Source organism: Acomys minous (assembly GCF_964271855.1).
Source record: "Acomys minous genome assembly, chromosome: 2".
NCBI lineage: Eukaryota > Metazoa > Chordata > Mammalia > Rodentia > Muridae > Acomys > Acomys minous.
In genome coordinates this window covers 106,209,147-106,353,325 of record NC_140484.1, presented here as the reverse complement: position 1 = coordinate 106,353,325, position 144,179 = coordinate 106,209,147, and the positions used below count along the sequence as shown (strand labels likewise).

Sequence of the window (144,179 nt, the reverse complement as noted above, 5' to 3'; positions counted from 1 at the left end):
TTACTTCAGGTTGGATGTCTATAACTCAAAATCCAAAGTCTGGACTGCTCCAAACCCCCAAAACCTTTCTGAGTACTGGCGTGATGCCATGACTGGAAAATCCTACACCTAATTTCATGTGACAAGACACAAGCAAATTGCAGCTGCAGTAAATATATGGTCCAAGGTGTACAGCAAAAAAACCAAACTCCCTTTTAGACTTGAGTCCTCCCATCCCCAACAGAGCTCATTATGTGTATACCAGTGTTCCAAAATAAAAATAAAAAACGGGACAGTTTTTGTACCCAGAATGTCCCATAAAGACTGTGCAACCACTTTAGAGCCTTAATGAAAGCTTGTTTTGTGTGAATCCTGGATCATCCCCAGGGACTGTCAGCTAACAAGAAGCATCTTATATAAAGCCCATCACCTGTGAAGGGATCTTCCCCATGGGCTGCTACATAGAGCACCTAGAGCCAAGAGGCAGCAAGATTATTCATTTGAACTCCTTGCCTTCCAGAGAGCTGGTCCAGCTAGTTTCCACCACAGGTAGGCCTAGGACCCGTGGTGTTAACTTTGAAGGTGTTTCTATCTAATTCAGAATGTAAATAACGGGAGGACCTGATCTATGGCATACAGGAAAATATTCCCTGCGTTATCCTTCCGGTGAGTTCATTTGTCACTCTAGCTTGCTCTGAAGCTCCATATGTTTAAGGACTAGTCCTACAAATATCAAAACTCACACAATGTACATTCCCATGAAAACCTCCAACAGCAGTAGATACTGGTGTCTCGGGTCCCAGAAATGAGGCACATATGCATATAATTGAGTGAGCCCAAAGAGCTGATGCAATGCACTAATGTCACTGAAGACATGTATATACGTTTATACACAGTTATACATTTAAAATATTAGCTACACTCTATACATATTTACAATACCTTTGTAGACCAATAGAATTCAATAATCTGAGCTGAAGCTATAAGTAGTAATCAAACCCATTAAAGAAGAAGTTAGGAATTTTTTGTTTTGCTTTGTTTTAATGTGGTCTTCCAGGAAGGTGCCTCTGGACATAACTACAGAAAATTAACACAATAAGTAAAGCATTATAGAACAGCTATTAACTGATTACACTAATAAAAACCAAATGGGGGCCTCCAGCCTACCCCTCTGGGAAAGCCGGACAGATAAAATAAACAAGGTAAAATATGGAGCAAAGGATAATTAATTTTAAACAATAATAATACAGTTACCTCCCACCGTGTTTTAAAAAAAAATACAGATCTCGATCTTTGTGTGGGGAAAGATAGAAAAAAGTTCATGTCCTTTCTCCTTAGGATCTAAGTTCCATACTAATGGGGGTGTTGCCACAAGCTAACAAATTGGAGAAATTAAGGAGTGCTGACAAGTTTCTTAAACGCTAGGCACATGAACACAGTGATTTAATATACCACGTTATCAAAGTGTCTTCCTTAGAGGAAATCAGCAGGGTCTCTGGAAGCAAAAAGGGCTTGCTGTGGCCACATGAAACAGCAAGTTAGGCCCAAGGAAAGCTGGCAGGCAGAAGAGGAGGAGTGAAACTCACAGTTCCTCCTGTGTTGGGCAGAGGTTTAAGTCCAAACCTCATTATGTCTCTTTCTGTTGCCTAAATCCTAAAGTACTTGAGTATGTATGGACTTGGCTCTATGAAGAGAAAGTGATGGTGATGAAGGGCCTTTATTTTCCATTTGTTTTCTAAAATATCATCCTCATACTTGCCTTCAAATACAATAGCCCCAACAGTTACTGTAGTAAGTGTGTGTTATGTGACATGTGTCAAAGTAAACGCTTAATGAAAGTTGTCGCTAATTCTTCCATTATCTCACAATTTGTAGGTGAAGACATGCAGGCAGAGGGTGACACAGTGACATGCTCAAGGTCCCACCATCATTAGGCCCAGCCTACTCAACATGCATCTACCAGCCTGCCTTGACACAGGTATCCCAGCCTTATCAGTCTCTTTTCACTTATTGTTTTAACCAGTCTAACTAAGCCCATGTAACCAATTCCTTTTGCGTGGCATATGTAAAACTCTGGGTTATTTTTACTTCCCACTGGCAAAAAGTCAGCAAATTCAAATGAAATGATAATTTCTATGTGAGAAAATAGTTTAGCATTTCCTTTAAAATGTGAAAATATAAAATCTTATGCAAGACACTAACTTTTCAGTTGGCAGAAAATAGCCTGGTGGCTTCACATGAAATAAAACAAGAGCAGCTCAGATCTTCACCGAATTAGAATTAAAAGAGAGTTCTACTGCCAGGGAACAATGGGTATTCAGGCACGAAAAGAAGAAGAGATGAATATGCAAGTGATGTCTGCATATACAGAGAACACTCAAGGATAAGAAGGGTCACACTTAGTCAATATTTAGGGAAAAAATGGCCTAGGAGGCATCCAGTGTGAGGGCCAACAAAGGGAAGACTCAGCAAGGGAGATTTAAAGTGAAATGGGAGGAAATATCCAAACATGAAAACTGACCAAAAGCAATGTGGTTGCGTCTGCATTCTTGCTAGCAAAGTGTTAGAGGGGCTTCCAATAAGGAATGCATTAAATAGCATGGAGGTTCTTGCCTTGAGGTAAGGCAGGGAAAAAAATAAAGAAATTATTTATTTGTTTGTGAATTTGTTTGTTTGGTTTTGTTTTTTGTTTTTTTGTATTTTGGTGTTTGTTTTTTTTTTTTTTTTGAGACAGAGTTTCTCTGGGTAGCCTTGGCTAACCTGGACTTGCTTCATAGACCAGGCTGGCCTTGAACTCACAAAGATCCACAGGCCTTTGCTGGGATTACAAGAGTACATCTGTCAAGAAATTCATTATTTAAGGAGTAGGGGGACAGAAAAAATATTGTCTATCGGTGGCAATATTATCTGTCTAGATAACTCAAAAAGAACCAAAGTTAGTTAATTATTTGAGCAAGGAACCAGTCAAATTGATAATACAACAGAAAATGTATAAACAAATAACTTTTCCCAGAAAGCAGTAATTAAATATAATAGAAAAATTACATGCAGAAAAGCACTAGAAGTGAGATTTGAGGAAGAAGAAAGAGGAGGAGAAAGAGGAAGAGGAGGAGGAGGAAGAGACCCAAATATATAGACGGGCATATAAAAAGATGAGTGAGAATGTGTTGTTTATTTTTGCATGAGACAACTCAGAATTAGAAGCCTTAGATTGCCAACATGAATGTACAAATGCATTCTCTCATATTTTGAATTTAGCAAGGTCTTAAAGAGTAACACATGGGAGCAGACCCTCAGGAAAGTCCTCAGTGAGGAAGAGTTTACCAGATAAGAAAGGATACTTAACAAAAAGGGAAGTGCTGGTGAAAAGTGAAGATAAAAAGATTACAAAATAAAATACAAAGACACAGAAAGAGGGCAGCTAGCATACAGCTCCAGAGAAGTAGTTTTATTAAGTGAATTCTTACCACAAGGACCGAAACAAACTCCACAGAACTGACAGACTTATATGGCTTCCAAAGTAAAAAGGGCTGTTTTTAAAGCACTAGAAGAAAAAGCAGGTTCATGTGATCTCACCCTGAGACCCACAAAGCTTTGTCAGGCCCAAAAGCAGAGAAGAGAGGCAAGCAGAAGGCAGTCAACATCTGCCATCATGAATGTACATGAATGTGTCACCAGATAAAAGTTCAGGCAGAACAGTGTGCCCCCAATATCAGATGGCAAAGGGTTAGTAAATTTAAGATTGAGTGATTGGATGATTTTTTTTTCTGAGACCTGGAACTGCCTGGCTGCCAGGCTGGCCTTGAATCTTGAGCAATCTTTCTACCTCAACCTCCTGAGCACTGGGATTACATATTAATGTGAAATATCAATAATATACCCAAGATTGTATGTTTCAAATGTGTAATTTAAGCCAACAAATCACTTCATAGAAGTGCCAGGAAAAAGTGAAGTAAATGAAAAAGTTTCAGAGTGTGGAAATCACTGCATGCATACAAAGCAAGGCAAATAACCAAGAAATGTAAAGAAAACTGCGGCTCAGCAGTACACAACTACAATGTGAAACTAATGTATGGGGGCTTGTTGAAAGTTCGAGGCCAGCCTGGTCTCACCCTGTGAGACCTACATGCTGATTCCAAGCTAACCTGAGCTGTGCTTTGAGATGGTCTTTAAAAAGATCTGCATTCCTGCTAACTGTGAAATGATAAGTAGGCAAACAGACTTCACCTCTTCAAAAATTCAGAGGGAGGGAAGGAAGGAAGGAAGGAAGGAAGGAAGGAAGGAAAGGAGGAAGGAAGGAAGGAAAGAAGGAAGGAAGGAAGGATGGAAGAAAGGAAAAAGGCTTTCACCCAGGAGTCTCACCTATAGCAAGGTATCTAGAAGAAATGGAGACACAAGTTTTACAAAGGCAACAATTACAAATGGCGTATTTTCATTCCCAGCACCACAATCAAATGGCATAACTACCCAGACCAAAAAAATCCAGGACCTACATATGAAGATATAATGGTGACATAAAAACATGCTGAAAATTGCTTTATCAATATGAGCAAATCTTTATTACAGCTTACAAAAAGGAAAAGCAGTTTACAGATCAGTGGACTATATAGTTGAGCCTCAATTTCATTTTTCCAAAAACATATAAATTTGCCAGATGATGGTGGTACACACCTTTAATCCTAGTATTCTTGAGGCAGACACAGGCAGCTCTCTTTAATTTTGATATCAGCCTGGTTTACACAGCGAGTTCCAGAATAGCTAAGGCTACACACAGAGAAACCTGGTCTAGAAAAACCAACCAACCAAACAAACGAACAAAAAAATACAAATTAGCCTTTATAAGAAACAGGTTGTGTGTGGTGGAGCTCACTGGTAATCCTACCATTTGGGAGGTGAAGGCAAGAGGATCAGGAAGTTCAGGTCACTCCCTGAAATATAGTAAGTTCAAGGCCAACCTGGCTTACAAGTGACCTTGTCTTAAGAAAAAGAAAGAAAGGGGGAAAAAAAAAACTAGGCAGAAAAAGTCAGACTGTATATACCAAAGTGTTAGAGCAGTAACTACACCAGGCAGGATCAGAGGTGACTTGGGTCATTTCATCATGTTTTCCATAAATTCTAAGTAGTCTCCCCTGAGTGCATATTCCTCCAGCAACCCAGAGAGCAATACTTGCTCCTCCTGGCTTGTCTGAAGATTATCAGCAGCAGGTAACAGCCTGGAGAGAGTTCTGGAAAAGGAAGAAGGGGATGCTGGACCACCACAAGCCTTCTGACTCTGTGCTTCTCTTCTTTTGGATTTATCTTTCCACCACCCCCCTATTTTTTTTTTTCATCTGTTCTCACAATGTTTGCAGTCTCCGGCACCATTTCATTGGCTCCTCCTGTGAGTGACGGGCCAGAGTGTCCCAAGAATCCTTAATGTGTTTTGTGTCAGGGGCCCGTGGGTCAGTAAGGTTATTAATAAGCAGTGCCTCTTGTTCTAATTTTGGTCCCTCCTCTCCAACATGCCTCCACTGCTGTCCTGATTTTCCTTTCGTTTCTCTTGTCTGACCCTTTTCCCCTCCTCCCTGACACAAAGCATTTAGCCTTCATTTTAGCTCAACCTCTGGCATTTTTCCCATAATGCTTTTTTCCGATGTTGCTGGTCCTGTTCCGTTTTCATGGAGAAATTAATTTTTAAGAAAATGCTTGCTGTCCTAAATCAATCTGATGCAGCTTGTGCAGTCCTGTGCTATTACACGTAGGCAGGGGAGAAGGATGGGATACCCAAAATTGGGGCAAAGTGTGAACAAAAAGCAGGAGGGTACCTTGTTTTTCTCAAGGATTTCTCTTAGGCTAGATGCACGGATCACAAAATCCAGCCAGCACTTGAGAGGCTGAGTAAACATGAGTAGGTGTGAGGTGGGAGATAGCACGCAGATGCCTATTTTAACACTTCTTTGGTGGGTAATATATAAATAATAAACGTCGTGTTGCGTGTGAAAATTGTGAACTTGGCGTTAGTTAGCATTACACGGATAGTCTCAGGTTTGGATACATGTGCATCAACTTTATCTCCGACCTAGAGATTGATGGCTCTCCTGAATTTATGTTCATGGAAAACCTGGTTTTTTTTTTTTTCTTTATAAAAAAAGGGAGGGCACGTTTTATTTATTTTGTAACTGTGGGATGTGAGGGGAGCTCATGCCACACACACTCATGGGAAGGTGAGAGGCCCGTCTGCAGGACTTAGTTCTCTCCTTTCACAATGTGAATCCTGGAGACTGAACTCTGGTCCTTAGGTTTGGTGGCTTTACCCGCTTAACTGCTCTTCTGGCCCAAGCTCTTCTCTTTCTGCTGACTTCACAAACAGAAGCTACTGCGTTGAAATCACCACTATCTATCTCTCTGTCTCTTTATCTCTGACACACACACACACACACACATACACACACACACACACCACACATAGAGACAGAGACAGACAGAGAGAGACCACCCTGTAAGTGCTGTCGGCAAGCATACTAATGTAGTTGTTACTCTTTCTTTTCCTTTTCTTGTTTTTGAGACAGGGTTTCTCTGTGTAACCTTGACTGTCCTGGACTCACTTTGTAGACCAGGCTGGCCTCGAACTCACAGCAATCCACCTGCTTCTGTCTCCCAAGTGCTGGGATTAAAGGCGTGTGCCAGCACTTTTTTCTATAAAAGAAATGCAGGGTTGCATCTATGAAGAGAGCTCTCTGGCCTTACATGTACCAGTTTCCCTTAACAACAATAAAGCACCGGTTTCATATAGAAAACTGGGCAAAAAGTCTATGATTCTATACGGAACTGTTCATATTTCTCAAGTTAACTTATTGTAGTTTTTCAGAATCAAGAACACATGCTTTGGCCCAGAAGGGGGAAGATGATGCTCCAATGTTACAGAGAGTTGCTCAGGCAGCAAACTGTCTCTGTCATCTTCTCATCTGGGAAACTGTTAACCTGCATTTCCTGTCTACTCAGGTAATTCGTTTTATTCCTTCTCAAGTCTCTGATGGGGTTGAAGACCAGATAGTTTAGTTTTACAATTAAGCTCAGTTGTTTAGGGGTTAAGATGGTTTTAGGTCTAGATAGATGTTTTAAGTTAATAATGATGAGATATGATAGATATTGATTTACATTCAGAATTTTAGATGCACCAAGATAGGAAAGATGTTTTCTTCCAATTTGCCAAATACAAATAGCCAAAACACTAGGAATGTAACATTTATGTAATTTCTGACTGTGTCATGGTTCTTCTTGCTGTAGGTAGTCTATTATATATATATATATGTGTGTGTGTATTATTATATAAATGTACATGTAAAAAATTTTTAAATTTAAAAGAACACATATTTTTTTTACTCTGGCTAGAGTACCTTTTTATATTTTTGTTGAGAGTAATGAAATTTTTAACCATGTGATTGAATCTGATTCCAAACTAAGGTACTCATACTGTCAACTAGTTTGCTTTGGTTTATTTTTAATGAAAAAAATGCAAGTCTAAAAAGGAGTAATGTAGTTTTTGATGTCTAAACTAATTTTCAAGAAACATACTAGTTTTGTAACATTCAAAGAGTTGCTCCTAATTTTTCCTTTTTTTTTCCTAATTTTTCACCTCACCAAAACTGAAGGGGGGGAAAGTTGCATGTGAACTTTAAATTAGTAATTGTTCTTTCAGTGTGTGTCTGTGTGTGTGTCTGTGTGTGTTGGTTTGTTGTTGTTGTTTCAAGACTGGGTATACATAGTGATACTATAGCTCTGGCCTTCCTGAAACTCACTCTGTAGACCAGGGTGGCCTCAACCTCACTGGGATCCACCTGCCTCAGCCTCCCGGGTGCTGGGACTAAGTGTACCACCAGAGCTTGCTGTGTGGTTTGTTTTGGCTACTTTGTTGTGTTACCTGAAACAAGGTCTCACTGTTACTCACTGTGATGTTCCTAACTCAGCCTACCAAGTGCCCAAATTACAGGTATGTGCCACTGTTTCTAGCTGCTAACTGGAGGATTCTTCAAAGCCGTGTTTTCCTTAATATCCATAGATCTATCTGGAGGGGTATCAACTTGGGATGTAGAAGGTAGCTTTTACCAAATGTCTACTGAGCGTCACAGCCCAGGCTCAACAGTAGCCTGCAGCCATTCCCCAAAGCTCTGAGGCCTTCCACACAGTGCCACCAGGAGTAAGTGAGTGCCAACTCCTGAACAGAGGTGAGAAAAAAAAAAATAGGGCTACCAGATGTCAAGCAACATCTCTAAGATATACACTGGACGAAGCCGGGATTCAAACCCAGACTCTGTTTGTCAAAGTTCCACTTTGAATGGTCAGGAGCAAATGGAACTGGAATGTTTACAGCCAGAGGGCTGCAATGCCAAGGGCTTAGGAATACATCCTGATATTATGGCAACCAAGGCTTGAGGTCACTAAAGCTTGGGCACTTTGACAATATGATTTGAGGCCCACAAAAGCTTCCCAGCAATCACATTGGAAACCACTACGACTGGAATCAGGGTGAGAATATATACACTACATAACTCCCAAAGCAATGTGGAGTTTGCAGGCTTTGTGCTTTAGTTTTATGGATTTAAAAAAAAAAAAAGTCTTTGTTTCCCAGGTGTTTCTTTATATTTTGATAGTTAAATAAATGTTCTAAATAAATGTTTATAGATCATCTGTAGGGAATTATTTTCCCTCTCAGATAATAAGGTTGACTGCAAAGGTACGGTGTCACTGCATGGTAGACATTTCCTTTTAATGCCCACTCTTTTTTAGCTGCTTCCAGTACCAGCCTGGGGTCTACTGGAGGCGGAACTAGGATAAGGAAGGCACTGAGTACGCAGCTACAGTTTTTAAAGCTCCAGGGATAGATAAAATTTTGTATGAAACCCAGCAGCCTTTTTGTTCTTCTTCAGCCCTTTTAACACAGAGCCCGGTCTCTCTGTCTAGCCAGGGCTGCTGTGGTCACGACTGAACTGGGCTAAGTTTATGCTGCTGCAAACTCCCATTGAAGTACCTCCGCGGCACAGCTGGTGGGAGTTGTGTGTACATAAGCCCAGAAGATCTTGGCCTCCAGAGTGTAATAGCATCTCTGCCCTTGGGGATTATGGGTACGATATGGGTGAGTGTAATGGATAGGGCAGTCTGTGTACAAATTTCAAATGACTTGCTACACCCCTTTCAGACGATTGCTGTCAAAAGTATTAGCACATTACACACACAACAACCATGTCTCATATTACCTGAGGCCTCTCTGCGCACACAGAAAGGCTCCTTCCACACTCGGCAGCAGGTGTGTCCATCAGGGGTACCTAGTGAGCACACACAAAGGAAAAAAAAAAGGGCTGATGAGTTTCATCCTTTGAGCTCCACTGTACAGATAAGGAAATGGGGAAACAGCTAACATGTCTAAATTAGCATGGACAGGCATAAAAAGAGAATCACCTGTAAAAGATGTCTCTAAAACAAGAGAAATTTCTAGCCTGATAAGAACTTGATTTAGCATACAGCAGTGAGTCAAGGGGAGAATTACACTTCCACGTACTTACTCAGAAAGTCCCAGTGTCCTGGCTTCAGTGTTGGTGTTTGTGCGAACGGAGGACTGTGCGGAGACATCCCATGGAAGGTGATGCTTAGAGCAGTTTCTTTCTAAGCATGTATTTTTAAGTGAGTCTTTCTATGACCAAGAAATATACAGAAGTTTAAGCAAAATGAAGATCTGTACAAGCATTCTCATTCAGGTATTTGTGTGTGTGTGTGTGTGTGTGTGTGTGTGTGTGTGTGTGTGTGGTATGTGTTAGCTCAGCCTGCTTTAGACATGACCTAATCAGAATGTGTTCTTCTCTACGTATGGGACTTTTCTGGCTCCCTCAGGAGAATAGAAACACAATAGGTTTGCCTTGAACCTGGTTTGGGACTGAGCCTGCATAGCTCAGTGGTAGAGTACTTACTTAGCATTTACAAGGCTCTACTGGTATTATCTCACAGAAAAAAAAAAGATCACCATAGAGGTGGTCTTAACGTTCAATATATACACGTTTTTTTTTCCGTGGCCAAGATTACCTCTACTGTTAGTTTTTTTTCTTTTTCTTTCTTTCTTTCTTTCTTTCTTTCTTTCTTTCTTTCTTTCTTTCTTTCTTTCTTTCATGTGTGTGTGTGTGTGTGTGTGTGTGTGTGTGTGTGTGTGTTTGCATGCATGTGTACATGTGCTATAGTCTGTGTATGGAGGTCTGAAAACAACCCATGGGAATCTGTTCTCTCTTTACACCAAAACTCATCATAATGACAGAAAATACATTTCTTTATCTTCCAGAGGATCGGGTTATAAACAAAGACATTGCCTTTATTCTTAGGAACTAGTCTCAATTTACCTAATCTTTACAATAAATGATGCAAGTCCTGTATGAGGCACAAATGCAAGTGCTTTGGATATGCTAATTTATTTCATTATTAGAATAATCTCACAAGGGTAGTTCTACCAGTATCTCCATTTTACAGATAAGAAACTGAGGCAAAAATAAATTAAGATCTCACACACACACACACACACACACACACACACACACACACACACTGTGTATTGGCAAGCCCAGGACATAAATCCTCATAACTCCAACTTTGGAAATAATTCTGTTAACCACTACTTAAGAGCCAACAGAATAAATATGTGCTTACTTTCATCATAATAATTCTAGAAACTTCAGAAACCCTGATATGGTCAAAACTTAGTTTAATGACTGCGTAAAACTATGGGGGAGAAATTAGTGCTAGTCAGTGGGTAAAGGAGCAAAAGATGAGAGTAACAGATTCTAAAAGCTCCCAGAAATCCAAAGCAAACTGAAATTTAATGGGGATAAACATGAGACATTCTTAAAAGCATTAAATCCTCTGTACATACCCAAGATGATTGACGTCTGACTCCAGGATGTACGGGTTCTTCCCCATGAGTGCTCTGTTTAAAGCCAGTAACAGGACACCGGCCATGACAGTCACAGGAGTTCTGAGTGATGTATTTGTTTCAAGAGACCTCTTAAGATACTCTGGCAAACCAGGCCAACTCGGGGAAACCATGGTCCTTGTCCTGTGGAGACCTAGGAAATAGATGCAGTAAAACAAACGCAGTGGGTTAAGGAGTATGTCTCTTATCTTTAAGCACTGACAATTTTCTCCTAGGGTGAAAATGATGCCTCAGAGGATAGAATCCAGCCAGGTGTGATTTCTGCTCCCATATGCAATCAAAACAATCAATAAACAAATCTTCCAAAGAACGGTGGTTGCGGAAGAGTAAGCCTTCCCCTCTGTCTTTCTAGTGGCCATGGTCCAGGCCTTCACACATATATACTGCTTCTTTAGAATTTGCAGTTCCCAAAATCTACCTTCACTTCCTGAGCAGACATCCATCTGGAGAATGCTGGCTTCAGCAGGAACCTGGAACAACATATCCCACCCAAGGCTCTTCCCGCAGGGAGGTGTCCACACCTTGATTATGATATAGAACCTTAAGTATAAGCAAAAGCATTATTAAAGATGACCCGTGTTACCCGTAAAGAAATATCAGCACGCCAAGAAAGCATGCAGAACTGTGGGTGTTACCTGTAGTGTCTCCCGGAATTCCTGCTCCCATCAGAATAAGCACTTTGATCCAATCCACCTTAGCATCACCACCCAACTTAGTCCTAACCTTGTTCTAGGAAATTGCTCTGGTCCCCAGTGGCTACACTATCATTTAGTTCAGAGCTTACTAGCATTTCTAAGCTAATTTGGAAGCTAATTGGGAATGTCAGGGGCTCTGACATTGTGGAAAAAATGGTAAATGGTTGAGATAAGCCAGGGTCAGAAAAATCCAACATGGAAGAGGTTTGGGGTTTTGTGACCCCCCAGCTTTATGTTGGGCTAGAGTGGCATTCTCTTAGATGCCTTCACCATCGCTGAATGATGAGATCAAAAATGCCTCTAAAGTTCTTAATTTCAGGGCTCGCTTTTGTTATTTTTAATATGTACATGCATGTGTGTCTGTGTGAGGATATGTGCACATGTGTGTAAGTGCCTGTGGCGGTATCTCCTGGAGCTGGAGTGACAGGCAGTTATGAGCTACTACTCCACATGCGTGCTGGGAACTAAATGTGGGCCCCTTAACAGAGCAAAAAAAAAAGCTCCCTTAGTTGCTAAAGGGACTCTCCAGTTTCTTCTCTTCAAAGTCCTTCTTTAAAGAATTTGAGAGGGCTGGGGAGATGGCTTAGATGAAATTGCTAGGGATGCAAGTTTGACTGTCTAATTTCAATCCCCAAGTAAAAAGCCATGTGCATACACCTATAATCCAAGCACTATTATCAGGAGATGGGAAGCTGAGACAGGAGAATCATCCAGAAGCCAGGCAGCCGGAAGTGCATAATGTGGTGGCAGAAACAAAACAGACCCTAACTCAATGAGGCAGAAAGTAAGAAAGAATCCATAAATGTTATCGTATCTCATATTTACACAGATAAATTTCTCTTATAATTAATAAAAATATATAATAAAAAATAAAACTTACATCCAAATCTCAAAAAAAAAAAGAAAGAAAGAAAGAAAGAAAGAAAGAAAGAAAGAAAGAAAGAAAAGGTAAGTATCTTCCAACAATTTTGAAATTACCAAAGTTCTGAAAAATGAGTGTACAGTTTGTCCTCTGAAGAGGGAGGAACCTACAACTCAAGTTTCAGATAGTTTAACCTTTGTCAACTTCAGAGTTTAGACCAAACGTTCTAGCTGCTTCTATTTCAGTCAAGATATCTGTATCTGCCAGGCACTGTGGTGTACACCCTTAGTCTGAGCACCTGGGAGGCCGTCATAGCTCTGACTTCAAATTCTGCTCAATCTACATAACATGTTCCAGGCTAGCTAATGCCACTTTGTCTGGAAAAAATAAAAATTAATGAAAAATAAAATAAAACCTGTCTTTGCTGAGCAGTTGTGGTGAACACCTTTAATCCCAGCACTCTGGAGGCAGAAGCAGGTGGATCGCTGTGAGTTCAAGCCCATCCTGGTCTACAAAGCAAGTCCAGGGCAGTCAAAGCACACAGAGAAACCCTGTCTTGAAAAACCAAACAAACAATAACAAAAACAAAAACAAAAAATCAAACAAACAAAAACCTCTGTCTTTGCCACTTGTTTCTAGAAACCCTCTCATTGGCACAGTTTTCATAGTGATAACCTCACTGTATACCCTTATCACTGACTAACCTGTAATGTATTCAAAACCAAAGTTAAGTCAAAGTGTTGTCATCATCAGTAAGCAGATGTCAGAAAACGGTTACTTCCTAATTTCTTTTGCAGAAATCATTTTTGAGGAACATCCTCCTGGAAAACTACATCTTGGCATCATACTCAGGGTCAGAATCAGAAGCTGCTCTGACTGAGTGAAAACCCCTGTCTTCACTGCACAAGACCTCTGTGTAACTCCTTTACCCAGAAGACTGCTCTGTGTCCTACTTGCTTGGATGTCTCAGGCAGGTGACAACAAGGCCTTCTCTCTGCTTTTCTCTGGCTGGGACACACAGGTCAAGAGGAATGGCAACTTTAGGCTGAAATCCCTGCTCTTTGCAATCTCCTGCTTGTGGACCAGAGCCAAAGGGCCCTCGGCTACAAAGTGTAAACAGATCGCTGTGGCCTCCTAATCTGGGTAATTGCTGCCAAATGCTGTCGCCCCTTTTCCAGATAGAAGCTTTGCATGCTTTTTAAGGAATCTGGAACTTTTCTCAATTGGCAGAGAACAGTTGGGAGTGTTAACTCAGTCCTCTTATCATCACTAAGATCCCTGGAGAGAGCCAGGTGAGGACCCAGGAGGCTGTGGGACACCCTTGGCAGACTTCCACGTGTTTGTTTTCATCCACCTTTTACTTGGTCCCCCATCCTAGAAGGCAGAAGTGTGTTTAATCTACACAAACAGGTTTTTTGTTTGTTTGCTTGCTTGCTTGTTTGTTTGTCTGAGCCATGAAGACTGAACACCTGCAGGACAACAGGCAGGCTTGAGAGCAAGATTGAATCCCAACCCCAGCATAATAGATGGTTACAGTGTGCGCCATAGTGACTGTGACCTTAACTAGTTGTTCTGTGACGTCACTTTCAGGTTAACATTGTGCTACTCGCGTTGTGTGAGGAAGACAGGGAGGTGTTGTGGGAGAAGACAGGAAGGACTCTTTAGCGATTTAGGCTGCTTAGTGGAGGGCAGGCTACACAACCTCTTTGAGGCCTGTTTCCACATCTGCAAGGCAGAGGAAGATAATTACATGCACCTGGCAAATTCAGTGGGACATTAAATGAGATAAAAGACACAAGCCATAATAGATATAAGGACACTTCATCTATTACTCTATGATACAAAGCAGTTTGTAAACCAGATTTGGTAGGCCAGCTTTACGCTGCGGCCTACGCAACAGAAGGGAAGAAATCTCCTTACACTGAAAAATATTGAGCTTAGACTTCAGTAGGAAAAAGAAAGGAGGGAAAAAGTACAGCTTTCTTTGTGACTAAAGGCAATGACAAAAATCTCAGTGCTCCTTTAATTTGTTTACCTTTCTTTTTCCCCTCTCAGGCCTTTCTTCTTCAAAACTTCCCTAGCCATTTTTTCTTTGGAATATTGCCCAAGTGTACAGCCAACCTCTCTGTTAGCTGTTGCTTAGGCAGAGTCTGCTCACTCTCCTCTTGATCTTTCCTTCCAAGTCAGACTCTTCCTGTGACCTTTTTGAACTTTTTTCTTTAAATTCCATTCCACTTCTCAATCTTCTCTCTCTTTCCCTCCTTCCCCCTCTCTCTCCCTCCTTCCCTCTCTCTCCCTCCTTCCCCCTTTCTCCCTCCCACTCTCTCTCCCTCCCTCCTTCCCTCCCTCTCTCTGTCATCTCCCTCCCCTCTCTCAAATTCCATATCTAATCCAGCTTGCCAGGTTCGTGGGAGAATTGGAAAGCCATATCCTTCTAACAGGAAGGATCAGAAGATGAGACAGGACACACTTTTCCTTACTTAGATTTATGTTTTGTCCCAGGAAATTCTTTCAGTACTTCCTAACAGCTGTTACTTGTACAGAAATGAGAAGTTAACTTCTCCCATGCATAGTCTGTAGCAATTTGTTTTGTAAATAACTATAATCACATTTTTCTCTTGAGAAGCGGTCTAGCCTTGGACATAAGCACTAAAAGACAAAATGGGACACGTTTTTTTATAAGCAGTGTGACCTTGACAAACTTGTATAGTATCCTTGTACCTCATCGTCTTCACCTGAAGAATGAAAACAGTAATGTTTGCCTGGCACTGTGGTGAAAAAAAAAAATAGTTACGTTAATGCACAGCTTAGCACAGACCCTTTATTTATTTAGTACCCTTGAGACAATAGCCAGTAATTTTCCATCCAATTTCTCCTTAACTAAAATATGTTCTGTGTTTTGGAGGTTTTGCTCCATGACAGAATGATCACCTAGCATGTGCAAAGTCCTGGGTTCAGAAACAAAATGGTAGGCGTATTGGCCAACCCAAAGACTATTTCCTCTCCGGTTGGTCCTCTTCGCCTGTTTCCACACACAACAGGAAAATTCTCTCCATATATACTGTTCTTCTTATCATCTCCAGATGAATTTCAAGAAATACAAAATGAGACATTGCAAACACACCTTCCGGTTCTGTACAGCCTAACTTATCTCCTACTCATCGTCAGCCAAAACAGCCTCCAAGTTCCATCAGGAGCACAAATGAGACGTGCAGCACACCCCCATGTTAGTGAGTCCGGAGTGGGCGTAGGGAAAGCCTGCTTGAATTTAATGTCCGTCTCTTCCTCTTCCAAATGCCCAAAGGGTAAAGATTTGTGGTTTCACATGGGTACCAACTGAAATCTGATAAGTTAGTCTGAATCCTACTTTAAGTTTATCATTTCTATGAACTCAACGTTTCATGAAGCTAATCCTTATGTTTAGGGCATGGCTGCTATCTTTGCCTCTGTCACTTAAAAAATATAATATCTTAAGTGAAATATGAGCATTGCCTAATGTAAACAAGCTACAGTGTACAGGATGCTTGCACTCCCTTGTCTCAGTAGTAGATGTAATATAAATTTTACTATTAGGCAGATACAGCTCCGAGCACATGTTTGGGGGAGTCACTACTGCTGTAGAGCATCTACCTTTGTTTACATTCACATTTATTTGCCATGACGCTCCAAGCTGACTAGATGGTAATATGAAATTTACGTATTTCCCTCACCTTTAAACTTCTGCAGCACATCACCAGGTTCTAGTAAACTGTGACTTTAAAATCAAATTTGCCTAAGTTAATCTTTGTTTTTCCACATCTTATTTTTCCCCCACCCACCACCCCCAGACTTTAAGCTGGGAAGATTCCTCCAATTATATGCTAGAGGCTTGGGAATGTTGAAAGGCAAATCTTTTCCATCCAAATGAGAGGATCCCAGTTCCTGGTTGATGAACATCTGTACAAAGAGGACACTGCCATTAGATAAAATGACGTCTCATGAAATAATGAGTGCTCTGGGAGAAGTTTCCACCTCTTCTGTCTAGAGACAGAGGAGAAGCATACTTCCAATATTTGCTGTGTCATAAGATAAACTAATCTTATATAACACATACGAGGCTTTAGTACATAAAAAAAAAATCTCTGAAAAGATTATTTCCCTAAACCTACATGTTTGATTCCAAAAGTTAAATGGAAGTCTCACAGTTATATTACACTGAACATCTATTTCTTTACTTCACCCAAGTTATTCTGGGACAATTCTTTTCTTAAGAAATGTACACCATATAAAGATCCGAGCCCCTGCAATACTACTGGTCTCTTTTATAGACTTCACTATATTTCATACTATTTAAAAATTTAAAACTCAAAACACAAAAGTCACGGGTTCTTTCTCCTTCTGATCTATAGTCCCAAACTACTGTTCATAAAAATAAACTTTACAATGTCTTTGAGGATCCCAAAGAACTTGAGTCAAGATTTCTTTGGCTCAAAAAGAAAGCGGTTTTGATATTCAAAACTTTGGCCTCTCTGAGTCAATTCCCAGAAGGGGAAACAAATCAGCTAATCTTAGCAAGATGGTAAATTGAAGGGATTTTGGTCTTTTAGCATGGTCCTCAGTCATGTTTTAAAATATGATCAGAACAGGAAAGACTGAGAAAAGACACTGAAAATCTCAAAAAATAGAAACGTTGAGTGCTTCTTTAAGGAGTTTGTCTGTGTCCAAATTAGAGTTCGACTGGGATCTTGGTGGAAAATAGCTGCAGCGTTTTTTTCAGGCACTTTCTTCTGACTAGCAGTCAGAAGCATGGACCTAACATAGTGGGCTCCCAGATCATTTAACACAGAATGGAGCATCAAGTTCTTGCTGGTCAAGTACTCCAGCTGTGCTTCTGGAGAGCAAGCCAGCTGAGAGCAGACAGAGCTAACAGATACGGCCAAAAGACCCTCGCAACATCCAAGCCTCGCTGCACGCACTACCACACAGGAACAGGACGGCAGGCACAAAATCGACTGGGCTCTCCCCTAGGTCCTTGATAACTCAGGCATATTGTGTGCTCTAGAAGGAATTTTAATCTACATGGTTTGAAAATAGAGGCCTTTTAAATATGCTGCATACAATGTGTGATGGTCATCGCTAAGACGCTGCTCCATTATCCTTTTCCATTTGGAATGAATGAGGCTAATTAATTTCAGGCCATACTTGATGAGGTCAGCACCATACGAGGGGTGCGTGCTAGACATTGCTAATCTCTTTCAGCTGAGAGTGATGAATTAAAGATGAAGCATGCCTTTGCAGGCCTAATTTAGAATGTATATCAAAAAACCTACAGCAAATAATACTATCCCCTACAACAAAGGAAAACTTGTTCTCTCAGGCTCCCAGACTTGTGTTGATTTTTAAAGACATTTTTGGTCTTCTTTGGACTTCCAGCTGTGGATGGGTGAAGCATCTCAAGAAAATCAAGCCATCTCTCACACACAGCCATGGGGACAATAGGTGGGATTAAAGAAAAGAGAGAAAGAAAATAAAAACAAAAATCCAACAATCAGGTTTTGATCCCTTGTGTATTAAAATTCCACTTACATATTAGGCACCAAGCCCTTCCCACCCCCCACTCTCACCCCCCAACCCCACCCCACCCCAGAACTACCAGATTAACAAAGATTTCTAAATAGCAATACCTGTATTCAAGTCCCAGCCACCCAACTCTGCTGGGATGTTTCAAAGTAACTAAAAGAGGCTGCCTGGTTTTCTTTTGTTTTGTTTTGTTTTAAAGCAGATATTGTAAAGAAGCTTATTAGGTTTTTCCATGTCTCACTCTTGAAAGCCAATGGAGACTAACCAGGTAGATAGTGTGCTACCTTTTCCTAAGCCACGAAAGGAATCGTAATACAGATGCCTCCAGGCCAAAATGTTCTTATGAAAGCCAAGGCTGAGCCAACTTCCTGAGTTGTCAAAAGGGAGGCACTCCCTTCTAAACGCTAAAGAGAAGAAAGAATTAGTCATGATTTCTCAAAGGTGACTATTACAAGTCCCTAAGGGGAGTAGGAAAGGAAGGAGTTTTAGGCCAGAAACTGGCAAGGAAAAAAAGTGTCCGGGTACACCTGCAATGACAACGATTAACAGGTGATTCCAGTGCTTTGGGGCTTTTTTCTAGCCAGGCCAGCTCCTGACTTTCAATCCCAGTAGCTCTCATTAGAAAAGCCGCTTCAAATTACGTCTAATCTACACGCTGAATCAATCTTTCATCCCTTTAATTGCTTCTGAAAATATTTATATTCCTTAATAATGCACATTTTGTCTTGTAACTTCTGATTAAAGCCAGACGAGCATTCCCAAAGCAAGCAATGACCAAGCGAAGACTATTTGGGACAGGACAGGGACAGGGAAGACTTGAAAAGTATGCTGTTCCTGCTGGGGAACTACCACAGGAGAATTGCAATAAAGAAGAGTTGGGTGGAGCATTGCTGTGATCTAATAGAAATTAAAGATTTACTTTTACTTGTTTATTTATTTTTGGACATAGGGTCTCAGGTAGCCCAGGCTGGCGAGGAGCTTGCTATGTAGCTGAAGATGACCTTGAACTGCTGACCTGTCTCTGCCCACTGAGGACTGGGATTTCAGGAATGTCCTGCCACACCTTGTTGACAAAACATTCTTGCTGAGGAATTCTTTATCAACATTCCGGCTATCTAGCTGGTTAGCTTTGTAAGTTTTACAGAGCTTAGAAAATGTTTCCACATTACAATCAGTAACAACTTACACGCAGTATTACATCACACACACACACACACACACACACACACACACACACACACACACACCAGAAGTACTGGTTGAACAAGAAGCATAGTGGAAGCAGGGTGCAGTGGCTCAGGCCTGTAGTCCCAGCACTTAGGGAGGTAGAGGCAGGTGGATCTCTGTGAGTTCCAGGCCAGTCAGATCTACAGAGGTCAGGACAGCCAAGGTCACACTCAGAAGGCCTGTCTCAGGGGGAAGAAGAAGAAGAAGAAGAAGAAGAAGAAGAAGAAGAAGAAGAAGAAGAAGAAGAAGAAGAAGAAGAAGAAGAAGAAGGAAGCAGCATAAGCATAGTGGGAGATGATGTTTTCAGATTGGTATTGATTCATGGCTTGGGGGACCAAGAGAAAAGGGGTCCATGTCAGTGTTGTCACCACCAATTAGCTGAGTAAGTTACCCCAGCCCTCTACATACCTCAGGTCTGGAAAATAAAAGGGCCAAAGGTTGTCCTCACAATTTTAAATTATGTAGTGTTCTAAACAACTTTCCCCCCACTTTTGAGTCCAGGAGGCCACTCTAGCAAAAGAGTTCAGTGAACCAAAGTTAAAAATGTAATTTTAGCATGTGAAATCTTGTGCACTCAGGAGTCTCAGGACAGAAGAGTATGAATTACAGGCTAGTCTGAACGTGAGACATTGTCTGAAAATCAAGACAGACACACTGACAGGAAAGAGGGTGAGAGAGAGGGAGGAAGGTATTGATGAATTCCATGCTCTCTAGAGACAGACAGACAGATAGATAGATAGATAGATAGATAGATAGATAGATAAAATGCAGGACTTCTTATGTGCATTCTTACTGATCATCTCCAAGAGGGGAGGCTACCCCTTTTGCCTTGGATATATTGTAGTCACTCACTTCAGACAGGATGACCACATCTTGCTTTTTCTCTTCACTCTTAGGAGTGAGGAAAGCGCCCCAAAACACCATAGTTTAATACATTGAATCTAATCATCCCATTTTTGAGAGGAGGACAATAAAAGCCAGTGGAACGTACAGTGGGATGGGTGGAGGTCATATGCTTAGTAACTGGCAAAACCAGTATTTACAGGCAGGGCTCAGGGCTGGACAATGCAACTCAGTGGTAAACTGCTTTCTCTGCATGTGTGAGGTTCTAGGGTTTGATCCCAAGCACTGCAAAATACATACATGGATAATGAATAAATGCAAAGACCCCCCCAAAACCCATGAACTAGTCTGCACACAGCCTCAGAATAGCTGAAATTTGCATATTTGGAAAATAAGTGAGATGTCTTGGACCCACTCAGTGCAATTAAAAACTGGGACCTAGAATAGGCTACCCTAAGTGCCTCCTGCATTCAAACTTCCCGTGTGTTGCCAGTTTCCCAACAACGTGAGTTTTAAACAAGTCTCTGAATTCCAGACGCCTCATTTTGTTTTTGAGAGTTATTGAAATGATGCCTAATCTGTGGAAGAGGAAAGTTGTACAGAGATTAAACAGCATGTTAGTGTTCACAGTGCAGTATATATTAGATATTAACTGCAATTAGCATTGTCACCATCTTGTAATCTCTATTTACATAATGACTCAGGGGGAGAGAAAAGCAAATTCCCCAATAAAAACTAAAAGACAAAGTGACATAGTGACATAGTTTCCAATTCTAACTGTGTTTCCATCAATTCCCTGACTTCACACAACCCAGCCTCAGTTTACTCACCAGCAAAATGGAAACAACAACAACAACAAATCGGACTGAACAAAACTTCAGTGGAAACCAAATGCATCCTGCGTGTGAAGATGCTCTGCAAATAGGAAGGCGCTACAAAGTACACCCATTGGTGGCTTTATTAAAAACATAATGAATCCAAAGTTGGAAAGACTCTAGATATCAGAATTGATTAAAAAATAATAAAAGGAGATAGTGACTTTGTCTTGCTTCTCAAATAAATTACCTTACAAAATGAGATATGAAGGCTTGGCCTAATTGTTTAGGCCTTTAATCACAGCACTGGAGAGACAGAGACAGGAGGATTTCTGAGTTTCAGGCCAGACAGGACCGCGTAGTGTCACAGTGAGGTGCTGTTTGAAAAGAGAGGTGACAGGTGTGCAAAGGGCACTGAGTTTAGCTCAATCATAGACTACATGTCTAGTCCAATAGAGTCATGCCCAAAGTGAGCTACAATGAAGCTCATGAAACCATGAAGAGCTGAGCATGGCTACCGTTCACTGTTATCCATTTTAATCTTGTTCTTCTGTTTTCTACCCTAAACTCCAAGTCTCATGATTTCATTACACCACAGCATTAGATAACTGTGCAGTCAGTCACAGGGCTTCAGACAGCAAATCCAATCTCTTTTTTGCTTTTTCCTTAGGTGGGCGGGGAATCTGAAAAGTAGAAGAGAACACATTGGCTGAAATTTTAAACGATGACTTCCAAGAAGCCTCCATACTCATTAAAATGCTGTCAAACTTCGCTGTCTGACCAGCTGTCCGGTTGTGGGTGAACTTTAAAAATATATTCGTTATTGAGCTATAATTCAGCATAAGTTGAGGAAGCAGCTAGGGCTGCGGGGGGGGGGGGGGGGGAGGGGAGAGAGGCTTGTTTTGTGAGTGGGATTATTAAGGAGTTGCGGCCTAAAGGTGTATGTCTATTTTTAAAAGAAATTTTCTGATTGCAGATAGCTTCTCAATTTGATTTAGTGTCGAACGATAGTGATGGGGTTGATAAGTGAGCATTCATCGGTAATTCATCTTGGGCTTGTGGAAAGTTACAGCCAAGCAGTGCTTTCCCAACACTGACAAGCCCTATTAATCTTCTTCAGACACATTTCAATAGGTGTTCCCATCTGTGGCCGACATCTAAACGCTCTGGCATTGCTGGCGACTCGAAGACACCTTCATTTCAAGTTACACCAGTGAAAATGTGATACTAGATTGTACTCTATTTTTTAACCTAATTCTCCCTCTCCATTCAATTAGCCTTGCTTGCCTGAATTTTCTGCTCATGTGTAACATCATTTCCTAGGGAGAACTCGGCGAGATTTCGTTTTCTCAGAGATACACAGTCTCCCCCACAAGGTTAGCAACCAACAACTTTTTTTTTTTTTTAACAAATTAAAATTGCATAGATTCAGTTCTGACAGCCATTGATTGGCCTCTGATTGTGTCTGTCCTTAGAAAGTGGAAGCTACACAAATAAAGGGCGCCTGTGCATTGAGAAGGCTGAGAGAAAGGGGGAAAGGCTATACAATCTATTTGTATTCAGATTTCAAATGCATTTTATTATTCTGAACTATGATGCTAAATTTTCATCCAGGAAAGGGGGGGGGTTCTGAAATAAGAACAGACCATTAGGAAAAGAGAATGGAGCCAGTCATGTTTTCCCAAGATGCAGAAGACGACTTGGGTTGGAATCCCTCCCCTTCTGGTGTGTTTAAAGAGCAGTCTTTAAACTGGGAACTTAAATAATCACTTCAGGGTACACCATTTCCCTTAAATTGCCTTTATTCTTCCAGCAACACCCACTAGCTCCCTGCAAGTTTAGTGTAGGTGAGAGGTGTGGAGTGGGGTGCTCGGTTTTGGATGGTATCTAAGTGCTTTCTAGTACCACTTTCTACTTCATAATAGATTTTGGTCTTACAGAGAAAGTGAATTTAAATGTTTTCCCCCTTGTGCACTTTAGAAATCCTTCAAAATGAAAACTTTATATATTCTCATTTTTGGAAAGGTAAGGCATGGAAATTTTTTTTTTAGCATCACTGACTGAAGAATGTGGTCATATAAAGTCCTGAGATGTGTGTGTGTGTGTGTGTGTGTGTGTGTGTGTGTGTGTGTGTGTGTGTGTACATGCACAAACATGCATGGGTGCCTGAGTTGCTTGCGTGTATGCATGTGTAAAATATGAATCCTCAAAAGCATCCCCCTCCCTCATACAGGCTCTTTTTCACAGTGGCCATTTAAGGTTGTTAGAGATCTCAATAACCTCATCAGAGGTAGCGAGTTTAAATATGTTGTACTAATAACTTGTCCAAGAGAAATTAAATCCTTATATGTCAAAAGCGCTCTGCACTGGATTATCTACAAGACAAGTACTTATTGAATAAATGTTGGGACCAATTTCATTTTAATGTGAGTGACTGTATGTTTCAGAGATAAAAAGACTCAGACCTATAACTGTGTTGCAACAGTACACCCAACCTGTCTATTTCCATTACTGTCTCCCAACTTAAAATATACAAAGACTCTCTCTCTCTCTCTCTCTCTCTCTCTCTCTCTCTCGCTGTTGTTGTTGTTGTTGTTCTGAAGAGCAAGGGGGAGAGATAGAAAACGGCTGGCATTCAGCCTAAAGAGAAATCATTGAAACAAATTAATCCTATGCCGTTTAAATTGACATGGTAATCCATCATCAGAGAAGCCAAACTCTGAAAGCAATCTCCAATCTGCCCTGCTCTTTTTCACTGGCCCTGGAGGCACAAAGACAGATAGTAAAGGGGTGGAGGGAAGCATAGTCATAAAAGGTAGAAATGCCTGGAAAAGGATAGAATTGGTTCTGTCAGCTCTTACTGTCCTGCTTCTTCACACCTCTTTTGGAAACTTGCAACAGTTAACTTTCTCAAGTTTGCTTCTAAGTGATGGGTCTCTGTTTCCTCCTCCAGGCTGCCCTGGCTCAGGCTGGCCACTGCCTTGTGCCCTTGAGAAGTTAGGCAACTGAAAGGAGGGGAGGTTATCCAGCTAGTTTACTCGGAAACTCTTCCCAAATGTGAGGGACCACTTTGGGAAGTAGGGTTTTGTTTTCTTTGTTGTTGTTTGGGGTTGAAAGTGATAAGGGATAGAAGAGACTCTTTCTTTTTGTTGTTCTCCCATTATCATTTTATTTCTGCCCTTGGTGAAAAAGATGATGTAGTAATTCTTTAAAAGGGAACTTTTCTGACCTCACCAAGAACTGAGGCATGCCATCCTACCCTTGCCAATTGTCACTCTTTTATTTTGGTTTCAGAAAAGCCTAAGATGGTGTGTTGTTACAATTTGATTTTAAAGTCAGAAATTGTACTATACAGAAGTGTTCCATATTGGTAGGGTAGAGGAGATGAAACAAAACCTTGTTAAGGATTCAACTGTAAAAACAATGTGCCTGTATTTCCAAGACATTGGATTCTAAGGGTGTTTGTTTGTTTGTTTGTTTGGGGATGGTTTCCCTTTAACTAGTATTGTAGTTTATTTTGTTTGTTTGCTTGCAATTAGGAGGTTGGGTGGGGGGGGTCTATAACCAACTCATTACTGACTGTACATACAAATCTGAACAAAAATCTTAATAATATTTAATAATGTTTTTAGCTGTATGAACAAGACCATTGAAAACATTTTTAATTTTAAGCATTTACTGTTAACAAAAACGACCGTAACTGAAGACAAAAACACCATCTACTTTATTATCACAGGCAACAGGACAGAAGGGCATGTACCCAAACCATGCCTGCGATGTGCCTTATTTTAATTTATCTAAGATAGAATTGCTTCTAATTTACTAGGAGACTTTTTTTTGTGTTACTGAATTTCAAAGCAAACATCAGATCTCTTGCTCATAATTAGCAACTTTATGTGCTGCTCTTTCAAGGGGCTAGATAATTCAGACTGATCATCTTTAAGGTACATAAGCATAAAAGACATTTGCAGAGTAAATAGGGAGTATAGCTATATATTCATCCACACCATACCAGTGTCAATTTTAAGACTTGTTAAGAAAAAGTAACCACCAGAGAGATGGCTCAGTTGTTAAGAGCACTTGCTGCTCTTGCAGAAGGCCAGAGTTTGATTCCCAGCACCCATGTTGGGTTGTTCACAATCTCCTGTAACGCCAGCTCCAGGGTACTGGATCCCTGCATATAGCCTCAGCAGGTAACTACACACATATCCACACTCATTTTTTAAAAAGCACATATTTGGATATTCTCTTTTGATAAGACCCTGGGGGTTGAAACAGTACTTCTTCAGTAAGTGAAGAACACTGAACTATACTTCCATAAAATGATCAGACATAGTTTATTTGACTTCAATTTATATAGGAAATAAAGATTTTTGCAAGTTAACACGTGGTTTTGAATGCCATTAAATGAACCAATGTCACTTGGGGGAAAAAGTCAATGGGTAAATAAGCTAAGTCTTTATCACTCAGGGGAGACTATTAAAAAAAAACAAACAAAAAAACTTAAAAAAAAAACTCTCATTGCTGAAGTTTCAAGGCATTGAATTATTTTGAGTGTTTGGAAATTTAACTAACAACAATTAGAAAGTATGCAAGAGAAAATTACAGCATCTTTAGGAGTAGATAAATTAATATACAATAGGTAAAGACATAGGTTTCCTTAATTTCTTAACTTCTTCTCTTTGACATTTGACATATGATGTGATGTGGTCCTGTCAAGAAATACTCAGTGTGACATCTGCCACTGAAATCAATATTTCTTTCCTTTAATGGTTTCAGTTTTACTTTGTATGTTTAAAGGGCATCATTTCAATCAATTTCCCATAGTCATGTATTTAGGAATCTTTTAGATAAAATTAATTAATGTGTAATAAATTCTAATAGATGGATAGGAAATTTACCATTCTCATTTTCCTACTCAAAATAATAAGGCCAATATAATTTGTTTTTAAACAATGCAGTTTGCAAACCTTCAAGGTAATATTTTTCTGTAACCAAGAAACTAAATGTGATGTTTTTAAAATCCCTTTTACATTCTATACAGGATTTCTTTATTTTCAACGTGCACCTACTAGTTTTCAAGAAAGCAGCCTTTGAAGAGGACGATGAAGCTGACAATGTAAGTACCTACCTAAACGTTCTCTAGATGGATACATAATGTTCCTCCATTACAGCAGCATATCAACTTCTGGCCATCGACTTATTCTCAAGTTATATTTTTACACTGAAAGTGGAGGTGGGTAGATGTCCTAAAAACCAGTGAATCCTTAAATTCTATCTCTGCTTCTAACGTTGACTTCGAGTGTTAGTTAAAGGAATTTAAATCAAACGAATCCTCATTTGTTGTGCTGCTGGTTTGCCTGAAGTTCACTCATGCAGCTAATTAACAATATTAATTTTTTCTGGATATTTTCCTTTATAGTGCTTTCATGTAGTGCTTCATACCATCAATTAATAATTTTGGGGTTTTTTTTTTTTACATAGCAAAAAGTAACTGTTGTTTGAAAGAGTTCATTGCAAGCTCTTGAAAATGAAAATGTAGTGACTTTGTCCATGTCTAAATCGGAACTACTGTTCACTTGGTCTCAGGTGACCTTGGAACTTTCTCAGCAGGAGTTAACTTAACTTTAATAGTGAAATCATTGAATAGCCCATACCAGGTTTGGTAAAAATGAGCAGAGAGTTTCCGGATGCCATCATCTATATACTCCAGTCTTCAGATTTAAGTCATCGATGTGCTAGAAAAGTGTGTGTGTGTGTGTGTGTGTGTGTGTGAGAGAGAGAAAGAGAGAGAGAGAGAGAGAGAGAGAGAGAGAGAGAGAGAGAGAAAGAGAGAGAGACTTGAATTTTAAAATAAATATATCAGGCAAAAGGATGTTCACTGTTTGCTTAAATACCCTGCTCAAGCTACCAACTAGAAATCCGAAACTTGCACTTTGAAGTGTCTTTCTGTGATTTTGCAAGCCTTAATAGATTTACCCTTGCTGAGTGGCTTCAGCTTGTCTTCCAGCTCTGGTGACTCCAGTGAAGCTCACTCAGAAGTCTTTTTGCACAGCCTTCTGCCAGTCTCCAGGACCATACACATGACTGACAGCCTCTATGTAGTGTTTGAGTATATGAACCTTTAATCCATCAAGGCACTTCAAAACCTGAGAGACTACCTCCACTATGTGCTCACACTTTCCTGCGCAAACCCATCACTTTGGGACCCACAGAAATCCCACCACATTTGAAGCCAGCTGAATATATTTTTTCTAATCTCATCCAGGTTTTATGGCTATAATTTGGCTGCTGACACAATTTTAAATTAGTTTTTGCTTCAATGAAAGAAAGTAACCCATGTCTTGGGATTTGTTTTTTTAAAAAAAAATCTCTCACACAATAACCATATATATGTATATGTATATATGTTTATATATTGTAATAATAATATACATAAAGTGATTTGGGTGGTCAGTTAAACAGGGGAGGGGGATTCACTGCATCCTGTTTTTTTATTTACCAAAGTCCATCTTCCTGGAGTATGCCTCCTGATGGATGAGACTGTTGTCTCTGAATAGAAACCCCTTCTTGCAGGGGGTGGGGGCTGAAGATGGAGTGGGGCATAAATGAAGGGCAAAATGCTCTGAACCCCTTACAGCTAAAGTGTATTTGTTCTCTCTCTCTCTCTCTCTCTCTCTCTCTCTCTCTCTCTCTCTCTCTCTCTCTCTCCCTCCCTCCCTCCTGCCTCTTCATTTTTTTTCTTTCCTCGTGTCATTCCTTACATCCCTTCTTAGATCAATCTTTGGGCAGATTAGTGTAGTTAACCTTCATTCTGTAGCCAAGACCAAAAAGGGTTAATGGAGACCAAGCTGACACTCCTCCGGGTCAGCCTGGTGCGGCTAGCTTCCAAGCCAAGATTCAGAGGATTACCAAAGAGGTAGCAGGAGGCAGAGGATCCCTCACACCTGAACACGCCATTCCATTCCACTGGGACTCATATTTTAAAAAGAAAAAGAAAAAAAAAAGAGAAAAAAGAAAAAAATTTCCGTTTTGGAAAACGGTAAATTGGGTCTTCAGCTATGTTTCCTGTTGCACCGAAGCACTCTCAGGGTAGCCTGAACTGAATAGCCCAAGCTGCTAAAAAACAAAAAACAAAACAAAAAAACCAAACAACAACAACAACAAAAAACAAAACAAAACAAAACCGAGGAACGGGAAGAAACACCTTTCCAAAGACATAAGCACATTAAAACATGCACACGCATGCACACACAGTAGGCAGCTGTTTCTTTTAAAAGATTATTTTCCACTTTTGAGGAAAAAATCAGAAGCAGGAAGAAGACAATGACTTGCTCTCTTTCCTCACCTTCTGCTCAAACTCTCCAACCCCCCAGAAATTAGCGCCTGCTAGCTTGTCTACAGCTGTTTCGAAGCTCTAGGTTAGTTCACAGGGGCGAGATTCGCGCTTCGGAGTGAAAAGCCATTTTCGAGTCAGAATACTGCCGCTTAGCTTTGCGGAAAAGGTTTTCTACTCCCTTCCAGTAAATTTTACCCAGTGCCTCGTGAACCGCAATACTTTATATACTGGTCACTTTAGTTTCAAGCATTTAATCTTGGGACCCCCAAACAGGTCCCCACCTGATCCTGTGAAAGCTGATTTCCCTCTGACCCAGAAGAAGAACTCACAGCCACAGACTTCCACTGGTGTTCCTGCCTTAATTCTTGGCCTTAGATTTTGTTACACCTGCCTTGGTGTGGAGACATAAACCTGGGGCCCACTGTCCTGCAGAGTACAGGAAGGTGGGTGGGTCCTCGCCGCCACGGGTGGTCGTCCTGGACACTGGGCGGGTAGCAGGAAAAGCGGTTGGTAGGACTGGGCTACTGGGCTCTCTTTAAAGATGCTAAGTAAGATGAGAGATGGAGGTCGGTCAAGGGAAAAGTGGGGAAAGCTTGGACTGGCTCCTAAAAGGAGTCCCCAAAATGCCAAGGAAAGAAAACAATCCACTCGGGCCACACATTGGCCACCCAGGCTGCCTGACCACACTATGTGCCTGTGCGTCCCTACTCCACGCGAACCATTAGCTCGGGTGGGCACTCTGGGTGTGCAGCCCTCGGCCCGCAGCGGCCCGCTCAGCTCTATCTGCGAAGCCAGGCAGCGGACTCTTATCGCTAGCTGCGCTGTCACCTCTCCCGTCGAAGACAGCCCTGCCAAGGCCTGCGCTGAAGCTCCCTGGCGGTAATCGGGCGGTTCCTCCTCAGAGCTGGTTTCCTCCCTCGGCCCCGCCAAATCAGGTCCCCCTTTGTCACCCCGGGGGCTTCTAATCACTCCGTATCGATTTCCCTAACTCTTTTCATCCCGTTGAAGACACATCTTAAAACACTCCAGCCCAGAGTGTGCTCTGGGCTTTATCCACACTAATAAAATGATTTACCCTGCTCTCTGCGCTCTCTTCACAGAGGAAAATCGTTCAAGCCCTGGCTATTTGTGTGTGATCAGTAAATATTTAGTGCGGTGACATCCTCAGCTAGGCTTCGGATCGATGCTGGGCCCACCAGGAGGCGTGCACTCTGCGGGCGGGGCCGCTTCGGGCCGCGGAGGGGACTCCTGTGTTCTGGCCAGAGGCCGTAGATTTACAACCCGGGTGGGAGGCCCAGAGAGGGAAGAAGTGGGGGGCAAAGCGCATCTGGAAAATTGCCTTTTCAACCTTTATACTTTTGACATTCAGCCACTTCCCCGTGCTGCCAGTGTCTCCTCCACACACGCCCCCACTCCCTCCCTAGGGCGCTCAACGCACCCCGAGAGTCACTCCGCAGGCCGTGGGACGCGCTTGAGTCCCCGTGGCCCAGGACCACCTATCAGAGTCCTGCGTGGCAACGCAGGGAGACCCCAGCTCCTGCTTTGAGGGTCATCCCCTTCGGGGCACGAAGCCCTTCGCCCGCCTACAGGCCGAAAAAAGGTGGAGGAGCTCAGAGCTGCTGCAGCGGTTAGAGATCTGCTGCCCACAATAGCCTTTTCTGCAACAGCACTCCCCCCCCACACACACACACCCGGCCTTTCCACCCTGTCCAACGTCTTGTTCTTGCTGCCAGTCGGACAGCACAGGTCGTCGGATGGAAACTTTACTCTTTTCACCACCAGAAATCCCTTTCCTTAGGAGCAGAAAGGAGCTTAACTGTAAAGTGTTGAGAGGGGGCCTACCATTGGCAGCTAGAGGGCTGTGATCCAGGTGGCCGAGGTGTCAGTGTTTTACCCCGAGCGAGCTCACACTACTTCATGATTATATCGCCTCACCTTGACCCGGGAACCCCACAGGAAGTGGGCATGATGCAGGGTGAAGCACCGCAGGACCTCGGCTTGTCCTAAGATTCCTGCCACCTGGGACTGCTAAATTGCCAGAGTTCGTTTCAGTCAGTGAGGACTAGCCAGCCATTCCTGGGGGGGTGGTGGAGGTTTGGGGGGCCTCATCCGCTCTTAGACCTGGGGTTTCAGGTCTGCCAGTCTTCAACCACAGACGCCCACCTGTTGGTAGTTGGCCTGCTCTCTTCTCACCTGAGGCCTGGGCCCTTGCAGTTCCCCTAGAGCCTAGAGAAGAATGTGCTACCCGCAAGGAATCACGCACCCCTCCCACACCCTACACTCCCTAATGCCCTTGCCGTTGTCATAACCATGTCTTCCTAAAACACCATATCTGTAGACTATCTTTATACTAATGCATACTTAATTGCTCTGTCTTGACTGTCCATATAAAACAATTTAATTAGAGTGGATTTTTTTTGGTGGTTCCCCCCCCCCCTTTGGAGAGCAAAGAGAAGAAAAATCTGCCCGATGCTTATTGTATTTAGCACCAATACAGGCAGAAAATGTAGCACAAGTTTTTGGTTGAAAGAGCACCTCTGTGTCCATTGAAGGGCGTTGATCCGAAAAGGCAGAAAGGACAAGTAAAATCGATTGGAAGCGACCCTCTGTCTTTTTCACACCATTCAGAAACTCCATTCCTTCTAAGACAAAGACCAGAGCCTTGGGAATTCTCAGGGCAAAGGAGGACCCCAGTCCCACAAGTCTTGAACGCTTCTTTTAAAATCTTCAATATTTCACTTTAAACCTGCACTTGGTGGTGGACTCCCTCAAGCCGGTTTAAGATTCCCCCCTACACACACACACACACACACACACACACACACACACACACACACACACACACACACACCGGAGGAGCCAGCCGGTTTCACCACCGCCGTCTCCCCCCCCCCCCCCAACTTTACCACTGCCCAATTTGGCCTTTTGGACAGGGCTGGCCTGCCTTTTAGGGTTAGTTCATCTCTCACCTTTGACCCTCAAGATTGGAATGGCTGCCAGAGTTCTAAATCTGGGCCAAAGTTGAAAGAAAATGACCACAAATTAATTAGTCCAAAACCCAGTTCTGGTTCAGCGGCTGAGCTATCTTACCAATAGCCACCTCCATCCCTAGTTTCCCCCTTCTCCTCGAGCAATGAACTGCCCTGGCCACCTATGAAGGAGGGAGCTGAAGTGGTCAGGACTGCATCTCTGGGTGGCGATGAGTTGCCAGGTCTAATTGGTCTTTCATTAGGTTATCCCAGGCGCCCATGGCTGGGGAAGGTAATCATCGATCAGACCTGGCATAAAAAGAAAAGGAAGGAGGGAGAGAGAAGGAGAGGAGAGGGCAAGAGAAGGGGAGGAGAGAGGGCAGACTGAGATCACCTTCACCTGCCCAGAGCTGGGCCTCCCTGTTGGAGATCCCTCGACCTTCAGCTAGGATGAAGGGGGCGGGGCAGAAGGGAGGGGGCACTCCTGAGTTACACACGTGGCCTCCTTCTAAAAGACAGAGTTCACCTCCTCTCTGGAGGAGTCCCACCAGCCATCCACTCAATGTAACTGATGAGACAAACCGCAAGAAAAAAAACTTCTGTAGCCCATATTTATGGTATTAATGAATAGTTAAAAAAAGATTTACACTTCTTATGATCAATATTCTGAGTTATTTCCCTCAAAGTATATAATTACAGTGTCTTCAGAGTTTCATCATTGTTTGAGGTGGCAAAAACCATTTGTAATTTTCATTAGCCAGTAAACATGTAATTAACATTCAGCACTGTGTTTAACTTAATTCCTGTTTAAGACAAGGACAAGAAGCAGTGAAGAGCGCTAGTTCCATTTGTCAAGTCTGACATACATCTTACCATAACAGTTTCCTAAAATAAAAGATCCATGTTTCCCCATTATTCTTCTCTTAAAACAAAACAACAACAAAAATCCATTAGTTAAAACTATACTAAACTGCAAGAGACAGATCAGTCCATTTTCAATTTTTGCCACTTATTGTATCATTGTTTCCTTTATTCATTTGGGGAAACTGATAAAGGGAGGGGGATGAATTAAGTATTCATTATTTGAAGGCATGAAATGGGGAACCCCTCCCCCCCAAAAGAACTAGCTTTCCTCTCCAGGAAAGTTCTAGAATGGACAGTAGAAGGGGGAGGGAGGCACTAATCCACAGGGGAGAGGGAGAAAAATCATTGTGTGTGTGTGGGGGGACTTGAGTTAAAAGTAGAAAATGAGGATTCCAACAGATTCCTAGGGAAAAATGTTGGCCTCCGGTTTCAAGTTCTATCTTTGATCCAGAGTGAGGACCCTGTCTGCTAGTCTACTAGGCTGCAGCTTCCTCCCCCCCCCCCCCCGATTTTTTTTTCTCAACTTGCTTTAGGATTAGCCTCCATCCCTCTCGACCCCAAACAGTGGAATTTGGCTGTGCCTCCATTTGTCCTGCTTTGCAATATTGCCTATAGTTGTTTGTGGTTTTCTGCTAAGGCTGAGCCGGTTGCCCCAGCCTCCGTCTAAACTCATTAAGTTGGGAGATTTTTTTCCCCCAATTGGAAGGGTGTTTTTAAAGTCTCCTCTTTCCAGCCCCAAACAAGGTGTAACAACGCACTCTTCCTTCTAAGGCATCAGATGAGAGACAAGGATCACTCCAGACATCTCCTACCTACGGTTTGGGGTTTTTTTTCTTAAAGGCGAGGCTTGCATTCCTCAGCAGCTATGTACAAAGCTCCCTGAAGCCGTGTCTCTCTCTCTAAAGTTAGTGTGCAGGCTTTTCCAACGGCTGAGAGCGCCTGGTACACAGGGAAGCACTTCCTTGAGGTGGAAGATCTCTCCCTTCACCTTTCCTCTTTTTCCCTGCAGACGAATGCCTACTTTTTTTTTTTATCAGTTTGCACAATCGCTTAGATAAACACCGAGGAGGAGAGTCTCTTTAATTATCAAAGACACATCTTTTCAGGGGGCCAACAAAGCGTTTATTTCACCCGCCAAACTAAAGGAGAGTTATTCCAGTTTAGAAGGAAGATGCAAGCGGTTTGGGACCTTGAACAAGGCAAATATGGTTTTGGTATGTTTGCTTACTGTATTTTTTTTCCTCTTTCTCTTCTTTCTCACTTTTCTCCTTGTGCTGCGTGGGGTTGGGGATGACTTGGGGCTTTTCAGAAAATCGCTTTGCTAACGTGTGTGCAATGCCTTAGACTGTGCTTGAAGGGGTTTGGGGAGGGGGACAGTCAATTCAGTGCGTTGCCATATTTTATTACATGTGTGTGGTAGCAGAGGTGGTAGAGGGGGGAAATACAATTGCAAAGCTGCCAAAATATGATTAAACCGAAGCGTAAAGACTGCGGTTGCCTCCCATATCCTTGTCCTGTCTTCTCAAACTCATTTCCTTCCATAGAACTGACTGAAAACCGATCCTAGAAGCCTGGTTTTCCAAACAGCAGAAGACTGGGTTTGCTAGCGAAGTGGGCTGCTAGGCTGGCTTTAGGTATCAGAATTTCCTGTTCGGTTTGCCTCTGCGCTTCATTTTGCAACCTTGTGCAGCTGACAAGCAGGCAAGCAGGCAGGCGAGCAGGGACCGGAGCCTTGCCCGGCGCCTTCGGCCGGCCCGTGGTTCCGGAAGGCGAGCGCTCTCTTAAACTAGAGAATCACAAGAGGAGAAGGGTACTCACCATCGGGCTGGGTGGTGGAGCTGGCGTGCAGATTTCAGGCAAACGTTTACCTTTTTGCTGTGTATTGCAACCGCGCCGGGCTGACTTTAGAAGCAATTCTGTGCTCTGTGCAAAATGTTCATGGAACGGCTCCTCATTTAAGAAAAAAAAAAAAAAAAAGCCAGGGAAAAAGACGACAGAGGCAGAAAGAAAAAGAGAGGAGGGGTGAAGGGGACAGACATAAACCCAGTTCAAAAAAAAAAAAAATCACCTCTTCACCAGTGACTCCGGAAACGTAGAGGTAGCGAGATCCCAGCGCAATCCAACCAAGCCAAATAATTTTCAATCCTAAGGAATTATTCAGATTAAAATGAATAGAAGTTTCCTTCTCCTATGCGTACGTGAGCCCCAAGTCGGTTCCCTTTAAGGGCTCCTTTTCTTTTAAAGTTGGATTTTAGGCAGCGAGGACTCTTACACTAGGGGGCAGACAGATACTGTACTTGCTCCAATCTTAAGCATTTTTTTTTCCCTCCCAGCATATGCTCTGATTTAGCACTGTAAATTTTTCAGAGGACCCAACTCTGACAGCCCCTGGTGATTTTCAAAGTACCACAAGCCAGTGGTTAAAAATTGCATTGACTTGGAAGTTCAGAGGGACACAAAGAAAGCCCCTTCTCTATTCACGCAGCTCCAGTGTGGTGGAAGAGAAAAACACACACGACTAGATTGAGGGAAAGGAGAAATTCAATGAATCCTGGATTCTACTGAGCTCAGAGTTAAATTCCGGTGTTGCTGGGGTCTGTATTCATATTGTGATTTAATCTGTAAAGAATTACAGACTAGCAATCCACTTTCTACAAGGAAACCATATTCCTGGGAGTTGGAGTTTTTTTTTTTCTCCTTCAGATTAAGACAAATGTTTTTTCTTAACTTTCACCAGTCCAAAAAAAAAAAAAAAGCTTGTCACCATTCTCATTAAAATAATTTACATTTGCAGTAAAAAGCTTGGTTGAGTTTTTTAAAATAATACTATGTAGAGTTGTATATTTTCATCTGAGGACATTTAAACCTTAGAGTTAAGACATCTTAGCTCCTTTGAGAAGGACATTTAAAAATATGTTTGCTTTTCCCTCCCCTCAATTCCGCTGTACCGTCACTTCATCCACTCAGTAAAATTAACTATGATTCATATGGTGATTTTTTTCTTCCTTTTCTAAACAGCACTTTCATAGCTAAATGAGCCCTAAAATACAAAGTGAAGCACTTCTGGCTTGATTGTAGGTGTGTGGCAATGTGTCTAGATGGCTATAATTCTGATATATATATATATATATATATATATATATACATTCTATAAATGTATATGTATATACACATATATACATATGTTCCATATATATGTATATATGGAATATGTAGGCTGTAGTTTCTTTAGCTAGAAAAATGAAGACCATAAACGCACATACATATGTTTATGAAGCTTCTCAAAAATAATCTCTTTATGTGTGTGTGTGTGTGTGTGTGTGTGCGCACACACACACGCAAAAAGTAATCTTGCCATGGAAATGGCTGCACTGTAGAGGCAAGATTAACATTTCTCTAAAATCAATTATGCTCATCTATTAGATTGAGATGGGAATAACTATTAGATTTCCTGTGTCAACCTCAGTCTCACTATATGATGAGCTTGCTTGCCTCTAATCTGAGATTTGCAGCATCAAATAATTCTTTAAATTGAAGAAGTTAAAAGGAAAAAAAAAAAAAGACCCAGACTGCTCTGAAATGATTTATTTTCCATCTCTCCTTCTTGTTCTCTGCAAGAGAAAGGTATATGGTGTCTCTAATCAGCTAGAAATGCTCAGCCTGGTTTTACACTGTGGCCACCTTATTACACACTAGGCTTATGATAGGCTAGTACATGCTGTAGCTTGTTATTTCTTAAAACATTCAAATAATCACAGCACCTGCCGCTTTACTGGAACATGTGATTTCAGTAGAGAAAAGGAAGGCTAAGGAAGACTTCAGGGTGAAGCTTAAATAAGGTGTTTTTTCTTTCCTTGCCGAAAAGTCAGCTTCTGCCTGCCCACATCTTCGTGTGCTTCTTGTCTCTCACTCTGTCTCTATGTGTAGAAGGAACTGCCTGAAAGTGCAGTCTCCTCACATAAATTACACATTTGGTTTATTAAACTGACTTTCCATTTCCAAATTTCTGTGCTACCAAGGATGCTTTTCGGAAGTTGTCAATTTACTCTTTTTAGTGTCCTCTCCCTCCCCCCATAACTCAGTATTTTTTATGTAAAAATAATTTAATTGTTGGTAAACCTGTTTGACTTGTGGATTTAGTTTTGTCTTGGTGCAAAGTATTCCCAATTAAACACAATTTCTCATACAGAAATGGAATCCTCACTATTAAGTAACTGGTCCTAATCAAACAGCAAGTTTATTCAATGAAACACAATGTGTCCTTAGAGGTGGTTCTATTTATTTAGTGTTTTAAACTGAGGCACAAATTCAGAGACACAGCAATAGCAATGGTTTGAGCACGCTGAGCAGAATGGCATAGGCTGAGGAGTTGTTTTTTTCTAGTGTCTCTCAGGGGGTAGGGTATGGCTCGGTTGTGGTTCTTGTGAGTTACGCTGGTTTTATTTCTAATTTGGAGCAGGCTCTCTGGGTGTGTTTCAATGACTATATGGATGTTTAAAGAGAATTTGAACAATGAACTCTGTATTCAAATGTTCTATGACCTAGAAGCATCGTCTTGGACGTCTTTGTCTGTGTACATTGACAAATGTGCATCTGATACATGTGCGTTTACATGTGTGTAGAGAGGGTGTGCACAGGCGAGGCTGAGCGGGTGCCTCTGCCTGTCTATCATAGGACAGAAAGGTCTTTCTCCCTCTTTTCATGACCGGGTGTGTGACAGGCCACAGGCCAGTTAGCTAAAACCAGTGAGAGAGGATAAAGTTGAAGGGAATTTATTTTAATTGCGTCATGACAATGAGGTGAAGACTATTTGTGCTACTCCGCATCCAAGATGCTTCATTTGAGCAACTAAAATGTCAGGCCACAAATCTATAAAATATTAACCCTCCAAAGAAAAAGGAAGATATTGAACGGTTTCTTTTCCAATAAACAAACAAACAAACAAACAGGAGCTACCAAACCAAGCAAGTGATGAGAGTTCATTAAGCAAAGAATTTGCCACCACTCGCATCTAGCCAAATCTTTCGTTTGCGAGCCCAGATCCCGGCATCTTGCCACCTCCGCCGTGTACCCCTCTACAAAGAAAGGGGGAGCATTATCCGTCTTTAGCGTCGCGGGTCCTACTTAACGCGCCGGGAGTCTCGGGTGGAGCGCGAGCCGCTCATTTAGTGGCACCGCCAAGTTGCGAGAGACTTAAGTCTTCGGCTCTATCCTCAACCTCTCGCGGAGCCTTTAAGAGGCGTAGAGTGTGCGCCACGCGCTAGCCTCACGGCCAGGGCGGAAACCTCGGCTGCCGGGTGCAGGGCAAGCGGGGTCCGTGCTCCCGAGCCCGCTAGGGCCCATCCCCCGTTCTGTGGCCCGGGAGACGCGGCCACCCGTCCCCGCCCCCCTCCGTCCCCGCGCGCCCCGCGCAGCAGTCCGGACGCTGCTCGCGCTAGGACCGAGTTGCTCCCGCTGCCGCCATGGCGGGGCCGCCGCGCTCCGGCCAATGACGGCGAGGGGGCGGCGCGCGCGCGCCGGGCCAGGCCAACCCCGGCGGCTGCCTTATAAGGCGCGCCGTCGCCATGGCAACGTGCGCTAAGTTGCAGCAGTCGTGTCAAAGTTCACTATATAGAGAGCTCAGTGAGCTGATCGCGGAGAAGCCACTTCTGCCAGCCCCGGCGCCTATAAATCGCATTCCCTCCCGCGCCCCCCTTTTTAGCATATTTGATCACTTTGATTCTGCTCTTTTCTCTCCGCGGTGTGTGCGTGCGTGCGCGCGTGTGTGTTTTCTTCTCCTCCTCCTCTGCCGGAGTTGCCTCCTTTCTCCCGGTGCCGCGCTGCTCTTCCTTCTTTCATTCTTTCTCTCCGTTTCTCCCCCCTCTGCGCACGAAGGATGCGCTTCTAGGTGCTGATCTGCCCTCCTTTCTCTCTTATCATCTCTCCCCCGCCGCCGGCGAGTTGACTCTTTCCCTATGTGTGTGAGGCGGCGGCGGCAGCGGCAGCAGCAGCAGCAGCGGCTCCGGCTGAGGCAGCAGCGACAGCAGCGACTCCACCGGCGGCGGCGGCGCTAGACGCAGCGGCTCCGGGCCCGACCCGGAGGCTTCGGCGGCGGCGGCGGCGGCGGCGGCCCAAGCGGCCCACGGGGAGCAGCGAGCGGCCTCCAAGAGCGGCGGCGGCGTCCGGAGCGAGCGCGGCGCGCGCCAGGCGCCCGGGGCAGGAGGCGGCGGAGACCTAGCGCCAGGACGACGCCGCTCAGCGCCGGACGCGGACCACTTTCATGCTGATTCCCCCGGACCCGGGCAGAGCTCCGGCCACTCCGCGGGCCGCCGGCCTCCGCCCCGGCCTGCCTGGCTCCCAGGGCGCGCCCGCGCCCGGCGCCTTCGCTCTCCTAGTCCTCCTGATTTCGATGGCTTTCCTGAATGGCTGACTGTAGGCTGCCCTGGACTTGGCCCCCGGACAGTCGCCTTTCCTTCTCCTCTTCCTCCTCCTTTTCCTCCTCCTCCTTCTCCTCCTCCAACTCCTCCGCTGCACACTAGGTCTGAGAGCGAGAGAGTGAACGAGAGAGAGGGAGAGAGGGGGGAGAGTGAGAGCGAGCGAGATCTTTGGAGATTTTTTTTTTTGCCTCCTACTTCTGTCTTAAAGCCAGACAATCGACTTGCAGCTCTCCCTCCCCTCCCTCTCTCCACATTCTGCTCCCACTCGCTCTCCCCTGTCCCCTTGCCCTCCCCTCTTGACGGAAAGCCCCCCGAAACCAACAAAGCTGAGCCGAGGGAAACAAACAAAACAAACACACCGGGCCAGACAAGCAATCGACAAAACTTTCCAAAAGCAAAAACAAAAAAGGAAAAACTAACCAACCTCAACCAACTAGCCCTGAGCCACCCGGGGCGCCCTCCCGCGCCCTCTCGTACCCTCGCACACACAAAAGGCGGCGCGCCGGAGCCCGAGACCCGGGAGCCTCCGCCACCCCGCCGCCGCCCGCAGCCAGGGGAGCAGAAGTCCGGACGCGGCCCCCATAGATATGGCAATGGTAGTCAGCACGTGGCGCGACCCCCAGGACGAGGTGCCGGGCTCTCAGGGCAGCCAGGCCTCGCAGGCGCCGCCCGTGCCGGGCCCGCCGCCTGGCGCCCCGCACACGCCACAGACGCCGGGCCAAGGGGGCCCGGCCAGCACGCCGGCCCAGACAGCAGCTGGCGGCCAGGGCGGCCCTGGCGGCCCCGGCAGCGACAAGCAACAGCAGCAGCAGCACATCGAGTGCGTGGTGTGCGGGGACAAGTCGAGCGGCAAACACTACGGCCAATTCACGTGCGAGGGCTGCAAGAGCTTCTTCAAGCGCAGCGTGCGGAGGAACCTGAGCTACACGTGCCGCGCCAACCGGAACTGTCCCATCGACCAGCACCACCGTAACCAGTGCCAGTACTGCCGCCTCAAAAAGTGCCTCAAAGTGGGCATGAGACGGGAAGGTATCGGCCTCTCATTTCTTCCCCCTTCGCCCGCGGTCCCGGGGCCCTGGGTGCGTTTGGCTAGCCTGCTCTGGGTAAGGACACAGAAGCCCCGAGCTCTCCGTGTTGCAGTCGAAGGGTACTAGGAGTGGGGGTCTGCAACTGCAACCCAGATCACCCACCTACCCCACCCCCAGTCCGCATGTGTTAGCAGACTTTCCTTCTGCACTCTCTCTTCGGACTGCTTTTCCTTTCTTTTGAATTGATTGAGAGTTCATTCGAGTTCACCTTTCTGCAAAGGATGGATTGTTGTTTGTTGTTTTAAAGTCTTGTCTCTCTTTCTCTCTGTCCTTGTTTTTTTCCTGCATGTTCAACATATGTCCCTCCTCCTTACCCCTCTTCCCAACCCCCACCTTCTCAAAAAAAAAAAAAAACCAACCTGAGATTGTACTTTTGTACAGGAGGTTCAAATTACAAATGGCAATTTTATGCACTTCGCCGTATTAACGCTGCTGCCTGGGTAGAGCTCATGTGACCCCTTCATGGATTAACATTCTGCTTGAAGAAAAAAAAAACTACCTCTTGTTTTCTTTTCTTTCTTTCTTTCTTTTTTTTTTTTTCTTTCACTTTTGAAACGTAGAGAGCACTGTAGGGAGTAGGAAAGTGTGGGCAAGGGGCCTTGGGCCGCTGCCTTTGCTCTGCTCCAGTTGAGTCTTTGTGATATAAAATTCGCCCAGAGCCGGGAACAGTGCTCTACCAATGGCGCGCTCCGCGCCGGGCGCGGGCTCCGGGTTGTGGCGAGCCAAAGCTGGGATTTCTTTGTGTTTCTACGAGAGCGACTCTCCTAGTCCAGAGTCAGATAACAGCCGGAGCTTGAGCCTCGCTGGCTTTCCTAGGCAGTCACGGGCCTTGTCTGAGCTCCGCCAGCGCCCGCCGCCAGCTCCCTGCCTCTCTCCGGCTTCCTCTCGTTTGTGCCGGCCTCTCTCTCTTTCTCCCTCCGCCCTCTTCTCCCTTGTCTCTCCTCCTCCGAGCTCACGGATCAGGCAAAGACGCCAGATCTAGATGTGGTCTCTCGCCGAGGTTTCCCTTCTGGGCTGGGACTGAGGTTACAAGGTTTGGGGACAGTTGTTGGGGTGAGGGGCACAGGGTAAATCTTGGTGTCTTGTTCAAAAGCGTCTCACCCTCCCCCTACACTCCCCTCCGGTGCCTTCTCCAGTCAATAAGAAATACCGGCTGCTTAACAGTTAAAAATAATAATAATAAGTGCCCGTAGAATGCTACACTCCGCTCACAGCTGCGGGGACCCCCATGCAAAGTGACCAATTCTGGGGTCCATGGCGGACTAACCCCAGATGGGCCTCGCAGGCAAGTGTTGAGCTTTGGCAGGTCAGACCTGCCCTGGGAGGTGATTTGTGAGGTAGTGGCTGCCGGCTCCAGGCAAAGACTCCTTGGTCTGTCTGTAGCAGGCCTGACTGTTTCTTGGCGCTGTTCTGGGGCCTGGGACAGGTTGGGGTCATGTAGGATGAAGAACCAAAGCTGATCATTAACTGTGGAGTGTTCCCTTTCCTCCCTGCAGCTGTACAGAGGGGCAGGATGCCGCCCACCCAGCCAACCCATGGGCAGTTTGCGCTGACCAACGGGGACCCCCTCAACTGCCACTCGTACCTGTCCGGATATATTTCCCTGCTGCTGCGCGCGGAGCCCTACCCCACGTCGCGCTTCGGCAGCCAGTGCATGCAGCCTAACAACATCATGGGCATCGAGAACATTTGCGAACTGGCCGCACGGATGCTCTTCAGCGCCGTTGAGTGGGCCCGGAACATCCCCTTCTTCCCTGACCTGCAGATCACGGACCAGGTGGCCCTCCTTCGTCTCACCTGGAGCGAGCTGTTCGTGTTGAATGCTGCGCAGTGCTCCATGCCCCTCCATGTCGCCCCGCTCCTTGCCGCTGCTGGCCTGCACGCTTCACCCATGTCAGCCGACCGGGTGGTCGCTTTTATGGACCACATACGGATCTTCCAGGAGCAAGTGGAGAAGCTCAAGGCCCTGCACGTCGACTCCGCCGAGTACAGCTGCCTCAAGGCTATAGTCCTGTTCACCTCAGGTAGGAAGGAGACCTGTTCTCAGGTACCCAAGAAGTCCCAGGGCAGAGTTATGGTATAGAAAAATGGCCCCGTCCCACTTTCTCCTTGAAAGGCCAAGCTGTAGGGTGCATTTTAAAGTGGGAACTTTCCGTAACTGTCTTGTCCTGGTATGCAGATGATGCTCCCTACACGGACTCCCAGAAGGGCTTTAGAGCCTCTCAGGCCCCTTCCTCTCCTGCCAACCTGGAATGCACTCTTTTGCTTCCTCCCTAAGCCCAAGCCCTCTGGGCCTAGTTGGCCTCCAGGGAATCTCCTCAATCTCTGGGCTTTCTTCTTCTTCTCCTTCTCCTTCTCTTTCTCCTTCTTCTTCTCCTCCTCCTCCTCCTCCTCCTTCTTTTACTTCTTCTTCTTCTCCTCTCCTCCTCCTTCTTTTGGCACACTGGCTGGGACCTCAAGGAGATGCCCCCAGGCACATTGCAGCCCTGGCATCATCTCTATAGAAGAAAGTTTGTCCCTGCAGGGAAAAGTTTGCCTGTTAACTCAGTAGGAGTTGAGGCTCCAGGCAACTCCAATCTGAGAGCAGCAGTTTTCAAAATCACATTCTCATTAAAATAATACAGACTGCCAGGAGAAGGGGGTGTGTGTGCTGTCAGAACAGGGCAGGAGAAGCTACCATAATTCTAGAATGTCTTCAGGCGGCTGAAAGCTGGGGCCTCTCACTTCCCCTATCCAGGCACTTAAGGCAATTTTCAAGCAACCCAAAGTGTGTGCCAACTTGGGCTGGATTTGAATGCTGCTGGAGATATAAAACTATCATTGACTGCATTAGGAAATCTAATTAGTTTGCATGTAGTTTAACCTGTGTGAGTAATAGATCTGATAATTCATTAACTCTTGAGGCCAAATGATTTTTGAAAGTGTCTGGCTTTCCATTTCGGGCCACACCTGAGCCGTTTTGCTGCCTCCAGGCTCAGTTCAGCCATAGCCCAGGTGGGTGGGAATTACCCCCACCCTTCACATCCTTGTACTAAGTTCTCAGCTGATTCCTTTGTCATGGTTGAGAAAGGAAAGGGGTTCCTGACTAAGAATAACAAACATTTGTACATTGGCAGGGCCTGGAACTGAGTCACCCCCTCAAGATTTTAACTTTACAGTCAGAAAAGTAGAGGAGAATGTGAGTCTATGGGACAAACTGATAGGAGGGCCGCAGTTTCTTCTTTGTTGTTTAAAAAAATGTCTGGGAACCAAATCATTAGCTGAGTCTACTACAGACTCATTCTCAATCTGCTGTCTTGTATGAGTTACTGTTTTTCACACAGGGACAGGCCCCCTTTTCCCAGTTACTCCAAGCTCTGCCTTCCAAAGTCCTTAGGTAATCAATCAGAGGATAGCCCTCTGGCCAGGCCAGAGCTGTATGCAGAGGACTGGATCTGGTTTATTCTTCTCATGAGCCTGTCATATCTAAAGTGTTTGCCTGACACCAATGGAGTGGCAGGCTAGTCCTGTCCCATAGCTACCTTCACCCGCTTCTCACAACCTGATACCCAACCCATCTTTTCAGATGATGGAGGTGGCTGCTTATCCCATGGTATCGTTATTACTTCTTTGCCTTTTCCCTTGGTTTTTTTCAAGGAAAGAAATGCCTGGTACTGCCGAAACAGTTTAATTTATTACTGTTTGCAAGATGTGGAGGCCAGTATGGAGAATGCAGATGGCCTCACAGAGAGATAAAGGCCTCTGTTATCTGATTCAGAGGGAGACACACAGTACCAATGAGGAGGAAAGGAGTCTTAGATAAACAGATCTTTTCATTCCTGACCATAGACACCTAGGCATTCTGTAGACACATGAAGTCCTGGACACAGTGGAGGAGGTTGCATGTGTGTTCTGGTGGTAGGGGTGGAGGTGGTGGTGACTGTTTTTGAATATCTGTTTTAATGATTCACAATATGCATGTGTTAACCCCAGTCTTGTCTGGGGAGCCCTGAAAGGTCAGGTCACAACCTGAACCGCCTTCACCAAGAAGCCTCTCATTTCAAAGGCACTTATTGTAATTTCACGTATCAGAAAAAAGAAAAGTGTTTTTCCGAAGATAACAGGGAGGGGGGTTATTCTTGGAGAGACCTGGGCTTTAAAAAAAAAAAATAATAAAAGGGGGTGGGAGAAAAGGGAGGGAGAAGAAAAGGAAGGGAAAGAAACAGCTCAAATGAACAGAGAGATCACAGTTTGCATGGCTGCCCTTCAATGGGCTAAACTGACAAGATCAGTTTTAAAGGACCACTTAAATCAGTTTCAAAGACTGGAGAAAAATGAGTTGCCCTCTTTGGGGAGAATCTGAGGCAGGGTCTTGGATGCCATTCCTGAAAGCTGGGCCAGGTTGTCACCCCCCCCCCATACACACTATATAATAAGCCAGATTTGGAGAAGGGGGGCCTTGGTGGCTTTAGTTTTGTCTGTCTGTCTGCCTGCCTGCCTGCCTGCCTGCCAGCCAGTCTGTGTACTTTGCACCAATGCACTTTTTCCTGGGCCTCCAAGTGACCCAGCCTAAGGACTGGGCAATGAAACCCTGCAGCACTCGAGCATGTTTTATTTTAAAGTAAACACTCCAGGACCATCTCAAGCTTTGTTACCTTTCTCCTCCCCCTTGAAATTTTCAGCGTATAGGCATTTCCTGCAACTCTGGATGGGGCATTTGACAGAGAATTGTGGACACACCTCAGGTGACCATTTCAAACCTCTTAATCTGATGAATTCTCTCTCTCCCTCTTTCCCCGCTTTTTTCTTCCAGATGCCTGTGGTCTGTCAGATGTAGCCCATGTGGAAAGCTTGCAGGAAAAGTCCCAGTGTGCTTTGGAAGAGTACGTTAGGAGCCAGTACCCCAACCAGCCAACCCGGTTTGGAAAGCTTCTGCTTCGCCTCCCTTCCCTCCGCACGGTCTCCTCCTCAGTCATAGAGCAATTGTTTTTCGTCCGTTTGGTAGGTAAAACCCCCATCGAAACCCTCATCCGGGATATGTTACTGTCCGGCAGCAGTTTTAACTGGCCATATATGGCAATTCAATAAATAAATAAATCAAAATAAGAAGGGGGAATGAAACAGAGAAAGAAAAGGCAAAAGACTGGTTTTGTTTGCTTAATTTCCTTCTGTTAAGAAAGGATGTTACAAGTTTGCTAAAAGAAGAGAGGGGAAGAATTTAATGGACTGAATTTCAAAAGAGAGAGAGAGAGAGAGAGAGAGAGAGAGAGAGAGAGAGAGAGACTGTCAAATGAACTTTTACAGAATGCATTAAAAAAGAAAACAACTCCTATGTTGGGCAGAACAACTTGCTACTTATCATTTTTGTATAAAAAGAAATTAGTCTTTTTTCTTTTTGGTAAATTTTTGAAAAATATTGCTAAAAGTGCATTTAAGGAGATTGGGAGAAAATTAGCAGAATGGACAAAGTAAGTCTCCTTTTTTTTTTTCCAAATTATTAATTGTCCTGTGTCTATGTACCTCTAGCTGGTTTTTTTTTTTTTTTTTTTTTTGTACTTTTCTGGTTCCAAACCAGTTTATTCTGTGGTTCTATAATAAGTTTTGATATAATCTTGGCTTCTTAAAAACTGTGTATCATTAAAATATATGTTCTGCAAGAATTAAAACTGAGTCCATGAAGATATCCTAGGAAGACATAAAACTTTAAAAAGGCAACTCAGAGATGACGGAAATGCACTTACAAGTGGTGGCCAAATTTGTTAGAAGTTGAGCACTCTAATTAGCAAGCTGGAGGAATCACATCAACACTTAGCTTCCCCTACCCCCATTCCCATCCCATGACAAACCTAGCTTTTTAAAAATATTTTAAGAAAGAGAAGGAACTGTGGAATTTATTTGCAGCCAAGGAATGTGTCCAAGACACAAGCTGAGGTTTTGAATAAAAAGTGAACTTTTGTAATTTGAATTGGGTCCCCCCCCCCCTTAGTTCTTGAATTGTTATGAATCCTATATCTGTTTGTATATTTGCAAGCCCTTTGTATTATAATTGTTGATATTCCCCCTTTTTAAAAAATACCATTGAAATCAGCATGACAAAATAACACTGTTGGCACTTATAGGTAACGTGATTGATTCAGTATCTTAGAGTTTACAGTTTGTGTTTTTAAAAAACTGAAGGTTTTTTTTTAAGTGCAACATTTCTGTATACTGTAAAAGTTATAATAACTGAACTGTTTGGTCGAGTCTTTGTGTGTTATATTCCAAGGAAAATTGAAAGTATTCAGAAATTAAAATATTATTTGATATCTGAAACCTGCTTGGCTGTCCCCACTCACTGTCTTCCCATCGACTTGAAACCCTGTGAGTTCTCGCTGAGCCAGCGGGGGCCCCATTTGTTTACTCCCCTCAATCAGTTTGTTCAAAGGTAGACTAGTGTATTTGCCTGTTTAATTTGGGTATGTGTGGGGGGGGGAGCTGAAGTTAATGGTTTATCTATGGTTTAGGAAGTGCCACACTGATATAGTAAGCCACCCCCAATCACCTAATCCTCCTTTTAATTAAAAATGGATTTTCCAAGGGGAAAAAAAGGCCCTTATATTTGTCACACTTAAGTGCCTGCTTAGGGAAGGTATTGTGAAAAGTATTAGAAACCTTGAGATCAGTATCTATTTTATGATCAGAAAAAAATGGTCTTTTGTACATTTCTGACAGTTATGCAGAGGACTGTTCAAGCAAGCTCATCACAGCACTGTAAATAGAGGGCAGTTGTTTGCAATGAGTTTTTCCTTAAGTAAGTGTGATCTTTGTTTAAAAAAAAAATCTGTGGTTCTCACCTAGCGTGGCTGTTGAGAGGATTTTGAATACAGTTATGTAGCTGCTAGCGATGAAGGGTCTGTTTTCCATGCATATATGATAACTTGCAGTTGGCCTGCCTTTCCCCTCCCCCTCCCTCTTCAGTCTGTGAAAGCATGACCACAAGTCATGTACATAAGAACCCATGGACACATTTGGACAGTTCAGATTGTATAAATACAATCTATACTGCTCTTGGGATCCTTAGTTCTTAGAAACTACTTTTTAGGAGAGAGAGAGAGAGAAAGAGAGAGAGAGAGAGAGAGAGAGAGAGAGAGAGAGAGAGAGACAGACAGACAGACAGACAGACAGACAGAGACAGACAGAGACAGAGACAGACACATAGAGAGAGAAAGAATAAAGAAAACTTTACAGGGCGTGCTGATTTAGGAAGTGAACTATTTGTTTTAGTCCCCTTTTCTCTTTTCCTGGTTTGGAAAGAGCTCAGTGCTGGGAACTTGCAATTTGCTCTTATTTAGACTTTCCAAGCTGCCCTCCCTGACAATAGTTTTACCACGTTGTGGTTTAATCTTAAAATGAGGGAGGGGGCTGATGACAGAGGTGAAAGAAAATGGATCATTTTGCCAAGTGCTCAGTTTCTGATGCTCAGTTCTGTTCCATACATGCAGACCTGAAAACTGCCCGATTTAGGCAGAGATTCCCAACTGACCCTCAGCTTCTCTTTGTAGATATATAGATATATAAATATGAACATAAGTATGTTTTACAGCACAGCATCTGACCTGTAGATGGAGGTTTTGTTGGTTGTTTATTTTCCCCTCTTGCAAGTGCTATCCATGTGAGTGTGTGAAGTTTCTCAACAAAGTAAAACATAGGCCCTTTTTCTTGTTTGTTTTGTGTTAGCTTATTGTAAACAGCCATTTGTTGTAAATTATTATTGGCATTAAATTATAATTTATGATTTTCAAAGCAAAAGACATTCCCTGTTTTATTATGCCTTAAAGTATGTGTTCTAGACGTTGAAAAAAATCTCTCTCTTACTCTCTCTAAGTTTCAGCGATGAGCTTGGGGGTCTTCGAGGCACAAAAAAAATAGGACCCAAAATTTTTCAACTGGTTAAAATAAAACCCCTTGTATACGTTTAGAGTGGCCGGAGGAGGATCTGTTTAGAGTCTTGAGTTCTGTTTAAGTTTATTGCATTTAAAGAAAGTTTTTCTTTTCACGCTGAGTTAGAACAAAAGATCTTTACTGCGACTGAATTAGACAAAAGACTAGGGCTGGGACACAGCGAGTGCGTTCTGTGTGAAATTGACGAGATCTTTAAAAAAAAAAAAAGCTGCTAAACATGGCGACTCTTTCCCTTTAAGTGTCTCTTTTTCCTTGCTGTTTTTTTCCCTCCCTCCTCCATCTGATCTGAGCTTGCTTTATTTCTTTTCCCAACCCCACTCCCCCTCCTCCTGGCGCTCGGTGGTGTGAGAGACCCCAGTTAGACGCGAAAAGCAACAATGGTCCGAGGAGAGAGAGGGGCGATCGCTCCTTCTTGCCACTTTCAAATAAACCTGGGAGAAGATTGAGCTTGCGGGAAGGGGGGGGGGGGGGCGTTCTAGCCGGTTCGCAATCTCCCTGCCACGGCCTTTTACGTAGAGCTTGGTCCAGGCGGAGGGGGAGGGGGAAGGGGAGGGGATGGGGGGGGGGGCTAGAGGCTGGGGCTCAAAGTTAGCGGGCATCGTCCCGGGCTAGGTCTGGGGCGAAGGCCTAGCTTAGCGCCAGGGCGGGCGGCGGGGACAGGGTCCGGAGTTGGCAGCGGCTGCGGGGAAAGTGCCTGCCCCCCACCGCCCCCGCCCCCGCCCCCGCCCCCACCCCCACCGCCTGCGCCACAGTGCTCCGCAGGAGCCCGGGAAAGTCCGGGGTGCCGAGAGCGCCCAGCTGCTCTCCCGGGACGTGCACCGAGCGGCTACGGGCGGGAGGGGGAGGGCAGGGGCGGGGGGCGGTCAGGGGGAGCTCGAGCGTGTGAAAATTCTGCCTGTAAGCTCGCTTTTGACTTGGTCCTATGAGCTGAGCCAACATGGCGTCTCCCATTGCACCGCGAGCGCCGGCTGCCAGGCACCGCACGGCCGAGTAATAGAAAACACATTGGTTACCAAAAAGAAGGAAGAAAAAAGGGGGGGTAGGGGGAGGACTAAAGGCCAATCGGTCTGCAGGCAGAAATCTCTCTTTTAAACTCTGGCTGGCAAGTGAGAGCAGTCCTCGTTTATTGTGTAATTAAAGCAATAGCGTTTGCAGGAAAAATGTTGGTAACCCAGGACTCTAACCCCTCTTTTTTAATTTACCCCCCCACCATATATTCAGGAGAGTTAATTTCATGCACTCTCTTCTTCCAGAACCAAATGAGAAGAATAAAAATCGGTATCCGCAAAAGTGGATTGAATGGTATAGGGGGAGGGGGAGAAACCAGTATTTACAGACCTGGGTCAGTTCTTCCTGCTTGTTAAAGCTGTGGCTGCGCTGAACTTGAAGCGGGCCTGGGACCCGCTAGGGAAAGGGTAAAAGCTGTGAACCTCGCCTGACTGACATTGGTACAGCTTGCTGCTTGCTCATCAAAGTTGTGGGGAAAGGTGGCTTTGATAGAATAGAATCAAGAAGGGGCCTAGGCCCACTTCCAAGAAGGATGCTCGCAGGACCCAGTTACGTGAGAGCCCTCGTGGACGGTGTCCGTGGCTGCCGCGCATCTTCAGAGAGATCTTTCTCTAGTAGGTTTGAGAGCAGGCAAGGACTGGCAGAGTCACAGACTAACTTCCCAGAAAGTACCCCCCAGGCCTCGTCAGAGACCCTCGTTTGGGACGTATTGGCTCTGGCTCGATGGGAGAAATTGTCTTCTCTCTCCAGTTTCAAACCTAGCCTGGGCCTGGGGACCCCTATCAACCACCTGGGAGGGAAGTGAAGTACTCTGAATTCCAGGCCCCGTCAAGATTTATTGAAGTTGGGTTTAAAAAAAAAAAACCGTGCTTCAGATGATTTTTTCCCATTTTCTCAGATTTCAAAGGCTCCCTGCAGTGCGGCTGCCTAATTAATGGTGAAATTCAACTAAATCTAATTATGCAGTAATTTTAAAGCAGTTAGTGCTGGGCGTTGGTTTGTAATAGGACCCCGGTTTTTTAAAGTTTGTTGACTGTATTGGTTTTGGAGAAAGCTATCTTTTATATAGTAAAGAAAGATGGGGAAGAGGGTCCCTGCTCAGAAGGGGAGGGCTCAGGACTGTGTGCCATCCCATCTTCGTCCCTAAGCCCTGCTCAGTCTTCTCTCTCCCTCTCTCTCTCTTCCCTTGTTTTCTCTTTCATGCTCCAGCTAAAAAGCTGAGTGAGGTGCTAATCCATCAAGCAGCCCCAGTTTCCTGGTGAAACAGGAAAGGGAGAATCTTCCCTTTGGAAACACAAAGGGCCAGACTGGTATGGGTCCTCTTGGATGCATCCGCAAAGACTTGAAAACAGGGAAGGGACTCTCAACTCCTCTAATCCAGAGCAGATTTCCTTCCCCCCCCCCCTGCATCCTTTGTCGTTAATGCGCAAAGCTGACTCTTGGAGTTATAAATCTTATCATCCTTCTGATAACACACTTGTAATAAGTTAGCATCCTATTCAACTCGAATTGTAAAACTGCCTCATTTAATATGGCATATGTGCCATTAAAACTCCCCCTCCCCTTTGCCTTGTGACTTGCTGGTCTGGCCTTGGGGATAGTAAGGTGATCTATACTACTGGGCCTGTGGGGTTGGGCAGATGAGAAGGAAGGTGTGAGAGATGGGTTCCAGGATTCCAGCTCCAGATCTTAGGCCAGGATGAGAGATCCCCAAGGCAAAAAAGGCTTAGGGAGTGGTGTCCTTCTATGCTACCCCCACCCCACTGCCCCCTGAAAATGACATTCCTTGAAAGAAACATGCTTGTGATTAGCTAAGCAAACACATGTGCTTTCGGAGTTGGACCTTCGTTAATTAGCTGAACAAAGGGCCGTTTTGCTTTTTACCTTTTGCTGGGAAGAGTGTGTTATTTCAGGAGTGTCGCTGGGCTCTCCTCTTTTCAATTGCAGCCACGACGTTAATTTTATTGGGATTACTGATGGGAAATGAGGTGGCGTAGGCTTCCGAGAGGAAAAGCTTGATCATTACTCCCTTTGGAACTATATTTTTCCACCCAACCTCCTGCTCGTGAGGAGGGGGTGGGGGGGGCGAACTGTACAGCAAGTTCGGAGCAATTGGAATCAGGCTCGCAGTACGCTGATTTCGGTTGACAGAGCGTGTGTTGAAGCTGAACTCTATAATTTGCGCTTCTGTTCCTTTATTAGAGGCCTGGACAACGAACTAATGAGCTTTGGCCCAGTACAATGTCACTTGTATTTATTTTCTTATAGCAACTTTGAGATAGCGGAAGTGCCCCTTACCAGGAGTCAGGGCCGGCTGAGAGTTCGGTCTGCTGCTATCCGGGTTGGGGTCGGGGCGGCTATGTCCCTAGGGAGTGAGGACCAGCTGAGAGCCATCGTGAGTCTGTCCATGCAGAGGCATCAGAGCCATTAGGGCAAAGCCTTTGCGGCTCTCTGGGAAGCCTTAGGCCTTTTAATGGCCTAGGAACACCTTCAGACTCAGCTCTTTCAGAGTGGGAATGGGTGTTGGAGGGAGGCCAGGCAGGGACAAATTCCCAGTTAAGAAGAGATGGTCTAAGGCTAAGAGCGGGCATTGGGAGTCCTTTTTGGTGCTGGGCAGAGAAGGGATCCTGCTTCCCAACCTGCCAGGCCAAAGAGCCCTATAAGCCACGGGGGGCGGGGGCGGGGGCGGGGGGGGGGAAATACCCTGCTGGGTGGCAGAAACATTTTCTATGGCTGAAGGCCTAGCCTAACTCTGCTCTTATCTTGTTGGGAGGTGTGAGGCAGAGGATGTCCTAAAGGGGTTCATAGGACTCTGAAGGTAAGTCCCTCCCATTTCTTCCTAGTTTAGCTGAAGAGACCTAAAGTGCGGCACTGACATCCCTTGTATTCTGGCAGAGAGTATAGAAGACCCCCATGCTGGAACTGGTGGGGACAAGGAAAGGGAAACACGCCGCCCCCCCCCCCCAGCTGCTAGAGGAGTAGATGCTTCTTTCCACAGCCTGAGACTTCCCGTTGCTCTCGCCTTGCACCTTGCCTCACCAGGCAAGCCTTGTTAATAATGCCCAGGCTCGATGGCCTCCCCCCCCCAACCCCCCCCCCCCGCCCTCATCTCTCCACGGTTCATCCCTCTGCCTTACCACCCCTCCCCACCTCTTCCTTCCTTCCTGCAAATGGGTGTTAACGTGGGTCTTTATGTTCTGTCTATAACTAGGATGTAATCACGCGCCCCATGCCTCTCTCTAAAAGCATTTAATAAATGTCTATTAAAGCGCTACAAATGTAAGATGAATTTAGTGGCGCTGCTGCCTCCCTGAATCCAAACGGTAATGATGGATTTATCAACGGGGATTCGCCTTCAGCACAGCGAGGGAGGTTTACTCAGCAAATATGTCGGGCGAGCACCCACCCAAATACAATCATTTGACCCCCTGCGGGCGTTAGCCTCCGTGCCCCTTCCCGAAGCTAAGCAGACAGGTCAGGGTCGTTGGGGCCAACTCCTGACCGACTGGGAGGACCAGAAGGGAGATCTCATCCATCTCCTGGTGTCTCCCCCACCCCCATCAAAGGCCCTCTCTCTCTCTCTCTCTCTCTCTCTCTCTCTCAAAGTGGGGGTGTATCTGGCTTACAGATTTGTAGGTGGAAAGTGGGGAGTAGCGGTTCCAGAGGAAGGGTGTGAGGTGTCATGGCTTTACTCTGAGACATCAGTGAGTGCCTAGCATTCTTGGTTTGGTAGAGATTTTCGAATTGTTCCGGAATCTGCAATTGTAGAGCTTAAACATCCTGGCTTTGAAGGGATTATAAAGGCCTGGGATCCTGGCTGGGCACTATTATTCTATAGAGTCACAGCTCTAGGAGGACAGGTGATTCTGGTCTTCAGGCTCTTGGAGAACACCCATCCACCTAACCCCTGACCCACTGATCCTACCTGGGGTAGCCTTCAAGAGTGAGGCAAAACTTCCAGACCTCTTCCACTTAACTGATGCTGTTCCTTTTAAACTGTCTTTGCCCACCTGACCATTTTAAACGTCTCTGGACCATGGATTTTCATAAATGGGTTTGAGTTGTAATCCTTTACACCCACTATCCTTCCTTCTCTTTTTTACTTTCTTTCTTTTTATTTTTCCTTTCTTTTTCTTTCTTTCTTTTCTTCTTTCTTTCTTTCTTTCTTTTTTTTTTTTTTTTTGGTCTTTTCTCCTCCTCCTCTTTTTCTGAGGCAGAGGAAAGTGCTGACCTGTTCCACCAAGCCCAGTTTGCATTTGCTTTGGCCTCTGATTTCTCTTTCTTCTTTGGAAATTTCATTGAGATGTCTCTGTACTTCGCTTGTCAGTTATCTTTGTTCCTCTTAAATAAAGGGCTTTTAAATGGACTTATTGCTCCCAGCGTGGGTTCCTCTCTCTAAATGTTAGAAAATTGTGCCATCTACCCGCTATGCTGAGTACTGTCACACTCGGAGACCTTGGGGACCTCCGGACCGGCTTCAATGCTGCAGTGTCAGGGGCCGCTGCGGGCAGCAGGAGGAGGGGCAGCTCACGTGGATTTTTACTGCTCTCTGCCTGCAGCCGGCCCTCATGGCCCCGACAGGGCATGGCCCGCGACGCGCGGCCAGGGACTTGGCTGCAGCGCTTGATCCCGGACCAAATCACAGGCTTGGCGCCTGGGCTCTTCCCTTCGTCGTGACGCTGTTGCCCGAAGGGGCACCTGGGTTGACTTTAGATTGAGACAGCCAGCCACTCCAGGTCAGATAACAGAGGACAAAGGGGCGGACAGGGGCTGCCCGGGAGGAACTGGAGAAGGACGTCGCCTCAGCGTGCGGCTAAGGAGCTCTCAGTCGCGTCTGCAGCCCAGTCAACTGCATGGAGACTGACTGGGGCTACAGGAGAGCGAGGGCTACTTGAGTGGCTTTGCGAGGCTCTTGGCCAGGGAACTCCTGGCCCTGTAGTAGGGACACAACTTTGAGATCTGTTCTAGTACTTTTCGAAAGGGCCAAGCTTCTTCCCTTGAGTGGAATGCGGTCTAGATAGAACCGTCTAAAGAAGTCAGGTATGTAGTATAGGCTCTCTTTGCCAGGACCTCTCCGAAGTGAAACACCACCCACAACTGCAGGTTATTTTGAATGAGTTAAAATGGATTAACAGTTTAAATTTTACTATGTAGTTACCTCTTTCGGATGCCCCCCCCCCTTTTAAAAATTTTTTTAACCCATTTAGAGTATTAGCTAAGTATTTTTAAAGTGTCAGCTGAGTATTTATGCTTTTGGGGGGGGATGTCTTCTATACGGTTTATGACTTTTACTACATGTTTCCCACTGTTCAAGAAATGGAGTTTTAAGCAACATACAATTAAATCTATATTGCTGTTTGGAGGAGAGCCAAGGAACTCGGCAATCAATTAGTTTAGATCTTTTGATACTTGTTGCTAAAACACAAGTATAAAACTACAACCTCCGGGGCTAGTTGCTCCCCTCCTTTTTAAAAGAAGGTGGGCTAGCTAATAAGTAATACATAAGGAATGACAATCACCCTGCCCCCAGTTTATCTTCTGAATTTTTCTGCGATACTCAGATTTTTCCCCTCCCTGCCTTAACAGCAGTTTCTTGTCTTTTGTTTTTAGCTCTTGTTTTAGGTTTTTCTTAATAAAGTTACCTTTTATTTGTATTATTTGCAAATGATTTTCCATTCATTACTTCCCTCCCTCCCGTCTTACATCAAGAAGTGAAACTGTTTAATATCCACTACAGTACACTGTTTTCCAGACAAAGACAAAATTTATTCTTTACAATCAATGCAAAGTGAGTGTGTCTTATTTCTCTCTCTCTCTCTCTCTCTCTCTCTCTCTCTCTCTCTCTCTCTCTCTCTCTCACACACACACACACACACACACACAGCAGTTCACCTACAGTGAGTAGAAACAGCTCCTTCTGTCAAAGTGCCACCATTTCTGTCTCTGGGGCAGTCCCTTAAGCTACTGGTAGTCTCTTTGCCTTGGCCCTGTTCCTGAGGACAGAGGGGTGTCTATCCAGCCCTAGGACAAAGAGGAGAGGCCATGGGGGGTGTCTCCATGGCTCATAGGTGGCTGCAAAAGCAAGCAGATAGCAAGTTCTGAAAAGAAGGGCACTCATATATTTTTTTTTTAAATTCTTTCCCCTCAGCACTTTCTTCTTATTGCTCCCCTAGACTCTTAGGGGTGGGGTTGGGACAGTACATCTACATTGTTGCCCCCTTCACCAGCCTCACCACTAGTTAAGAAGCGCCATTAACTTCAGGACAAGCCAGGCGAAGGCTGAACTGTCACCTCCTCCAGGATGAGGTGAACATGCTTTCCTCTGTAAAAAGGTTTAGAACCAAGTGAAGTGTCTGGGCAGAGTGGAGTGTCCCTAATGACCTTCAGAAGTGTTCCTTTTCTTCCCAGGGAGGGAGGACTCCATAGCAAGTGGGGCTTTTGCTTAAACCTAGGACATTAGCCTAGCGGGTCACAGCTCCCCTCACCCCAGTAGATTTCCCCCACTGATATGACCACAGAAAGCTTCTGCCCTAATTGCCAGAAGGTCTGGGAAACATTTTCTCTGCGCTAATTTTATATTTCCCCTTTTCCCCTTCCAACATTAAACATAATTTTGCGCTGTCATTGTCACTAAGATTGCGGTTTGCTGATGTCTTTACTTGGAAACAGGATCTCCTTGCCTTCAATAAGGAGTTGTCCCTGGCTTAACCAGTCGCTTCTTCTCCAACTTCTGGTGTGTGTGTGTGGGGGGGGGGGTGCCATGAAGCAGAGAAAAGGGGAGGAAGAGAAGGAACAAGGTAGCGTCGACAACAACGACAGTCAGAGACCTAGGATTCCAAAGCCTCTTTCAGACAATGGACGTAGACATGCCTTTAGTTTAGTTGCTGGCATTTTGTTTAACAACGACCCCCCCACCCTGTGTGTAAAACAGGGAACCACTTTTAAGAATTTCCCATTGAACTTCAGTTTGTTGGTTGGTTTCAGTGTCCTTTGTCTTCACCATCTCTTTTTACCAGCACCACCCTGAATGCACTAAGTTCCCTCTGACCAGGCAAAAATTCTCTGTCCCAGTGCTAGTGCTCCTAGAAAGGAGAATCCATTTGTCCCTCACACGTTCTCACTGAGGCCCAGTTGTCAGAATCCTTAGGTGGTAGACTAGAGGGAAAGGGATAAAAAGCAAAGTGATTTCTCGGCACTTCCCTTCGTCTTGGAGAGGCTCTGAGCTAGAAGGAACCGAGACAGGTTTGGTTTGTTCTCTGCTCCCAACTGCAGAATGGGTCCCTGTGTATTTGTTTTCCCTTTCTTTTGCAAAGAGCTGCGTGTTGCTCTCTGCTGTCCATATCAGTAGCTCAGAGCTGGTTTGTACCAAGGCTGGTGGGTTTCAGAGTGATTATCTCATTTCCCTGGTGCAGAGAGAAGCTGCTGGCAGTCCCTGGATCAGACATTCAGCAGAGGGCCGGTGTCAGGGACCCAACCTGAAGGTTAATTTCCTCTCATTAGCATCTCCATAGTCTGCTCCGATTCAGGCTGCTGTTTGCTGTTTTCTCGAAGCTTAGTATTGCTTGGATATTTATATTCTCTCTCCCTCTCTGCTTTTCTCCCTCTATCCCTCTCTCCCTTCTTCTGTCTCCTCACTCTCCTTCTTCTCCCTTCCTCCCTACGTCAATCCCTTATCCTAAAAACCCAATTCATCAGGTTCAGACCAATTTGCCTGTTTTTCTCCGGGAGCTCCTTCCACCATCCTAACTTTTTTCTCCACGCGTATCGTTTACAAACACATTCTGGTTTATCTGAATTAGTTCGTTTTTTTTTTTTTCTTCTTCCCTTTTCTACATCCCCTGTCTCCTTTATTCTTTCCATAATTGCTCGGAAATGCAAAAGATACAAAATGGCAAAGTGGTGGGGTGGAGATGATCCTAGCTACCTGGAGAGGAGCTGGAGGTTTGCAGCGACAGTGGAAGTGACAAAGGAATGTCCATGTGGTTTGAGTGAATGAGTGTGTTTATATGTCTCTTCCTTGTGCCTTTTGAAGGCTTCTCTGAACTGCTTTGATGCTGACTCCACTGTGGTATTTGCCAAGCCAGTCACAGCAAAGGAACTCAGAGTTAACCTCTAGATGAAGTGAATCTTTTCAGTTAGAGACCAATAAATCTCTATTTCTAGCAACCTTTTGTTGGTCCAGCCTGGACTTGGTGAGGCAAAACTGGTGCTTATGATAATGACCAGATAAAGTTTTCCAAAGACTATTTTTCTTTCCTCTTGTCTAAAAAAAAAAAAAATTGAAAAATTCCCCCATTTAACAATAGCAACCAAAAAAAAATCAACAAAGTAGTTCCTGCTCCTGTCTGTGCAGAAAGCTGAGGATTTCTTAATTTTGTTTGTTTGTTTGGTTTTTTTTTGCTTGTTTGTTTTTTTAAACTGGGAGTCGGTTGATTGAAATGATTTCTCAAACTACAATGCTCAAAACATTTACTTTTTCAACAAGTCTTTATTTTGGAATGTGTTTTTGGTGAGGGGGGTTGAAACCATCCAATCAATGTAAAACATGTACGTGTGTGTGTGTGTGTGTGTGTGTGTGTGTGTGTGTGTGTGTGTACAAGAGAGCCCTGGGGTCCTGGGAGAACTGTCTAGGACCTAGAAGAGAGCTGATACTAAACATACGAAAGCCTGTTGGGTCTTTAGGGATGGAATTTGGGAAAGAGATTGCACAGGTCTGCTCCTGGGCCATAAAGAAACACATTGTTAAGGACAACACCATAGACAATGACCTGAGCTCTGCCTGGGAGTCAGGTCTGAGTTAGGCTGTGAGGTTATACTGCAACCGCACTGTTCATTTTGATGGTGTTTCTGGGCCATTTGAAACTCAACCTTTAGCCAGCTCCTGGTATATGGTTACAGAATTTATTTTCTGATTTATCAGCCCTCCCTTTGTATTTTCTTTATTTCCTGATAGCTTCCCATGGGGTTAATCTCCTTTCTCTCTCTCCTCCTTTATCTTATATGTTCCAGTTTTGTTGCCCCACAATGTAGAGGTTTTTTTTTTTCTTCCTGCCTCTGCTGATCACTCATTTGCTTCCTTTCTTTCTGCATCCTTAAGAGACAGAGGGAAATGAGAAAAATAGCAGGGGGATTTCCAAAAGGCTCCTCTCTGTGTTATTAATTACTCTTACAAGGCAGGCGATTCTTAACTAATAACAAAGTTGTAAATTACTACTAACTAGAAGATATCTCTCATTTGTCAGCTCTGGCTGATTTGATTAATCTTCCACTCTTTAGAATAATTCCAGGCTGCACTTCCAACCAACTCTACCCTAGGATAGGAGCCTTTCAGGACCTTGCTGCCTATCCTAGGCCCATGGCTTTGACTAGGGGGTGGGGGTGGGGGGAAGCAGTCAGCAGAGAGGGCACAGGCAAGGGTACAGGAGCTGTATCTGCATGTGTGTCTGTATCTGTACATGTAATTTGGAAAACATTATTAAGGGGTGTAAGTATATTGAAAATAACAACAACCACAACAACCACCACAACCAAACCAAACCAAAACAGCAACAACAACAAAGCAAACCATGTTTCTTAGGTCTCTTGAGAATTCTTTAAACACCATATTCAACGCTAGAAGGCAGACCTACTCTCCAACACCTCTGTCACCACCAGTCACGCAGACTAAGGATAGATAATCAAGGCCAAAGGACCTCAGAGATGGAACAGAGATGGGAAAGAGGTTGCATTTTCCCACAGTCCTATTGCATCCCATGATAGTATCCAGAATGCATTTTATTAAAAAAAAAAAAAAAAGTAAAAAAGGCTACCAATAGCTGCTGCCTCAGTACCTCTGGAGTTTTAATCTTAATTATATTATTAAGTGAAGTGCCGTTCTGTCAGGGCATTAGACATGATTTATGATGTCTGCCTATTAAAGGATCGATTGTAAATATCACTACTATCACCTATCAATATTCTCAAGCCCAGGGTGTTTCTCACATCGGGTTATTTGTGGTAGCAGAATGATAGACTATGGGAAAAGACTACTTTTTCTTTTCAGATCTGGGTTTCCAAGTGCAGCAGGGAGAGAGATGTGTAGAGCCAGCAACCTTCCAAATTCTTACATCCTGCCCTCCCTGCCCCCAACTCCTTAATGCTAAAGCCAGTGAGTTCTCCCTGGGGGCTGGTAGTGAAAGAGAATACAAGGTCTTTTTTTTTTTTCCCAAGAAGTAACGCCTGCAGGTCGATATCAGGGGCAAGCATTTCCTAGTTGCCAGGTGATTTGCTATGAGACAAGTAAGGGGAGGGGGAAACAGCAACTAAGTAAGGGGACAAAACAGCCCTTTATAGGAGGATGGATGGATGGATGGGTGCTGGGGGCAGATTTTATTTTTTCTGGAATGGATGCCTGGCCCTGCCTATGCTCTGGGACTCGGAGGTGTTCAATTTAGGGAATCAATAAAAGTTCTCTGCTCCTTTGCACCCCTGCTTCCACCTGCTCCTGCTGCCTCTGCAAAGGTGAGACACAGTGTCTGGGCCTGCTGGAGCCAGCCCACTCAGGTCTTTTGTCTCCTGGTGTTTTTCCACACTTGGGGGGGCGGGCATGCCATAGGCACCACCTGGTTATCAGCTAGTCTCTGGCCCTCAGCTTTAGGAAGATGGAAGAGACAGCCAAAGAATAGAGTAAAACTCTGTGTCCCCCTCAGGCTGGAGGCTGGAGAAACCTAGCAGGATGGGGCCTGAAAAGGCCTATGTGTACAAAGGGGCTGTCTGGACAGTGGCTTGTGTCTTAGCCTAGGCCCCTGGCCCTGGCCCCTTGCTTTGTTGGGCATGCACCAGAAGGCAAGCACTGGAGGCCTGTCTCTGGCTAGTCACTCAGCAGAATCAGTCATTTGCCCCTGGCACTCAAAGGAAGCTTACCTACCTTGGAGCAAAGGCAGGTCCGTACACCTGGGCAGTTGGACATCCAAGATATGGACCTGGCCTCTGGGTGACTAGCTATTTCCACCTGACCACACCAGGATACCATGGCCCTCACCAGCCTTTCCTTTCAGAATTCCAGCATGAAGAAGAAGGAGGAGAAGAAGAAGAAACAGAAATACAATTCTGCCTTTCTGACTCCCTGGCCTGAGGCTTGGAGCTCCAGTTGTCAGGAAGAAACTAGCATTCCAGGTGGACATGCCTTGGGTCTGGATCTTCTTTGATGCCCATAGCACCCTGCTGCCCTGTGCTGGGCAATGTGTCAAGCACAGGAACCTTGACCTAGGCCTCACTAATCTGGTTGCCTGCTTCAATGGCCTTGCTTCAAGGCCTACTCTTCTTTGGCCAGGACCATTTGTTGTCAGGTCTGGAAGTGACCCAGATAAGGGCCGTGGTGGACACACTGAAAGAGTAGTCTCAATAAATATAGCTGTCCTTTAAGCCAAAATTAGGCACATCTATCTTCCACTGTATGCAACCTACACACACACACACACACACACACACACACACAAACACACAAACACTGCAGACAAGCCACCATGCTGGCAGGTCCCCAGACCTATCTTTACTCTGTCTTGGGGAGACTGATTACTGGCTGCCTCTGGTTCTCCAATCCTCAACTCACAGCCACCAACTGAGCCATTCTAGAAGGAAGGTAGAGACCTTTAGATTCTCTCTTAGGGGGTTGGTACAGACTTGGCCTGCCACAGTGGAGTGCAGGGGGAGCCTGAAGCAAGTCTCAGCAGGCCCCATTGTGCCTTCCTTGGGTCTGCACCAAGAAAGGAAAGTTTTAGTTAACTAACAACTTTCTGGGAACGGGGCAATGAAGTTTCTGTTCAAAAGAGAGTGGGAGGGAAGTGCTACTCTCAAAAAAGAAGCAAAATCTGGCGTCCAGTCTACTTAACCCCCACCATCCAAAGGAATCCAGAGGCAACATATGAGCGAGAAGGATGAGGGCATCCAGGGGTAATAGAGACTGAGAGCTTAGCGACATTGAAAAGAAGCCATTTTCCTTCAGATTCCTTGGGTAAGCTGTCAGTGACCCTTCCTGGAGAACGGAGCATGGGAAATAGGAGATATAGGTACAATGTCCATGGTACCAGATTTTACTTATAGTTCGATCTCGAGAAATACAGTTCTGCCTCACTTTTCTTTTTATTGTCACATATATAATGCCATTATCATTTCAGGGCCTTTCAGCCCCTGTGGCTCCTGGGTCAGCTCCAGGAGCCACATCGAAGATGACAGTCACCATCTATGTTGTAGCTCACATGTAACCGGGTTCACACACTCCTCTTGCCTCTCTCTTACTTTTGCCCAGCTATTCGATACTTTTGGGTCTTGGTTCCTTTAAAAAAAAAATCACAAATTTTGCTAATGCGGACAACCTTTGCCCTATTGATCTTTAACCATTTTGTGGTGGGAAGAACCCAGGCACAGTGCTGGCAGTGCACTTCACAGCCTGCATTGTACCATAATCGCTAAAACCTTGCCCTAATTTTCAGGCAATAGATCTGGAGCCTAGGAGTCAGGAAGAAACCAGTGGCCCAAGGTGCTAGATAGAGGCTTTAGATGGATCGAAAATCAACGGGTTGGAAGAAGGATGAGATTTTTATTATGCCCCCATACCCTCACATGATCATGAATCTCCTGCTTCGATCTTTAAGAACGCGGGCCTTAGTTGTTTGCAGCATACCTCTGTAGTTTTCTTTTCTCTGGGCTAACAACCGCCCAGGCGCCCTTCCCTTAACCGAGGCACGCCACACACCAGGCATTTTCTGGCCCCCGGGAGGAGGCGCTGGTGGCCGGGTCGCCTCTCATTCCTCCCAGCCTGAGTGTTGGAGCCCCCATTCACAAAGACCTGCTTGCAAAGGACACACACACACACACACACACACACACACACACACACACACACACACACACACACACACTCACTCACTCACTCACTCACGCCCCACAAGCACTGCTTGGAGGGCAGTTTGATCTTGTCTCATTGGTGTCTCCGGCCTGAAAAGAAAATCGTTTGGGTAAACAGCCAAGCTTCCAGGCTTAACGCCCCGCTCCCGCCTCCGCCCCTCTGTCGCCTCCCGCCTCCCCCTCTCCCCTTCAACCCCACCCGCCACCCACACTCCGCTTTGCTGCCGGGGCCTCCAGCGAGCTCTGCGCGTCTGAGGGCTCCCTGGTTCAAAGGGCCGCAGCCCGAGGGGATGCCTTCCCTGTGTGCCCCGGGGTACAGAAGCAGACTGCAGGGCGGTGGGACCAGCCTGGGCCACGGTAGGAACCTCAAAACCTCATGCAACCTCCCTCCCCTGAGTAGCTGGTCCCAAGGGAGGGCACAGGGGAGTTCTGAGCCCGGAGGGACATTTCACCAAGATCTACCGGCAGGTGGAACAGGCTGGCACCCGCTGGCTGCTGCACTTGTGTGCTGTCCCATAGCCTGGATGGGTCATCCTGTGTCGCCCCACTACTTCACAGGCATTCGTCCATTTGTGTGCCCTAACAGGGAAGCGAGCCTTGAGTTTCTTTGGCTTCCCTGTGTTGCATAGATCCTTGGGTAATTGGTGACCAGGCCCCCACAGCTTTCAAAGGGCCTGAGTCCTGGAGTAGCCTTGAATCTAGTATTAAGTGGTTTCTAATGTTTGATCTTTCCCAAAGGAGAGTTCTTCACATAACTGTAAACATAATTGCTATTAATGTGCCCCCCCCCAAAGTGGTGGTTAAAAAGGTACCAGCTTCTCTCTAGCTCACTTAAGCAGAGAGAACCTAGAAATCGGAAATACTGATGAGATTATTAAGCCCGATTAAATGGTGATTCGCCCCCTTCCCTGTTCCCTAATGAAAATTGTCCCTCTTCTTGGAAGTTGTCTCCTCTCCTCTCTGCCTTTCTCCCGGTTGCAGGCTCACTCTAATCCAGGAGTCATTAGCAACACCCTCTGGCTGCATGTTTTGCATCGGATGAAACATTGTGGCGTAGCTGTAACACTAACTCTTGCACCGCATCTTGCGGTGGGAAATGTAATAGCAAGAAAATAATTTTTTTAATCCCCAGGCTTTAGTGTGTGTGTGTGTGTGTGTGTGTGTGTGTGTGTGTGTGTGTGTTGGGGGGGAGTGAGCTCAGAAAATATGTGAGGGGGGTGGAAGAGAAAGAAATGGAGAGAACAGGAAAGAGGGGAAAGTAAAAGTTTCCGATTTAGAACCTCCTCCAAATTGAAGGCCTGTAACTTGAAGTGCATTGTTTTCGGTGAATTCCCTCCCTTCTGTTTTAGTCTCTGCTCCTGATCACCACTCCTCAGTAGATGCTAGGGCTCTCTCTGGAATTGCCACTTAGCTTCCAGAAGCTGTCAGTAAGCATCTTCGGCCACAAGTTCGCATTCTTACCCCAGAGCCTAGGAACTCCGGAGAACCTGGCTCCCCCTCTGCAGCTAGCAGAGTATCCCTTGAGGGATACCCCTTAAGTACTGCTAAAAATCTGAGACCTCGTTCTAGTTTGGTATCCCAGGAACCTGTTTAAACCTAGTGGAAAAGGGGCAAGCCAGCCAGAAAACTAAACTGGCTATTTTCCTGGTACAGCCCTATAATTTCTGAGTGGGAGCCCTGAGAGCCTCCTAATCTGCTGCTTGGAGCATAGGTTACAACGAGGTTGAGCTCTCACTGGTCTCCTGCCTAGCTGCCTAGGGATCACCCTATCAATTCCAGGAAGTGCAAAGTTGCCTAAAAGGCTAAGTTTGGTTTACCCAGACAGAAAAATATGGAGGTTTAAATACCACTACCCTCTTCTCCCTCCACCCACAGTCCCCCAGACTGGCCATCATTTTACCTGTTGACAGACACTTTAAACACACACACACACACACACACACACACACACACACACACACACAGGGGCGGTTAAAAACTAAGTAAAACTATATTATATGGAAGTTGCATGTCCCTTTCAAAACAAATAAGCCACACAGCTCTTCACTGGGCCATAAACAAGCTGCTCCACATTCAAAACTGTGTTCAAAGTGGAAAGTGTGTCCTTTCTTATCACACTTGGCTCCGGGGTGAAAAGAAAATGAAACAAAGACTCACCATAGCATATCAGTGAGCTAATTTTCTGTATAGTTTATAGTCTGGCCCAGTGGATATATTTAAGGGTAGATAAACATCTTAACTGAGCAACTGGTTGAAACAAGGGCAGATAGCTGGTTGCACATTGGAGGAAAATAATGCCGTGTAATTCATAATTTCTGGCAGTTGCTACTTTTGTTGGTCTAAAGGTGGGCATGCTGCGGACTGCATTTGGTGATTATTTCTTCAGCAAGGCTGAAAATGGAGAGGAACCAGGCTCCAAAGGGCCAGCCACTGTCCTGGAAAAGCCTCTGTGATACCCCAGGGGATAAAATGAATGGATTTTTGTGAAAATCATAACCGGGAGGTTATAACTTCATAGGCATTGGCTTCATAGGAGACACTGGCATTGGCCACAGCTGAATAACTCAAAACACTCGGCAGCCCGAACTGGTGGCCTCCTGACAACATGTCCCATTCATTTTAATTTTTTTTTCTGCAAGCAGCTTTGCAGCTTAGGTGACTACCGTTGTTTAGTGAAATTATGCTTCTGTACTCTTTTCCATTGTGAAGCTACTTTGAGCTTTGTAGGTCACAGATGATTTTTTTTTCACCAGTTGGGAAGGAGGCCTGGGCATTTCAGCTTCTTTGCATATTTTAATAAAAGAAAATAACAACTGGTTAAGCCGAGGGAGAGTGGAAGGCTTGGCCGCGTTATTCCAGTTTCCGAAGCGAGGTGGCGCTCCAGGGCACTGCACTGCGACCCGGTTTCCGCAGCCGAGCAGTAGCTCGGTAGAGTTCGCTGGAGGAAGGCAGCAGTCCCCCAGCGTAAACGTTTGGTGCAGAGCCCAGGGTTGCTCAGACCCTCCCAGGCCTAGCAGTCTACTAGGGTAACAGAAGACCCGCGGTCATTTCTGGGGGCAAGCTGGGAGGACAGCTCCTCCAAGGTTCCCCGCATGCTCTACGTTGGGTCTTTTCTGGAATCCACAAAGTTCCAACTCCTGGTGGGACCGGAGAAGCCGGGTCCAGGACGCTGCAAAGGGACCTCGGGCTGCCAACTGCGGAGGGCTGTCAAAACTTACCAAGGTTTCCTCTCCATCCACCCATCTCTAGTGCTGGCACCCCTCCCACCATCAAAAGAAGAAGAAAAAGGAAAGAAGAGAGAAGGGATAAGAAGGGGGGGGAGGTCTGATGCACCTTACTTTATTTCCCAAACTAGGTCTTTTCCTCTCGATTTTTTTCTTTTCATTTTTCTTTATTGCCATTTTCTTCCCTTTTCTTTTCTGTAAATTTTATTCCCTTCCCTTCTTCTTTCGTTATGCAATGCTGAGGAGAGAGAGAGGGGGGGGGGAAGGGAGGGAGGGAGGGAGGGAGAGAGAATATCTGAACACCGGATAAATGGCCCCAAAGTTGAAGAAGCGATTTCGGTTTATTGCGTGGATTTCAATCCACACGGTTTCGTTTCCACATTGCTGCTACATTTCCCGGCATCAGGTTCATAAACTATAAGTTAAAGATGCGAGAGAGAAAATGCCCCTTATTCAATTAGATCCCTTTGGAAACGCTGATGGAAGTAACAGTGATGGAAGAAACAGTGGCCGCAGTTCTGTACTGACCAGCACTTCTGTACTATGGGAATTTCACCGTGGTTTTACAGCGGGTCTCGGAGGACCAACAATCATGCAAAATTTGTGCTCTTGGTCTGAAGCTGTCTTTTTAGCTTCTGGTCTACTGTATCCCCTGACTCAGGAGGCGCCTCTTCTTCCGTGGCCTTCATAACTGGCCTGTACTCTGTACCCTTCAGGCTGCCAGAAAACTTACCTTTCTTTTCATTTGGTTGCAAACTTGTAGCCTAGTTTAGCTTCTCTCTCTCTCTCTCTCTCTCTCTCTCTCTCTCTCTCTCTCTCTCTCTCTCTGTGTGTGTGTTTTGCCCCCATTTCACCCACTTTCCTAGAAATTTTAATGCAGAAATGGGATTTTTAAAACTCAATTTAGGATTCTACAGAAACTCCCAGGGTCAGGTCATTAGGAATGTTAACGGACGACCAAGAATTATAAACATGATCTGAAAGTCTCTTCCAATTCATTTCTTCAAGCATTTATTTGTGCTAAGTGATGAAAGGTGACAGTTGTGAAATAGACAGCTTTTAAAAATAATGATGTCAGATGAGCCTTTAACCTGTCGATTGCTATAAATCAACTTTGAAAAAGACAAATGGGGAATGTTATTTGGGCACCTAACCTCCAGCATTTGCTGTGCTCAGGTTGGCCTGTCAGCAACCCAACTCAGTGAGAGTCTGATCGGGATAATGGCTTTGGGGTGGAGGGTGGCGGGGGGGCGGAGATCAAACACCCCAAGATCCAAAGGGGAACACATTGGTGAGCCTGTATCCCTACTTGTACTTGAATACCAGTGGTGGATTTGGGCTACTGTAATATGTTCAGGCCAGGCAGAGGCCAGACTTTTAGGACAGTGGAGAATTCAGAGAGGTCACCACCAACACTCAAGGGACTGGATGCCACACTGTAGACGGATAGAGAGGAGATTGGGCTCCCCTTCACAGTCTGCCAGGGGCTTGGAAGACCCCTTGAATGTTTCCCTTTGGAAAAAAATTTCTGCTTTCTTTCTCTGTATATGTGTCTGTCTTCTCTCTCTCTCTCTCTCTCTCTCTCCCCCCCCCCGTGTGTGTGTGTGTGTGTGTGTGTGTGTGTGTGTGTGTGTGTGTGTGTGACTACATTTTCTCAGCCTGAAGGAAGACATAGTGTTCTCTGTGACATATACTGGTCTTCACAAGAAAAGAGAAATTGAGGGCCTACAGGTAGGAGGTGACAAGTGTCTGTGGGTTTGAGGACAGAGATAAAGGTTGCTGATTCTGCTCTTGTGCCAGCCAGGAGATCAAAAATGACTTCTGAACAAAGGCAAAACGATGGAGTGTTTTCACATGAAGTTTACACGAGCTCTTAGAGATATCAATTCTCTCCAATTCCATTTCAGCCACAGCAAGGCCTGGGCTGTCGGGATATGCGATGAGAGAGAAATACACCTAAGGATGAGGACTGACTTCTGCCCTCTCCTAGCTTCCCACCAATGCTGCTCAGTTTCTTAGTTCAACCCTGAGCCAGAGAGGCTGCCCAAGCCTCTGGCCTCTGCATCGGGGCTTTTACTGTCCTAACGCTTCCGGGGGTGGGGGGCACAGATGTTCTCACGGTTGCGCATTCCTCTGGCGCATCTTGGAGAAACATTGCCAACTAGTACGGTCCTGAAGAGTTGAAAGGCTGCTTGAGCGCCAGCAACAGGTCCGTGCTGACATCTCTCTCTGTCCTTCACTGCCCCTTTTCTCTCCACTCTCATCACTAGAGTCCAAGGGAAAAGGGGAGAGCTGCTTGCCCCTTTCCTCCTGGGTCATCCACAACAGCTCAAAAAGGCAACCATCAGATCGCGCTGTTTTCTTGCGGTAACCGCTTGGCTAAATGCTTCTAGTGATGGTCTTTTTCTGGGCACTCGCTTGGATCGAAGAGAGGATTTCATTGGAGGACAACACCAAAAAGAAACAACTAGAAAGTGGAAAGGATCATGGCCAGCTGGCCCTAGGATCCAGACAAAGACACCTACGTTTTTGGGTCTGTCCCTCTGCGGGCCGCCCATCTGCTCTTCCTGCGTGGAGATCTGATTTGGTCCTCCTGCACAGCCACCAGAGCCTCCAGATAGGAGGTCCCTTCACTGGGGACGCCAGACTGAGACTCATTCGAGGCCTGGAAAGCTCAGGTTCTAGCTGATTCTCTGGGTAAGCTGGAGCTGGAACCTAGCGGTCTCAACACTTGCAGGGAGCTGCTGTTGGGCCACAGCCTCGGCCTTCCCCACGGGAACCTAGACAGACCCGCGATCTAGGCTAAGGTAGCTAGGGCTAGGGTAGGCTCCTGGACCAGCCAGGTCGAAGCAGCGAAACAGCAACTTCCATTTCTTTTTTTCATCAGGGAGGAGGGAAATTCGTCGTCGGAGGTCGGTGGAGACTCCTCCTCCGCTCCGCCTGGAGGCAGCCGGAGCTCCGCTAGCGGAGCGTCTCCGCCCGCCCGAGCGTTTCCATAAATCAGGCCGCTGGCAGGCTGCTAATTAGCTCCGGCCGAAAAGAATGAGAGTTCTGTAGCTCACTGTGGGTTGGGAGTGGGGGCTCAGTAGGTGGGAGATCAGAATTTCCCAGGATTAACCGTGGAGATTCCTTGGGGGGCGGTATCTCAGCATCCCCTGCCCGCGCCACCTTCGACCACCGCCTGCCAGCAAAGGCCTGCGAGCTTGGGCCTCCTGATCCTGCGCCTCCCGCACCGAGCGCACCTCGCCGTTCGACCTGGCCCGCCCACCCACGCCGAGGCCCCCTCTCCTGCTCGCTGAGCAAGCCTGGCGTTAATTAACTCCCCCTTCACCCGGCGCAGTATCGGAAGACTTTCAAAACTCATCCCCAAGTGCTTCCTTCTCAAGCCTGAAGGCTGCGTTTGGAACAACCGGCAGGAAAAAAAGGGGGAGGGGGAAGGGGGGGCTGGAGCTGGGGAAAGGGTCGGTTACATCGGGATTTGAGATAACAAGACTTCCCTAGCGATTGTGTGGGTTGAGGGATGGGCTATTGTAACCCCATCGCTTCTCCCCCAGTGAAAAGGCAAGACGGTCAGGGAAGATTAAAAATAACATTAAAGTTGGATTATTGATTTCCATGTAAATTGCCAGCCGCGAGTGCTACTTCTGTTTATTTCTCTTTTCCACCCCCATGCTTCTTTAAGCCCTCTGGGCTCTGCGCCCTCGGAGCCAATCCCACCCTCCTAAGGGAAGAGACTCCGAGATGACATCACCAAGGAGAACAGCGGCCTCCCCGCCCCCGGCCCCAGGACCCTTAAGCGGAGATTGACAGGTGTCTCTCCCAGGGACAAAGCCTTCCAGGTGTTACTGTGCCAGTTTCTTTCCTCCTAACCCGCCCTCTTTACTCCCTAACTACTCTCCTACCTACCTACTCTTTTTTCAGGAGGCTCGCTCACACCCCACCCCCCAACTCGTTGCTCTTTGCGTCTGGGCACTGGGCTTCAGGTCCCGAGACTCAGGCAGGGAGCAGCCTCGGAAAGACCGGCTTGGAGTTGGTTTTATTTGTGCCTGCGGCGAGGCCAATCCGAGAAGTCAAAGGCTCCAGTGAGTGTCCAAGCGGTGACAGGGCCCAGAGCCGGGAAAGGGAGAACAAGCAAGCATTTTAAAGGAGCCAGCCCAGTCTCTGGACTTCTCTGTCTTCACTCGCTATTCTTTACCATGCACCCGTGTACACACACACACACACACACACACACACACACACACACACACACACACTATAGCAGACGCGAAGATAATCCCGCCATCTGGCAAACCCCAAATTTGGCGACTAAACTAGGAAAGCAACAGCGACTTCTCATCCGGAGAGTGGGTGTCTGGTCCTGCCCCACTCCCGGAGCTGGGGAAAGGGCACTTGGCTCTGCTTTCACTAGTCCTCAATCTCCGCAACATCTCTACCCAGATCTGGTAAATTTTGGGTGCTTTCTCTTCATCTGAGCAACTACTTAGGGATTCAGAAGCGGGTAAATGCAGTTGGGGATCTTCCGCCCATCATCAATGAACTAAAACCCAAATTCGACTTTATTACGTACAACCGAATGCAATTTATAGTTGGGCGTCCTGTTGGGGCGATTTAAATCGTTTGGTGATAAGATCACACTTATTAGATGTATTCAAAGACGTTGGGAATATATATATATATATATATATATATATATATATATATATATATATGCTAAATTGCCCAGTACTGGTGTGATAACTGTCAAAAGTTGGGCATCAAAGGGGCTAATAATATTCAGTTACCAGAGAAGCTGTCTGTCCAAATAAGAATATCTTAATTACAGCATCACAAAGGTAGAAAAGGGGTCGAAACTGAAAGGGGAGAGGTATTCAGCCTCCTCTTTTGATGCGCTATCCACATCACACGGATGCACGTTTTTAATCAGGCCTAGTCCGATTTCCTTTCCTCTCCACATCGGTTCTCTGAACTTTATAACTATATGTAAACACGGCGTCACTGAGGACATAATCTTCTTGGGTTCTTATTAGAAGAAATTTCCATCCTTTACCGTTCTAGATTAGGCGGTGGGGTCCGCTCCATCAATGAAGGGACGAAGGTTTCGCGGACAATAATGTGGCAATTGTTGATGGTTTGTGACCCATAAAATGTGGAGGTGACTGTTCTGGCTTTGGTATGTAATTATGCAAAACACTTTCCATAAAGACTTGCCATTCGATCTAATGGCAGTTCCTCTGGTCTATTTCAAAAAGGGAGGGCCCATGTACAGAGAGAGGAAAGTAACATTTGTTTTAACACAGGTTTTATGGGTGTGTATGGTGTGGGGGGAGATAAATACAAACACATCCTAGCTCTGCCCAAAGTATTTTTTTTCCAGTCAAATTAAAATAATTACGAGGGGTTTTAATAAGTTAATCATAGCAACAAGCCATCTAAACACGTAAAGGGGGTGTTAGCCCACCTTCTCTGGACCTGGGAGATGCTTCACAGGGGTGATTCATCCCCAGCGTCCTCGCCGGTGCAGTTTTGCCTCCATCTCAGCTCACTCACCAGAGCGACCTGTTGGGCTGTAAAACTCCCATCAGAGGCTGAAACTAGGGCAAGGGTGGCCAGTGTCTCCACCTCAGTGTCTTGTGGGAGGAATATTTATATGGCAGAGGGCATTTAAATACAGCAGTCCTATCTCAGGAAATATGGCCACCTCCTTTCCCTCTAGTGCCCCTGTAGCCCCAGAGTAGCAAGGCAGGAATAAATGTCCAGGGCAGGAGTCACTGATTTGGACAGAAAATTTTAAACTGAACACATTCCGGGAGGCACTGGCCCCAAGCTGGGCATGCTTGAAGCAAAGAAGATTTCCCCTGCACTTTCTGGGTTTTTTTTTGTTTTGTTTTGAGTAATAATAAAAAGAATCTAAAAGGCCAGGAGGAAAATAGGAGTGAAGTGAACTGGAGTGCCACCATTGATCCACAGCCAGCACGAACTATCGGTTAAAAAACAAGCTTTTTTTTTTTTCCTGGTGTGGAATTTGCCCCTACCCTGCTTGGAGACATGTTCCTCTTCCCAGTGCTAGGTATCAGGCTGTGAGTCCTGACTGACTGCAACACTGTGATAGTACATGAGTACTTGCAGACACTGGAGACAGAAGATTTTTTTTTCCAAGGGGAAAATAATGATTAAAAAGGAGAATCATCTAAATATCAAAGTGACACACAGGGAGACCTGGAAAAATATTTAAGCTAATGAAAAGCAAATAAAGAAGCTGGCACTTAGGCTGAGAAATTAAATATTATGTTTAAGATGGTGCTTTTGTACGGGCTTGGAGATTTCCGATTCATGTTCACATAATAAACACTCAGGTTTGTCATCCGGAGGTGCAAATCTGAAAGATATTCCAACAAATGAAGTGCTGGCAGCCGGAGGAATAAAGAGATCGGCCGCCTGTCAGGGGTCAGGCAGCCTGAGATTGCTTCTAGAGATCTTTTGAAAATTTCACAGGATTGAAGGCTTAGGGACTTCGCTGTGCTCGCATTTCAAACTCAGATCAGTGGGATCACAATCAAAAATAGAGGTCTGGAAAATTTTGATGTGAAGATGGCCATGGCTGTAGGGCTTCTCTCACTAGCCTCTCTCTCTCTCTCTCTCTCTCTCTCTCTCTCTCTCTCTCTCCCTCTCCCTCCCTCTCTCTCTCTCTCCAGATATCCTGACTATCCTGACATGACATGACTGTGATCTTGCAGGTGACAGGGTCATCAGAAAAGAGAGAGAAAACTACATCCTGGTCTCAGAACTTCCTTTTAGTAAAAAAGAATTGGGGTTCTTATTTCCAATAAAAGACAGAGCAACAATAACAGAAGAAAACTGATGATTCATTTCCAGCAAGCAAAGAAAGTTCAAAAGAGTCTTGGATTTTATAATTAATGACTAACTCCTTGTTTCTGGTTTTCTTTCACTGGGATGATTTCTCATTTAGTTTATACTCTGAGACTAACATCTATGTTGAAACTAGACATTTGTCAACATTGTCAACTCTATACATGTTCACATCTATGAGCATTATTGCATACATATACACTTAAACACACACACACACACACATATCCTCAATCCCTAAAACATTGGACTGTCTGACTTTTTATTTTATTTTTTAAAAAGGAGTAAATGCTTACTCCAATTTTGCCCCTCCCCCAAGATATCAGCATTTCTTGCTTCAAATAAACCAATTGTCCCTAGTATTTGGCTACCAGGGGAAAAATAATAAAAGAATCCACTGAGGCGACTTATAGAAAATAGAACATTCTTAGAAACTCTGAATAGGAGAAGCAAGGGGGATGGGTAGACAGCCAGGGGAGCAGCCAGATACCACCCTAGGAACAAAACTCAAACCAATCCAAAACCAAAAACCAAACCAAACCAAACCAAAAACAAAAACTGAAAATAAGCAGAAGTACTGGGACATTATTGTATATCACTGGGCAAACTTTAGGAGCCAAAAAGGGAACTAATTTAATATTGCATTTACTATTTTAACTTTCCCTGGCTACCTCAGGGAGATAAACAGGGTATTTTTGGAAACACTGTGAATTAGAACTGAGTCTTCTTGAGCCCCAAGCCATGACGCTCAGAAGTGAGATTTCTGTGTGTGTTTCTGCAGCATATTAAGTATTGAGAAGTGTGGAAGAGAAGACCTGGATTAAAAAAGGTATCCTGTTTTTTGAACCATGGATGCATGCAATTAATAATGTACATAGGTGGTGGTGCGTGGGGTAAAGGATAAGTGCAGAAATTACAATGATGAGTTTCCTAAATTCAAGTCTTTGAAGATTTGAATCCTGTTCTGGCCAAGGCAGATACCCAGGGTTGAGTTGCAGAGGCTAAACTGGACAGGCTGATTGACAGACTGGTCAGGTCCCATGTGCAAAGCAAAAGAGAGCTTGTCCCCTGGGCGCAATGCAATCCACACCCAGAGCTCAGCAAAGGCACTTAAGTTGGTGTCTGAGCCAGGGACCTTCGTATTGTAGAAGGTTCGAAGATGGAGATCAGATGTCTGTGGGAGTTGCGGCTACCCTCAGATCGTCAAATCTACTGTAGAAGAAGAGAAACTCTAAGTACAACTTGAACAGAGCCGCAAATGCAAGGAGCGGTGAGAAGGGACACCTCTAAGGCTCCCTGCCTTCCTCTCTCCCGCTGGGAAGAATGGCGGCACCCAACTGGGGCTTTGAAAAAAAAAAAAAAGATTGTGTCCCCTGAATTTGAAGAGGCTTTTCCTAGAGTTCTGGATGGGCTCTTGAGGTAGTAAATGGGCACAAGCAAGAATTTAAGGGAAGGAGGAGAGCTTGAAAGGGCCTCTTGATGGCCCAGGATCGCGTCCCCTCTCAGATCGCGTCCCCTCTCAGCTAAGGAAGAGACCGCGGCAGGCTGGCGGTAGTATAGCCCCAGAGGTCTTTCTGAGATTCCAAGCAAAATGAAAAGAGGCCTTGCAGGTAACTCTCTTTAAAGCAACAGCAAAACCCCTTGATGTCCCCCATCTGGTGGGTAACCTGCTTTGTTCACAAAACAGGAGTGTTTTGTGACCCACACAACCTGAACCTTGCCAAGGAATGACACAGAATGTCCCTTTGGCAACTTCGTTACCGAACTCTCTAGGGGCAAGAATCCTCGAAGGCAGCAACCTCAGATCATAGGCAACTTGCCACCTCTGAAGACAGTTAACAAATCTTTTTTTTTTCCCCAATCACCGCCAGCTCAGGGTAACCTTTTCATGACTGGTCTACTCTCTCTCTCTTTTTAAACAAAACAAAACAAAACAAAACAACCAAATAAATAAATAGGAACTTAGAGTAGGATGGTGCACAGAAGAGGTCAGAGGCTTCTCCGAGCTTGCAATGAAACACTGCAGCTAGGTTTTTAAAGCAAACAAAGCCGAAAGCTTGTGGTGTTGCGCAGACCTGGGCTCTCTTGTTGCCTTTGGGGCAGAATAAAGGCCTAGCACAGCTCCGGAACTCCAGGCCCATTAGGGACCCAAAGCTTCAGGCTTGGCCTTGGCATTGCTCTGCCCAGTGGCTCAGAATCAAGAGACTGAGCATACACTGCTCACCTTTTCAATAAGAAGGCTGCCAGAGAAGGACGCAGTCCGCAGCCAGATCTTGCTGGCTCAAGTGGCGAAATAAAGAACGTCTGAGGCTAGGCAGCCACCGCCACGCATCACCCAAAAGGGTGCTCTCCAGAAAGGCAATCACTGAAACCCTAGGCCGGGGGCGGGGGTGGGGGGTGGGGCGGGAGGCCGGAGCGGGAGGGGGGGTGGCGGGCGAGCCGCGTGTTGGGTGAAAAGAGACTATCTCCAACCACTTGAAACTATCACACACAGTAAAGTTTCTGCCACTGCAGACCGTGGATTGTCCCCCCCCCCCCGCCGCCAAGTGGGGGATCGCATGCTAAAACTCACAGAGATATATATTTTTTTAATTTGAAGGAACCAAAAGTTCCCGGCAACACCTTTTTTTCTTTTCTCTTTCTTTCTTCTTCCTCTATTTTTGTTTTCTTCTCTTTCTCTTTTTGGGGATGGGCGGGTGGGTGGGTATTGAACCTAGTAAATAAGGTCCTTTTTCAAACTATCTTCACTCCGACTTCAAAGGAAGGAAAGCTAATTTTACCTTTTCCTTAAACACTTGCTGTGGCTGACTAAAGCAGGTCTCTTCCTCCTCCGGCTCCCCGCCCCTGCTTCGGTTCTTGTTGATACTCATTTCCTGGAGGGAAGCATGACTCTTGCAAGTGTCCAGGGTGTTTGTGATCAGCAGTGAACCTACACCTGGAACCACAGGAGGAGCCAATTCGGCCTTTACTCAAGGGCCTACAGACCATGCTGGCTGGGGTTCAGTGGCACTATTTCCCCGACAGGAGACTCTATCATTTAAGTTCACAAATCGTCAGGTGAGGGAGTCCTGGTGGCTTCAGTAATCACCCCCCAAGCAATTGGCCACACACTACTAACATTCTTTTGCCCCTCAGAGGCAAGGAAGAAAATGAGGAAACGTCAGATCTTTCGATTGCATGACCAGTTTTTAAGACTTCGTGCTAATTTCTCACCGAGTTTTGTCCAGATAGACTAAGTAAGCACTTTGGGGTTAATTAGCCTATGGCTTAACTGCGTTTGCTCTGGGGGGGGGGGCGGCAGGGAGGAATTAAGCGGAGGCATCGGAATCTTACCGAAAGGTGGGGAGGGGGGGGACGGGGGGGGGAAGTGGCTGGGGTCTAGCGGGATTCAGTCGCAGTAAGTTACGGACTTCCCAGCTGTGCGGAGGATGCGCGCCATTTACTGTAATTGAATTGCTGTTATAACACCTTTCAGAGGGACAGCAATACCTTTTTAAAAAAAAAAAAGTTGTGTTTGAGGCCTGAGGCTGCCTGTGTGTGCCCCTGCCGGAGTCGCAGGCCACACTCCAGGCAGAGCAGCCTCACGGGGTGGGGAACCGCTTGGCAGGCCCAGCCTTGGAAGCCTAGAAACCGATCCGGTCCCAGGAGAATTCATGCTGAGCACCGAGTAACCCTGCTCTTTCGTAGACCCTATGAACTCTTAGGGGTGGGGTGGGGTTGAAGTTCCACTTGAACTAGGATCCAAGGCTGAACTCCACAAGGGGCCGTCATGAAATGTGAAATGGCAGAGAGAGAGGGGAGAAAATCGCCTGGGAAGTTGTCTTCACTTCTCCGTTTAACTAGAACTCCTAAGCTATCTGCCACCGCTGGGGTAGTAAGAGCGCCACACCCTTCCTGCCCTTTTCGGCGTCAGGTGTCCCCCAGGAAAAAAAAGGTTGGCTGCCAGTTTGTTAGGGGCTAGAGATCGCTACTTGCTACTTTTCACCTCTCACGCTAAATTATTTGCTTCACTCAGTGTCCTCCCTCGCAGGATCCACCTCCCAGACTTCACTTCCCGCATTGCCAGAAGGCAGAGTGATCACCTTGATTCTCAACCTCTGCAGCACACACCCTCCACCTCCGCAACCCCCTCCCCCGCCCCACCCCGTCCTTACTCACCCTTCACACTCTTCCTCACTCTTGCCTTCTCCTTGCCTCGGTCTGACCTCTGATGAGAAGGACCAAACCTTTTCTATGCCGCCTCTCACTGTTCATGTCTCCCTGACCCTCTACAGTGTAGGGTTTTCGGGACGCGAACGAAACCTTTGACTTTTCCCTCTTTCAGGACAGCCAGGGTTCTCCAGCCTTCAGTTTAGCCTTCGGTGCAGGTACAAACAAGAGATAGGGAACAAATGGGACCTGGGAGGCTTCTTGGGATGGTGTCCAGAGTGTGGTTTGGGATAGCCAAGGGAGGTGGTAGGTACAAATTGGCTTAATCATCTTCAGATTTACCCTTACACAAACACTTTCTAGCTCACACTGGACTCAATACCTGATTATGTGCCAGCAAAGGAAGTCTGTTGTTGGAAGTACTTAGGGGGTAAAATTGGGGCTGTCACAGGGGAGATGTATAAAAATCCTGGCAGGTTTTGGCCCCTTCCACACGCCAGTGTATGGGACTTCGTTTGACCTCTTTTTGCTGTTTGCTGTGAGTCATTTGATTGTCCACTCCTGAGCCCATCGGTCCATTGCTCTTGAAGGCATCCCACTAAGAGTGTGTACCTCTTAGTCCGGAGAGCTTGGATGTACTATATGACTACATACCCCACCCCCCACGCCCCGACCCTGGTGCATGTATCTACCTTTCTTTGAAACCGAGTTCTGTTTCTGCCTGTGTGTCCTGGAGGTGGGGTGGGTGAGTTGTCACTACCAGTCCAGACTCCAGAGGAGGAGAAAGGGTTGAGACAGACTTGGAAAGGGCTGGAGTGCCTGCAAGACCAGAGTGCTAGGCTCTGGCTTTGAGCTGGCCTGAGAGCCTAGTGGACTGTCAGAAGCCACCAGGAAACAAACAGGTCCTATCTTCTGCAGGAAATCTAAGAATATTTGATTTGTACTTCCTCAGCGTCCTTCAAGACAAGGCAGCTCTGCACTTCCTTGCAAGTGCAGAGAAGCACTGAAGGGAGAAAGGGTTTCAGGGCACCTGGAAGATGCAGAGAAAATCCTCTTGTTAGGCAGCTCTAGGACACCCTGTGCAAGGAATAGCAATCAAGATAGTGGGGGGTTGTCACCTGCTCTGGTTTCACTGTACTGGTCTATTTCAGCCCCTGCCACCTGTCCTGATAGAATTCATATTCTTGCAGTTATGACATTCACATTTCCAGACTTTGCTGCAGCCATTTTCACTGTATCCTTCGCAGTTTAACCTTCATGATAAAAAAAAGTATTGCCCCAATCTGCCAAGATTATTTTGAAAAGACATACAAGAAAACAGAAAGGTGTTGCTGGGTATGGTGGTGGTGCACACCTTTAACCTCAGCACTTGGGAAGCAGAAGCAGGTGGATTTCTGTGAGTTCAAGGACAGCCAGGTCTACAGAGTGAGCTCCAGGACAGCCAGGGATACACCAAGAAGTCCTGTCTCGAAAAACAAAAACAAAACAAAACAAACATTAATAATAATAATAATAATAATAATAATAATAATAATAATAATAATAATAATCAGAAAGGAGGAGAGCTGAACGGAGTTCTGAGCCCTGTGCGGCTCAACCCTTACTTTCTTTTTTCCTTCTTCCCTTTCTCTACCCACTACATCTTTTCTTTTTGTGCGAGATAGGGTCTCAAGTAGCCCAGATTGGCTTCAAACATATAACTTAGGATGGCCTTAAACTTTTCTTTCCTTCTTTCTCTTCTTTTCTTCTTTCTTTCTTTCTTTTCTGACACATGGTTTCTTTGTGTAACAGCCCTGGTTGTACTGGATCAGGCTGGCTTCGAACTCACAGAGATCCACAGGCCTCTGCCTCCTGAGCACAGGGATTATAGGCATGCACCACTGCTCCAGCTGGCTCAGCCTTGAACTTCTGATCTCCTTTGCTCCTACTTCTTGAGTACTGAGATTGCAAGCACATGCCTTAACCAGGCCTGATTGTCTGTGGTACATTGGCATAGAGGGCAATCAAACCCAAGACTGGTTAGGCAAGCACTCTGTCACCTGAGCTACATCCACAGCTTTAAATAAATTCCCTTCATCCCAGTGCTAGGAATTGAACTCAGGGCTTCATGCACACCAGAAAAGCACACTTTATGAAGCTGCATCTTCAGCTTGTTATTTATTCATAGCCTCACAACTCCCACAAGTTCTAAGTCCTCTCTCCATCTCTCTCTCTCTCTCTCTCTCTCTCTCTCTCTCTCTCTCTCTCTCTCTCTCTCTCTCTCACACACACACACACACACACACACACCATTGTTGGTGTAGTTGAACCCCCTAGGATGACGCTTACCCTGGAAACAGCCATGCTGATCCAGCCAGCAGCCAACTTCAGTCTCAGACTGGTTTAGGAGAAGATTCAGTTCTCTTAGATGCTAAGAGAAGGCTTCTCTCTGGGGACAGAGCAGTACCCATATCTAGCGATCTGCGCTAGGTTACATGGAGCCTAGCAAGGTCTTTGGCACCTTGCCTGCTCACCAGTAAAGCAGTAGACAGATGGGCTAAGGAGACCCTTCCATGGCACAGCCTACTGTTCTCAGGGCCAGGCCATGTGACTCCATTTTTCCTCCATATTTTAAATGTGGATCAGGGACTGTGATTTTTTTCTCAAAGTCTAGGATAACTACTATTCTTTTTTTATTTTTATTTTTTTAACAGCACATTAGATGAGCCTTACATTTCTAGGAGAATGGGGAAGAAAGAAGAAAACCTATAATGTGGAGACCATGAAGTACTTGAGAAAGGATTCTTAGGAAACAAGATGTATACATAGTTGCCAAAACATGCTAGGTAGTCAATACCTTGTGCGCTGGAGAGTCAGTCCCAAGCTGGTTTTACATTCTAAGGTGCCAACTAAAATTTCAAACCTTGGTTCACCAATTTGGGACAGCTCCAGCCTCCTCTAATTGTCTTGCTTGGCTGATCAGTGATGACACTGGAAGTAAACTGAATGGACATGTTCAACCAAACATAAGTGATAACCCAGACAAAGTAGACTAGTAACTCAGAGCTGAATTTGTTTCCTGTACAACACCATTATAATGTAACATTTAAGCTTCCAGAGACAGGAAGATCTCTGTGAGTTCAAGGCCAGCCTGGTCTACAAAAATAGACCAGGACAGCCAAGGCTTCTTGTCTCAAAAAAGAAAACAAAACAAAACAAAAATCAAGATAAAATGTACCTATCGACTTAGATCTCAAGTCTACCCCGAATTGGACATTTGGAGGAGGTAGGAATGTGACTGGGCTAACAGGGTAAAAATCTAGTAGCAGAGAAAGAGTGATCATTTATACATTTATATACTTACTGTATAGGTAAGAGATGTACATCATGACACAACACAGAGAGACAAGAAAACAGCATTATAAATGCACTTTCATAACTAATGCCAAGAACTTTTGAAACTTGAAAGAGAAGTTCCTTTTGCCACGGACACCTATCTGGAGAAAAGCTACATGGTAGAGGTGGTTTTGACTTGGGACACAGAAGGTGTGGGTGGTAGGGACAGACCAAAGCCAAGGATGGTAAACAGAAGAGCATGAGAGTCCCACTGAAGGCAGGGCCAGCCATGGTCTACCTCCTCTGGGATTGGGGGAGGGGGGAGGCAGATAATCAAAATCATTGTTCCTTAGATCACTGAATTTTGTGTAACAAAACTACAAATTTCTACACAGTTCTGAATGGCACTGTGTCTTCTCTCTGTCATTTCTTAGTGGTGGAGAATGAAAATGGTAGCCTAGGGTGAGAAGTTTCTATTTTCATCCAATTTAGATAGGATCACTACGGTTCCTCGTGTCCTAGATATTGATATGAGAGATTAAGACAGAGAGAAGAATATATAAGATCAGACACAGCTGCAGAAGCCTCAGAGGAGGTTAGTACAGGAGGAACAATATCCAAAAACAATCCTGCCAGAACGTATCACTAACTTTGTACAGGTGCCAAAAGATGCTGGTACCTTTGGCTTCCTCTTCAGAGCTTGTGCCTCCACCAGAACAGATTAAACACACTGTTTTGGTTAGTTCTCAATAGGTCTCTCCCTCAGGGCTGCAAGCTCCTTGGAGGCTGGGAGGCTGGCTGATTTCACTTACGGTCCCAGCTCCTGGCATTGTGCCAGGCTCGTAATTAAAGCTCAGTATATTCTGAATGAATGAATGATGCCAGTTGAAGAGTATAGGTTTTTAATTTGTGTAATGTTGGTGGGAGCATCTGAACATCCTTTTGCATTTGTCATTTGGGATCTTTAATTATGATGGCATAAAATAGTCATTGTCAACTGGTTATTATTTATGGTGGAGCCAGCATGGTGGAATGGAAGAGTCTGCATGCCAGTATTGAACTGTGTACTTGACCTTGACCTTGGACACTCACTTTCAAGAAACTCAAGTGTAAAAAACACTGTTCAAGAGGCTTAAAATCAATGCTTTCTGATTTGTTGTTTGAGTCACGTCTTAGTTCAACCATGCTCCTCATACTGGTATTTCCACAACTTAGCCATGGTAAAATCCCACAGGACTAAAACCTGGCCTTTGCATGTGTGTTTATATATATATATATATATATATATATATATATATATATATATATATATATATACACACACACATATACACACATATGTATATATTATATAACACACACACACACACACACACACACACACACATATATATATATATATATATATATATATATATATATCTCACTTCGTGTATAGCATTGGTGATTGTGAAGATATTTTCTTAGTTGACCTAAAGAGTTAGTGAATGGGACTTTTCTTCTCCAGTTATATAGCTTATTTATAACTTTCAATGGCCTAGAAAATAGCAATAACCTGGAATCTTAGGCACTAATGTCTCATGGCCAGTGTCACAGGCAGAGGGCAAGATCTGCGCAGGGGAAGATTCATGCACCTAAGAGGCTTTAATGCATTTCTTTTATAACACTGCCCTGTGTTAACATTTTCCAACACAGGCATCAATTAGAGCTCAGAAATAAGGATGGAGAAAAACATTAAATTAAATCAAAGCATGATCAGCTCCCTCTGAATTCTACCTTATGTTTAGCTACTCTACTGGCTGGCTGGCTTGGAGTAATTTCAAATTCCCACTGGCTTAGTGGCAAGGCATCTTCTTATTCTTTTCTAGACACACTCCTCCTTTAAAAATTCCTCATGCCGCCTCATCTCTCATGTGAATTATCTTTTAAGAATTCAAATTGCAAAGGGCTTCAGGAGCAAAGCAGAGCGCATTCTTTCGGATAGTGTGCCTTCTCCTCTTCTCAGCTCTAGGGAGCAGTTGAAATTTTCAATAAAGAACTTTGTGGCGTTTGTTTGCTTTGAGTTGAAAAGGCTGTGTTATCCCTAATAATCATCTCCCAGACATTTGCAAGTGTCTTGGTATCTGGACAATTGAGGAAATGAATAAATATCTAGCCACTAACAGAGGACTCAAAGATGGGCAAACCTGTGAGACTCATGAGCCCTCACAGGACAGAATCAAACTTTGGTTGTCAGCATTCCACTATAGTTCTCGACAGCCTATTCCAAAAGATCCCGGTGACGTAGATGACACAGCTATGCACTGCATCCAGCAGATCACTTTTAAACTCTTGCTCTGGTGGTGCTATACAGGTTACACAGTAAGGGCTGACTTTACTTACTTTTATGGTTCTGACATAAACTGTCTGTGGTTCTATCTTAACTTCTCCACAAGGTCCCCCAACATAGTACATCCTGTTGTAATAACATAACCCTTAAGATATGGGATTTAGTAGGAATTCTGAAGTCACTGGAGCATACCCCTAAGGGGAGTGCTGGCCTCAGCGCCCCTCCTGGCTTTATCTTGCGATATGTTCTGCCCAGATGCTCCCACCATGTTGTACTGCCTTACTAAGGGCCCCAAAGCAATAGGGACCACTAGTAGACAAGAACCTTCAAAACTGGAAGCCCAGTTAACCTTTTCTCTTCATAAGTTGATTATTTCAGGTATTTCTTATAGTCACGCAAAGCTGTGGTAAATGCAGTGGTCAGTACAGTTTTTTTTCTTCTTCTTTTCTTTCCTTCTTTCTTTTTTTCCCTATCATCCTGGAGAAATCTGCTCTCACACAAATACCTACTACTAAGAATCCAAATAATTTTTCAACATATTTGTCAGTTTGGTATTCTCAAGTCCTAATAGACAACAGAAAAGAAAAATATATGACTTTGTTATTGAATATTGTTATTGAATAATTACAGATAATATTCTTCGATTCTTGATCATATTTTCTGGATGCAAAAAAATCAGGAGGGAAATTTATTTAAAAAATCATTAATCATTGGGTATAGAATATAAATATATAAATGTTTGAAATTTCCTGTTTAAATAATAGAGCCTGGTTCCTACTTTGCAAGCATAGGTTTGACCTTGTACACATAGAGCCAATCTATGTTTTTCATCTAAAGACAAAACAGCAAAATGGCTGCTACTAATTCTATCTCTTGCTGAGAAAGACAAAGCTGAGAACAAATAGTTAATATTTACCTGTCAGAAAGCAAGCATTGCAGGGCACTGAGCTATTATCTTGGTATAAATCTGAAATAGAAAAAAAATACAGAAATAGAATGGGTTATAGAGAGAAGATTTTCTTGTATTTACTCTGCCTGGGGAAGATGAAGGACACCCCTGAGCTTGACTATGTGGAAAAGGGTTACGTTGGAAAAGACAATTGCTTAAAAACAATGACATTATCAATTTTTAAATTCTAAAGTTAAAAACGATTTTCATTTAAAACCTAAGAATCCATGCAATTTCCTTATGTGAGTAGCATGGCTGTCCAAGCAGTCCTTACTTGCACAAGGCCGCCTCTAATAATCGTCTGTGGTAGTCAATGAAAAAAATTCTTCCTATGTTGCCAATTTAGTGAGCATAAATTACTGACAACCTTATATGGAATAAATTATGTTCTTAAGCCTTCTCAGATGTGTAGCCAGTAGAGGTTTCAAGGGGGGGGGGGGAGGCAGAATCTAGCTGAAGGGGCATTGGTGGCATTTGAATCACTCTCCGGATTTGTTTCCTCTCCACTCCTGTGAGGGGATTACAGAGCCACATTCCAACCCCAGGCTTTCTTAGCCACACGCAGCTCTTCAGAAACCGGCATGTGTTGTTCTTCTTAGATTTAAATAGAGTAACGAGGAATGTTGGTGTGGCAGTGGCTGTCACTGTGTGTGTGTGGGGGGGGGGGGACAAATGAAGAGTAGGCTTGAGTCACAGAGAAGACAAAAAGAGATAGTGTCACTGACTCCAAATGACCCACTACTGGACCTCTGTGCCATTGCTGAGAGCCATGACCCACTACCGCTTTTTGGCTTTTTGTAAAACCATTGTAGGTGTGCTTCCCAGGTTCTTTGGAATGCAATAAGAGTTGAAGTGATCTGGAGCTTTCCACATCGCTGCTGATGAAGTGGGTACTTTGACTGTTGAACTTGATTTCAACAATCTGGAGATGAGATGCTGTATCCTCTAAAGGGACAGATGGAATTTCTGATTCAGAATTCATTATAGGAGGTGAAAGACAATGGTGAACATCTGAGTCTATTAGACAGACAGTTCGGCAGATCAAAATATATTCAGACCACTAAAAGTGAAATAGATTGCAGAATTAAAATTTATCGGGAGCCGGGCATGATTAGCTGGACACACACCTGCAATCCCAGCACTCCTGGAGGCAAAGGAAGGGGGATCTTTGTGAGTTCGAGGCCAGCCTGGTCTACAAAATGAGTCCAAGACAGAGAAGGCTACACAGAGAAACCTTGTCTTGGAAAAACAAAAGTCAAAACAAAACACAAAACCAAAAGATAAAATTTATTGGAAAGTATATTTTAATGGGCATTTTTAAAGTTTTCCAGTGATTTAAGTTTCTGTGGACTGGTGAGATGTCTTAGGGGGTAAGGTATTCGCCACTAAACTTGACAAGCTGAGTTCAGTCCCTGGCACCCACATAGTGAAAAGAAATAACCAATTCCCATTAATTGTCTTCAGATTTACGTGGGTTCTGTGGCATGCCTATACTACCACCCATAAACAAAATGTGAAATTAAGCTTCTGTGTCATCTTAATTTTTCTTACTATCTTTGAGCCACTAAATTACCTGCTCCTACTAGAATTCTGCATATATGTGGTATGCTGACATATAAATAGAAAGAGCATCTCTTGTGGAAAGATCATCAACATCTGCATGAGGCACTGATGCGGCCCAGTTTTTTCTTGAAGGGCTGAGAGGGGTCAGATTTTTCCTTGGTTCAAGTCTATTTCTCATCCTCTTCCAAGCACATCATGATATACATTGTCTATTGACAGAAAATTAAGTTTCAAAATAACACATGCTGATTATAATTAGGAAAAATATGGAATATGAAGGCAGCAGATGTTAACATTTTTGCTTTTCTATTCAACCCTCCTTCATAGTTTTAAAGTTGTTTCTATTGGTTCTCTGATAGCCCACCTCTGAAGAGGTGACATCTAAATTCTGGGGGTGGCACTGCATGACTCCAAAGACTAAACCGTGAAAAGTCAGCTGTGGCCTCAAGCTAGGACTCTCTCTGTGTGTTTCTGCCTTTCTTTCTCTCTCATCACTTCCTTGGCGATGCCTTAAAGGAAGACCTAAGTAGACAGCAACTTAAGTATAATCTGTGGCTAGCAAGGAGCCACGGGCCCACCTACTGAGAGAATGAACTTTAAAGCAGACTCTACATCTTAGTTAAGTCTTAAAATCATGCCAGCTCTACCCAACATCTTGATGACAGCCTCATGGGAGTCTTTAAGAAGAAACTACTCAGGAAAATTGGCTTTACGTTTTTTGACCTTTAGAAATTATAAGAGAATAAAATGTCCTTTCCTTGAACTTAACTATGTTTTTTCTTTTCTTTTTTTTTTTTTTTTTGATAATTTGTGGCAGGAACAGATAACTAGTAAACCTCTATGAAAGAACTAATATGGTACCAGGTATTGATTACAAAAGGCACTTACCAAACATTCGTGTTGATTGTATGAATTAAGATGCACAAGTGCAAAGTTCAATTTATATCCTACCAAAAGTTTTTCTATTTTGATAGCCTCTTTTTACGTGGCTTTACGAAAGAGTTTTCTGGGGCAGGGTGTCTTTAATTATTAAAAGATAAGTCAGTCGGCATATTTATTGTTGCATATATTTGTCAATGAATCAGTCTCTTCAGCTATGAAATTCTTGTGAGCCTAATTGAGCATCTGCCATACTTATGTGAAGGGATATTTATGAGTCTCTCACTCTAAGCATCTTTGACTATAAAGGTTAAAACCCAGATGTTGTGTTCGGTAAATATAGCTGACCAAGAAAAGCGAAGGGAATGTTACTTTTATAGCTGACATGCTCAAGATATTTCTAGGAATGAAACATTAAAATAGCCATGGCTTATCACAGCACAGGATTATTCTCATGCTCATCACGTGCTCAGTTTTTCCATGGGTAGCAACCTGCACCCGAGGTCCTCCTGCTTACGTGGCAAGCACTGTAGCCACCTTCTCAGCCTTTATATATATATACAAGAATATAATCTCTGCTAATATCCAGGAGGTGTTAATTGAGGGTCATCTAATCTCTTCAGTATTTGGACTCTTTTTGGAATGTAGTGTACGTTTTGATTTCTTCTGTTGGAGAGGTGCAGCTAATGACTATACCAAAGCTAGTCCCTGAGAGTGTTCCTGTCATCCCCTGTGCACTCTAGGATGACTTCTGTCACTACTTTTCAACATTTCTAAATGACCAAGTAGAAATGGAAAAGGGAACAGCTTTTAAGATTTTCCTATTTCTATTTCCTAAACCCAGGAAGCCATTGAGGTGCCCACAGGTGGTGCACATACTACATGGAGCATTTCTATCACTGGAAAGCCTCTTTAGATTACCAAGACTAATTTCAGTTGCAAGAAATGGAGCCTCACTGGGGACTGGTAAAAAAAAAAAAAGAGAGAGAGAGAGAGAGAGAGAGAGAGAGAGAGAGAGAGAGAGAGAGACCATGTTAATTATGCAACTCAAAGGACCAGGGGAAAGGCTGGGTGGGTTGGTGATGCCACTTGCCACTAGGAAACTATTTTCCTAATCACTCATCCATGCCGTGCTGACGTATTGCCAAGAAGATTCTCTCCAGCTGTCCATGGAAACATCTACCTGCATCTCAAACGGTTTGCCTCCCTTGTTTAAAATCTGTCCCAGTAGTTGCCTCAGACAGTTCACCGTTTGCATCTGTAGAAACTGATTGCATTACATACCCAGGCTTGACAGACAAACAAACAAACAAACAAACAAAAACGAACAACAATCATTTTGGCTGATTTAGTTTAGGTCACTTGCCTAGAAGTAGAACAGTAGAGTCTTTTAAAGCTTCAGGATGGAGAATAGGAAAGGGCGGTGTTTAAAGGGAAATTAAGGCGACATTATTACAAATAGCATCATGCTGGATATAGAAAGATTACAGTTTCTAGTATCCAACTATGAGGTTGGCTATGAAACAAATGCAGCTGTGAAAACAGATTCCTGTCGTCCAGAGCTCTCCTCTCTGTTCTCAAAAAAAAAAAAAAAAAAAAAAAAAAAAAAAAAACGGTGGGAGTTTAGATGCTACAGACACGTGAGAAAAATATAACTGCCCGTTTCTTCAAGTTACCTTGTGATGGTACATTCCCCTAGAGCACTGCACATGCAACAGAAGTAGGTTAAGTCTTTTGTGCTTTAATTTTAAGTAGAAAAATAGATATATAGGCTATCAAACATAATTTTGTAATATTGTAAGTCATAAATATTTTCTAAATAAGCAAACATTCAGATGCTGACCCATTCTTTAGATAGAAACATTGCTCCCATCCCCAGTGTTTTATTTGTTTGCTTTATTTATTTATTTATTTATTTATTTATTGGTCTTGAACTTGCCAAGTAGCTGAGGATGATATTAGCTCCTGATGTTCCAGCATCTAGCTTTTGAGTGTTAGGTTTACAGGTCTGTGCTATGACACCTGATTTTTCATTTTTATTTTTTTACTATTGCTGACACTCTTTTCTGCCTAATCTGCAAACAGCAATGGTTATAACTACTAGATTTGTGAAGGAGAATTTAGATTTTTTTTTCTGTTACTGCCGATGACTAGAATGTATGATTGTGGGACAGACAGTCATGTCCTTCCCAGCAAGCCCATTTGTCTCTGTGGCCAAAGTCCACTATTTATATTTCTTAATCATATTGGCTGTTTCCATGTTCTGGCTATTATGAATAAGGCTGCTATGAACATGGTTGAGCAAATTTTCTTGTTGTGTGCTGGAGCATCTTCTGGGTATATTGCAAGGAGTGGAATAGCTGGGTCTTGAGGAAGCCCTATTCCCATTTTTCTGAGATAGCACCAGATAGATTTCCAAAGTGGTTGTACTAGTTTGCATTCCCACCAGCAATAAAGGAGTGTTCCTCTCTCTCCACATCCTCGCCAGCATGTGGTGTCGCTTGAATTTTTGATCTTAGCCATTCTGATGGGTGTAAGATGGAATCTCAGAGTTGTTTTGATTTGCCTAAGTGTCCCTCAATAGAAGAATGGATAAAGAAACTGTGGTACATATACACTATGGAATACTATTCAGCTATTAAAAACAAGGAATTCCCGAAATTTGTGGATAAATGGATTGAGCTAGAAATGATCATAATGAATGAGTTAACCCAGAAGCAGAAAGACTCAAATGGTATATACTCACTTATATCTGCATATTAACCCAAGGGGCATGTCCCACGAAAGCCTTCACTTACCAGGAAACCGAGACAGAGGGGAGGACATTCTAGTGGGACTCTAGATGAGAGAAGCATGGGAGAATGGCAAAGTAGAAGGATCCAGAGGGTCCTAGAAGCCTACAAGTAGAACATTATGATAGGCAGATTTGGGCCCAGGGGTCCCACTCAAACTAAGGCACCAGCCAAGGACAATACAGGCTGTAAACCTTAAACCCCTACCCAGATCTGGACAATGAACAGAACACTCTCCACAGTAGAGTGGAGAGTGGGATATTACTTTCTTAAATACTCTGGTGCCTCAACTTTGACCATGTCCCCTGGAGGGGGAGACCTGGTGGCACTCAGAGGAAGGACAGCAGGTTACCAAGAAGAGACTTGATACCCTATGAACATATACAGCTGGAGGTAATCCCCCTCAGGGGGGGATGTGTCATGACATGTGTCATAGGGGAGGGGAATAAGGGGGAAATGGGAGGGAGGGAAGAATGGGAGGATACAAGGGATGGGATAACCATTGAGATGTAACAAGAATAAATTAATAAAGTAAAAATAAAATCATATTGGCTTGGGTGGAACTAAGCTTTAATTGTCAGGCAAAAGTGCTCTGTAAATAACAACTGCATTCATATGATGCCACTGAGAGGCTGTGCTTCTAAATACATTGTGTCCACTGATATTTGTGTAGCACATTCTTATTTCATAACATCTTGCATGTGAGCGGTCTCACTTGATTATCCTGGAGGCTTCGGAAGGGCAGATAATATTATCTACTCATTTGATAGGCGGCAGAATAGAGATTTGGAGAGATGATATGACTTCCTCAAGCTTGCGTGAGCAATAACTAAAGCTGGTCTCTAGATTCAGATCTCAAATTCTCCTCAACGCTCATCAGCGTCCGGCTTTGGGTGAGGGCAGTATGATTAACTAGAAGCTAACAGGAAAGCTTTGCAATCAAATGATCAAGGAAGGGCTTGAAGCCAGGCACTGTTGATTGTTAGCTATGCAACCTTGGCCAGATTCCTTAATCGTTTAACCTCAAAATTACTGCTCTGGACTGTTGGAACATCCCATAGCTCATAAGATCCTAGCATGGTTAAATGAACTAATGTTAGGCTAGCCCTCATCAGGGCCTCTGAACACTGTCCTCGTTTTACATAGACCGGTTATTATTGTTGTTATTATTGTGTATCTGGAAATGCAGACTCAACTTGCCCTGACAAAGAGAAATACAGAGCTGAGTCATTGGTGTTGTGTGGAGTGTACTATGCTTCTGTTTCTGCTAATCACGTCCTTCAAGCACGGGCACCACGAGGGTAGGGGGGGTGTAGGGAGGGTAAGAGGGGTAGATGGCCTCACCGTGCTGCTTATTTCACTACCTTACCTTCTAACTGTGTTTTGCCTCATTCTGACCATCTACCACAAAGCCAAGTATATGTATATATTCTATATGCACTCTCCTGACTATACGGTCAAGACTATTTTGCTCCTTCTACAGATAAGTAGAAATTCTGCAATTTGATTAATTAAGTTTAAACATGTATGAAAAACCACACAAGTTTATTGAGATCTTTCTTTATTACAAAACAAACTCCATGCTTTTTGCCTCATTTTGAACTTTTCCTAATTCATGTTGCAACTTAGGTTTTTCTCGGTTTTAATTTCATGAATGATAGACCGGTTACTTCCACATAGCTACAATTTTGGTGCTTTTTGTAATGCTGGCTTTGAATGCAGTGGTCAATATATCAATTCCATTGGGCCAGACTCTGATTAGCAGGAGATCTTGTAGAGTAAAAGCAGATGGAAAGGAAAACCATGTTCCAAAAAGGCAAAACCTGTCTTGGTAACCCCAGTTGTTTTTTCTATCCTTGCATGGTCACTGAACATTACCTAAATAAAGCGCAATGCAAGACCACGCATCCAGACATGGCAGCTTATAGTCTAGTGGCAGATGCAGAAAAGACAACCAAAGATGGTTGATGAAAGCAGGGTGGCTGTTAGTGAATGCAGGGGAAATGCCAAGCCCAGATTTGGGGAGATTTCCTTTCAAAATATTAATATTTAAGAAGAAGAGTAACTCTATGCAGTCTTAGAGTTTGGGGGGGAAAAGGAAGAAGCAATGACCACAGGCTTAAAGAGAATTCTAGAACAAATGGAGGGGATGAAATTATATGAGTCATGAAGTGGAGTCTTTAAGGGCAAACTAGTTAGGCAAGAAATGTAAGTAGCTGGAGTCAGATTAAGCATCAAATATACAATGACAAATTTGACCCCTGTGCTCAAATCCATAATCTTGCTATCCCTTTACTGACTGGAACAACCAGGCATTCTGGGAACAGAATACAAATAACAAGGATGAGAACTCTTTATGTGTCAGGCATGGTGACAGATGCTTTTTAGTCATTTAAGCTTATGATGCTCCCATAATATAGAAGACTTGGCTCTTTTGGCATTCAAGATGAATTCATGGGTGCTAGATAAGGTAAATGACTACTGTCCCCTGTCCTCATACCCCAGGGAACAAAGCTAATGGGAGGTGGTGCTAGAACCTAATCATGACCCTCTAGCTCCAGATTGCCCTCTCCACAAAGGTCTGGAATGCCCTCTAGAACTGTCTACATAGTGCTATGCCAAGCGTAAAAGCTCTCACAGGAGCATTAAGAGACCTGATGTTATTGGGCCAGGGAGATGGCTCAGTGAGTAACGTGCTTGCTGTGTAAGCATGAAGACTTTAGCTCTCATCTCTAACATCCACTTAAAAGTTGGGTGTGGTGGTGTATGTCTGTAAACCCAGTGCCTGGGAGGTGGGGCAAGTAGATCTCATGGGTTCCCTAACAAACTGGTCGAGCCGAAATGGTGGGCTCCAGACTCTGTGACAGAACCAAAATTAGGTGGAGAATTAACCATGTACTCAATACTGACCTCTGGCTTGTAGACATACTTGCTACCCAGTACATACCACAACATACATACACACTACATGCACATATCAACACACACACACACACACACACACACACACACACACACCTGTCAGTATCAATTTTCTTTTAGTGAAGATGATTGAGACAATGTTTAAATAAGGCTTACAAAAGAAGAATTTATTTACTTGGGTTTTGAGACAGAGTCTTGCTTTGTAGAGCTGGCTGGTCTGATAGTTGACAATGTAGCACAGTCTGGCTTCAAACTTGTGGCAATCCTCCTGCGTCACCCTCCTGAGTAATGAGATTATAGGTATGTGCTGTACACTCAGAGAAAGATGTTGTGAAGGTCCAAATTATGAACATCATGAATCCACACAGTCTGTTTTGAGGTGCTTTCTGACACCTTCTATCTTTATTTTGACTTTAGTATCTGGGATAAAACTGGCCCTCAAGTCAGTATCACTTATTGGTTCTCAAGAGCTGATACTGTTGACGTTTCAGAACTAGTGGTCTGCTTTTAAGATTTTATTCAAAGACTAGATTTTGCCATGACTCAATCAGGACTTTATTGTATTAGGTTTTAAGTTTTAGAGCTTCTCTTCTCTTCTCAGTATACAGTATACAGCGATTTACCCCAAATGGAGACGCAAGTTTTTCTTGTGCCTCACATGCATTTGGTCTCTCAGAAGTTCATTGGGAGCGTGTCTGAAGTACAGTGCTGCTTCTGACACATCTGTTATGTAGGCAGTGGAGCTCTTCAAGCTGCACCTCAGGCTTGAAGAAAGGAAAAGAGAGTTAAACAAGTTCGAGAAGATAGCAGCTTTGAAGAAAAGGCTGTATCCAGATGTGTGTGGTGGTGCACGCCTTTAATCCCTGCACTTAGGAGGCAGAGGCAGGCTGATCTCTATGAGTTCAAGGCCAGCCTGGTCTACAGATCGAGTTCCAGGACAGCCAGGGCTACACAGAGAAGCCCTGTCTCAAAAAACCAAACCAAACCAACCAACAAACAAACAAACAGCTGAATACAAACCTTCATAACTTTATTGAAGGGCTTCCTTACTGACATTCAATATAACAACCTCAAAATTAAACTTGGCTCACTAATAACATTTGTATTGTACTTGCAGCTTTTCAACCAGACTCTACTCTCCCTGAGGAGAAAAAAAATGTCATACATGTTAACTGTTTTCACATTTGTCAGGTATACTTCAAGAAGGATGGCCAGAGAATCAGATTTGAGAAATACAAATCAGGGCTTGGCATGTGGCTCAGCCGGGTAGGGTTTGTCTCGTGTGCGCCAAGACCCTGGATCGATCCTGAGGCAAAACAGGAAAAAAAAAAAGGCAACAAAATATCACATCTTATCTATATTACCAGAGAATGTTTATACTACAAACAGCATTTTAGAAAGATCATTAATTCCTAGGATTGATTTTTTTTGGCACTGTTTAATTTTTTTTGTTCCTGTCAAGCAATATTTGAAATTTCAGATCCAGTCATTTGGACGTCATATCCTATGTCAAGTGTTCTTCTAGAACCTGTAAGCCTGGATAGACTGTCTTTTATCACCCTGATCAAGTATGGGAGACATCCTTTTGCTGACCTACTTGTAATCAACTGTGATCTCCTAGAAGCAAGCAAATTGATTGACTCTCTCCTCCCCAATTAGCCACAGGAGTGGATCATACATTATCCTGCCCGTCTGAAAAATCCAACTCAGTGATTGATTTTTACAGCTGCCCGTGACTGTAAATTCCTCAGCATGAATCCCAGCAGGTGAAGAGATATTTCCTATAACTTGCTTTAAATTTCCTTAGCATTAGTGCCTCAGAATGGCCTGGTGTCTTTTGGAACAGTAGAGAATGGAATAAATATCTATCTGTTTTATTGCCTAGAACATATCTTTAACGCCTAAGTAAATCTCCCTTATTGTCAAGTCTGGACTTAGGCATTCCCACTTCTGCAAATTCCTGTCAAGATCACATCTCTGTGCCGTTCATGTCCTCGTCCTGCTCTGAAATCAACCGCCCTTGTGGTACATTACTTTTTCATTTTAAAATTTTACTTATTCTTGTTATCATGTATACGCATGCGTGACCTGTATGTTTGGGTCAGGGGGCAACTTTATGGAGTCGGTTTCCTTCCTTCTACATGCATGTGTGTTCTGGGGATTGAAGTCGGGTCATTCTGTTTGCATAGCAAATGTCACTACGCACTGAACTATTGCCACGGCCCACCCTGGACAACAGTTCTGAAGCGAAGCATGAAGACAACAATCTAAGTGAACAGGCATCGTTGTTCCCCAGAGTCCTGCTGCATTATGCATTTCTTGGTTTTATCCTTTACATTGAAAATAAAGGAAAATATCTCTTTACAAAAACGAGGAAATTCATTGAATGCAAAGGAAATTTTCTTTAAAGTATTATTATTATTTTTTAAAACTCTATTTCATCCTTAGTCAGATGTGATGGCACCTACCTTCAGATCTCTGGGCTTGAGGCTCACTCCGCTCTACAGAGAGTACCCCCCCCCACACACATACACATGAGAGAGAGGGGGGGGAGGGGAAAGAGAGAGAGAGCTCGTTTCAGAAGAGAAGAGCCAGGACTACATAGAGAAACCCTGTCTTGAAAAACAAGGCATAACAAAACAAATCTACTTCCTCCTCATGTGCAATGTGATATGACCCATGATAGTGTTAATATACCTTAGAATTTGTATGAGTGTGGTGTGAGCACAGAAGCCAAAGCTTGGCCAAGCCAGGAACTGCTCTAACATAGGGATGGATTTGCGGAATCTTTCAGGAAACCTATGTGGGGAATAATCCTGGGGATCTTGAGATTATCTTGGTTTTAATTTCTACATTCCGTGAGGAGAGTAATACACCTTCTTTTTAATTAAATAGAATGTTTTTCTATCTTATGAAATAGATGCCTCAGGCATTGCCACTTATGGAGCAGCATGCAAACAAAACATGTAGTCATCCAAAGACCACATATTCTGCAGAATTTCCCCAAATAACATCTCTTCTCTCTTCACCCTCAAGTGATATCACTTCTATCATCTTTCTTTCATTAATTTTACAATATCAGTATCATGTTGAACTCTGTTTATCAGAGACACCTTTTATAATGTTTTAAGCCTTAAATAAAAATTGTGCTTTGATAAAACCTATTTCCTCATTTATTTGAGATGCCCAGGATAGAATCCTGGTTCTTTATGCCTGTTGAGACAATGGGGCTTCGGATTACATGGGACTTCGTGGAGTCAGGGTGCAGAAGAACAGCAACAAAACAGCCAATGCACATGTTCTCATACAACAAGCAAAAACAGAGATGTGGGTCAGACTGAGGGTGTACTTTGTGGTGGGGTTAATTTTTAGTCTTGTTAGTTTTGGCACTTCTGTGGAGACAGTGAGAAAGAAAGAGGAAAGAAGGAAGACGCAGAGTTGAGGGGAAAGAGAGCTAGGAAGTGGCTCTATCATGCTGCTTCGTCTTTTCTCTCTTTATTTTCCCGTCTTCCTTTTTTTTCTTTCCTCCACTTCTGCCATCCTTCTCCTTCCAGAAGAGACGACACAGTAGATGCTATATATACATATTGGGCTAGGCACCCGGCTACATGAACAAGGCAAAGATGCTGGAAGAGTAGGACTGGCAAACAAACGGCAGTTGTGTTTGGCATCAACCTAGAAAAAAAAATGGAAAGGACAGAGGGTGCTTCCTGAGAAAGAAGTCCAGGAGGTCTGCAGGGCGGGCTTAAAGGAGGAGAGCTCTCCAGCAAGACTGTCAAATCTTGGAGAATCAGTGTGTGCTTCAAGGAAAGAAAAGAAAGTGCTGCTTCCAGAAATCTGTGAAGAGCCAAGGTGTTGCTCATTGATAGTGGAGGCTTATCTGCCCCACATGTAGGAAGCTCTAGGCTCGATCCCCAGCACAGCAGTTAAGAGTTAGTTAGTTAGAGATCATTACGCAACATTGTTTTGAAGTAGCCTTAGAATAGAACCTCAAAAAGCATGTTTAAAATTCAAGAACGAAGCTGAGGGTGTGGTTCAGGGGCTAGAGGTGTGCTGCAGCTTCCGCAGAAACCCTGGGTTTCTTCCCCAGGGCTGCAAAAAACAGGCATGGGCGTACACACCTCTAACACCAGCACTTGAGAGGTGGAGGTTGAGGAGGGGAAGGTCATAATGACTTTGAGGTAAGTTTCGGCCACATGTGACCCTGTCTCAATAATGAATCAATTAATTCAGGATTATATGAAATATTTCCATCTGTTTCCTCCTTCCTCAACAGGGACCTAAATATGACAAGGTTGTCAGAGAAAGCCGGCTGCGTGCAATAGAGACTGTTGTGCTTGGGAACTGGCAAAGCTAACCCCATAGGCACGCATAGGAATCATTCACTAAGGCGCCTTCAAGTTTTCAGCATCAACACTCATAAATTTGAGATACCACAGAAAACACGTTTCAGATATGTAATGCTTTTGTTTTTAGTGCTGGGAGTTGAGCCCAGTGCCTCGTGCGGGTGAGGCAAGATTTTATCTCTGGTCCTTGGTGTTATGCTGTAGCACAGACTGGGCTTGAACCCACACTCCCCCTGCCTTCCACACCCAAAGGCTGTAATCATAGGCATGTGAAACCATGCTTGGTTCAGACACTTAGCACTTTTTATACCAGCTTTCAAAAGAAATGTCTTTCTTCCCTTTTGGTGTGTTTTATTCTTATTTTTTTTTTATTTTAATTTTTTATTTTAGGGTGGTCAAATACATACAAATAAAATATTAGGCAATTTGAAATCCTGCACTCCACAGAATTATCCTTTTAACAGTAAGAAAAACTTAAAGGTTGGGCTCATATTTTTCCTGTCTAGTTTCTATTGGCTCAGAAAATAAATTTTAAGCTCCTATTGTAGTGGCCCATAAAGGTCCCACTCCTGTGCTCTCTCTCTCTCTCTCTCTCTCTCTCTCTCTCTCTCTCTCTCTCTCTGTCTCTTTCTCTCCCCCACCCCCTCCTCTGCAGAGCTGAAAACAGGCCTATAGCAACTGGATCTCTACTAGGAAACCTGTGTTGGAAAAGATCCCTGCAAGTGTCAGGCTGAGTTGTGCCTCTCTGAGATCTGACTCACCGTCTGAAAAGAATGCAGCGTGAGACACACCTTCCTCCAAAAGCATTCTAAATCTTTCAGGAGCAACTCAACTGTTCACCTTAATACTTGATAGGCTTATTTGTTGATGGGATTATCCATTTTGTTTGAAACGTTGGTGCATTTTGCGTGTTGCTGTTTGGCCTAGCAAAGAGGAATGTTAAGAGAGACAGTGAAGCATGTATGTTGTCTTTTTCCAAATGTAAGAATATAGATTCGCCTATCCTGGCAATGATGGCACTGGCCTGCAATCCTAACTCTGACACTGCAAGGATAGCAGCTTCAAGGCCAGCCTGGGAGGGGGGCGGCGGGGGTGGGGGTGGGGAGGGTGGGGAAGGGTGGAGAGAGGTGCTCATTGGCCAGCTACCCTACCTAGCCAGTTCTAGGAGAGAGAGACAGAGAGACAGAGAGACAGAGAGACAGAGAGACAGAGAGAGACAGAGACAGAGACAGAGAAGGAGGGAGGGAGGAAGGGAAGGAGGGAGGCTCTGTCTCAAAAAATGTGGAGAACAATTAAAGATGGCATCTAACACTGACCCTCAACCTTCATGTGTGTACACTCCACATAAATACATATAAGAAACACACACACACACACACATATATTTTTTAATGGAGAGAGAGAATGAAAAAGAAGCCAGGCATGTGGTACATGCCTTTAATCCCAACACTTAGGGAGGCAGAGGCAGGCGAATCTCTGTGAGTTTGAGGCCAGCCTAATGTAAGGTAGTTCCAAGATAGCCAGGGCTACACAGAGAAACCTTGTCTTAAATTAAAAAAAAAAAAAAAGTGTATTCTAAAAATTGGTATGGGGAATCAGTATAAGAGGTCCTGGGTTCTTACTCAGATTTTGTGTTCAAACCTTTTTTATTTTAATTTAACCTATTGATTTGTAATGTTCTGCAACCATTCAACTTTTTTTTGTTTTTTTTTAATTAGCTCAGTAATTCAATTTAATGCTCAGGGAACAGATGGCTTGTGTCAAGTTACAAAGTAGCCACAACTCAATCCCATCCTTACAGTGGTAAATACATATTCTGGATGCAAGTGAGAAGTGTCATTCTGCCACACCTTCATCCTTAAAGGAAATATGAGGCCTGACGTTTTGAAGGAATGTTTTATTCAAGGGAGACTATAACATTTAGATAGCCCAAAGAAGTTTTCAGAGAAATACTTAAAAATATTTTACACTGCCAGGTGTTGTTGGCACACTCCTTAAATCCCAGCAGTCAGGAGGCATAGGCAGGTAGATCTGTGAGTTCGAGGCCAGCCTGGTCTACAGAGTAAGTTCCAGGGCAGCCAAGGATACACAGAGACACCTTGTCAACCCCTAATTTTTTTAAACTGATAATATTTTTATTAAACTATGTTAATATGTATTTAGGGAGCACAAGGCTTCGGATAGCACGGACATTCCTTTATGTTTTAAAAAGCTTATCTGGGGTGCTGAGATGGCTCATTGGGTAAAGACTAGTGCCAACCTTGGTGACTTGAGTTTGAAACCCAGACCTCACAAGGCATGAGCGTTAACACCATCAAGTTGTCCTCTGACTCCACAAGAATACCCCACCTCTCTCTGTACCCCCACCAACAGACAGATGTAAAAATGAAGGAGCTAATATTATTATTATTTTTTCTTTTTTTGAGACAGGCTTTCTCTGTTTAGCCTTGGCTGTCCTGAATCTTTCTCTGTACACCAGGCTGGCCTCGAACTCACAGAGACCCCTCCTGCTTCTGCCTCCCTTGTGCTGGGACTAAGATATGAGCCACCACCTCCTTGCTAGCAGCCAATATTCTATGCTGAGGAGTTAATATTACTTGCGAGGGCTTTTTTGCAAGAGAGCAAATTTAACCGGACAGCTATGGTTAGGGACTTTCCATGTGCAAAGTCATGTGGTTGCTAGGTAGGGACATCCTGTTTACCCACATAATGACACATTCTCCAGGACTCTTTTATGCAGAGTTCCTCGACACAGAACTAAATGGATGCTCCAGCATAGCTGGTGGCATCAAGGAATGCTGAGCACCCAGTCCCAGTACCTGTGTCTGAACTTTGCCAATGACCTCTTTCCCGCCTGCCGTTTCCTCTTTCAAGACAGAGGAATATTCCACAAAGGGACCTAGTGAGCTTAGACCAGCAAACGAAAACAAGAAACTGCAACACCAAACCAGCCCGAGCATTTGCTGTAGGTAAGAGACTCTGCTAGGCAGGGTTATCTTATGCAATCAATACAGCCGACTCAGGGAGGCCTTTTAGGCCTTCTGTTTCACACAAGGAAACTGTGGCTCAGACAAGCAGAGCTGGTGAGGGGCAGAGCTCAAGTCAGGGGTCTGATTCTGGGTTCTGGGTTCAGACTTATTAGGCCGGACCAGGAAGAATAAAATATCTTAGAAAAAAATAGTAATGTTTTTCTAGGCCCTTGTGCATCCAATTCAGCTTCAGAGTAAGAGACTTACTTATTTTCCTGTTCTTTCCTTTGTTCTTCATTTTTTCCCCTCCCTCTTTTCTTTTTCTCTCCTTCTCTCCTCCCCTCCTCCTCCTGCTCCTCCTCCCCCCTCCACTCCTCCTTTTTCTCCTTGCAAATTAAGGGCCTCACTCCATAGCCTCAGCTGCCCTGGAACTCACTATGTTGCTCACGTTGACCTTGAACTTGCAAGAATCCCCTTGTCTCCGTCTCCTGTGGTTCCACTTTCAAATCCAGCTGCTCTATCATTCTGAGGAAGAATCCTGAGCTCTGCCGACAGATTTCACTCTTACAGTTGCCCCCAAAATATTTGGATGTAAATATGGCCTTCATCTTGTGTTCTAGTAATGTGACAAGGATTGTTACTGCGAGAGAGCTTGCCTTGCAGCCAGCCATTTGCCCCACCTAAGCTATTAGGTTTCATTGTTTATTCTTAGTTAAAAAAAAAAAAAGGTCCATATGCTCTGACCTCATGACACTTAAACCCTGCTCATGCAGCTAAAACAAGAAGGCTAGTTATTTGATATCATGATGGCAAATCAACTGGTACAGACTGGAAGAGCCCTGTTCCCACTGGTGCATCAGGACCACAGAGAGAGAGCCATAGATGATTAATTAGGAATGCACAGGAGAGAACTTGTCTTTCGTTTGTGAATTTCCCATACGAATCTAATCCCAAGAAGCTACAGGTGCTGCGTCTTTATTTTTCAGTGTTGGCATCGTTTGTTAGATCATTAGGTATGAGCTGCCCAAAGATATTAAAAAACAATTACCACATAGATTGCTTAATAAGCCACTCCTCCTACCTGCCTGCAGAGGTGTCTGAGGAGAGACAAGGCACCAGCGTTACTCAGCCCTTGAGGGCGAGGAGTCTGCTCACATGTGGGCATGCCAGTCAACTTGGGTGCTTGCAGAGCAGGCTTTGGCAGGGTACCAGAGACAGGGCATTTCGTAATAAAGGCTTTGCCCCAGAGGATTCTGAGCCAAGGAGAGTACAAGAAGGAAGTTTATGTCGTGAACCAAAACCTCGAAGGAGGAAGCAATTTCACTTGACTTTCATTCCAAGTTCTGGTTTCCTTTTAGTTATTGTTATTTTATTTATTTTTTTATTTATTTTACCTGCCTTGTACTTTGACTTGTCTTCATCAGACCTTGCCAGCATATTTAATGACCGTACTTTTGGTGTTTCTGAGTGCACAGCCGTACAAATTAATGCTAAGGGATGTGCTGGCTACTTGGAAGTCACTAAGATGAGTAACATTTCTTGAGCACTTAGCTTATGCCCAGTGTTGGGGTAGGATCTGTATGGAACTTCTTCAGTGACACTTGGGATCCTAGTATTTGGGTGCTATTACTCAGTCTAATTACAGCTGAGGAAACCTAATACGGAAACTTTGTAACGCTCCAGACATCACAGAGTAAGTAGGGACCAAAGCTGAGAGAGACATCCTGGACCCAATCAAGTCACACTCTCTCTCTTTTTTGTTTAACTTATTCAGATTACATCTCAATTGTTATCCCCTCACTTGTATCCTCCCATTCCTCCCTCCCTCCCTCTTTCACCCTATTCCCCTTCTCTAGGTCTGTGACAGAAGGGGACCTCCTCCCCCACCATATGGTCATAGGTTATCAAGTCTCATCTTGGTATCCTGTCTATTCTTTCTCTGAGTGCCACCAGGCCTCCCCATCATGGGGAAGTGGTCAAACACAGGGTGCCAGAGTTCATGTTGGAGTCAGTACTGCTCTCCACACAACTGTGGAGAGTGTCCTGTCCATTGGCTACATCAGAGTAGGGGTTTGGTGTTTACTGCATGTATTGTTCTTAATTGGTGCAATAATTTGGGAAGATGCTCCTGGGCCCAGATCAGCCTGTCATGATGTTCTTCTTGTAGGTTTCTCGGACCCTCTGGAGCCTTCTATTTCCCCATTCTCCCATACTTCTCTCACCTAGAGTCCTAAAAGGAGGCCCCACATCTGTCCCAATCTCCTGGTGAGTGAAGACTTTCATGGGACATCCCTTTTGGGCTAGTGTCCAATTATAAGTGATTATATACCACGTGAGTCTTTCTGGGTCTGGGCTAACTCACTCAGGATGATCATTTCTAGTTCCATGCATTTGCCTGCAAATTTCAGGATTTTCTTGTTTTTAATGACTCAAGTTATTCTCTTAAGTGAACCTGCGTTCCTCCAAATGCAGACAGCTCTTGCCTCTGTCTCAGGAGCTATTGGCAAGATCTGGTCCTCCACCTTTGGGAAATGCCTGCTGTGCTACTCTGATTCTTTAAACCATGCCAAGGGTACAAGATCAGAAAGGCAGTTTGACAGTCCATTGCATAAGTGAGCAACACCCTGAACATGTGACCTGGCAGCCTCATCCTCGTCGTTTACGATGAGAACTTGAAACCTTACGCTTCCAGGAAAACTTTGTTCTAGCCTGGTTTATAGTAACTGTCATTGTTTAAGTCTGAAATGCGTCCCAGGGGCTCATGTTTCAAATCCTTGTCCCCCAGGTAGTGGTGCAACAGTGGGGATGAGGAGGCATAGAACCTTTACAGGGTGGGGCCAAAATGGTGGAAGTAGGTCATTAGAGCTTGAACTTTGAGAGTGTTACCTATCCTCTGTTCCGCTTCCCTGCTTCATGCTCCACTGTGGCAGAAACAGCCTCCAACACATGATCTCATGGTTTGAACTGAGCTGCTGCAGCCTTCCTTCCTTACCACAGTGAGATGATCACTCTGAAACCCTGAGAGTAAATCCCACCACCTAGTAGTGCCTGTCATGTGTTTTGCCACAGCGACCAGAGAAGTAATTAATATCATAACATTGTTCCTGATTGTCAAAGCATGGATGCAACTCAAATGTGTTTACGTAGGTGAGTGCACAAACTGTGTCAATCCAGACAAGGGGATACTATTCATCAATAAGAGAAATGAGCCACCAAGCCATCAGTAGACACAGAGGAAACTTAAAGGCATGATGCCAAGTGAAAGAAGCCAGCCGGAAAAGGCTGCATAATGTAAGACTCTCATTCAAAAAGACAAAACTATAGGAACAGGAAAAACATCAGTTATTTCTATGGGTTGAGGGGAGAGACAGGTAAACAGATAGAGAATATGGGCTATGGAGAAGGATTGAGGAGCTCTGTATGTTACAGTAATGTCAGGTATATGTCAGTATATCCTTGTGAAAACCTATAGACCACGCCAGACCAACAGTGAGCCCAAATGCAAGCAATAGAAATTTCTTTCCAGGGCTACTGGCACATGCTTATAAGCCCAGCACTTGGGAGGCAGAAGTAGGCAAGTCTACAAAGAGAGTTCCAGAAGAGGCAGGGCTACACAGAGAAACCATGTCTCAAAACAACAACAACAACAACAACAACAACAGAGAATGGGGATGTGGGCCCTGGATCTCAACAAAATATCGTGTCTGTCTTAGGCAAGGCTTCATTGCTATGAAGAGACACCATGACCAAGTCAACTCTTATCAAGGAAATCATTTAATTGGTGGTGGCTTACAGTTTTAGAGGTTTAGTCCATTTATCACAATGGTGGGAAGCTCGGCAGTGTGCAGGCAGACATGGTGCTGAGGACGGAGCTGGGAGTTTTACAACTTGAATTGTAGGTGACAGGAAAAGAACTGTGGTTCCACTGAGCCTAGGCTTGAGAACCTGAAGCCTCAAAGCCACCCCCACAGTGACACACTTCCTCCAACAAGATCACACCTCCTCCCAATAGTGCCACTCTCTGTAGGCCAAACATTCAAATACATCAGTCTATGGGGGCCATTCCTATGCAAACCACCATAATACCATACAGAAAATATTTGAAATTTCATAGGATATATACTTTCTGAAACTTTAGGGCCTCAGATTTAAAATAATTTCTAAATTGTTGTGCGTAGAATACCCATTGTTTGTGTATTGAAAATGACTTAAATGAAAAAAGACATTGCCAGGTATGGTGGCATATGCCTCTCATCTCAGCTTTGGGCAGGGCAGAAGCTGGTGGATCTCTATAAGTTTGAGGCCAGCTTGGTCTACAGAGTGAGTTCCAGGACACCCAGGGCTACCCAGAGAAACCGTGTCTGGAAAAAAAAAAGTAACACTTTAGCCTGGGATGGAGGCGCATGCCTGTAATCCATAATCCCAGCACTCAGGGAATCAGAGGCAGAGCTCTATGAGTTTGAAGCTATCCTAGTCTACAAAGTGAGTCCAGGGCAGGCAAAGCTATACAGAAAAACCCTGTGTCCTCCCCTCTCCCCCCCCCACTGCCCCCCCCACCAAAAAAAAAAAAAAGAAAAAGAAAAAGGTTTATAATTATGTGCATTGAATTACGGTAATGTATATTTTGCTATAACCAGTTTGAAATAATATTTAAAATTTGTAAAACAAACACACCCACACACTATCATGATGTTGCCATTATAAACAAGTGTTATACCAAAGCAAATATGCATATTAAGAGAATCTGGTAGGGGATACGTGTGGCCTCTCTATACTTACCATTCAAGATTTCTATCTACCTAAAACTATTACACACACACACACACACACACACACACACACACACACACACACAAAGCCTAAAGGCCCAAGGTCTCACACATGCTAAGCACATACATCCAGTCTTAGTTAATTTTTGTAAATAAAGATTTGGTAAGCATTGGGAGGTGTTGAAGAGGTAGGACCAGCAGAATATTTTCCTCTCTTTTCTACCTTTTCCATGTTTCTATTGCTTACGAAAAACAAATAAAATTTAAAAAATAAGTGTCTCTATTACATATTCACAGTACACTAAAAATATTAAAGCCATGTGTCTGGGGGTGTGGTTCAGTGGTAGGATACATGCTTAGCATGTGTAAGGTCCTGAGTTCAATACTCAGAACCCAAACAAAACACAGCAAACCACTACAAAAGAAAAAACCTCCAACTTGGGGCATGACCTCAAGCTGTGTTCTCATGTGGGACCCATTTTTAATGGTGATCTCTTAGTGTCCTATGTCCCTGCTCCATTAGGAACACCTTGCTTAGGGATGGTTTACTTGGTTAGGAAGTGCTGGCTGTGCTCAAATAGGTCAGGTTTATTTTCTCATCTCTATGCTGTCTCCCTTAACCCTTCCCAGCATCACATATTTCCCTTTGTTCCTCACTCTAAACTTCTGGCTCTGGATGTCTAGTTTGCATCCAGAGGTCACCAAATTGAGAGTGCATTTGAGAAGAGGGGCATAAATGAAGGGCACATTATCTCACAAAGCAAGGGAGGGAAGAAAGCACAAATGAAGAAAGGAAAAGAGGAGAGAGAGAGAAAGAGATAGAGACAGAGATAAAGAGAGGGGGGGAGAGAGAGAGAGAGAGAGAGAGAGAGAGAGAGAGAGAGAGAGAGAGAGAGAGAGATAAAGAGAGGGAGGGAGAGAGAGAGAGAGAGAGAGAGAGAGAGAGAGAGAGAGAGAGAGAGAGAGAGAGAGAAAACAATTGTGATGTGTCAGGTGGGAAGTTGGTATAGCTTCCGGTGAAAAGCCAGGTCTTGGTAACTTGGTCCTGAAAAAGGAAGGTTGCCATCAGATTTTCCAGCAAAAGCTAGAGCTGGAATTTTGCCTGATTCTCCCCTACGTCAATGTTGGAAGGAGTACCACACAAAGAGACTAGTTCATATCTGCCACCATTTTCTGCATCCCCTACACCAGGTCTGGTAGACACATTAATCATTCAGGGTGTCCATCTGTGTTCCTGTCATCTGGGCTGCTCCCTATGGTCAGAAAAGCAGCCGACGGGCAAACGCCAGGCACTTGGCTGTTTGGGTCGCAAGTGGTGACTGGGAAGAGGCGTTGCTTCTCTTTGCCTACATGTTAAAAAATGCTCCCTGAATCCAATTTTCTTTCACAGAATTCAACACTTATGCTCAGGGAGAGTGGAGCAAAGTCAAAATTCCTTCTGGTTTTCTTGTGGAACTATTATAACAGAGGTTTTACATATCACTGGGCAATGTTGGCAAAGAGACAGACAGACACACACACACACACACACACACACACATTTGACTCAATTGACACTTATTTGGACAATTTGGTTTTGACCTGTTCACTTACTAGATGTTTGGTGTTAAACACAAAACTGCAGAGTCAGCATGACCAGACTTCTTCCCACTGGTAGTTGGGGTACCACCTCTCAACTTCACAGCACGCTGCTACCACACCTTCAACATCATAAGAGTCTCTGAAAGGCACATATCCAAGCCACAGCAGAGCACAACCATGACTTTTGATGTACAAAGAAGTTTACTAAGCTATGGAATAAAACTGTCAGGATAAGATTTTATTTAGGGTATATGGAGCGTCCTAGAAAGTTCTCTACAAAACTGAATTATTGGTTCCATGTGAAGTTCTCAAAGAACCCAGCAGCTCTGGGATCTTTCTAGCAGATGCAAACTTTAGCAGGTGCTGGAAGCTGCTGGCTTCAGCATTCCCTCAGCTTGAGTCTGTAAAGGATGTTACAGTTTATCTTTAAAAGTGCATTGCAAGCCAGGAGTGGTATCCCACACCTGTGATCCCAGCACTGGGGGTGGGGGTGGGGGTGGGGGTGGGGGTGGGGGCAGAGGCGGGCAGATCTCTGTGAGTTAGAGGTCAGCCTGGTCTACAAAGCAAGTCCAAGACCTCAAGTTTTCCTTCCCGAGTCTAGAAGTGAATTATCAGCCAATATCAGACAACCAATAATATATTCTGACTGAATTTTCCTTCAAATTCTAAGACACACCTTTGGGTCCCCAGAGTACATGAAATTTGTGTGTGTCTGTGTGTACAGTGCGTGTGTGTGTGTGTGTGTGTGTGTGTGTGTGTGTGTGTTATGTGTGTGTGCCATGTGGAGGCTAACGGAAGAAGGTCTTGCGTCTTCTGCTCTGTCTCTCTTCCTTAGTCTTTTGACACAGGGTCTCTTGATGAATCTGGAGCTAGGCCAGAAAGCCCCAGTGTCTGTACCATGCTGGATGCTTGAAATTCTCTATTTTCTTTGTTTTTAATAATGCTTTGGGCATTGTTACTTCCATTTCACAGAGGAAGGTAAGGACATGTATGGAGGTTACACCTCCGTTGTCTTTGCTGGGACTTTCATGAGTGGCAGTGATAACTGTATTTGGCGCTGGGAAGCTGTTCTGCTTCTGAAAAATCCCGACTCCAAGAATCCTTGAATAAATGTATAAATTAACAACTACCAATATTCACCATAAAGAACAGATTATGTAGGAGTTAATTTCATCAAAGCCTTTGGATAAAGAAGACCTCTTTCTACCTGTGTTCAGGAGATTAATGTTTTTAAATTTTGAATATGTATGCTCCCCCCCCCCAAGACAGTGTTTCTCTGTGTGTCCCTGGCTCTTGCTCTGTAGGCCAAGCTGGCCTCTGAGACTAAAGGCATGCACCACCACTGCCCTGTGTCTACTTGTGGTTTTATTTTTTTCTACAAGGTCTCACTGTGTAGCTCTAGTTGACCTGAAACTCACTATCTAGACCAGGCTGACTTTGACATCACAGAAATCCATGTGCCTATGCCTCCTAATAGCTGGGATAAAGGCATGTACTATATCACCCAACTAGACATTCTTCACAGCTATAGACAGGTGCTGACAAGATAATTCAGTGGTTAGGGCTAAACACGCCTAATAACCTGTTTGATCCCTGGAAACCTACATGGTGGTCCTCTGATCTACATATGCATATTGCTTGGTCATGTGCACAAACAGACATACACAGACACCATACACAAAATGTAATTTAAAAAAAAAACTGTAGTAATTCAGGGGGAAAAAGTGTCCGGAATTCGTGCAGATGTTTTTTAGTGTCAACGCACGGTTGCTTCAGTTTTCTAGTCAGATCAAAGGGGTTCCTAATACTGTCAACAACATTTTTTTTTCAAGTTAAAACCACCTTAACGTACGTGATAGCAGAAGAGTGATAGGAGTTATTAGGCGGCTGGAGGGATGGCTCAGCAGTTAGCTCTTGCAGACCTGAGTTCTTCTGCAGTACACATATGGCAGGTCACAACCACTGTCTCTCTAGTTCCAGCCCTATGGATACCGACACACATGTCGTGCGTACACACTACACTCAGGCAACAAAACAAATAATTTTAAAAGGACAGCTGATTAACTGGGTGTGGTGGTACCTACCTTTAATCTTGGTACTCAGTCTGTGGTGGGAAGAAGACCGGAAATTCAGGGCTAGATTCAGAGGCACAGTGACTTTGAAACTAGCCAGGACTACTTGGGACCTTATCCTAAACGACAAGGCAAAACAAAACAAAAACAAAAAAATAAACCAAAAGACACTGGATCCTAGGGTACTATAGTATTGTTTTCCTCATGCACCATTGTCATATTTTAGGATGCTGAATAACCCAAGAAGCAAAATTCAGCACACATAATCCTATTGCAAGAATTATCAGTACAAATGAGAGGAGCCTTGGATACTTTCGTACATGCAGAAGTCACCCTTAGGGAGTAGGTGACGACATATGATGATGAAGGGAATCTTCCTGTTTGAATTCAGTTTTCCCAAGTATGTTCCTCAGCGGCCACGTTCTCATATTCAATATTTAAACACATCCAGTTTACTCAAGGGGATTATAAGTGAGGATACTTTGTTCGAGAAAAAAAGATGCGTGGAAATGCGGCTCATTTAACAACGTCTGCACAAGCCTTTGCCTCGATTAGTTTTATTTGTCGAGATTGATAGGAGCATCCTGTGGAAGGTGAAGTGGCTTTCATCTGTGCATTTAGAGCACAATCAGCATCAGGAGACGTGCCATTGCATATGGCGCCACCTGGAACCAAAGGGCTGCAGCCCCTGTATGTTTCTCAGACCTGAATCCATCTCCAGTGTCTCCATATCTGCTCCCTACCTACAACCCGTGCTCGCATAGGCACTGTCATCATGGGAGAGATGGAAGTTTATTCTGCATAAACAATTTGTCCATTGGCCGCTCTCTGAGTCTGCCAACCAGGTTGCCAATTCTGATGTCGACACCTGTCCATTTGGAACAGGAACGAAAACAGCCACTCATTTCCTAGAAACCATCAAACACCCTGTCTGTGAACAACAGCTCTCCCTTAACTGCAATATGGGCAAGGCATGAATGGGTCACACAGACAGATAATTGCCGATCAGAGCCTCCGAGTCTCTCAATGTCCTCAAAATTGAGACTTTCATCTCCCTTCAGGCCAGTGCACTTTGGGGAGAGTCACTACTTTAGGACTGTGTTATAAGCGGCTGAAACTTCACCTTCGTTGTGGGGTTGAATTTCATTATTGAGACTTGCTAATGAGAGGATAAGGTCGATAGGTATTTTCAGGTAGCTTTCAAAATGGCATTCTCCTTGTGGAGACAGCACAGAAATTATGTCTGACTACATTACAACTGGATCCTGGAAAATATGCACACTTTCACATAGAATCAGCTTTCTGTCCCTCTCTGTCTCTCTGTCTCTGTCTGTCTCTGTCTGTCTCTGTCTCTGTCTCTCTGTCTCTCTGTCTCTGTCTCTGTCTCTGTCTCTCTCTCTCTGTCTCTCTCTCTGTCTCTCTCTCTCTCTCTCTCTCTCTCTCTCTCTCTCTCTCTCTCTCTCTCTCTCTCTCTCTGTGTGTGTTTGAGTATTTGAGTACTGGAGTCATCTTTGACATTTTACCTTGTTCTTTGTCCCTCACCTTATGGAACACTGTCCTGGTCTTTGTAATAAAACATCCTCGTGAATCTTACGTGGCAAATATTTTAGTCGCTGCTGCCAATGACTTGCAGATGACATGTCACCACTCAAGTGAACTTTGAGAGCAGCCTGGGCCCTGCCTTTGGGAGCTCCTGCCTGGCAGAGGCTGGGGACTAATGTGGGTTTAATGTTGTTATGAGCCAGGCAGCTGAGCCGGGTAACAATACGAGTCTGTTGGACATGTCTTCTGGGTTGTCACGTTCAATTTGCACATGACCTCCTGGCCAAAAAATGGGAAAGAAGTGGTAGAATGTGGGACTGAAAGCTCATATTATTGCTTTGACAGCTTCACTCATCTAGAAGTAATGCAAAATGCAATTTATATTTATACACTCTGACCTCCTGCACAGAGAGGGAAAGTATCTAATGATGGGCCGAGGTAGTGGAGGAAGAAACAGATCTCAATACAGCTGGAATTTGTCTACGTTTCTGCTCTTCAACCATTCAATTACAGTCAAAAGACAAATGAAGCAGGGACAGTGTGCTGGTGAGGTAGTGACACAATTATTTTATAGTGACTGGCTTCTGGCTATGAGTCTTGGCAAAGGAGGCTACAACATGCCTTATTTCACTGGAGACAGATAATCTGCTTGCTCCCACTGGACAAAGGCCCTCTGCTTGTAGGTGCATCATTATGCCCATCAGAGAGGAGAAAAGACACCAGCCAGTCAGTGACTCTGGGTATGCACTTGGAAGTTCTTGAGAGAGGCTGACACGTTAATCCTATTAGGCAAGATAAATCAAGTCAGGCCTGGTGGTAACTGGGGCATTATTCACTTTTGAGTGGAAATAGGCAGAAAGCATCATTTTCTTTTGTGCATCAGGAAATTTACTGGCTTTTTACGTGTTCCCAAATAGCTTCATTTTGAATAGAATGGGCAGACAACTGGGAGGATGAGGGTATCACTGTCCGGATCTTCAGATATGACCCGAGTGTTCTCACTAGTGTTTGAAATGAACCATGGTTTCTGTAAAAGTTGGCCTCCTGGGCCAGGGGAAGAAATTCTGGCTTTTTCCTAAACATGGAAAAAAGACAGAAGTAGTCACCTTCACAAAGGTGGTGGTGCTGACAGAAAAAAAATTATCAAACTACTACTTTTGGTCTGCATCAAGAGCCTTGCTAGATCAAACTTGAGAAGTAAACAGAGAGAAGTGAGGGCTGGAGATAACAAGGCAGTAGAGTGCTGTGAAGTGCTTCCCCGTGTTGTGTTTGCTATTTATTTATCTATTTATTTGGTTTTCTTCTTTAGGAGATTAAAAAGCCACTTCTGCTTAAGTTTTCCTAGATAGCAAACTTTCCTCTACTGTATCTCCTTATTACATCTTACCAGTGACTTCTTATGTAGAATGCTCAAATGTCTTTTTTTCAAGCTGTGCACGAATAGGCCTTCTGTGTAGGAATAGTATATAAACCCTCCTCTAGAACAGAATTGGTTCAGCTTCTCTGCCTTATCGGTTTAGGACACAGAGTGTTCCATCTTCTAGAAGGATGCCATCTGCAAGGTTTAGCTGGTTAGTTTCTCAGGTTTCCTGGGTTTTGACCTCCCAGCGGTAGTAGAAAGTAAGGTGCAGGGGACTCAAATGTGCATGTGGGGGGACAGTGTTTTTCTTAGTGGGGATACTCAAGAGAGATGTCCTTAAGTATATCTTATGTACACTGTATGTAAAGTGTACACTGTATGTAAGAGATATACTTATGTACACTATATATAAGGCATTAAAAAAAAAAAAGAAAGCCTGGGTAGGGTCGCTGTTGTCTTGGATGACAGTCTCACACCTCCTCACTCTCCTTTTGGGAACCCAGAAAAGCAGTTGTAGGATTGAAGTGAAGATCTATAAATGAGGAAGAGCCCCATGACACGGTAATACCTGTGGCTTGGTCTCCCGGTATGGCCGGCAAGCATCTCCTTTGTCCCAAAGACAAACCAGTAATGTAGTTTCAGGAGCCCAGGTTTGCCTAGCCTTTCCCAGTCAGCTGCACTAGTTTGACCCGAATTCCCAACTCTCCTCCCCCACCAGGTGATATTACAACCACTGACTCCCTAAACTCACCAAGTGTTGAAGACACAGGCATAAGGTCTGGGGGACTCTGGCACCACCACCACCCTTACTTACAATATTCTATAGTGACTTCTGAAGGGGTTGACCAGGTAAGAAATGGTGTGGTGTCTGAAATACATCAAATTAGTTATGGTCAGAAGTGTGTGAATGCAGAAGGCAGCCTCAGAATCCCACCAAGTATCTTGTGGAACAAGTCCCCCCCCTGCCAATGGGGGATGCAAGTTCAGAGGCTGGGAACTTCCCAAGCAGGTGAGATTTAGAGCCTGGTTCAATGTTCCTTTTCAGACGTCTGACGGGGTTAAAAAAACCATGCACAACTCTTCCTATTTTGAAACCAGGGTTATGGAAATAATTATAGGAGAGTTGGACTAACTGAAGAAACAGATGAAGCCACATGGTAACTAACCAGGGTGATAGCTCCTAGGATGTGGACCTAGGAGTAATCAGAGAGCCTTTCTTTCCTTCCCTCCCTGCCCTACACTGTGTTTCTAGACCTTCTTCAAGCTCACTTGCCCGAAGAGTAAGGTGGAAATAAGGCTCTTTTATTGAGGAGTGTAGTATATGTATCCTCACAGGTCCAGACCTTTCTAGCAACCAACCAAGCTCCTTGGTGAGGGCTGCGCATAGCCCAGGCCTGAGATGCTCCGTTGGGGTTGTCTTGGGATGCTAGCCCCCTACCAGAGGCCTCCTAGAGTGCTAGGGGCTACGGAGCAGCTAGTTTTCTGTAGCTGTCCCCGCAGGAGTTAAAGCCCCAGACAGACAAAAGCGAGGCCGCTGGCGGCTCCTTTTCTCGGCTGTCAGTTGCAAATAGAACCGCTGCCCTCTGGACTTTAACTCCCGACAGAAAGGGCATTTTATTACAGGCTATGACAAGTTGCAGGGAGACCGCGGAGAACTCAATAAGAACGAGCGGCGGCGAGTGGAATCAAAAAACGCTGGGAATGTTTGGAAGACGGAGCGAAGATGGCTCCAAATGATAGGTATGGGCAGGACTCAGGGTCGCGGCTGCGGGCTGGGCGGGGTAGGAGCCGCTTGGCGATACTGCGTGCTGCGCAGGACCAAGACTAGTCCCGGCCTTCGCTGCCCCCCGCAACTGGTGCACAGAGCTCAAGGCTGCTCCAGGATTCTCTCTGTAGCCACAGCTGCTGCTGATTGTCCCAGAAACAAGCGGGCCTTTACCCTCTCCACATTTGCAACTTTGTGTGTTTTTCATTCCCAGGCAGGCGGGAAATAGAAGCTTCACTCTTCCGGGCTATTTTCTTCCTGGTCCTCTGAGAGAAGTTGTCTTCCTAGAGCCTTTTGCAAAATTTCTACTAGATTTTATTAGAGTTGCCTCCTCCCCCATTTCCCCCCCCCCTCCCCCAGCCGCCACTGAGTTTCCTTCTTTTCGCAAAATTAGCAGGGGAGGAAAAAAATACTCCAGAACAGAGACATATTTTCTGCCAATCCCCCCCCCCGCCCCCGCCCCACTGTGCTTGCAGTAAAGCAGCCGCAGTCTTAGCTGCCTGAAGTCTTTGGAGGAACTGAAGATTTCGAAGGGCGTTGGAACGTGGTGTCCTTCTGTCTGCTACCCCCACCGCGCCCCCGCAGTTCTGTAAACGCCTTTAATCACCCATCTCCAGTGAAAAACAGTGCTGTGTAGAAACTGTCCAGATATATAGACCGTGCTCTGCCCTAAAGGGCACTGTGGAGTGGGACACCCCCACCAGAACGTAAGCACACTCCAGCTGGATGTGGAGAGTGTAGGATTCAGTTGGCGTGGGGATGGTAGCTCAGTTGGAGAAGGCTGGGGAAGGCTCAACGGACTTGTGAGGAAGCCCGTAATACAAAAGGTGAAATATGTTTATCCCAACCTCAGCCCCAGAGTCCTTGCCAAAGTTAGCCCTCACCCCCATCCTCCCCAAACTAAACCCAAGCCCCAAATTAGAAAGTTTTTTTTTTTTGACAGTAGTACTCAGGGCACTGTGCAAATGGCTACAAAAGAAACCCGCTGTGTTCGCTCTTCTCCTTCCCTTTCAAGAAAAATACATACAAGTAAAATGTGAGCAATCTTGTCCAGTTCCATAATCGAGGCAGAGTAGATACATTGCAGATTCATAGCTTATGGCACAAACGTTTTCTGCTTCCTGTGTCCTGCTTGATAAAAAAACAAAACAAAACAAAACATAGCTGGAAGCTTTTGGGTTCTTGCTTCATTGGAGAAATTGTAAAAAAAAAAAAAAAAAAAAAAATCCAAGGTTTTAAAAGACTGTGGCTTCAAACAGAGCAGAACTTGGACATATTTTGCCAGCTCCCCCCCCCCACTATGAAACAAATCAGTGCTTCCAACTTTGTTTTCTTAGCCCCACTCCAACTTTGATTTTTTTTTCTTTCAGAATTATCTTTTCCTTTTTTTTTTTTTTTGTCAAAGTGTGTCTGATTTGGGTAAATACTAATTATTCGTTCTCTTTGGAGCCCAGTTACATTCCCTAACCACCTGCATCAGACTATAAAAAGACCTCCCACCTCCAGTGTCTGACAAAAGTCGAAGAAAGTTCATACGGTTAGAACTGAGTCTGAAACAGTGCCCAGGGTATCTATCCATCGTGTGCTAGATAAGATAACAGCTGCAAAAAATGGATATTAATATCGAATAGCCACAAAACTAAGAGTGTGGGGGAAAACCACTCCACAAAACATGATTTTTACTAAGATGAAGTTGTAAGTTGAACGTAATGGGAGCTATTTCTTCTTCTGTCATGATGTGCCATGAGCAATAATTGGACCATGAAGACAAAGCTCTAGCTCCCTTTTCTTGTGTTATTTTGCTAGAAACCTTTCAGAACTAAACAAATGCAATATATTTGTTCTCCGAAAGGCTATCTGCTTACCAGTGATGAGGAGGGAATTGTCAAACGGCATGATTCTTTTCATTAAATAAGTAGCGTATGAAACAATTCGTTAAAACTTGCTTTAAAAGTTCCTTCAATATTTTGGTCTTGAAATGGTTGGGAAAGGGATGCTGTAAACGAAATTGCTTCTTTGGCACGATCTGTGTAAATGTGTAGCCTTAAATATCTGAGGAGATAATAGGTGCCAGAGAAGAGTATGAGCCAGGTTGGGGACTGTGCTCCCCAACCCTGTGTGCATCTGGGAAAAGTAAAGGCAATCCTCAATCTTTATGCCCCCACCCCCTCACCCCTCGCCCTCACCTCTCCTTTCAGTCTGGAATCTTGTTTTAATTTATGCTCCAGAATATAACTCCAGTGTGCTTTCAAGTTCCCTGAGCTTTCATTTTCTTGTGTCTATGCACTATGTTCTCTCTTCCTGGAAAGGGCAAATTGTTGAAAGAAAAAGGCATACATCTTCAATTTCCCCCAGATCCTTCTAGAAAGAAAAAGAATGGGGATGGGGGGTGGGTGGGTGGATGGAGTTTAAGGCAAAGCCAGTCAAAGCCAGTCAACAGCCATGCTTCTGAAAAGCAGGAAGAAAGGTCACCTACGGAACCGTCAAAGTAAGAACTACCTTGGTAAGTAAAATAGCTCTGGCTTAGGTGCTCTCCCTGTAGGAAGAGGATGAGCAGAAATAGCCACTGGGAAGCAGGAAGCAGGGTAAATTTCTAAGGAGGAATCAATGAGAGTAGGAAAAAAAAATCTCTGGAGCTCCTGCCATCCTAACCTTTGCAAAATTTTCAAGCATCTTGCTGAGGTCCTAGGAAATGACTAGCAAGGCAACACCACTGGCTCTAGGAAAACTGAAGGCTGTTTTACCTCCTTTGGGGTAAAAACCTTTGGGGGGGGGGACATTTGTTTCTGCACTTTCCCTCCCTTCCAAGACTCTGAATAACAAACTCAAGTGGCTGCGCTCACCCTTGTCTGTCTTCCTTAGCAAACTTGACATCGTGGAAGAAACATGACATGCGGGTTATTAAAGAACCGTTGGCTGACTTTTAACCCTGGGTGCATTGCTCAGACCCCATTACCTGCGCGTTTATCTGGGAATGCATTACAAGAATTACAGGGTATGAAAGCCACCGAGAGGAGAGGGGAAAGCAGAGGTAAGAGGTTGTAAAAATATCAGGGAAAGCAGGATGTATATCTTACCATTTTCGACAATCAAATGGATGAGTAATACATTTCAGAGGACTAACTGGCCCTTTAAGGAAGGGGGGGGGGGTGTCAGTTTCTGTGTCCAAGGAGAAAGAGATGAATTCAAATGAAGTTCAGCATCATCACTGTGACTATCAGGGTCTCCAGACAGAGTTTCTTAAGATTTTAAAAGTTCATTTACTTAAGCAAATTCTTAGCTTTCTGAACAAAAGCCATATCAAGGGTTCTTCCCACCTTCTTTCTTTCTGGATGCAACTCTACATTTAGTTACAAGCACTTCTCAAATGGGGAGAAACTGTGTGCTCTGGAGCATGGTCCATAGACATTTCCGAAGTCAGAAGTTTGCAAAACTGTAGAGAATTCAGAGAATATTGAATTTCTGCAACTGATAAAATGATTTTAAAAAAAACCAGTGGAAATCATTCAGACACTCAGGCAAAAGTAGGTGAGTGTGTGTGTGTGTGTGTGTGTGTGTGTGTGTGTGTGTGTGTGTGTCTAAGTATGGTGTAACTAATTAAGCCACCATTATCCTGTGGGTTTGTGTTTCTGGGCAGCTGTTGATGGAATAAAATAGGAAAGGATTAATCAAATATCTAGGATGTTCTTTCAAAATTAGCAAGAAAGGAATGTACAGTAAGCTAATAATAATAACTACTAGTAAGAACTATTACCATTATGGTTTAGTCCTTTGGGTACCAATTTGTATATCCTGTTGCCAAGGCAAAGGTAATAATTAAATCTATCCTAAATCTGAGTGATGGAGCAGTCAGAAATGACTCTATCTGACAGAAGAGCCAGGAGGCAAGTGATGGATACTATTGTCCAGACGTGACCCTCCATTAACACTACCTATCAGCATCTGGATCCTGTCACTGGTCCCCATCCCAGAGCCAAGAGGGCTGCCTGGCATAGTCCAAGCACTTCCAGGGTTTCTATGCTGCGCTCAACCCTGCACTAACTGAATAGGAGAAGAGACTAAGCTAAAGCCTGCTCCCTCCATCTCCCGCTGCCTTTTTTGCCCCTCTCCAGACCCATTGTTTGGCAGGTACTGGCAATTTAATCCTTATCTTGCCTGTTTATGAGGGATTTTTAAAATTAATAACAAAGGGAGAAGTGGTATTAATATTAATTAACACCATAAAATGAAACAGTTTTGGGATTTCACCCAGTGAATCCCCTCAGTCTCTAATTGGAGAAAGGGGAGGGGGGAGGAGAAAGGAAGGGGAGGGAGGGAGGGAAAATGTGTGTGTGTGGGAGATACAGATGACCTACTGGGTGACAGGCACAGGTTGGAAGGGTGACATTTTATTGTAAGCCTCCCAATGAAAGGAAGAAAAGGAAGGGACCAGTCAATTTAATGCAGGGACCAAGAGTGCAAGAGTGTTGCTAAGAGACAGAGATGCTGGTAAAGTTCTATCACAAGCCCTACTCTGACCTTATGCAAATAGAGGCGGCCAACTCTTTGTGGAGCGGCTGAAAATTCCACCCCCTGTGTCACCAATACCTGGCATCGAGCCTTTCATTCAAATGTTCTCTAAAAACACACACAGAGGATGTGACAAAGTGTGACACATCTAGGGGCTTTAACACACACAAAACTCACAAGAATATGGGGGAATAGTAATAACACTAATAATTTTTAAACGGGAAGGGGGGCGGTCAATAGCAGATCACCCTGAGGAATTGTCACCCATCTTTACCCTTCTGTCACCGTCATCTTCCTTTAGCTGTAAAGTAACCTGAGGATGCAGATCTTGCCCTCTCCTTGCAGAAATAGAAGCCTATTAAGATACTGCAGTAGTGCTCAAAGTACTGTCATTAATTCACACCCGGAGGAGTGTGAGAAGGGATGGTGTGTGAGTGTGAGTGGATAGAGTGAGAAAACTTGGTGTAGAGCAGAGGAATCACAGTTTATCCTGTCCCCCAAACCAGAAAAACAAAAAACAAAAACAGAAACCCCCAAAACAAAACAAATAAAAACAAAACAACCCTCCACCCAAATCCCCAAACTGAACTTTTCTTTCTTTCCATTCGATCCGCCCACTCTGTAGGGCAAGATTATATTTTAGAAGAAAGAAACTTAGGGGAATAAGTCCCTTAGGGAGTTGAATGTCCTTAGAGTTCATGTGGGGAGGCTGACAGGGATCCATCAGGTGAGCTGGTGATCTAGGTGCCAGCTGTAGAAAAAAGTCTTGGTCTTCTTGACAGAAGGGGGAAAGATAGGTAGGTGCCTTTGAGGATTTACCGTTTTGTTTGTTTATTTGTTTTTGTCTTTGTTCAAAGCCCTCAAGCTGGCTCTGCTACCTGGCCCTGGGTGCCAGGAGGTGAGCTGTGAATTGGAGCAGGATGCTGTAACAGGCTTGATTGAGCCCGGGGCTGCAGGCTCTGGATTCCCCACTTCCTGTTGCACGTGTGTGTGTGTGTGTGTGTGTGTGTGTGTGTGTGCAGCCTCACTTCCACCTGTGTCTCCACTCCTTTTCATCCCAAGGCAAAGATACCCCCCCTCCTGCCCTGGGTACCATTCCAGAAAAGCTATACACCGCACAGAATGTTTCCACAGTTCTTAGCCATTCTCGTGCAGCCATAGTCAGGACTGCAATTTTGGGACCTTGAGGACCTTGAGGCTGACTGGCAAGTAGGGGGTAGGATTTGAGGGAGGTAGGGCTTTTCTCCGGAGCTGCATACCTGCCCTAGCACAGCCCAAGGGACCAGCAAGGACTGGTGACTAGAACCCGACTAACCCTGCAAAGCTTCTTGCTTGCTCTGCCCCAATTTCCTTAAAAGCAGAAGAACAGAATCATTTTCTCAAGTGAGGGCAAATCCCAGCACACACAACTTGGAAAACTCAATTTAGTCAGACTGCTTTTTTTTTTAACATTCCACTTCCTCCATCTCTTGATTTCAATATTGATAACAAACCCACTGCTTCGTATCTTTATGATAATAGTTGCAAATGAATACTCCCTCCACCCTGCTCGACTTGGGAGCATTTCAAGCATTCACTGGCAAGTAACTTCTCAGGGTAACTTCTCCCTGCGATCTGCCCTCCCCTTTTAATGGTGGGACTTTTTATAATGTGCACAATACTATTAAAATTTCATATTAGCACTGTGTATGGTGAACTTTGTAATGGGAAATTCAATAGCTGCTGTAAATATTAATGGAATATGAAATGAAGCCACAGCCTCGACCAGCCCTGACAGTAAAACGGAGTGAGCATGTGGCGGCCCCGGGGCGAGAAAGGCCTTTCCTCTTGTCGCTCTCGCTTTATTACATTAGCGCTGGCCTCCCCACGCCGGCGTGGGCTCAGAAGCCAAGGCACAGGGTCACCCATGACAAATGTCCCGGTGTCTCGTCAACAGGCCTTGCCTGGCCCTGCCACTCCATCTGCTCAACAGGCCCCGGGAGAGTGCTTGCGGGTGTCAGTTTGGCGCAGAGCTCTTGAGAGCGCCAGGTTTCCAAAAAGGTTGCGGTGGTTCCTGTGCCTCCTCAAGTCGCTGCTCCCTGGACCCGGGGAGGGGAGAAGTTCGCGTTAAGGAAGCACAAATGGCTTTCTAGGGTTCAGAGAGGTACTCAAAAAGCCAGGTTCCTACTCTCCTGTAGACCCATAGCCCTCCTTGCTCTCTCCCAAACCCCAGCCCAACCCTCGCCCTAACCTGCAGGGTCATTCTCAGAACCGGCTTTAGGCTCTTTTTGGTGACAGCTGTCATCACCTGCAGTGTCCCTGGGCAGTAGCGAGGCTGTACACTGACTCCTGGGAGCCCGTTCGCGGACCCCTGCCCCTGAGCCGCCAACCCGCCCTCCCCCTTCCAGCCTAAATCGCCGGAGCAGTCTATTTGCAGCTCTGTGAGAATTATCAGAGTTTAGGCCTTGGACCCAGCAGCTCAGCCTTTTCCCAGTCTGGAATCTTCCAGAAACCACTGCAGAGTGTGTGCCTAGACTGGGGGAATGACAGAAGTTCTTCCAGGTAGGGTAGACCTGACCTTTTGGAAGTCGGGATCCCTGCTGGGGAGGACTGCAGGCCCGCAAACCCATCAACACCTTGTGCTGCGAGTTATTTCCACAGGCTGGGGACGATCCTGATTTGAGTGGCAGGAGACTCATCCGCCTGCTCTCTGTATTTATGTTGCACCTACAGCACTTAGGAGACCTTAGTTTTTAGATTGGACATTAATCTTCGCTTGTTAGGAGATCAGCTGTCAGCATTGCGCAAGGGCCTTCCCACTTCTGAAGCCCAAAGCTCCCTGGAGCTCCGCCACTGCTACCTAGACCATTGGACGTGAAAGGCTGCGTGCAAAGTGCCAGAGCAAAGCCGGGGCTCAACTCAGTCCGCCCAGACGCCCAGCCGGAGGTGCCTAGCTGGGGAGGGGAGTTAAGGGAGCTCAGGACTGCAGTAGAGTGTTCTTTCATTTGTGCCTCATTGAGGGAAACTTTCGGATCGTAAAGTCGTTTTTTAAAGGCGCAGAGCTTTGCTCACAAGCTCAGCGTGCTCGCCCGCTGGGTCGCGAGTCCTCCCATTTCACCAGCACTGACTGCAGAGTCAGTTGCCACCACCCTCTTACCACCGGCTGGACTGGGGACATTTTTCTATTCCTCTCCCTCTTTAAATTGTTTTCTTCCCGGGTTCTCTTCGCCCCCCCCCCCCCCGCAATCAATCCAGAGCAGCGCTGTTGCTAGTCCCTCATTTGTTCTTCAGGTACCCACACATCAGGGCTCCAAAGAAGGGAAATAAAAATGGGATTGAAATGCTCCAGGGCTTCCCAGGTAGGGATTGCTTCAACAAGCTAACCCTGTGTTCCGGGGTTGGGGGCATTGTTTCAGGTGTGGTTTTCAGGTCGCTATCTTTTGGCCAGTCCATCCCCCGCCCCCTCCTCAAGCAAGCTGAGTCACAACGCATCTTTAGCGCCATTACAAGCGCGCGCGCGCGCACACACACACACACACACACACACACACACACACACACACACACACACACACCCGGCCCCAACACAGCTAGGATCTGGCAACTGTTTCCGCCTTGCCCCTATAAAAGAGTTACACTTTCGAAGAAGACTTAAAAAAAAAAAAGCCAAGAAACGGATATAGGTTTTGTAACCGTTAAATAACTTTCCCAGCGTGCATTAAAGGAAGATTGTATTTTATCAACAGCTGATTGATGCCCGTGTGATCCTGTCGGTTTGTCTATAGTATCATATTTATTTAACCTGCTGGGGGACTGTGTTCAGGGGCAGCCTGTTCACGCTGACAAGAGCGTGCACATTACACACTACCCCAGGTATTTTGATTGATTGTTCCCACCCCAAAGCCTTTGGTTCATAATTTAGCACAGCAGGTTCTGCATCACAGACTAGGCTAAAAAAAAAAATCCTGTAAGAGATTTCAATGAACAACTACTGGCAACAAACCTTTTTTTTTTTTAAACCTGAACCCCCCCAAGCATTTAAACACCTTTACAACAATCCTCTTATTTATCCCATGTCCCCAAAGTGGTATCAGAATTCAATTTGAGTCTGTGGCTGGCCCCGTCAGTATTTCTTGATATGGGGAGCCAAGTGATGAGTACATAATGTGGGCTTCCACCCCCTCTCCTCTACACATCACTTCTCTTCCTCTTGCAATGGAAGGCTTCTAGTGTTGAGGGAACAGGCGGGAAAGCACTCTTTCCCCACAGGTGCCCCTAGTGGGTGGCTTTTGGATGTAGTACATAAGGTCCTTTGCTGGAGTTGCTACCATTATTTAACTACACAGTTGAGGAAAGACTCCTTTTTCCCTCCATCAGAAGATAAATTCTTCATTCAGTGTACCTAAAACAAACAAACAAACAAAAAACCAAAAAACCAAAAAAACAAACAAAAAAAAACTTGAAAAATGTTGGTGTACTTAAAAAAAGAAAAAAGTAAATCATCTCAGCTGTCTGGGTTCATTCTAGCAAAAATGTAACCTGAAGTTAGTGATACCTAGTACAGAACCCAATACTTAGTTTTCTCTTTAGGGATTTCTAACAAGTTTTGTTGGGAAAAATATTTTTGGGGAGCACCAGCCAAAATACATGCTTTGCATTTGTTTGGCTGCGATAAAAATGGGACACAAATTCTTTCTTGTACTACTGTTATGTTCTAGCTAGTAATACTTTTTAAGGGATGCAAGCACAAAGTTTGAATTGTGTGCTGTGCCCAGTGTCAAAATGGTGCTTATTGTGCCTGGCGGTCTTGCATTTGTCTTTTAGAGATTCTTGAAGCCTGAAATGTCATCTTGGCACATCATATGCCTAACAACACCCCCTCCCCAGAGTTTAATTTGCCATTCTAGGTCAGATGGGATGGTCATTATCAAAATGGTCAATTGCATGAGGTTCCAGGGTGTAGATATGTAGATACATAAGTCAATATAGCTAATGCAGTCCCCTGCTTCACTTATTACATTATTATTGGGGGAAACATTTTTAAAAATCTATCTAGTGATAGTAGATAGTGGTGATAGCAATTATTGAAACTTCCTTATTCCTTCTTGAATATTATTCACAGATACTATCTTTAGACTTGATGTGTGACTTTAAAGACATTAACCAAATTTAATACACTCCTCCCATTTCCAGTTACTATTTCTTTCATTAAATGTCTCTTGTTTTTAACACTGCCACTAAAACCTTTCTTCTATTATCTCATACTTGGGACAGGTTTGAGAGATTCCAATGGCATGCCTTCTTTGCCAATAATATCACATTCAACAACTCTTTTTTATCTCTAGATGTTGCTATTTATCCTTAGATGATATTCAGTAAAAAAGAAAAACTCAGAACATTTGAAAACTCCAGGAAAAGGCATCCCTCTGCTTAGAAACAGCCATGATCAAATGTAAGTGCAGATCCAGTATCCAGAGAGAAAGAAAGGGCAGGATGGCAAAGGAAATATTTATCCATGCTTCCATGGTAGCCAGGGGCAGTAAGGAAGATCCAGTGTGGGGAAGGATACTGCAGTGGTTCTTCTGCAGTAAAAAATTCTGTGCATTTTAATCACTCATGTTAAGGAAGCATTGAAGTGTCATATGAATCCATTTGTGGTCATTCTTCAAAGTGTTTAGAAACCATTGGTTTACATTGAGAATGAACTAACTTTCTCCCTCTCCCCACCCCCCCTTCTGAAACAGAATCTCATGTAACCCCAGCTAGCCTCTAACTTGGGTGCAGTTTGGAGGATGGCCTGGAGTTTCTGGGTCCTGTCTCTACCTCCTGGGATGACAGGCATGTGCTATCATGCTTAGTATATATGGTGCTGGGATTGAACTAAGGGACTGGGTATGCTCAGCAAATACTCTAGCAGCTGAGCCACATCCCAGCTCTTTGGATGTGAAAAACCCTCTACAAGCATTTTTCTTTAATAGAACATTAAGTCAATAATCTACAATAATGAATAGAATCATCTAGGATGTTGTTTCCTGGGGAAATCAAATAGACTAAGGTCCCAACTATTTTTGAGGGAATATTTTTGATTAGTTTAAATATATGCTGATATGTACACATACAAGTTAACCTCTTTGAAGTTTGGCTTACCACTTAATTGTATAGCTCTGGGCAGGTTACTCCATTTCTCCATCCCCGAGTTCCTTTACGTAGAGAAATAACAATCATACCTGTTATCAGTGTATGTGGAAAGGGTTATGTGAACAAACTCACGAGAAGCAGACCTGGGCAGGTTTAACTTCTAGCCGTCCAGCAGCTATTGTTATAGCCTATGGTATACCCTGGTGGTTTTAATATAATTATTAAAATGATGTTTTTTTCCTCTGGTTACCTATAATGTTATATGACCAGATGCCAAAACTCAAACCTAGGTTGAACTGGTTCTTATAAGTCTGCTTAAAAAAAGTCTCTACAGCTGAACAAAAGTGTCAGCGGAACAAAAGCGTCTCCAAGGAGCAACACAATCTTTATCTTCCTTGTGTCTTCCGTTCAAGGCATGCTAAATAGCAAAGAGCTTTATATACGTAAAGTCCAAGCAAAAATCCAGGTGGTGAGAATGCTACCAAAATGTTTCAACACCAAATCAGAGACTCTTGACCTGAAACTCCTAAGGAGTCACATAACTATGTTTTCTATTTCCAGTCCCTTTATTTCGTCAAGACATCAGCATACTTCTTCCTCTGAGAACATTTAACATAGTGGAGGCATTTCAGCTTTCTTGGTTAAAGGCATCCTTTTGTAATATGCACTTTATATATGTACTACTATGTTATATAAGCCCAGATTTATTCCTAGGAGAAAGTGATATGTTCCGGTAACACATTCGTCTGTCAATTAAAAACTAGGACAGCAATGTGAAAGATTGGTTGCAGTAATACAAACTGTTAGATTCGGCTTGTTTCTTAATCCACCTGCTGAGCTTGGGGTTATAACAAGACCGACCTCAACTGGAAACTGCGGCAACACGACCTGGCTATGGACTCTGTTTGTGAGCTGCTCTCTTGCTGCTTCCAGCAGTAACTTGAGATGAAGCAAAAGTGGAGCAAGTGAGAAGAGGCAGACAGAGCCCTCCCCTCCTCTGCAGCTCACCTTCGGTGGATACAGAACAAGATCTTCTGTTGTTACAGACGGATCCTAGCACTTCAGGTACGAATAGTTTTCATTTATTTTTTTTTGTCCCACCCCCAAGGAACGCCTGGACCAAGCTGAGGCAGGAGCTTGTGTCCACAGACTGGTCAACAATAACCTCCTACTTGGAAGCATGCCCTTCTCTTTCAGTCAGTATCCCGTGTCCTACTCACTTTTTTCTTTTACAATGCATGGGCCATCACAAGAAGGATTGTTTCCATTCCATATGTACACCAGAAACACAGGAAGCAGACAGTTAACTTGGTCCAAAGCAGGGGTGGACTTTGTGTCCCAGAGAGTTTCTTCCAAATGCCATTCGCTGTTGTTTGGTTTGATCTGAAAATGAATTTTTACTTATTTAAGCTCAGCTGCAGTGTTAGACCCTTTTCACTTTTCCCTAATTATTTTTAAGATGAGGGGAAAGGAAACGCCTTCAGTATATATTACTGAGTAGATGACCCTTTTTCTTACATCTTACACTACTGTTCCATAAGCCTCAAACGAATCTTTGATGTTCTCATATGCAGGGAAATAGCAGCCTGAATAGCACCAAACAGATACTAGGATATCACCAAGATCTGTTGTTTCCTGTATGCAGAATGTGATATTGAAGGAAATGTCATTGTCTCTTAATTCATAAATAAGTTCCTCTTTAGACATTGCTCCCGTTGAGATTTGGCAAATAGTTAAACTAGTTTACACATTTCTTTTCTCTTCCTCTTCTTTTAAGTCCAGCTCATAAGTCAGCAGACACCTTACCCAGCTCTCATGGCAGACAGCTTTCTTTTTATTGCCTTTTCATAGCAGAGCTATCAAAAATAAGATAATGCCTAAAGATCTGGAGCCTAATCAGCTTTCTTGCTGAGTTTAAAGAGTCCTGAGGCTGTTAAGTTAGTCCTGGTTATACATGCGGGTGGCTGCGGTGTTTGCTCTGCCCCATTTTGATGGAGAGGGTAATGTGTTTGCCAGATAAGGGGAAAGGGACCAGCCACAAACTCCAGGCTCTGTTTGATAAACCTTGACATGGTTAGCCATTTTTCACATACATGAAAGGAAGCTTTCAAACCTGAAGGAAAATAGAGGTGTCCGTTCAAGCTTACTCACATTTATCAAGACAAAAAGGTAAATAAAGAAAATTGGCATCCTGTAGTCTATTTAATTAATTAGCTCCGCAGCTTATCATGAAATTGAAAAGTTGGATAACGTACAAGTCTGTTGCTTTTAGTTGTGATTTAGTGAGAGGGGTAGAGTTTTTTCATGTTCATATATATCGAAAAGACAGTTATTTTGCTGTCCCTGTGTTGCCTCATTGCAAGGTGTAGGCTCAATATGAGAGAAGTCTTGAACTGAAGTTAAGCCTCTATAGGGCTCCTTTGTGTGTTCTTGGAATAAGAATGCTATTTGAAATTAGTATTAAACCATGTGATAGAAGACATGCTTTGTAAAGAGGCCTGTAGCCTGAAAGAGATTGATAAAGCTGAGAACAAAATATCCTGCCCTGTATCCATACACTCCACAATTTGAGTTTGGTCTGTTCTAGAACCTCAGTTAGCATAAGTGCATACATAAAAGTATTCTAAAAGAAATAACTGGCTTTGGAGTTGTAGCTAAGTTGGTAGAAAAATGCCTAGTATAAATGAGGCTGTGGGGCTAGAGAGATGGCTCAGTGGTTAAAAGCGCCACCTGCTCTTCCAGAGGTCCTGAGTTCAATTCCAAGCAACCACATGATGGCTCACAACCATCTATTATGCGACCTGATACCCTCTTCTGCAGATAAAGCACTCATATGCAATAAATAAAATAAATAAATATTTAAAAAATAATAAATGAGGCTGTGGCTTCCATTCTCAGCACTGTATGTATGGTGCCTGCCTATAACCTTAGCACTTAGAGAGGAAAGGCCGGGGGATCCTCGGTTCAAGGTTATTTTCCATTTCATAGTGAGCTTGGGGTCAGCCTAAGGTATGGGAGACCATCTCTCAATAAACCAAATAAAAACAAGAACTTTATTATTTAGAATGATTTTTAAGATGTTGGGGATTGGGACTAGAAAGATGACTCAAGGGTAAGAATACTTGCTGCTTTTCCAGAACACTGGAGTTCAGTTCCAGCGTCCATATTGATTGGCTTACAGCCATTGAGTCCAAGGCACTCAGTGTCCTCATTTGGCATCTGAGGCATCCACACACATTCAACAGACACATTCAACACAAACACACACACACACACACACACACACACACACACACACACACCACCACCACCACCACCACCACCACCACCAACAACAACAACCAAAACCAAACCAAACCAAAACAGCAACAACAACAACAACAACAATGCAAGCCAAATCTTAAATTATGAACTTTTAAAGAACTGTTTAAATGTTGGGGATGAACTATGCTTTGCTTTATACAAATTTACTTTCCTAGGAAGAGAGAAAAAAAATGTGTCACAAAGTAGAGACATTTCACAAAATAAACATTCAGTTGCTTTTATTATTGTGACTGTTCTTTGGAGCTCAACTTTAATAGTTTAAGGACTGACTCATGGTTAGTTTATAAGGAAATAGCAACTTTAGCTTAATAACCTAGTACCTTTTTTTTTATTAATTTTCTTAGGAATTCTACTTTTCTGGTTTCTTCTAAATTAGAAACATGTAATAAACTAAAGAAATGACCTTCAATGATTAGTTCACGTATAGAATACATAAGAATGTGATCACATGAATTTCGAGAACTGTGCTTTTTCCATATATAAACCCATTTACAGATTTTTGTGCTTTGTTATTAATAATCTATATGGATGTAGAGTTTAAGATGAATTTAATGTCAACTAGGGATTAATGTGCATTAATTAAATTGACAGTATCTTCTCTAATGAGAAAAAAGGATTTAGTTCTAATACTGATGATCTTAATAAGGCTCCCTTCTACTTGTCTGTATTTTCTCAACATTAGGAATTATTTTTATTAGAAGGTGAAGTAATTTAGTGCTAGCTGGGTGGCAAAACTGAAATAAATCAAGTGATTGCAAACTGACTTTGTTTTTGTTATTGAGGTTGTATAACCAAGCCATGTAACTTTCAATTAAAAAGGAATCGATTTGTATCAGTTATTTAAAAATAAAAACACAAGTTGAAGTCCATATTTAATTTTCTTTTCAGTACTACGTAAGGTGGTTAAGCATCTGGAGGGATTAGACACGGGCCGCATCTACCATGCAATGCTCAACATGCTTGCTTGAATCTTCTTATATAGGCAGATCTGTATTTTCCCACATATTTTCCAAGCACTATTCTTGTCACAGAAGGGACTGGATTTTGTAATAAAATCTTTCTACGAGCCTGTGAATTCTCTGGAATTATTATATCATCACTTTGAGATGGGGCCACACTACCCCCAAACACTTGTGGGAGTGAAAAATTGTCCTCCAAGCCAGCTGCCAGCTATCTATGCAAAAGAATATGTGGAACACTTACACACACCAGACACTTGAGGTTCTTATACCACTCCCCACTCCTGTCATGTTTGCTGTTGATGTTGAGACAGGGTCTTGTTGTGAAGCTCATCCCAGGCTGGCTTCAAACTCACAATCTGTCTGCACCTTTACTTCCCCAAGTGCCATCGCTCCAGGCCCAATTGTTTTCTAAACTACAACTTTACTATTATTTTGAATGGAAAATGGGAGGAGGAAATTCAGTGAGTGGAGGAACTACCAAAAATAAAATCTATTCATGATATACGTTAGTTACATCCCATAAACAGACAATTATGTACCATTGTGTGTGTATATGTACACACACACACACACACACACACACACACACACACACACACACACTTTAAGACAAGGTCTCAGTCAGGTGGTGGTGATGCATGCCTTTCATCCCAGCACCAGGAGGCAGAGGCCAGCTTGGTCTCCAGGACAGCTAGATCTACACAAAGAAAACCTGTCTTGAAAAACAAAACAACAAATAAAAAACATCACCACCAAAACCAAAAACTAACCAACAAACAATGAAATACAACTCCCAAAGAGAAAAACAAAACCAAAATAAAAAACAAAAACAACCCCCCAAAACTCAAGGTCTATGTGTTCCTAGCTGATCTGAAACTTGAGACTTAGATAAAGCTAACCTTGAACTCATAAAGACTCACCTGCATCAGCCTCCTAAGTGCTGGGATAAAAGGCATGCACCACCATGCTCAGCAAACCATATCCATCCATCCATCCATCCATCCATCCATATATACATATGTATATGGCTAGCAAGTTGGATCAGTGGGTAAGGGTGCTTCCTGCCAAGCGTGATGATCAGGGTTCAATCCCTGGACCTCACATGGTGCAAGGAGAGAACAGAGCCCTGCAAATTGTCTCCTCCAAATGCACATTATGACCATGACTATGCTCCTTTACTCAAACACATGCATGTGCACCTCAGACACATACACAGTAATATATAATAACACAAATAAATAAATAATAAAAACACACACCAAAAGTTGAAAGGACAACAAATATACATATACGTAAATATATATATATGTACAAAAATACATATGTATATGTAAAAACATCAAAATTCTATGGTAGTTTATCCCTTTCACATTCCTATTTACAGTCACACTTTACTCATCCATTAGTTTGTCCTCTTGCTTACTTACTTTAATGGTGCTGGGGATTAAATCCATAGCCTTTTCCACATTAGCCAAGCCCTTTGCTACTAAGCCTATTTTCCTCCAACAATGCTCAAAACTTATATTAAGTTTCTTTACCCAGTTCCTCTGTAGCGTCCTCACAACGAATTATCACTTGTCTGCCCCCGCAGCAACCACCACCATGCTTGTCAAGGTCCTTGATTTATTTTTCAGGGCCTCAGAGTTATGGATGGTTGTGAGCTGCCAAGTGGGTTCTTGGAACCGAACCCAGGTCTGCTGCAGGTGTAGCTGGTGCGCTTACTTAACCATTAAGCCATCTGTTGAGTCTACATAGCTTTTATTAAGAGGATTGCTTCAGTTCTCAATCTCTGATTACAAAATCAAATCCACTTCTCTACAGAGAAGGGACACAAAGTTTCAGGTTCTATATTTGTCATAGAATGCAGTTTCAAAATCAAACAAACAAAAAACCTGAAACCACAAAACAGACAATAATAACAAAAACCTTAGCACTGTCTTTTGAGCATGGTGAGCATAGTGCTTCTCATTGCAGACACCCCATTATTGAAAGAAAGGTTCAGTGGAGATCAACTCAAGCCAAAGAGGATTTTCATTTCATTTGCTTTTAGACAGGGTCTCATTACACTGCATTGGTTGGCCTGGAATTTGCTATGTAGACCAGGCTGGCCTGGAGCTCAGAGAGGTCTGCTTGCCTCTGCCTGCAGAGTGCTGGGATTAAAGGTGTGCACCATGACACCTGGCAAAGAGCACTTGCTTGTAATTCAGTCCAGTGACAGCACTGAATAAGGCCATGCTGCTATTTGTCAGGGGTTGCAGGAAAAAAGACACTTTCCCCTGCACCAGACTTACTCAAATCATTGTTTTCGAACAGTGATTGCACAAATGGAACCACCCGGGAAACTTTAAAAATATCTGTTTTACAATCATCCAAGAAATGCCTCCCTTTGCAGACACAAACATGCCATTTACAAGTCTAATTTCTGGTATTTCTTAGAAATGAGACACCTCAGCCATGCTGTACCGAGATGAGTGCGGTCACTCGGAGAGCAAAATTGCTTGCTGTTTGATTGTCCCCTTTGAAACAGCAACCCACAACATCCCATCTTTAAGTACGTTCTAAATGAACACCAGGAACAGTAGAATCCTGGTACAGAAAGTAGTACAAAACCTACTCACAAATCTAAATTACTTTCCCTTTTGATAAGTGGTATTATTTATGTCAAGCAATATTTACATAGCAAATTATCAATTTCCTACTTGCTTACTGAATTTATTTAACCTCTCTCTCTCTCTCTCTCTCTCTCTCTCTCTCTCTCTCTCTGTGTGTGTGTGTGTGTGTGTGTATGTGTAGTGTATATACATACCATGGTGATGCTCATGTGCTCATCCTGTGCAGATCGGAGGACAACTTGTTGGAGGCCATTCTTCTTACCACCACGAGGGTCCTAGGGGATCCAACTCAGGTCATCAAACTTGGGGACAAGGCCCATTCCCACAGAGCCAACTCACCAGGTCGTCTTCACCTTTTTTTTTTTTTTTTGATATTACATGATATTTAAAATATAAAAGCAGCCAGTTAGAAAATTATTTTGCTGATCCAGATTGATAAACATGAGAAACTGGCTATGGTCATAGTTTATGTCCTCTGGCGGGATGATGACCATGGAAGATACCTTCTAGATTATAGTCCCTAGAAGTCCTTCTTAAACACTGACACACCTGTGACGCACCAGGTGATGGCTGGGGATATGGCTTAGAGGCAAAGCTGTTGCCAAGGAGAAAAAAAAAATCACCCGGAGAGCTCACTGAATCACAGACCCCGAGTTAACTCTGAAATATTCCAGTTTGTATTTTGGACATTTTCCACTTGAGCTGAGGTTGACCTGATAGCAAGCAAGAGAGTAGGCAGGCAGCCACCATGCTGTTTCTGCTGGCTTGTTGATTACCAATACCACCCCAGGTTAATGACCAGAATGCTTACAGTTGCACTGGAAAGTGGTGGGGAGAATCATTGTTGGACACAACTCCCTTGAGTTGATGACACATTCTCCATCTTATTGGCAAGACGGACTCATCCCGAAATACTCTGGAGATGACCTGCTTTACGAGTAACCATAGCTAATGACACAGCACAGGTGATTGTTCCCAGTAGATAAAATCTCATTGCTAACTCATAGATGAAGAAACAACTCTCTTACAGGTAAAATAGCTCACCCTGGGTTTCCCAGGGACTAAGTTGCAGAAGAGATATCTGAAGCAGCGGGGAAAGCTGGGTATAGGGGCTCACACCTGATTCCAGCACCCAGGAGGTAGAGTCTGGAAGATGGCCACAAGCTCAAGGCTATCAGGGCTACATAGTGAGTTCCAGGCCATGAGGCGATGCATAGCAAGGTTGTGTCTCAAACTAGCTAACTAACTAACCAACTAACTAAGTAACTAAGTAACCAAACAACTAACTAAAACAGGATAGAATTGGATGTAGCAGTGCAGGAATACAATCCAGGATTCAGATCATTGAGATAGAAGGAGCTCAAGTTTAAGGTTAGAACACTCCTTTCTCAAAAACCTTAAAAAAATGAATTATGATGATATGATTCCAATGCCCATTATTTTCTACAACACACACACACACACACACACACACACACACACCACATAATCATTAACAAAATATATGCCATATATTGCTCTGTAAAAGATTCAACATGATCAACAAAATTCAAATTATATTCGCCAATAAAATAAATAAGAAGTAAATGAAATATGACAATAAGAAGGAAGACTGAGTACAAATTGCATTCGCAAAACTTTATTATCTTGCCATTCATAATGAACTTGAGTCTAAACTTCTGAAGAGAAAGCAGGCTTTAAGAGCTCTATGTGACATCCTTATTGACAAGGCTAGTAAAGGAAAAAGAAGCTGCACATGTGAACAGAGCTATGTTACAAGCCCAAAGTGCCTGGTCATAGTTTTCCAGGTCTATAATGCCCTCTTGGGTTTAGGAATATCTAGGATGGCTATGGTGATGCCTATGGACCTGCCTGCATCGGTGAGAAAACAGGATGCCAAATAGGATCACTCCATTGATCTAAGGCAACAGACATGAGTTGTAAATCTTGACTCAGGGCTCTCTATCATTTTGTGCCTCTGATGCTATTTGTCACAGCACCAGAGACAGCTAAGTTTGTCATTAAAATCATACCGCCAGGCTGATCATAATACTTCAAATAATTTTCTTTTTCTATTTTATTTTATTATTATTATTTTTGCCTTTATTTTTTTTTAAACAGGGTTTCTCTGTGAAACAGCTTTAGCTGTCCTGGAACCTGATTTGTAGGCAAGGCTAGCCTCGAACTCACAGAGCTCTGCCTGCCTCTGCCTCCCTAGTGTGGGGATTAAAGATGTGCGCCATGTCCCCTTGATGGGAAGGGCTGGTGGCACTTAGAGGAAGGATAACAGGTCACCAAGAAGAGACTTGACACCCTATGAGCATATACAGGAGGAGGAGGAGGTCCCCCTCAGTCACAGACATAGGGGAGGGGAGTAAGGGAGAAGCGAGAGGGAGGAATGGGAGGATACAAGGGATGGGCTAACAATTGAGATGTGACATGAATAAATTAATTTTTAAAAAAAGGTGTGCCCCACTACCACCCAGCCAGCCAGATTCATTAAACCAAATGTAAGCTAGAGAGGCCTTCGACACTTGAAGTCATTCTTTGCTCTTTCAATTTAGCTTAGTGGGTTAGTGTATTTGCTTAGTTGAAACACAACATGGGCATTAGGACAGATGTTTTTTAAAAAGAAAAGAAAAAAAAACAGTCTTGGCAAAGCTGTAAGGGAGTTTGGAGGCAGAATTTAGACCTAGACAGAGAGGGATCATCAGCTAAATCGCCAGCAAATAACAGGAAGTAAAACAGTCACAGTGGAATACTACTCAGCTATTAAAAACAAAGAAATATTGAAATTTGCAGGCGAATGGATGGAACTAGAAAAGATCATCCCGACCGAGCAAGGTAAGCTCACCACATGATATATACTCACTTATACCCAACATAGATGTCCTCCCAGAGACAGGGGTGGGGGGTTGTTAAGAAGAGGGAAAGACAGATGCTGCTTCTCGCAGTCTGACTCTGGGCAGAATGCTGAGGGTTGTTTGGAAGAGTGTGCAGGGGGGTGGGGGGGTGGAGGGGGGGCGCTGAGGGGGAAGGACCTTGAGGGGTCAGGAGCTCCTCAAAGAGACCTTCAAAGCCTGTGGGTCTGGACCCAGGGGGGCCTGCAAAAACTGATGTAACAAATAAGGATGATGCATGCTGAGAACCTAGGCCCCCCCCACCCCCCCACCCCCGTTCAGATGTAGCCAATGCACAGCTCAGTCTCCATGGGGGTGGAGGTGGGGGTGGGGGTGGGGGTGGAGGGCACTGAGGACTGCCTCTGACATGAACTCTGGTGCCCACAATTTGATCACTTCCCCTTGGCAGGGTGGCCTTTTGGGCACACAGAGGAGGGGGATGCTGGCTATCCTGATGAGACCTGAATAGGGCAGAAGAGGGAGGGAGGGTGGTAAAGGGAAGATAGGGGCGAGGGGATAACAATCGGGATGTAATGTGAATAAAATATAATAATAACAAATTAAAAAGGGGGAAGTCATGGAGATAAGAGAAACACAGAACAAGTTTTCTTGCTAAAGGGCAAAGAAACATCCTTCACTTAATGTCTTTCTTTGTTTGTTTGTTTATTATATCCAGAGAACCAAAAACATAAGTTTTCATATCTGAAAATGATCAGGTTGTTGCTCTACGAGTCTCTCACATCTTTTCTGGCTTGAATGCTTGATAAAGCATTAGTCAGCCGGCATTTTGATGGATTTGGAGGTGGAGAAAAAGAGGAACAAGGGTAATCCTCAGAGCACCAGAGCCAAGCGTCCATCTGAGACGCAGCCAAGCAGCTTCTGAAGCAGCCCTATGACTCATGGGATGGAGCCGCAGCCACGCGTGCGCGTGCTGTGAACATCAGCTAACCAGCTCCAAGTGGAGGCTCAGCCCAGGCTGGAAGGCCCTTCCAAGGAATTCAGATCTACTGCCAACGGGGATCACTTGAGTCATCTTTCAACATCACATTCCAACCACAGTGTGCATACGGCGTCCTCGGGCATTCACTGGGAGACTGGCTTGGGTTGGGCTCTCTGTGGACTCACTCCATTAGAATGCTACCCAGACTTCCATGGAATATTAAGTACTTGTCACCAACCAAGAGCTCTTTTTGAGTTTCTTTTTAAAAACTACTCCCAATCTGAAAATAGTTCCTTTCTTCTTTTTACTTAATTGTGTCATTTGACTGGTGTTTAAAAAAAAAAAAAGCCACCCACCACCAATAAAAACCGAAACACCAAACCCTTGCTCAGTGTAAGAGTTCCTTAGATCAAGCTTTGAGTGTCTCATTTGTCACCCTAGGTGCCATTGCCTGTATTTCTGAGTCTATATACAATTGCATACCTAGAAAGACATTTTTAGTTCAATGAGTGTTTGGGTTTTGTTTTGTTTTTCAAATCAGAGAGCATCAATACAAACAAATCAAGGTATGTATAAATTTGTCTATTTAATTATAGACCCATTATTACCTGTCCCATGTATCCACAGTTCCCTCTTTTCTCTCTACATCCAACTGTGCTGTGTATGTGCATGTTCATGGGTATGCCTGTGTGTGTGTGTGTGTGAACATGTATGAGGGTGGAGGCCAAAGGTCAATGTTGGGTGTCTTCTACAGTTGCTCTTCAGTTGAGTTTTTGAAAGGTCTTTCACAACAGTTGTTACAATCAGTTCTTGTGGCTCTCGGAAGCCACCTGCTTATACCCACCTGGCACAGCCAGTGTTCCAAGGTTTAACAACTGGCCTATCAGTACTCAGCAGTGTTGGTGTCAGGCCTTGATGTGGTATTCACTAAAGGATTCAAAAATGGAAGTAAAATAAAAAAGAGATATGTTCAATGTGTTCCCCAAGGAAGAGCTCAGATGTAGGCTGTTTAGTCAAGGCATACATAGTATGCCCCTGATATTTTACTTTAAAGGAGGTGATGTGCTGATTATGAACTGTATTATATTATATATTATTAGGTATTATTATTTTGTTTTTTTGAAACAGGCTTTCTCTGTGTATAAACATGGCTGTACTGAAACTTGCTCTGTATACCAGGCTGGGCTTGAACTCAGAGACTTGCCTGCCTTTGCCTCCCAAGTGTTGGGATTAAAGGCATGTAGCAGCACTCCCTGGAATGAAATGCATTCTCAAATGTAAAGACTGAAACAGAAAAAAATTAGGCATGGCAAAACTAGACAAATAAACCATTGGAACCAGTACATTATAGAAACAGACTCACCTATGTATGGATAGTTAATTTCCAACAATGACAAATAATAATTTTGTAAAAAGAAGGAAAAAATTCTCCATAAATGTTCTATAACAATTCTGTATCCAGGAGAAAACTGTATCCTTTAGATTATTCCATATTCAAACAATAATTACATATTGACCATAGAAAAATTATATATTTCCAGAAATAAAGAACAAATGATAGGCAGAGTTCTCACACAGAAGAGCCTAAGAAAGAAATAACATAAAAAATATGAGACATTGTGAAGTAGGTGAATAAGGCTTGATTTTTCTCCATTTTTAAGAAAACTACTATCACTTGGAATCTAATGTTTAACAATATGTATCAATTTCTAAGCTTTCTTGAAAGATATAGCTTTGCTTCTGCTCACTAAAACGTCGTCAGCTGCCTTTTCTGCCATTAATTGTAACATTACTCAGGGACTTTTGCATCTCAATCCCAAGATCTGTTGACTTCAGTTTCCTTGGAGTATTATCTGTCTTTCTACATGCACAAAGACTTTGAGCCAATTCATTCTGTCTATGCAATTACCTCCCTGTCTCTAAAGATCTCTACTGGGATTTCCTTGGAAATATTTCAGTGATAGCTTCATTTTGCAGACAAAGGAAGCAGAGTGAATAAAACATTTCTTGGGAATTTGACAGTCTTGGCGTTGAAAAGTTAAGCACTGGAACCGTAACAGATGCAAACAAGGGGGTCTTCCTAACACCAAAGTCAGACTGTTCCTGGATCCCCGCTTGATGAATGCTTCAGTGACAACCTTCGTTAGAACTCATTTCCCATGCTTGGACTCTGTATTACCTCAACACTGCCAATTAGCTCTGGAAGGAAGCTACACTGTAAATAGTTTTATAATGTTGGATGTGTGTGAATCTATTTTTTTTTTTTTTTGCTATGATTAAAACATAACACTGTCAAAAGGAAGCAGGTTGGCAGATAGAGGAACACTGGATAGAGGATGTCTTATCTACAGTTAATTTTCTGTAAATGTGTCTGCATTTCTAACAGATGGACAGGTAATTGTGCTTAATCACAGGGTGTGAAGCAACTTCCTAATACGGTCATTTCAATGGTATTGCATTTTTTCATCCTATAAGGTGTCACCCAGAAGCAGAAAGAGTCAAATGGTATATACTCACTTATATCTGCATACTAGCCCAAGGGGCATGTCCCATGAAAGTATTCACTTACCAGGAAACTGGGAAAGAGGGGAGGACATCCTATTGGGACTCTAGATGAGAGAAGCATGGGAGATTAGCAAAGCAGAAGGATCCAGAGGGTCCTAGAAACCTACTAAAAGAACATTATGATGGGCAGATTTGGGCCCAGGGGTCCTGCTCAAACTATGGCACCAGCCAAGGACAATACAGGCCATAAACTTCAAACCCTACCCAGATCTAGCCAATGGACAGAACATTCTCCACAGTTGAGTAGAGAGTGGGGTATGACTTTCACACGAACTCTGGTGCCTCACCTTTGACCATGTCCCCTGGAGGGGGAGACCTGGTGGCACTCAGAGGAAGGACAGCAGGTTACCAAGAAGAGACTTGATATCCTATGAGCATATACAGGGGGAGGAGGTCCCCCTCAGGAACTGTCATAGGGGAGGGGAATAAGGGAAAAATGGGAGGGAGGGAAGAATGGGAGGATACAAGGGATGGGATAATCATTAAGACATAACAAGAATAAATTAATTAAAAAAATCTAAAAAAAAAGTGTCACAATTCTAAAAGTTTGTAAAGTCGGAGCTTATATTGACATTTCCCCAGCAAGTGATATTAGCGGATCACTTTTATGCTTCTTGAAGCTCCATGGCATGATAGCTTCCCACCACTATAGCAGAGACCTGAGGCAATCGACTTATAAAGAATGCTCGCAGTTGGCTCACAGTTTTGGAAGCTCCAGTCTGTGATTGGTGCAAGGCAGTGGCATCATTTCAGGAGACTTGACAGCAGAAGCCATTAGCCCTCACGCCCAGGAAGGAGAAGGTGAAAACAAAGCAAGACCTAGAGTCCCACAATTGTCATGGAGGGCATAACCCCCAGGATACGAGGACTTCCCATGATGCCCCACCTCTTAAACTTTCTACCACCTTTCAGTATAGGAATCAAATGGGAACTAAGATGTTAAGGAAGAGCGTTGTATAGACAGCACACAGATTCTTTGAGTATTTGAGGCTTGAAACCCCATGTTCTGAGGTTGTTCAGAATCTGTTCTTATGCCTCAAAGCCATCAACTGGGCAGGTTCTGAGACTGGAAAGCCTTCTTCTGGTGGGATGGTTGTTTCTTTGCTCTGCTTCTCGGCAGGCATGAACACATCCGGAGGCTGTTTCTGATTCGCTCATTTCTACGGTAGAGTGGACCACACGGAACCCAGGCTTCCCCAGAGAGCTGTGGCCTGTTCCTTCCAACTCTGACATACTTGTCTCTGCCAGCAGATTTTTTTTCCCACTTTACCTTCGCTAGCATAATTTTTTCTTTTTTCTTTCCTTTTTAGTCCACCCACCCTCACAAGGGATCATGTACAAGGTCTGTTGTTTAAGGGATGGGCCCATGGCACTGGGAACTTCTTTGCTGAAGTATTTTGTGAGTAGGATTGACAAAAACTTCCGGTGATGATGTCCTCCACATAACTTCAGCCAGGAGCAGTATTGAATTCTCCTGCTCCTGCTGCTTTTGCCCGCCCCCATCCCTCACCCTCCAACCCCAGTCAGGGATGAACTGAGGCAGTTGGATAAAGGACAACACAGACTGATTTTAACAAGGAGTTATCCATTTCTGAAACTGGCTAGCTAATGATTGTGAACAGGCTTTTTTGGGCATCAAGGGTTAGAGTGAGCGCTATCCATGCATTATATTATTTAAATCTGACAACAAGCCTTGGAATAAGCCTGGGGAGGCTAAGCTGCACTCCATAGTTGACACATGGCAGAACCACTGTTCAGACTGAGGAACTGAACCACGCCAACTACTCCGTACTAATGCAATAATTATGCATCTCACCATAAAACCTGCTTTCTGATTACGCAGGTTGTAGAAATAGATCATTTTTATTCACAGTGTTTATTCTTAGCTGCACCTACATATTTAATTAATAGATTTCATATTTCTTTCACTTGTTTATAAAATATGCTCTCCTTTTATGATTAAATAAGTAAGTGTCAGGGACTATAACTTACTTAATTATATATTTCTTAATTATTCCTGTATTAGTTAATTATATGGAATTAATTTTAAAAATTAAGTAATTATATTTTCCAACATGACTATTCTAATGTCAATCACATTTCTCTGTTAATTTTGAAAATATGACTTAGGCATGATTAAATCTATAGTTAATTTTAGCATAACTTAAACTTAAATTCATATAGGCTTTTATTAAGACTTCATTTATATTATATACACATAGAAACACAACCCAAACCCCCTAAAATAATTTATTACAATACATGCAAACTTGATTAATTTTATTATAATTTAATATTACATTAATACTAAGGCAAACATGCAAGAAACTTTTAAAACTGAGACCTAATTCTGAGACAGCTTGGAAATGCAGGTCTTTGGATTGAGCACTTCCTGTCTTTATACCCTTTTCTATTATTTTATGTTGGAACTATTCTGTGTTGAAAACCTACTGTGAGAAAACGACTTAACTATGCTGTCAGCTTCTTGGGGACAGGGTCATTGTTTTATATTCTGCACATGAAATAGCTTCTGGCACAGTAAGTGTTTGTTGAATTTGAATTTTGAATTTAAGTGAAATGATGCTGAAAATTTTACATTAGCTAGAGTCATCCGTCTGAGTTTAAGCCAGCAGTTGCTATCTTGCATAGGGGAATCATTAATAATGTGATTTCTGTGGAGGTTATTTTGGTGACAGAAAAAGATAAAAACATTTCTCCTTTGAGTTTTCTGTTCCAATCATGCATGAGATCCATAGACTAGTATTTTTGACTGGAGTGAAAATTATGAGATACATTATCATTAAAGTTTCTGATATCTTGTGGCAAAAGAACTTAATACATTTAACCCAATATATTTTTTAAAGGAAAAAAAAACACAAAGGAAATGCAGAAAGGTTCAGTGAGTTTTCAATGTCACACAGGTATCTGCTGACAGACTGTGTGATGTTTCTGCACCCCTGTTTAGTATTCCTCTGTTGTGGTTATTATAGAAACTTTCATTAGATACGAATTATTGTGCCTCATCATTGAGCTAAACAGTCATCATTCCTTTATTCCTTTCAGACTCTTGTATGATGTTTGATGCAATGGAAACAAAAACTGTGTACAATATTATTGGAATGATAGTTTCCTGTGAAGTATTTGATATGTTTTTCCTTCTTCCTTTCTTCCCCTTTCTTCCTTTCCTCTCTCCTTTCCCTCCCCCTCCACTTCTGCCTCTGTCCTTCTCCCTCTTCCTCTTTTCCTTCCTTCCTCTTCTCTTCTTTGTTTTGAGAAATAATCTTGATGGGTCTTGAACTCTCTACTCTCCTACGTGCTGGACTTATAATCATCATCATAGTATTAAAGCTTTCAGGACCAGGAGAATCTAATTTTTCAGTATGCTGCAGCACCATTTTCTGGAATATACTACCACTTTACTGAACTCTTTCATTCTTCCTGACATCCTAGAATTATGTGCATTAAAGATACATACATGTTCACATGATAAAAGATTGTACAAGACAGAATAACTCCCCTGTTTTTAGAGGTGGTTTTTTTTTTATGTTACAATTGTAAATATTTTACTATTTAAGTGTAAAGTTAAACGTGTGCTCAAATATTCTTTGTTGCTTAAGGAAATTGTAAAATATTTCTAAATATAAACTTTTTAGGTCATGTTCTTTCTTCCCACTTCTTACCTTTCTCATCAATGAGGTCAGATCCTTCCAGTCCTGGAGACTTCTCTTTTGGTGTATGAGCAAACTATCTGAGCAGACCACTCCATGTCCCAAGTTATGGATCTACGTGAAATGAGAACTGTCAGTACCGTGATGGAAAATACAGCCTTGGGAGCAATAGCAAGTTTATTTTTACTTTTGCTTTTTACCGAGATTATAAACTGTAGACTCATCGGTGCTCCCCCTTTTTTTCATGGATCTACTTGTAATGCTCCTTTTTCAAAGACAGCCCAGCCCAGCATTTGCAATGGCATAGGCTCAGGAACGGAGTAGGTTTCCTCTTATCTGGAATGACCATCTTGGTGACAAGTACATCTGTGGTTCCAGAAATTTCAGGGTAGGAGGAGCTAAAACAGAAAGCATCCAATCAAGCTGCCATGGAGTATTCAGGTAGCATATACTACAACACCAGGGTGGTAGCAGGCAGAGACTGTGTACTAGCATAACAGACCCATCTCTCAGAGAACTCAAGTGGAGGCTGTCTGGGAGCATCACAAGGCCCTGTGTTCCTGGTGGACATGCTTTCCTTTGTTACCATAAGCAACGAGTTTCCGTTGTTGTTTTTTTTTTTTTGTTTTGTTTTTGTTTTTGTTTTTTTTTGATACAAACTTAACCTTCCATGCAAAAAATAATGAAAACTGTTACTTCTTTATGGATCGCATATATACTAATGAGGCTTTCTTATCTGCCAAGTAGATCTCCCTAAATTGAATACTTGTTTGAAGAGTTAGAACAAATGAAAAAATGCCAAACCCAGTGCCTGGTAGCTAACATGTCCTGGTCAGGAGAGAAAATTTGTGCTAAAGATCTTAGGTGCTGTCCGTACGACTCTACCACATGAATTTCTTTCTCCTTTCAAAATGTCGTGCACTACAAAGACAACATCACTCACCAAGTTTGATATGCATCAGATGACTAGAGCCTGAAAGAGATCTCAGGATCATCAGTCTGCTCTTGCAAAACACAAATGTGATGCTCAGCATAGTGAAAGAGGCCTGCTGTCAAAGCACAGTGGGCTGTTAGTGGGGGAAAGATCTGTTTTCAGGTCCACGGTGACTAAGTGAGAGCACAAGCCTTTATTTCACTAGCCTTGAGACAACGCTTGAACTGATAGATATAGTAAAAAATACTACCCTCCACCCGCCCCCCCACCATTATACAGAAACTAGAAACCAGGTTTTCTGTATTAGGAAAAAAAAAGCCTGGTTAAAGGGAGGTCAAAAGTCATTCAGAAGGATAATTTTATGTGCTCAAACTGAGTCTTAAAGCAGTAATTACTATATTGTTAATAGAAAGAAAACTCTGCCCAGTCTGAGATATCATTATTGTATTTATATCCAATTGCTTGAAAACAATGCCAGAAAAAAGTGAATTAGAAATGACTATTTCTTTGATATTTTAATCCTTCCCTTCTTGTGGTACCAGGTGTTGAAAGTAGAGCTTTCATGATTCTAGGCAAATGATTTGCCTTTGAACTACGTCACTACACATTTCTTATTTGTTATTTTGAGACACTTACAACCTTCCTGCCTCAGCCTCTCAAGTAGGTTAGAATTACCTGTCACAACAGGCATGGCCCTCTGATACTTATAAAGAAATAAATGTTCTAAATAATGAATGATACTATTTGAAAGTTAATCTTTTATGTCTATCTGAATTTGAACCAGTCATACCATATATTTATAAGCAGGAAAAAAATAGACTTTAACTTTGATGTAGAAGGAGCTAGTCTCCTAAAAGAGATTTCAAATAATATAAAAAATGTGGACAGGTAATAATATACAATAAAATCAATATATAGAAAATGATTCAAATCTTGTCAATAATCTGGATAGATGAACTAAGAGCAGAAAGTTCTCTTCTATGTTGGCCAAAAGGGTCTCATACATTCACTTCTAAAGTGTAAGTCTGTTGCTAATGCTATTGGTTATGCTCCATAATGTGATGGTAAAGCTATATTACTGAAAATCCCACCTGCATATGTCAAAGAACAGCTAGTGCCCAATTGGAAGCTTCACCCTTATTAGCTAGCCTCTCAAAGTGCTAGAATATACACATATTACCAGGTGAGAAAAGTAGCCCTCAGTCTCACCCAGCTATGAACTCTGAAAGCAACAATAACGACCTGCCTACAGCAGCGCAATAATGATATAGTACAGTAACGCCCACTGGGTCAATAATGATGAGGATGTTAGGGAGGTAACCAACCACTGAGATGGAACCCATGCCTGACACTGACTCAGGCCAGGAACTTGAGACTACGTAGGTCATAGACCCTAAGGGAAAACCTATTACAGGTATTCTCCTGAATAAACACAGCAATGAAAAGGTTCCCAATGACACATTGATATACTCATGTCAGTGCAATGACTCAACTGCTGTCAGAGAAGCTTCTTGTCATAGATGGTAATTAATACAGATACCTACGATTAGACTATAGGCAGAGAACAGGAGAGTTCTGAGTCCGTAATCCTGAATGGAATGTCTTTTTCATCACACCCTTCCCCACAATGCTAAGTAATCTATGATAAAGAAGGAATAGAAAGGCTGGTTATTAGAACCAGAGGTGTAGATAATTTTAAGGAAACAGTCTTCTCCAGGTGCAATAGGCCAGATACATACATGAGTTTACAGAGACTGTGACAGCATACACAAGCTCAAGGCAGACTAATTCCCAGCGTGAAGAAAGAAAAGTGGGGACAGAGTCTCATCCCTAGCCAAGAAGTTATTCACAAATATTGGCTACTGGGAGAGGAAAAATAATTTTCATCAATGGATATATCAACCAAATTCTAGGCAGGCTCCATGATCAGGAGGCTTGGCCAAAACAAATTGGCTTTTGGGTTGATTTTTTTTTTTAATGAGAGAGATAAGCAAAATGAAACTGGGTTGGTCAGAAACTGGGTAGGAGGAGCTAGGAGGAACTGGGAGACATGAAAGAACATGATAATAATATATCATTTGAAATTCGCAAAGAATAAAAGTAACTTGCCTTTATATTGCAAAATATCAACATGGACTTAATTATGTCATTTGTCATTACTTTTCTTGTGTGTGTGTGTGTGTGTGTGTGTGTGTGTGTGTGTGTGTGTGTGTTGTGTGCATACATGCATGTATGTGTGCTTTTGCATGTATGTGGGGGCACTTATGTGTGGAGGCAAGGAATTGACTTCAGTGTCTCCCTAGGTTGCTCTCCACTATTTAATGATGGTAAAGCTGTCATCAGGATCTCTCCTTGAACCTCAGTTCTCTAGCAGCTTACTCCAGAGACGCCCTGCCTCTGCCTCAGGGATTACCGTGGGCCTTCCAGGCAGGCATGCCTCTCGTGTGGGCTTTGAGAACCCAGCCTCTACTCATCACACTTGTGTACCACGTGCTTTCTTCTGCTGAGCTCTCTCCCTAACTGTCTTCTGTATATTTTAAAAACAATTATTTTATTTTTTGTAAGAAAAAATTAAAAAATAATCATGATAACATTACATATATAACAGCCAATCTCTGTCTTATTCTGTTTTTTTTTTCCCCCACACAAACAAAATACTACAGACTGGATAGTTTATGCTGATAGAACTTTGTTTCTGAGAGTTCACAAGCCTGGGAAGTCCAAGGTCAAGGCAGTGGCAAACTCAGTGCCTGATGAGGGCTCACTTCCTATTTTCAAGATGGTGCCTGCTTGCTGGATTCCCAAGTGACTTTACATGTGTTCCCATGGCAGAAAAAGAAAAGGGCCATGCAGAGCTTTGAAGCCTCTTTGATAAGAATATTAATCCCTTCCTAAGGGCAGAACCCTGATGACTTAATCTCTTTCCTAAAGGATGTTCCTATTAATTCTGCTGTTTTGAGGATTAATTTTCAGCACGAACTTTGAAGGGATACCAACATTTAGGTCACAAAACTCTTTAAAACCTCTTGCCACTTAGAGTAAGTTTCAGAGTTTTAAAAGCCAAATTAGAAATGAGTATTTTTGTTTTGTACAAGCGTGTGCATACTTGCGTGTTTGCTTGCGTGTGTGTGTGTGTGTGTGTGTGTGTGTGTGTGTGTCTACATAGGCATGTGTACTCAGGCCAGAAGAGGAGGATATTGCATGCTTTGGGCTATAACTGAATTTCTTTGTAACACAGTCTCTTACTGAAACCAGAGGGAGGCCAGTGTAAGACCCAAATACTCTCCTGTCCCAGCTCCCCACAGCGCTGAGGGCACAGTTATGAGAAAGGCTGTTACACACTTTTCTACTGGGAATGCTATGATTCAAACTTAGCTTTGTGCTTTATGCTTATACAGCAAGCGCTCTTTGCTTCTTATCCATCTTTCCAGAAATGAATATCTTCAAAAAGCCCTTAAGGTTTCCTCCTATTTGTAGATTTTGTGTGTGTGTGTGTGTGTGTGTGTGTGTGTGTGTGTGTGTGTGTGTGTATGTGACAGCTGCTTATTAACTTACTCTGTATAAAACCCAAGCCAGCATAGGAACTTCTTACCAGGCTAGAAGACATACTTTCCTTCTCTTCTTCTGATTGCACCAGAACCTGTGGTTATGCTAAGCTGTTAGCATTATTTCTCTGAAGGAGTGAAGAGAAGATCGAAGCTTGAGTTATTAGAAGGCTCATGAAAATTCAGGGAAGCCAAGCAAGGACTCACAACTAAGTACTGGTCAACCCATCTGAGCTAGCTTATCTCTGTTATCCCAACCGAAACAGCGTATGTCTCCAGCACGACACTCAAGTCTTTCTGGGGGATGCAGTAACCATTCATTCTGTTTCTACATCCTCAGCACTTAGTCTTTTACTTGATTACCTTGCTTTATGAGTCTTTGGATCAACGAGGGCTAACTTATGTCACATTAAGGTAGAGGAAAATTATTTTTCCTAAGCAACCTATTTCTCACATAAAATGTAAATTATATAAGCAACCCTCTCCCCCAGCGTAAAAGCATAAGCTTTGACACAGTTACGGCATGCCTTGCTGAAGAGGTTCTTATTTTTCCTCAGCTAGAGTATGGAACTTCAAAGACAGTATTAACTGTTTCTGAGAAGAATTCCATAGTAGATTATATGGGCATTAGTGTTTTTAAAAAACTGGCTTCTGTGAAAATAATTTTGATTTTTTCTTAGCTTCAGAAGTTTGAACTGGGCCCTAGTTTCCTTACATAATGACGATATGAACTTGTTCAAATTGTTTAACTTCCCTGGTTATTCAGTGATAAGGTGGCCCTAAATGATCAGCAAGTATTTCATTAAAAATAGCTCAGAATATAGATGTGTCATTTAGCGACAACTCAGGTGAGCGATGGGGAATTAGTTGCTGATAGACAGCAGTAAGAAATTCTGGGGTGCTATTGTGCAGTAGGTGGCCATAGCTGTGGGATGTGTATTGACTATCTCAGAAGGCTAGAAGAAAAGAATTTTTTCATGTTTTCATGATAAAGCAGTGGCAAATGTTTGAATACCAACCTGGTTTCCCAGTATACATAGTATATCAAAAACATCTCATGGTACTGTGTGAATCTTTTAAATATTTGTATTGATATGGGTCAGTTAAAATATATTTAATTCAATAATGCTTTAAACATTTATTGTCTCTAAGTAGATCTCCCAGTTCTAATTAGGGCAGCTTAGGTGATATGTTTTCAAGGTTACATACTGCCAGTAATTTTTGCATCTTTGCTCACATCCTGGTGTATTCATACACACCCCTAACTCTAGGTGACATAAGTTTTCACTG

The 144,179-nt window shown here is 43.8% G+C and overlaps 1 protein-coding gene and 1 long non-coding RNA gene across 5 annotated transcripts; both read left to right on the top strand.

Annotated features, from left to right (window-relative positions):
• The first annotated feature begins 32,622 nt into the window (after window positions 1-32,622).
• On the top strand, window positions 32,623-45,895 carry NR2F2 (nuclear receptor subfamily 2 group F member 2). Of its 4 annotated transcripts, none has more exons than XM_084765646.1 (3): window positions 32,623-33,314; window positions 41,101-41,628; window positions 44,397-45,895. In XM_084765646.1, the coding sequence occupies exons 1-3, from the start codon at window positions 33,272-33,274 to the stop codon at window positions 44,669-44,671; spliced, it is 846 nt and encodes a 281-aa protein (XP_084621772.1). In that variant the 5' UTR covers window positions 32,623-33,271; the 3' UTR covers window positions 44,672-45,895. The 4 variants fall into 4 exon arrangements, with proteins under 4 accessions (XP_084621772.1, XP_084621771.1, XP_084621774.1 ...); XM_084765645.1 differs by lacking the exon at window positions 32,623-33,314 and adding an exon at window positions 38,960-39,545; XM_084765648.1 differs by lacking the exon at window positions 32,623-33,314 and adding an exon at window positions 39,595-39,619.
• A 5,400-nt stretch (window positions 45,896-51,295) lies between these two features.
• LOC311593085 lies at window positions 51,296-132,601 on the top strand. The gene is made up of 5 exons (XR_014777592.1): window positions 51,296-51,350; window positions 59,569-61,774; window positions 122,373-122,504; window positions 128,519-131,181; window positions 131,914-132,601. It is a non-coding gene; the product is annotated as an uncharacterized lncRNA (long non-coding RNA).
• Window positions 132,602-144,179: the final 11,578 nt, after the last annotated feature.

Bases quoted from the DNA above. Each gene is read 5' to 3' on its own strand.
- NR2F2 (XM_084765645.1), top strand. From the start codon at position 39,104: ATGGCAATGGTAGTCAGCACGTGGCGCGACCCCCAGGACGAGGTGCCG. The intron at 39,546-41,100 runs GTATCGGCCTCT...TCCTCCCTGCAG, and splicing joins AGTGGGCATGAGACGGGAAG to CTGTACAGAGGGGCAGGATG. The intron at 41,629-44,396 runs GTAGGAAGGAGA...TTTTTCTTCCAG, and splicing joins TATAGTCCTGTTCACCTCAG to ATGCCTGTGGTCTGTCAGAT.